The 144,179-nt window shown below is 37.7% G+C and overlaps 2 protein-coding genes and 1 long non-coding RNA gene across 7 annotated transcripts; 1 reads left to right on the forward strand and 2 right to left on the reverse strand.

Annotated features, from left to right (window-relative positions):
* Positions 1-1,004: 1,004 nt before the first annotated feature.
* On the reverse strand, positions 1,005-121,103 carry cntn5 (contactin 5). 4 transcript variants are annotated; one of them, XM_004560506.2, is made up of 25 exons: positions 120,603-121,103; positions 85,936-86,053; positions 71,576-71,782; positions 62,422-62,545; positions 62,135-62,310; positions 48,482-48,577; positions 46,980-47,003; positions 45,113-45,316; positions 35,856-35,958; positions 29,443-29,624; positions 25,861-25,997; positions 25,568-25,697; positions 22,957-23,101; positions 19,124-19,251; positions 18,568-18,743; positions 17,033-17,153; positions 14,285-14,443; positions 11,399-11,548; positions 10,647-10,717; positions 3,942-4,176; positions 3,748-3,857; positions 3,453-3,639; positions 3,177-3,289; positions 2,358-2,526; positions 1,005-1,892 (listed from the first exon to the last, which is right to left on the reverse strand). In XM_004560506.2, exons 2-25 carry the CDS (start codon positions 85,988-85,990, stop codon positions 1,789-1,791), a joined length of 3,306 nt encoding a protein of 1,101 aa, XP_004560563.2. In that variant the 5' UTR covers positions 85,991-86,053; positions 120,603-121,103; the 3' UTR covers positions 1,005-1,788. The 4 variants fall into 4 exon arrangements, with proteins under 4 accessions (XP_004560563.2, XP_004560562.2, XP_004560565.2 ...); XM_004560505.2 differs by having other exon boundaries at positions 18,556-18,743; XM_004560508.2 differs by lacking the exon at positions 46,980-47,003 and having other exon boundaries at positions 120,603-121,102.
* On the reverse strand, positions 39,693-41,756 carry LOC143412496 (uncharacterized). Of its 2 annotated transcripts, none has more exons than XM_076873389.1 (3): positions 40,997-41,756; positions 40,535-40,851; positions 39,693-40,290 (listed from the first exon to the last, which is right to left on the reverse strand). In XM_076873389.1, the coding sequence occupies exons 1-3, from the start codon at positions 41,734-41,736 to the stop codon at positions 39,971-39,973; spliced, it is 1,377 nt and encodes a 458-aa protein (XP_076729504.1). In that variant the 5' UTR covers positions 41,737-41,756; the 3' UTR covers positions 39,693-39,970. The 2 variants fall into 2 exon arrangements, with proteins under 2 accessions (XP_076729504.1, XP_076729503.1); XM_076873388.1 differs by having other exon boundaries at positions 39,693-40,326.
* LOC143412475 (uncharacterized) lies at positions 94,374-100,574 on the forward strand. Its single transcript, XR_013092969.1, has 3 exons — positions 94,374-94,569; positions 97,216-97,316; positions 100,478-100,574. It is a non-coding gene; the product is annotated as an uncharacterized LOC143412475 (long non-coding RNA).
* Positions 121,104-144,179: the final 23,076 nt, after the last annotated feature.

A 144,179-nucleotide genomic window follows, 5' to 3' on the forward strand; every position in this document is an offset into this window, starting at 1 on the left:
AATCAGATGCGCCAACACAGTCAGGTGCTGCATGAATAATTAAAGGTTGGTACATTAGCACTTGTGTGGAGGCATGTGTTTGAGCCGACATCATTGAACAGGCTAAAAGCACCACAAAACCCCTCCATTGACATTAAACAGCTTAATGCTTAGCACTACAGACAGAAATGATGTACAAGTTAGAAAGAGGAGACCACTCTCACCATCCTCCCCTTTTGAACGTAACCAAAACAGAGAAGTCCGAAAGAAGAGTATCTATGGGATAGACACTGCTCGGAGCAGTGTTCGTCCTCTGTTCTGCTGTGTGGTCGTATCTCTTGTGGTTGAGCCAGCACCCTTGTCTGAACCTGCGCGGGTGAGCCAGGTTACTCTGACTCTGTAATAGAGTCCACAGAGCTAGAGGCAGAGGAAGCAAAAGGTCGGTTCAGGCAAGAAGGCTTTAGGACTATAGATCTCCATACTAACATTAATTACACTTGAGGCAAATTCATTTGGATTTCTGCCCTGTAAGATAAGCTTTTACTGCAGACAAGGCAAGAGAGAAGCCCAGGAGGAAGGAGAGATACTCTTGATGCTGTCCTATTTGGCTCTGCAGAGTGTCTTTTATCACACAAAGTTTTGCGGCCTCTAATGCCACGCATGTGAAATTTAATCTACCCATATCTTACATGACACATGGCCAAGACTCCTTAAAATGTAAACCTGTGTGATAGCTCAGCAAGGTTCTATATGATTTGAGTTTTAGTTTAAATATGTGAATGAATGGCCTGTTGTCCTGATGGAAGCAGTCATCAGAAGATGAGCACCTGATGTTGTAGTCCGTCTGCTTCAATGTTTGACCTTTTGTGTCATTTTTGTGTTCAGAGATGGTTTTCTGGATACCTTGGGTGTAGCTACTGGATATTAGAGTTATTTCACGGACACACACGCACACACACCTATACGAACAGACATTCTGAAAGTCAGAAATTCCAAAAACAATCATTTAAAAAATATACATCACATTTATTTGTACTGACACCAGGAGTCCGTACAGAGCTATCTTTGTCTATTAATGTGTTTGGGCACAGCATGTACCCAAACCACTGTTTCCTACTTCCATACATCCAACAGTTAACAAACTGTATCACCAAGCATTGCTTAATTGCTACCAAAAAACAGAGTTTGACATAGCTGACACACACCACTGTTTTTCTCTAAAGGTAACACAATGTACAAAAAGCAAGTCTGGAAATAGTAAGATTCTTGGTTCCATAAAAAAAACTTTTTTCTCCTCAATGTGTGAATAAGAAAACAATGCACTTATCTCTACTGAGCCTCTGCTGCATTGCTTGTTAGGCAGCCAAGGGGTAAATTGATGCAGATAAGTAATGAAAAGAAACAGGTCGGCTGATCCCTGTATTACTACCACAGCAGCTTTCAAGGAATTGTTCATGCTCTGTAGAGCCCCGGAGCTGTAGGAGCCGTCTGGAAGTAGTTAGATGCCAGTCATTGAGAGGAACACATAATGTTAAATTAAGTGATTAAACAAATCCTTCCACATAATGTATACTACAGTACAACACTATTGTGATGTTGGAAAGAATGGCGCAACTCAAATGTCCGGGGCCTCAAAGAAAACTGAATTGAAAAGGAGGGACTCTGAAGAGCTGCATGTGAACTGGCAGAATCAAACCCCTTCAGCACACCTTTGAGATGGGTAAGGCCGAAGCAAGCAGGCAGTCAGAGAGAAAAAGGGAGCAGAAGACTGGTGGCTCCCTTCATGAAAGTGAGGACACCACCGTGGCCTCACCAGGAAGCTGAAGGCACCAGAAGAACCAGGAGGATTGCAGTCCATGTTAGGCTCCGTGGCAGGCAGTGCACTGAGCACTGGTTGCTTTTTGCTCGGACACCTAAGGAAAGCAAGTGGATGAGAGGAGAGTCAATACAAAGATGAATTCTTTTTTTAATGCTAAATTATGTATTCAATATAGTGGTCTATATATCGGGAGCGTGTAGCTGCATGGAAATAATCTTTTTCCTGAAGGGTGGAAAATGAGTGGTGGAATATAGAGACAAAGAGGAAAACTGCAACTGCCTTTAAAATCTGGCTGGTCACACGTAACACTGCAAAGTTTCGGTTCATTCTGTTGCTTAGAAGTTAATTGGCTGTGCAGGAGTAGGAAGGTTTGTGTGGGCGAGGTAATTAAAACAGTATTAGCCAAAGAAAACTTGGCTCGCTGAACAGCTGTGGTGACTAAATTAAGGGCAGGACATAAGATTGCTACAAAGAGAAAACAGCTTGTGCATAGAAATTGGATTTCAGAGGTCATGTAATGTGAGTGAGAAGAGAGGCAACTAAGCAGCTTCCAGCTTACCAGAGGAAGTGACAAGTCGAACTTGGGAGCTGAAGGCTCCCTCTCCCCCTTCACTGAGCGCCCGCACCTCGATGACATAAGTGCCTCCCTCTGGCAGTGAGAGCATGGTTGAAGGGTTAATGGTTCTTGTCACCTGGTTGTGGCCTCTGCCCTCCTGTTTCAGTAACACCTGCATTACATATGCACATTGAAGGTTTACTTCACTTTTTTTTTCCCCGCATATCACACTAAAAGTGCATTCAGACCCCTATGAAAGAAAAAAATGGTCAAATAAGCTAAGTGTATTTGCAGATATATTCTTATTTGTTACAAAACTAGGTCAGTAGAAATGCAGCAAGCCAATCTTTATGAGAAAGTAGTAGTTTGAATGTAAACCCTGCTGAAGGTAATGGTAATACCTATTGCATTTATATAGTTGTGTATCATAGGTCATTTTTCAATCTTTTCGAGAGGTATCATTTCTCTAAGATACAGTCGGGGAAATAATTATTTGATCCTAATAATTATTCAACTTTTATGTAATGTGTTTTTGTTTTCGTTGATATCCCGTCTCTCTCCATTAAAATGAAACGACCATAAACATTAAAGACTGTTTATTTCTTTGCGAGTTAGCAAACATACGCATTCAGCAGGGGATCAAATAATTATTTGCCACAGTGTATAAACTATAAACATGGCTACTCATGTGGAGACGAGGAGAGTTTGAGATCAATCTTTAGCAAAATCGAGGATAGGATACTTTGTTTGGGAACTTTTCCTCCCTGCATTAACAATTTACCAGATTTTATGTAACTGAACAATATAAGGATGGATCATTACCATGTACCCGATGACATCAGACTCATTGTCTTTTGCCTTCACGGGGTCCCAGCTTAAGGACACATTGTTGCCCTCCTGAAGCCAGTGAAGGTTGGCTGGTGGCTGAGCAGGAGCTATGGATATAACACAACACCCAAAGTCCAAATTTAAAAAGACTTTAAAAGAGAGCTTCAGCCAACTAGGTCAATTACTACACTTTCTACAGGCAAGCAAACTTAACAAGTAGCCTGTATTCCATATATAGTATTATGAGATTAGTGTCAGTGCTGTACTCACGGGGTTTCCTGGTCTTGGCTGTGACAGCAGTACTGCCAGGACCTTGGCCAATGCTGTTGAAGCCTTTTACTGTAATGGCATACACACTGTTCCCCTCTAATCCTGTCAAGACCATCGATGTCTCATTTTTTACAGTTTGTTGTTTTTTTCCTGACTCCTCCAGCTCCATATCCTTCCAGTAGCTGACCTGTTAATAGAAATTAAGGACAGAAAAATGCAAGAAGGAGAACGTTTTACAAAATGTCACACACCAAAAGTGTGCAAAGAAACAATCACAGACATAATTTATACAAACCTCATATCCTCTTGGTTTTCCAGGACCAGGCGTGGGCGATTTCCAAGTCACTCTAATTTCTGAGGAAGAAATGCCGTAAGCTTTCACATCAGACGGCGCTTCCCTTGGCTCTGTAAAACAACAGTGAAGATCTAATGGAGAAAACAACTCCTCCTCTGTCTTTAAAATTCATACAACCATGAATATTAACTTACCCCCCTCAGCAGAGTGGATGATGACAACTTTGCTAAATGGCCCATCTCCCTTATTGTTGTAGACACCAACCTTCACTTCAAAGGGGGTAAGAGGAGGGAAGGTCTCGTCCCTGTATTTGTACATCGTAGAGTCTGCGGAAGTCACCATCTTCTCCTTCCACCCTCGTGTCCCGTTGGCACGAAATGCAACAATATACCCAAAACCCTCACCATTTTGGAACTCCTCAGATACAGGCTGAAAACACAGAAAGAGGAGACTCAATCACCATGGAGTGTATTTCACTGGTATAAGAATACAAAAGCAGCTCAGCAGCACTTAAACTCTTTGACTGAAAGTGCATCATTTTCACAATTTCCAATCTGGACAGCTTCATCATTGAAAGCAAGGATCTCATTGAATGAAAAAAGAAGTTTCTCCTCTGCGGTAATCCCGTTTAACCAGCTTTCAATTTCCTACCCATTTACTGCAACTGTCTGCCAGTATTAATAAAGATGCAGTCAGTCTTGAGCAATGGAAACAAATCATATCTGGCTCAGTTGTGCCCATTATGTAGCTATTTATCTTTCCATGTCTGACAGGAGGATTTTGGGGACACGGGTTTCCAGTGATTATCTGTGGTTTTCCTATAGTGGTGAAACTGGGAAGTGTCTTCCACAGCTGCTCTGTACTTAATCAAATCAAGTGCCAATTTATTAAGTGAGCTAGAATCTAATTAAAATATGAGCAGCAGGGATTAAATCTTTGGCTAAATTTAATAAATGACAAACACCTGTACACCTGTTTTTGGCAAGTATGTTGCATTTGCTGTAATGTGTTGATTTGCATAAGCTTCAGAGTGATACAGTCCCCTGAAGGCATCACCCGCATTAGCTATCTAGTCTGTAGGGGGATTGCGTGGGAATAGAGATGTAGTTCACATTTCATTCGACAATGACCAATCACCGTGACTGCCTAATTACAGGGATGATCAGTGGAAATGAATTAGCTTCCATCAAAATTATTCTCACGGCTGGCAGAGATTTGAAAGAGATGCCAAGGAACACAGGTCTTTACAAAACAGCGTGAACAAATTAGCTAGTTAAGTTCAGAAAGACTTTGGGATGTGAGATAGTCACAGATAAGCGTGGACACAGTTTGAACTGAGGTAAGTCTTAAGGCTCAGTGATGGGGACTATGGAGGCATCACTAATGGTCCTCCCTTTGGCTACAAGTGTAAAAGCAGTCTCTCGCAGTCGCCTCTAAAGAGATGGCTGAATGAAGCTGCAGAGACTGTTTAGTCATTCATCCTGCTTAATAACCCTGCCCACCATGGCTGTCCAGGCTCTGACAACTTTCCACAGATGATTGGAAAGGCGGAACTGCTATGCGCTCACATGCCCTGACTGCCAAAAAGGGCTAACATTCCTGCTCCGTCTCCTCTAATATCCATCTCCATTGATCACTGACAGAGTCTTGATTTATTTCCAAAAGCATTTAGCAGAAGCAAGAACAAATAGGGTAGAGCTAAAACTACTTAAAATGCCAAGAACCAGAAGGAGGCTACTGTATCAAAGTGAAGTGTCTCAGCATTGTGCTGTGATTCTCTCGAAAACTGACACACTTCCTGATGGGTGACCAATTCTTGTACCTCAAAATTGGCAGAGAGACAATATAATTCTTGAAGAAGCACTTAAATTTTTCACTGTTGTAGGCTCGCTACTTCACAAGTAACTTGATCTGACTGGAGAAAATGTCTGAATGAAAACAAATGAGGAGACTGAATAATGTTCGCTCTCACTTTTATGCTGAGCCACTCGTGGAAGAACCTAATTCTTCAGATCATGGATGTGCGTGAACGAAAGTCACAGCTATAAACCTTATGAGGAGAATCGTGAGCAAGAAATTGCTGTTTGTAATTATTTAAATTCACGCATGACTCATAAGGGCTCTTTATTAGGCGTTTGTGTCATACCAAGCATCAATCGTTATTTTATGAGCTTTATGTGTCCCTCAACATGGGGCGCTATGGTATTTATAAGATGGATGTCATTGTGCTATACTAGCCAAGCTAATGACACTCTTGAGTTATAAATAGGAAATGGTCTACCACCAAACAGCATCCCATCTGGAATGGACATTATCCCCCATAATGTGCCATGGAGGTGCACATCTCCTGATGTGAAGGTTATCTTCCCAGTGGCAGTTGGGCTCCCATACTTAATAACTACAAGAATAACTGTCAGTTGCCTCTACATCTGTTCACTGGTCCCCTGTTAATGTATCCTTCAGCTGATCTCAATTGCAAATTCTCAGCTCTGCTCATAGCAATTCAGTAGCTGCATTGGCCTGAATCTGGCTGAGAGCCAGGCTGTCCACTTGGAAATGGTTCATACTAATATCCCGCTTACTTGTTGTGAAACTTATTATATTTTCTACAACTATTGTAGCTTGAGATTACAAACAGATTTTCATAAACACCTCTGGATTTAGAGAGAATGACGCTAAGAGTCAAGGTTAATCTTTACTGCGCCTCTCTGGTGGGACCAAATTTTAAATTCAGTACATCTTAATCACTTGCCAGACTGATGTAGCTCTGTGTAGTAAATGGCCCAGCTGGCCGTCTTTGAACCGTGTCAGCAATTTTTGCAATTATTACCAAGTTGCGCCCTCTAACTTTAAGATCCGTGATGTTTAAGCAAATTTCTCAAGGCTAAATTAGAACCCTGTTTAAAATGCAATGAGCTATGATCTTGAGCCACTCCTTGGCCACTGTTAATAATAAGCTTGTAATAAACATGGTAATATTGCCACAGCTCCCAACACATCATCTATACATGTTGAAATGCAGAGCCATTTATAACCACAATCTGCACATGTGCTGGAAATGACTGTAGACAGATGTTTAGTCTGTTATCTCGTGTATGTTCTGCCTTTGTACAACAGCCAGTTCAACGGTTGGTCCTGAGGAAAACTGTTCTGTCCCAGTGGGCCAATGACTTTCCATATCTGAGTATAAATTCAATGAAAGTCAGAGAAAATCATCCAGTATATCACAGCAGATGGGTCTCCCACGTCTCTGTGTCTAAATGGAAAAAGGTCACTTTGCCCTAATGATGAATGTTCACCTGAGCCCCTCACAGCTCACATGGCATCCTATGTGATATACCCCTCTAGGAAAGGCAAGGGAGATAATGTGCATCTCCCTTGCCTTTCCTAATAAAAGGGTCAATGCTGCCTTGGAGTTCAGTGCATCACCACCTGGGTTATTTTATCTTTGTTTCTACAGCTGAGGAACTTTCCAGTATGTAGTGCAAACTGTCGTGTTTGTTGGAAATGACAGCTGCAGTAAGTTACAGCAACAAAGAAGTAGAGAAATTCTTTTCAATCAGCAACACACCGAGGGCCCAAGCTTCAAGAACTTTTGAGTTTAGGGTGTAAAAGCGCACTTTGGTCTGCTTTTGACCACCTACACCTGACACAGCTGATGAGAAAGAATTCTGTAGTGCTACAGCTTATGTCACGGTAGTATAGTTAAATGTGGTTTACCTCTTTGTTTCTGGTGTTCAATAAAAAAATAGATAATCTTACAGTTATGTCTTCTCTATGCAACAGTGCACAATTGTATTTGGTTTGCAAATCAGTCCCACTGTCGTGCCACATGTAGAATGGAAGTAGAAATAAAAGTGTATTCTTATATAAAAAATATATAACTTAGGGTTATCAAAATTCATTTTCTAGTTTTTAGGAACATTATTTACATTTTTTCCAAAACATCGCTGCAATCAAGCATACAGACTATGCACACCTGGACTGTAATTAGAACTGCACACCTCCAGGTGTTACTGTGGCCAGACATGTTCAGAAGAAGATGGAGTGTGCAGCTGTTTTCCCTGGTTGCCCGGTGTTGTGAATGGAGACACAAGGGGGAAACTGACATGAATGGTTTGTTTTGAGGAAATTATCAGTGGAGAAATAATTTCTAACGGATCTACATGTTTTTCAACAGATTTCAATGTGCGAACCGTAACAATCTGTCAAGAACACGGCCGTAGAATAATTTATCAAAATGAAAAGGTTGGTGAACATAAAAAAACAGGTTTGGGTATTTTGCAACAGTCAGGTGTTTGATTAATAACTTTTGGAGTGAATGCCTGTATTTGTGGCTTGACACTGGGAAACACTGCTTGTTAGAAACTTTATAACGTGTACACACAGAAGGTGTAGTGGGCCAATAAAAGCAACAATGCCATGATAAGAAACTGTATGTGTTATTTTTGTGATGTGCTGAAAGTGGACAGATGAACAATGAATAAATAATTCAGGTTTCAAGAGCTTTGTATTTCACAAAAGGAAACGATAAAAACTTATGTGAACTCGACACTTGCGCTCTCAGTAGGTAAGCCTTGATTGTGGGTAAAACACACTCATGTTTGACACCATTCTGTCACGGTCCTGGGCCTGTGGCCCAGTGTTTTGATTCTATATTATTGTTTATTGGGCTGTTTTCCTTTGGGTTCTTGGCTTATGACTACTGGTGTTTTGGTTTCTGTTCTATATTTCTTAGCTTGTGTATTCCTTTGCCTCCTGTCTCTCCTGATGTTCTCTTGTGTATTTTGGTTCTAGCTTTCCAGTTTAGGTTTTCTGTTTGGTTTTGCTTTGGTCAGCAATAAAGCTGCCTTCAAGTTCACGTTTTGCCTCCGTGAGTCCTGCATTTTGGGTCCAATTCCTGCCTGCCACACAGCACACCATGACACATTCTCGGTAGTTGGCCACTCTACCAACTCATTATTGAGTTGTCTCCTTTCACTTTGGGGCACATGAAGTCACAAACAGCTAGAACTGAAGAAGCAACCTCAGTGTTTTCAAGTTCATCCTTCAACTTATGCCTACATGTAAATAGAGCCCTGCTGTTTATGAACTATGGCCTTTGCACATTGTCTAAAGACATTTTAATTTTGGAAGTTTTAAGTGAGTAGAAAATGTCTAATGAGGTATATTTGTGCACTACATAATTTTCTCTGATACCTACAGTACTGTGATAAAGCTGAGTCACCCCTCATCTTGTTACCATTTTTCTTCCAAGAAGCCCGACTTTCTTGTAAAGTTAAGTTGTTTTTACTTTCAAAGTTTTCCTTTGGACATTGGCTGCTTTTTCCATCATTTTTTGGCCTAGTCCTTGTATCTGAACATTTTAAGAGGAATGTTTCCCTTTCTTGGTTAAGCACTTAACACTAACCTATGTTGTGTTTTATGACCTTATATATTCAAGCACAGAAAAGTCACCTGAATCGAAAGATGAACCAGTTCTGTGTCTAGACATTCCGTAGCAAAAACAACATATCCATGTACGTTAGCACATTTCCAATTTTTCCAAGGAAAATATAAAGAAATGAGAGTTGACTCTCCACTTTTGCACAGTGCTGTATCCCAAACTTGGTTCTTACAAAAGGAAATGTAAAACCTTGTATTAGCAGGATAGTGTAATCACAGGTACTATTAATTTGTTCTATACAAGAGTCACAACTTCTCTAAGATCTCGTTTTATTTTTTCGAGCTGCTGAAACTTTTGTCTATGTGTTAATTAGATCTCCCGCTGATGGTTCTGGGAATAGCATGACAATCAAATGCAAGTCCCTAAAAACACACCGAGCGTTACTGCAGCTAGTCATCGCATCTCACCTCAAGTGAATGCAACTGACTGGAAATGAATGCAATCATCTGTGTATCGTGAAACCATCAGACCATTTCCTTCAAGCTTAGAACCACAAGGACTACCGTCATCCATCAACCATGCTTTATCCTCCTTAATAATGTCTGACAAGTATTCCCAGGAAGTGAAGTTTTTTAGGATGAGCAGCACATGCAGCTCATGTGATGGCAACATCTACATGATTATTAGATGATATGCATTTTTTTTCTTTTTAGTAGTCACTGTTAAACAGTGAATAAAGTCAGAAATGTACTTAGTGATGTTTACAATAAACCTTCTTGCAGTGGGCTCGTTTTTACTCTCGGATTACATTACTGATTCTCATCATGCTGTTTCAGACGCGTCTAGGCGATGATAAATTTCCTTACACAGAGTCCCATTATCACATTTTTAATCCTAGTGAGTAATACTTCCTCAAGTTAAATGATGAATATTTACAGGCTATAGATGTCTTCTTATGTTTACTCATGTAAATGATCCTAAAAATAATCATCATGATGTGCCTTTATGCATGTGGGTTTCCACTACCAGAGGCACTGCTTTGTTCTACAGGGTCACAAGAGAAAACGAGAGGCACTATTTTATGAATCCAGAGAATAAAAGTAATCGGAGATAAGATAATAAAAATGGTATTAGTATTTCTAAATCCTTTTGGGGTAACATTTATTATCAGGGTAACTTTGACTTGCACTGATTATTGCAGTCATTATTCCTTGTTCTTCTATCTTCAATCTGGCCTCAAGACATTGACAAGCTTTTTATAAGATTCTGTAAAAACAGGAGTATGTTTATATATTTAGCATCTTGAATTTCAAAGAAAAACCCTTCTATATGTTATTTATGTGCTATTTCTGCTTATGATTATACGGTCTCAGAGGAATTCCAATGTTTGGATATTGTGCTCGTGAGAAGTATTATTTTTAAATTAAGGGATTTGCCTTTAACACATTTAATTCAACGGGTTTTTTTTTTTTGCACATTGTCAAACTTGAATGAAATTGGACAGAAAACCTACCTCCCACGAGATGACCAGTTCATGTCTGCGCCCATTTCCTCCACTAACGTTTGATGGTGCCACTGATGGGACTGTGGAAAACAGAGAGGTTAACACTGACTACAAAATCTCCTTTTTTAAAACTATAGTCAAAGCATCAGAAAACAGCTAAAAAAAAAAAACTACCTTATTTGGTGGCTGTGCCTTCACTGAAACATCTGTCAATCAAAGTGAGAGCTATTGTAGGTTTCCAGTGCTGTGTTTTGAACTGGAACCTATTTGTTGACATTTAGATCACGTATTGTAACTTTGGGATGGATTACCACAACTGTGCGTAGATACAGCTATTAGTCTGTTAATTACGCTGAAGAGATGGGACAGATTAAATAAGCCACTTTGAAATGACCACTGACCTTTATAATTATTGCATTTTGTAGACGGAAAATGAGCAGTTAGTGAAGCAGCACAGTGAATTTTTGCTCACCGTAAATGCTATATTTTGCTGTGTTGTTGCCTTGGGGCTTTAAAAGCCTGGCTGCTTTTACAGAAACACTAGACTTGTTGAAATTCACATTCATAAGCAGCTTACTTTCAACGTCCTCCCCAATTAAAATAGAGTACATAAACAGTGGGAATACAACATGGTTCTGAAGTGGCATATGGGGGCAACAGCTAAGCTCTCTAACAGCAATAAGTTATCAACTGGATTTTGAATTGACTATAATAAATATAATTGTGCTCTTACAGCTGATGTCTGTCAAAATCTGTATTACCTGCTTCTTTAGTTCTAACTCCTCTCGAAGGTGCACTAGGATCTCCGGTCCCAATTGCATTGGTGGCCACCACTCTAAATTCATATTCCACCCAGGGGTTGAGCTCCACAGCCATAGCTGACTCCATGTCTCCTGTCACTGGCTCTGGGTCTGCACACAAGAGTATTTCCTGTGCGTTTATTTATTCAGAACAACGTTGCAGTTATAGCACTTCAGTTTTCCTTATGTACAGTATATAATAGGCAAGTACCCTAAGTGCCAGCTTAGCGCTTTAAAGGTGTTTGCGGAAAGCACATTGAATAAATCAGTAAGGTATCATATGCCTTTTCTAAAATCCTCTCCAAAGAATAGTATAGCATGCAATAAACAGAAATAAAATGCAACCAGGAGAGGCCAGAGGTTTTTTTTATGGCCAAACAATCAAAGGTTTTGACTTCAATCATGCAACTAAGTAAGTGTTTCACTGTGAAAAGCCACTGAAACAGGCAAGAAGTGGAACAGATCTGGAAGAGCAACACAGCCTGGATTGTGGCCTACAAAATTTTTTTTTTTACAAAGTCTGTTGACATAGTCTACATATGAAAACATACTGTGCATAACATTTCTTAAATCTAATCCTGTCAAACTGTAGAATGACATAAAAAAGGGTCACAATTTATGCCTGTATGCAAAATGTCAGTGTTGGGAGATTTTAACCTGCCTTTCAGTTAAAAACTAGTGTGAACTGAGCCAACAAAAGATTCCTTTGTTCTTATGGACTGTACAACTTCTTTATCATCCTCACAGATTCACTGTGACTTGTTATATTTTCACAGCAGGTGGTGATGTTACACAATTTGCTTTAAAGGTGATATATGGCATTTTGACGCATGAACAACAGCTTAAAACGTTACAGAGTGAAGGTGATTTCAACCATTTTTTGCAGTTTCAGCAGAACAAACCAATGCAATTAAATTACAGCCTCAGACTAAAGGAAAAAAAATCTGATTTTATGAATGTATTTAGAATAGAATTACAAGGAGATAATGCAACTAATCTAGTTGCTTCAGCACTGCCATAATCAAGCGTTGTCAATATTGATCCTGCAATAACAAACAAACATTGACTGAAAGCATATCCATGTCACAAATGAACCAGAGGTCTCTAAAGCAGTGGAGCTTACACTCTTCTCATTCACAGCGGCTCACGATGAGATCACTCTGTCAAGCAGGCTGCTCTCCAAACATGAGCTGATAACTCTGTTTGTAAGGAGCAGGAGCTAAAAACCCAATCCCCTTCACGCTAATCTTAACAAGTTCAACACTGACAATATATCAGAGAGACCTAATTGTGCTTTATCAAATTAAATGTAGTTGAACAGACATGATGTGAGAGGAGGGTATACAAAGTATGATTTATATATCTGTGGGGATGAATCATTATCACACCTTAAACTCTGCTATAATTATCACACGCCATATTAAGATGGATTACACACGACGCTTAGCAAGCCTTCATTCTTTAATGCTAAGTGATAGTAATTGATGGCTATTCCATGTAGTTACAGAAGAAAAGGATTTCTTTCTAAGCACTGAAAGTGCGTTTTTTACTAAATGAACATAGATCGGTTTTATAATTCAAGCCCAAAAGGTTAATTTCCTACTTACTGCTGACATGACACTGACTAAAATTCACACCAGTGACATTTGATATGTGCTCAAATTACTTTCTGCTGAGCACCTCTGAACAATAGCCGAATTCAACTAGAAAATGACAGAAAACTGTGTTTCATGTTCTTTATTAAGCCCGACTAGCTGTCGCACTACAGCACCAGCCTCAAAGACTGAAACAAACGGGCGCATCAGCCACCTCTCCTCCTTCGCTTAGTGTCTGCAGGAAGATGAAGTGACTCTTGCTCAACACGCACAAGGCAAGGAGCAAAATGAAATTACCCTTTTGAGAACAGTGGTATGAGTGCAAGAGGGAAGGGTAATATGTTGTATTAGTTAATAAGTGTTCTTATTTAAACTTGTACTACTGTACTACTACTTGGTAAGACAGTATTTTTTTAAAGCCATAAGCATTGTCGGGATATGACAGTGCTATTTTGTTGGAAACTGCAGTTTCAAAAAATAGTCAATTCCAACAGAGTCTCATTTTAACTTTACTGGAAAAAATAAGCATGTTTAAAACTTGACATAAATGATCCCCATAGTTAATTTTAGCCTAAGACAACTTCATAGATATCGACTTTTAACATATCTTCTTGTGATTTGTTTAATTGTACTACTATACACGACAAGAGCATTTTTAAAGCCTTCTAAAATTAAAAAATTTAATATTTAATATTACAGTTAGTTAAAAATGCACTTGCTAACCAGGTTATCTAGAAACAAATTCACCAACTTCCAAGGTGCAAGGAGACGTAGAGGTAAGTTCAGCTGCATATTCATGACTCACATGGACAAGCAGATAAACTAGAACTAAAATAAACTCAGACTGCACTGGAGTGACTTCATACTCTGTTAGGCATAGCCTTCATTCAAACACTTGAATGAATGAAACAGTGAATACGATCAATTTGCTTCTTATTTATCCTATCGTATCCTATTCCTACTGTTAAAAATCTCACACGTAGAAGGCAATGTTTACATGGGCATCAGAGAGCACTGTTTTCATAGTTTTTTCTATAGCAACTGTTTAAAACGAGGAATTCAAACTTTTAATATAAGTAAGAGAAGATTGCCAAAGAAAATTGTATTTGTTTCTCTTGAAAACAGTAACCTTGATCAGGTTGGATTGATTCTCTATCTTGGTATAGAACTTTGGGCAGGATTACGACCTTTGTATATATCCTCACATTAACCTCCCAGATCTACAGGCTGCAATTTGCTCCTTATTGATTACCTGTTTTGACAGTTTGCCAACCTAATGAAAATGGGCTTCGGGCCTGTATATTATAAGTGCTGATAGGGCTGTGGTTGTCGACGCCACGTGTCCACGACAGAGTGGCTGTGGTATCTGTGATCTCCTCCACTATCACCACTCCAGGTGGTCCGGGGGGGCCTGGTGGAAGAAAAAGGAGACACAGATAAAACATGTTTGAAAGTTTAAAAGAAAAAAACGCTTCTGAAATGGCCACGCAAAAAAGGAAAAAACCAAACAATCATCAATCTTTGCTGCTGTTTGAATCAATTTTTAAGCTGGCCCATTGTGATGTTTTCATTATGGGCTGTTACAATTAGATACACTAATGGATGCAACTGCGGAAGCATTAGGAGGGAAATGCAGCTGTGCGTGTATGGTGACAAAACCAGCTCCCTGTTGTAATCTTTACACAAACAGACACCAGACAAGAACACAACATACTAAACTGACTAAAGTGAAGCAGGATGCAGGTTGACACAGATTCATTGCCAAGGATTTGACGATGATTAAGGGATAGCGACGCTTCCTTTTTTGGATTTTTGGAGGGAATTGCCAGTTCTGCTCAGCGTGACTGGACGGCAGGCCTTCCTCTGTTTTAATACAGCTGAACATATGTTTACCTAAGTCTTCAGAGGTAAACGTATACTGCAGCTAAAGCAAACATCTAAGGACTCTAGAGGGAACAGCTGTAAATGAAAAAGCAGACAGGTGGCGCGCTCAGTGAAAATCAATCTACTGTGTCCCCCCAAAAGTGCCCATGAGAAAGCTACACTGCAAGGGCCATTTCTTTGCACTGTGGGATCCAAATAATTACTGTCATAGGCGTCTATATGGAATGTTTTGCCAGTGTTTGGGCAGTGAATGAGTTGATTTCTATTAGCTACAGCTAGTTAGCAGCTTAAGCTTTGACAGGTAGGAGACAACTTACTGTTTATTTTATGTCCTTTCTTATTAATAGTATATGGTATTTAAATGTTGTATCTGCAGATGATGCAGATGCTTAAAATAACAATTTGAATTGTAGATGTTTTGTATCTTGGAAACAAAGATATTTTCATTATATATAAAAAAAACTGAAGTCTGCATGCAAATAACTGCATCAACTCAAAATTAATGTGAACGATACATGCTAGCCATTGCCAGTAATAAATACCATCCTTTCTGCAGATGTGCAGTTGACATGACAAATATCCACCTATAATGATGTCCGGGGGATGCATTCGTGCTTCTCTACCATGTTTTATATTTTTTGTTATTAACTAATGCATTTGTTTTGTTTTGTCAGCTGTAATGAAAACATATTAAACTGTGGCTCATAACTAGAGGTGCATATTAAATTGCATACTTTACATACTCTGCTAATAATAGCACAGATAATAATTCATTTCTAGGGAGCTGTGTTGCAAATCCCCCCACCGTTTTTCATCCCAAGTTACCTGTCTGATTGCTCACCATAGGTTTTCTAATAAAAGTGAAAAATCCACAATGTCAAATGAAAAAAAAAAGAAGTAAAATAACGACAAACAAAACTATTTTTGTTGTACTGGGTTTTAGTGGAGTTTCTGTTCATAGTTCCTCTCCCTTAAAGAGTAACTTTCTTTCAACCTATCTCCCCTCTGATTGGCTGGCTGTCAAAAATGTCACACAACTGGTATGGGTTACTGCTATAAGCCTGAGATGACCATATTAATGCCACAGCATCCCTACTCAGTGACATCTTTACATATAAGCGTAGTAATAATTTTTTTAGCTGAAGGTTAAAAAGATGACTTCATTACTTGAAATTATGAAATTATAATTGTTATATATGAGAGAAAATGAAACACATTCGAGGTTTACTTTAAACCCCAACACTAACAGTTTGAGTCTACCTGCACAACAGTATTCCAGTGTCACTCACCAACCACTGATATTAAAGTATTGCCCGATTATAACACAGACAATCAACAGGCAAAGCTTAACTTGACATAGATTTGCTTTCATTATAAATATTCCTGCCATCTCCCATGAAAACTCCCCAGGCAATGAGGCTTAAATAGTGTCACTCATAAAATGATGATTAGCCTGACAATGCGTTAATGTGTCATTACAACAGTCAAAAAAAACAAAAAGCCCAGAACTTGCATGGGCAATTTTCAGCAACAATCAAAAAATAACCAACGCATTTGATCACTAGACATTTCAGTCAATCTATTTAACAGCACATAGCAAACCTGTTCATGCAGATGCAACATCTGCTGAGGACATTCACCATGATAATGTAAAATTAGTAGAAATGATCAAAAAGGGGCAATAATGTGGAAGTAGTCTTGGCGCAATTGTCCCCAGCAGGAGCAAATCTCTAATGATCACTGTAATTAACCAACTTCCCAGATGAGCTGCACTTGTAACAAATTGGGCTAATTTAATAGATTCCAAGAAATTGTTAACATTATTTCAGAGAATTACTAATAGCTTTAAAGCACTGGCTCACTAAATTTGAAAGTCTGTCTTGGGCCCACATGTGCCCAATGCCCATATGTTCACCGAGATAGTTTTTCATTATGTCAATGTTCCTGTTCACCTAAAAGCTAGCCAAGTGGCACAGTGACTTGGACTAAATTCTCCAAGAGTGTGCAATACGGTAATTCTGTACTGCAGTTGTGGATTAGTTCAAGAGAAGCAGTAAGTCGCCAGCAATAAAGAGCGCGCAAGACGTCACAGTGTACTGCCAGATAACAAGCTTACCTCGCACAAGAAGTTCTGCCTCTGCAAATACAGTGTCAGCGCTGGTCTGGGCTCTGCACCCGTATTTCCCAGCATGCTTCAACAAAATGTTCCTAATCATCAGATCCACTGTTGAAGACTGCTGCAATTGGGAAAGGAAAGCATTAAAAAGTTAGGTATTAGGCAAGCCTAAATGTGCTCGACACAAAAAGTGTGATTCCTTTACATCTTGTAGAGGCTCATGTGGCTTGAAAAATTCCTGTTTAATTCAGGTGCTTGCTTGGTGCTACATTTTTCAGCTACCCGTATTTTCTCTCTGCTGAAATGAGAAATGCCTAAGGCAAGACTGGGAATAATTCAAAGTCTACAGGCAGCTGTTTAGCAGGAAACCTGATTAAAATTACAAACCATGCATCAGCCAGGCTTCTGTTGTGCCTGTAAAGAATTGTCACTGCAAATACTTCCTCCCTAGAGGACAGGTTGTAGCAGAGGACATATCAGGGCAGATGTGATTTTAACATCCTCTGTTGATAAAGGAATAGTGACATAAACAGGACTCCCTGCTAGTAGCTTGCTGATTTGTTTTCAACTTTAACATTTTATGGTTGGTCACAATTATGGTGACCAATTATTTTTTTGCAGAGAGGGAAAATAGCACCTCTGAAAAAACACAAAACTAAATTAACTTGTATAAAAATGTTGCACCTTGAGGCAGAAAATTATATATTGATCTATTGATCATCAATTGATCTGCTGGTCCTAAACAAACAAGTGAAACATAGAGGTCAGAAGCGGTCCAGCAAAAATAACAAAGATAAATATGAAGAAGGTGAAAAGACAAGGTTAGTGAAACAGTCCTGTAGCTGAGGGAAGCCAAAGGTTACATTTCTTTCTGTGTATATTCTGCTTTTGCTGGTACATCGCATATAAAGGATCATTGATCCTGTATACCCTGGTCAATTCTAGAGGATAAAAGTCAAAGAGGAGATACTGTGCTATATTAACTCTAGATGGGAATAACTACCGTGTACTTGTTGTGAGCAGAATCTTAGACTTTGCCATAACCAAGCCAAGCTTGTCAGCTTTGAAGAAAAGCTGACAATAGCCTTACCTCTCATACTAAATCACTGGTGACCCTGATAAACCTTCAAAGCTGAGCCAGTATGAGTCAGTGTCTCATTTTCACAGTTCACAGGTGAAATTCAAAACAAAAGGACTGTCTTTGATATGCATAAATGGGTTATTTATTGACTCGCTTTGATGATACCACAAGGGTGTCTGACCTTTGGCGGACCTGATTCTTTTTCAGGTGTAACAAGTGTTCGGTTCAATAAGAATACTAGTAGGAAAATTAACTTAAATAGGTTGGTTGACAGGCTCAATGAATGTGGAAAAATTAAAATTAAACAAAAGGGAAAAAAGCCTTCTGTTTACACAGAACATATGGATATTTATGCAGATAATTAGATAGACAGAGATAAATAGTTAGATAGGAACAAAAGCAAATGTGTTAAAATTGCTGTTAATAGTACTATTGCTCTTACTCGGGCTCTTACTGTTTGGATGTATTCAAAGTGGCCACCGTCATACTGAAAGTTGATTGGTTTCTGGTTGAAGAACCACTGGAAAGCCACATCCAGTGACGTGTCATGTGTCGCCTTGCAGCTCAGCACCACACTCTCCCCGACAGTCACCTCCACTCTGCTCGGGCTAAGCACCACACGCATGGCCTCTGAAAGCACAAAGCTGCTGCACTGTCACCTCAGGCTAACGGAAGGCAGTGCATTTAGCTGTGACATCAGAGGCAGAGCAATCACGGGAACCCAAGCCTAACCTGGGCAAAAACACTCACCTTTGTCAGATAAATATCCTGGTTAGCTCTGTTCTAAACTGTGCGCAGTGCAGCTATGAGACATACTATTACACTGCTAGAGTGTGTCCTTGTAATATGATTCTTGAATGTGAGAGGCCTTCTTCACGGCTGAGCAAGCACAATAAATTCCCTGGCACCCGAGCAAAGGTGGGGAGGAAAAAATGACATTGGGGACTGTTTACTGGTGGCCGACTTGTGCTAATTTGGCAGAAAATAAAGGCCTTCAGGGCATCACTTACCTTTTACCCACAGTATGGCAGTCATCTCTGCCGAGCCCAACTGATTCTCTGCCCGGCACACATAGTTCCCCTCATCCGCTCGGCTGGAGTTAACAATTTTCAGAGTGTTGTTCCGTAACAGCATAATCCTATAAGAAAGGACACAAAAATCAATACTGGTATGAGAAACAATTCAAATAACAAGTTCAAGCATGAGGTTATATGTTTTGGGGTTGTTCGGGTTACAAGAATAGTAACATTCACTATCGGTAAGAGCATATGCAATCTCATGAGATATGCTTGAAATACTAACAACTAGATCTACATCTTAAAGTTGTTTATATAACTCAATTTCAACAAACTATGAAAATAAACACATGAAATAAAGATTAATCATAGTAAAAATGTGAAAATGAATTTGATTTTTTGATACCACTAAATAGCTCCACCATGCACAGGATTAAAGGGAAATGCTTTTAAAGATAATGAGGACAAGGTTTTGATGTCAAGAACAGAGAAAGTTATTTCTCTGACTTTCAATTCCACTACAATGCTTTGCTATATTTAATCTTTAAAAGAACACAATCAGCTGCAATTTATTCTAATTGCAGAATAATTTAAAAGTCACTGATGAAACATTTCAGTACAAAATCTGCAGAGAACACTACACAAAGTAAAATAATAAGAATAGATGACAAGATTCTTTGTTAGGTATACATAAATAGTGCATTCATCTTACAGACTGCTCATGGTAGCGCCAGAGAAACCTTAAATGTTCATTTAATGTATCTAAAGCAAAAACTGTCAAATGCAGATGTACATGTCACCAAGCTGCCCTCCTTAAATACACACCGGAGACACAAAAAGAAACAGCCACAATCCCACAGCTTTCCCGTCTCCAGTTGAAAGACAATAGTAATTAGGTTTTAACATTTCTCTCTGAGTTGTAAATAACAGCTGGAAAATGCATTGGTTGACATAAGATAGCTGTGGCTGTAACTATATACAAAAAGCCTGAGAGCAGGTGTGTGAGCAGATGGCTATAGAGCAGGATTCATGTTAAAGTATGGCATTGTGTTATGTCTAATTTTAAACGGGGAGGTGGTTAATACTTTGAAATTATTGTTAGTTTTGTTTTTTCAAATTCTTGCCTTTGAGGCAAGATATATAAAAGTGTATGAACTCGCACCAATTGGCAACTGAGGTGCATCCACGTACTTTTTCTTTTTAATTAGAAAATTTATTTCACTCGTCAAAAATAACAAGGGGGTGTGAGGTTTTCCGGTCTTTTGCTGTAATTTAATTCACATTATTTGGCATTCACATTTACAACACTGAGCACTTTCATCATGGGCAAGGTGATTAAAATTGGCAAGGGGATCTTCACGAGGGCGTGACTAAAAAATCTTGCCACACATACACAATTCTGTGGCAATCTGCAGCCAGGAGACATTTTTCAAATTAGCGTAAAAAAATTTACATCTGACAAGGACACTGAGGCAGAAAGGACAAGATAGGGAACGCTGGGTAAACAGAATATGTGATGTAAACATAAGAAGATCACAGCTAAACTATAGGATTTGAAAACTTCATCTAAAGAAAGATCTCTGAAGTGAAATAAAACAGATTGCAACAATATACTAATTCACATATGAAATTAGTAACCTATTTAAATTATTTGTGGAAAACATTTTGCAATAATAAAAAAATGGTGAAATTATGCTCTTCCTGATTGGCTCTCAAACAAAGTGTTTGTAGATTTCAAATGAGTCTGCCATGTGCTTTCAAACTAATAGGATTAATACTTTCTATTTAAGAGACAAAAGCCCTGAACATTAGTGGAAATCCATGTTAATTACAAACCTTCATTAAGTCAGCACAGCTGTCAATGCCAGATAAACGTGACGCTCGATTCCTCCCGGTCTTTCATGAATAGGACGTCTCTACACCCATAAACTCTTTACTATTGGAAATGGCAGAAAATCCTTACAGGAGTCACTCTGACCAAGACCTGCAAACGCATATCTCCTCGTCTCTATTTTGGATTTTTCAGATAGAAATCGTCCTCTCACAAGATTGATCTCCATTTGAACAGCACCTCCCACAAACACACAATTACCTGCTTAACCTACTATAGCGACCTTAAGTTGCAATGCATAAGATGTCAAATTGTAATTAGATCTGAGTCTGCGATTATCAAAACGCTGAATATGTTAAGAGAAAATCTATACGTAAATGTGAAACACTGATTGTAGAGCTTATAAAGAAAAAAAACAACACCTCACAAATCTAAAGATCGCACTTTATAGTGAATTATATATTACTAGGAGGGGAGAGATTAGCAATTTCAGACAGTTTATTTGAAGTTAGATATTAAACAAGATTAAGGTTGTGTTGTGATATGAAAAACATCTGCAAAGGTTTGACAAAAACCTTAGCGCCATTAATCACGACCCATCCATCAGTTGCAAGAAAAATGTCAAAAAGAACCCTATGAAGACTATTTTAAATTTAATCGAAAATGAAATAAATAGCACAAACTTCCACTAACCTCTGAAACGGTCCTGATAAACTAATCCCTGAATATTCTTCCACCTGTTAGAGAAAGGAAGATTTGTCCCTGCCTGTTTGAAGGAGCCACATACTGAGGATCTGATTATCAACTGGCTGTCCTTGCTGTGAGGCTGTTCAACAGACTGCTGAATCTTGGCCGATAAACAAAGGTTCCATTCTCTCACTCAAAACTTGAGATGCTCAGCCATGACTGATAATTTCAGCGGCATCGCTCAGTTTGATTGATAGACCCGCGCCTTGCTCAGCCCCCTCTAGGTGCAATGGAGAGATGTTTCTCATAAAAGATGATGCATCAAACTGCATGTGAATTCCAAATGCAATTGTGTGGTCTAAATTGTCAGCATCCTTGAGAAGGAGGTGGGGTTGAGTATGAGTCTCCAGAGCTTTGCCAGTACCTAAGGTGTTTTATTTTAACAGTGACACTTTATTTCAGTTACAGTAATGAAACTGTGATGTGTTACAACAAGACATGTAGACAATTCCTCAAGGGCCTGAGCTCCAATGATAACAGTGGAATTTATGCCATAAAACTAGGATGAATAACAATATAAAGATATCGAGGGAGACAAACTTTTCATGACTTCATACATATTTTACAGAGCAATTAACTTTCTCTCATAATATTTTATTCTCTAAACTGTACAGATGAACTAAAAATCAGATTCTATTACAAAAAAGAGCTGCGGCACTGTAAATCTACGACTATTCAAAGAAAATGTATGCTGCCTCTCCCAGTGATAAAAGTGGAAATGAATCCTTTGTCAAGTCTAAAAGATTTCTTTCCAAACACTGAAACAATTCTAACAACATATTATTATACAGGATGCTCTACTTAAGATAGATTATGTGTTTTACATGTTTATCTTAGTTTTTACACAAATACTTGTACATAATCTTAGGCTTGTGGTGATATACTGTTTAAAAGCAAAAATCATAATTAAGAGTAGAAATCTACCCTACTAATAGACACGCCTGTAACATTGAGCCCCTGTACACAGTGCACACGACATGTATCTACAGTGGTTTTTGAAAACAACCATATCACACCATACACCGTGTTGAACATATGTCACATTTCTAAGTTTAACATGATGACACACACATTACACACTCAAATATCCTAAGCAGAGCTATTAGCGCTGAGGTTCTTGCAAGTTGCATGTAAAGGGACAAATGCACAAAAACAATTTAAAAACTCCATGCATTCTAATAAACAAGATCAAAATAAGATATCCAGTATGTTAAAAGTTACTTTCATTTGAGAGTGGTCATGTTTGTACCTTTTATTTGGTATTATCCTCCGGTCTCCTCTCTTCCATGTTATCCGTGGTTTGGGTGATGCCTTTGGTTTGCAATCTAATGACACATCTTTTCCAAGTGTGGCTATGACCCGTATGGGATTGGGGAGAAAAACGGGTGCTGATGCTGTGTAAGACAAACGACAAATATTTCTTTAATAAAGATTCACTACTTTAAGTGCTTATTTTAAGGGACATTTGATCGTGGATGTAGCTTTAAAACAATCTATGAATCAAATGACTTCTAACAAAATGCAGTATTACCATCTTCTACCAGAATGTAAGCCCCCACTTACAGCAAAATTCCACAAGCTAGCTGAATAATCTGTTCAGTGGAAATTTGGATTCTTGTTTTATTTTATTTCATCTGAAACTGTTTTCAAATTCACCTGCTTACTTAAGAAATAAAACTAAATAAACAAAACAAAACAAAAAAAACCCCCATATACCTGATGCTTATTGCTGTTTTAATTACTGTGCGATTGCTGAAACTTAAAAAAGTTAAAAGCATAATGCAGTTCTGACTTTTCAGCTGTGGTATTTCAAAGTAATTATTTTAAAAATGCTAGAGGGTTCAGGCTGGCACATCATGACTCAGAACACTGTGTTAATCGAAATTTACTGCAAATAACTACAATTTTCATAACAAGTATTACAAGGAGAGCTTTTATGCATACATGTATTCTTTTATTTACTGTGAAATGAGCCACTTTGGCTATGTATTATAATCACACACACATACATATATATATATGAAATTTCAATTAATATAAGTGCCTTGCAAAAACAAATGAAGCAATAATTTTGTAAGAAAAAGGCTTCAGGCATTAACGTTGTGGCGCTAGCATATAGCTTAGTTACAAATCAAGGCCATCTACAGGCTACAGGGCTTAGTCAACTGTGATTATTCAAATTCTGAATGATGCTTCATAGGTGACATTATACACAATGACAATTCAATCCCATCTGTAGCTACAGGCTGACCCCCTCTCTCCTTGTGACACTTGTGTCTTTGAGCCTCAGTAGCTGTCTGAGTGGCAGAGGTCCCTCTAGACACGAAAGTAGCAGAAAACAGAGCAGTTGCTGTGCGTATTTGTTTTAATCAAAATAAGAGCAGGCCTACAGCTGCTGGTGGCAGTACCCGTATTACTTCACCCGCCACGCTCCCATAAGAGCTGGATCGAGGACAAGATCACAGACGTGAGGGCAGCCGCTGCCCCCACATAGCCTCTAGTGATCGCTCATCTGCAGGCTGTTATTAGTCATGTAATCTGTCCTGATAGTGTTTGCTTGTGGACATCTCCACAGAGCACAGGTCACCAGGAAGATGTGCCTGGGGGTTATACTTATGAAAACATTCGTCAACAGTCTCTAAATATCACAAGTGTGACTCTGTCTCCAAGGAGGGCAAAAAGCACCTCCTCGTCAGCACAGATAAAACTTTTTAGAAAAACAGCACTTTTGGTTCTTGCAGGCAAGCCTTTGAATTTAAATCAACTGAGCAGTGATTGTTTTACACTGGTTTTATACTAATCTTTTAAATATTGGGCAAAAAAAAAAAAAAAAACATATCCACTTGCAGTAAGATTTTCAAAAGGCCACAGACTTGCCTTCAAAAAAGGGCAAGCCATACAGACAGTAAATCAAACTGTCCCTCAGGGAAACATGAAAGGGGAATGGGTGTCACAGATGTGTCCCAGTATAGAAAATGACAGGGAGAAAATACTGCATCAAGACAGAACAGTGGACAGCTATTCAGTATGACTGTTATGTTTTTTACCCAGGAGCCTCAAGAAAGAACACAGCTTCTTTGGCCTTTAATATCATTAAAGTGCTTCTGATGGAGGTTTTGTTATGTACAAAAAACCAAACCAGCAACAAGAAAAAGATACATATACTCTGATACTCTGTTAGAAATGATGAGAAAACTTCACCATCAATATATAGACCATGTAGGCCGATATATTAATGGTTATAAGTGATTATTAAGTGATAATAGTAATGACTGACTAATAAATGGCCGATGAAAGTCATGTCCGGATCGAAGATTTGTTTTCCTAAGTAATGGGAGAAGTAATGTAGTCTGGGCTTTGATGACAAACGATAGAGCGAAGATAAGATTCTAATGGAGTCATTAAACTCCATCAAAGAAACCATTGATGTCTTCCTCTTAGTGTTTGCTCCCATTAGTATAAATCTATACCTACAAGTCATTGGTTTTTGTTTTCAGAATAAGGTAGAATTATTCAGGACTCTCCTAAGCTTAATGCTTGCAGACACCTCACTGAATATAACTATAAGAGGCGTTCTTTTATTCATGCCGCCCACCGCCTGGGTTAAATCAGGGACCATTGATTGGCAATCAGCACATCTCACAGTTCAGAGTTCTCCGCTTGCATTTCAGCAACCCGCCCTTACCTATCATGTAGTACCTTATTCAACTGTCAATACTGAATGTCTGCAATTTATTCTTTGCAGACATTCAATAAAACAATATGCAGAAAGGGAAAGTAACATAATTAAAGTAATTCACACCAACCCTTTCTGTTTTTGATACATTCTTTTGCTCAACTTAAATCCATTTAGCTGATACCTAAAATCTGGAGTTCAGCATTAGAGTAGATGGCCGCATATTTGTTTTCTGCAACACACTGGTACATTCCCGAGTCCGCCTGCTGCACTTTGTGAATGGTCAGTTCCCCATTCACTATTTCAAGTCGACCCTGGAACAAAAAAAAAAAAAAGAAAAAGAATAAAGGAATATCCCTCCTGGATGCGGAGATAATTTGCAGGATTGTACTGCATATAGTCGATGTGAAGATTCACAAGGATGATTCAGATGTTCCATAGAGCAAAAGAAAGGGTACTGTGAAGTAAAATGGGTACCTGCGATGTCAAGGGCAAACCATTACGAAGCCAGCGATAGGTGGGCCGGGGCCTCCCAATGGCCTTGCACTCCCATTGGAGCTTCTCTCCACTATCCATCTGAGTATCATTAATCATTCTGACCCACTGCGGGAGGGCTTGAAGATAGAAAAAAAGATTACGAATAAGTAATGTATCCTTGAAGTGCACACCAGGTACAAGAACGTGCATGCATGAATACATCGTCAACGTACAACGTAAAAGGCTGAATTTTGTATTAGAGTTGAATAAAATCAGTCACTGATTAAAAATAAACTATTACGATTACTAATTTATAAATTAAGTTTCAAATCAGATGTGCCATGTATTTGATGTTTGTGTACATGTTGCTTTTATTAATCTCAGTAATATTTTATGTTTTAATTAGTTAATTTGAGCATTTTAATCTTTAAAACCATCAAGTCTTTTGTTTTTGCATTCTCTTTCATGTACACTAATGTTTTTTATTTGTTGTTTATCACTTAACACAAAAGTCCTCAAATCTGGGCACTCCTTAATGTTTTTTGGTAACATGAAACAGAATAGCATGAAAAAGCAAAAGAGAAGTTTTGATTCATGTACTGCACAACAGATCTATAGCTTATTTTGGGGACAAGAAGTAAGTGTATTAAACCTTTATATTAATTAGTACTACAGACCATGCAAATTGTTTTTGCATGTATTTTGCAAGAAAAAAAATTTCAAGCCCAGCTTTTTATTGGGGCTCCGATGTGTAGAAAGCCACTCTCGTAGGGATCACTTTCATGTTTTTGTGTTATTGTCAAGCTAACATACTCAAAACTGTAGGGAGGTGATAGTAACTGAAGGAAATCAAGAACTAAAACTTATGTCAAGAGACAGGAGCACTTTTGCACTGAATCAAATCAAATCCCAAGTGAGTAAGCACTGAAGCAATTTTGCTTGTTTGTTCGCTACACTTATTTGTATCATGTATGTCAAAATCTTCTATCTTTCCTTCCACTTCACTGCTGGTCCAAGGCCAAGGCAAACTATGCAATAAGCAACTGCCCTTCCTGGGGACTCACCATCAGACTTTTCTCTTTTTCTCCACAGCCTACTTTCTTATGTTCCCAAGGCTCCATCCACATTTCCTGTTCAACTCCACATACTGCAGAAAATCTCTCTCACAACTCAAGATCTTAACACTGTATAGGCTGTAGGTTTTTCTTTTTATCTTCTAGTCTCTTTCAATCTTGCACCTCTGATCTGTGGTTGTGACTTTTTTAAATTCTTGTACATTTACAAGATTATAAAATATACAAGAACCTTTTACTGGGGCAGGAACATTCTGTCAGTCTTGTGCGGGAAAGAAAATGCTAATCAGCGAGTCACAAATCCAGAGTATTTCTAGTTTATTTTAATCCCTTTTAGCTTGAATGTCTTTCACTCTCAAACAAGACCTTATAGGCAAACATCAATATATATATATATTAGGGGTGCAACGCTGGGGTCTATCACACCAGGCAAGACCCCAGGTGCAGGCTGTGTAAAGATGCCCCAGAGACAATCCAGCACATAACAGCAGGGTGCAAGATGCTAGCAGGCAAGGCATACATGGAACGCCATAACCAAGTGGCCGGCATAGTGTACAGGAACATCTGTGCCGAGTATAACCTGGAAGTCCCGAGGTCAAAATGGGAGATGCCCCCAAGGGTGGTGGAGAATGACCGAGCTAAGATCCTGTGGGACTTCCAGATACAGACGGACAAAATGGTGGTGGCTAACCAACCGGACATAGTGGTGGTAGACAAACAGAAGAAGACGGCCGTAGTGATCGATGTAGCGGTTCTGAATGACAGCAATATCAGGAAGAAGGAACACGAGAAGCTGGAGAAATACCAAGGGCTCAGAGAAGAGCTCGAGAGGATGTGGAGGGTGAAGGTAACGGTGGTCCCCGTGGTAATCGGAGCACTAGGTGCGGTGACTCCCAAGCTAGGCGAGTGGCTCCAGCAGATCCCGGGAATAACATCGGAGATCTCTGTCCAGAAGAGCGCAGTCCTGGGAACAGCTAAGATACTGCGCAGGACCCTCAAGCTCCCAGGCCTCTGGTAGAGGACCCGAGCTTGAAGGATAAACCGCCCGCAGGGGCGTGCTGGGTGTTTTATATATATATATATATATATATATATATATATATATATATATATATATATATATATATATGTGTGTGTGTGTGTGTGTGTGTGTGTGTGTGTGTGTGTGTGTGTGTGTGTGTGTAAGTCTAACCAAAAAGTTGTAATGCTTCTTGTGACAACTTTTTGATGATGTTTTTGGCTTTAGAACTCACTTTAAATATATTTTACTTAGCTTAGCCAAAGCTTATACATATATTTCTGGCATGTTTTTGTTTAAGAAATTAAATCCTCCAAATAATGTCCATATTAGCGTATACTATGACACACCTTCCCAACTTAAATGGTGCACATTTCACTGTGGTTTATTTCTTGTGCAGTGTGCAGACAGTGTGACACCCGCATTATTGAGCTGTTTCTCTCACAATAACATGCCAAGCACGTTCTATTCTTTCCATATGGCACCTTCAGTAGAATACTTTTTTTGTGTGGTTTGATTGAATGATTATGGTCAGAAAGGTCTCCCTCACAATAAAAGTGCAAACTACCAGCTAACCTGTGTAAATTACATTTAGTGTGAGGCTGCTACAAATTAGGCTCACTATTCTCCTTGTGATGTCAAGAGAATGGAGGTTGCCAAGAAGAACAGGGCCTTGAAAACGTGTCCTACCAAGGTTGAAGCAGTCCATTATCTTGGGCCTAGCACATGGCACAAATACTGAGGAACTGGGAGTCATGCAGCCTCAAAGATAAGTTTATGATCACAGAAGGCGACAAACCAGGCAGAAATTCATTATTAGAAAACTAAAAACTGTTCTTAGGTGAAATTCACCCCAAAATGAATAATCATACACAAATACAAAACAGATAATGAAAATTCTTGATTAAATTTTGCAGTTCTTCAGTATTTTTTAGATGAGATGTATCATCAATAAATAAATAATAATTGTTAATAATATAAACAATACAGACAAAAAATCAAATTATGCACCTGGGAGCAAACACAGAAGTCTATTAAGCATCAAATGAACAGGGATGTAGTTTAGAAGAAGACACACTTATTAAGTTCTCTCTCAGCTCAAACAAAACAACACATTCCTTGCTGTGATGAATCCTTGCTCTTGGATTATCTTGGGTAGATCAATACATAATTATAGCACGGGCTGTTCAGCAAATTCCTAAGGAACAGTCTTCAATTTGAAAACACTAAGTGGCAAAGATTACTTTATGAAAAATGAGTAAGAAATTCAGAAGGACCAAAATAGCAGAGCTGCTGGTTAGACTGTCATTCCTGGAATGAATGAACACTTGTTCTAATACAAGCACATTCTTAGATAATGCATAATAATGGAGTGTGTGTGTGTGTGTGTGTGGTAGTGGTGGGGTGTTTGCCAACACCACATAATCAAAATGTGCCATTTTTTTCCCTAAACCAGTGAAGACAAAAACATGTAAAAATACTTAGACTCACTGTAGACCTGCAGATGTCCCTTGAAAGCAGTGCTTCCTCTTGGATTCTCAGCTTTGCATTCATAAGTTCCCGAGTCCTCTAGTTGAATATTGGGAATCTCTAGCACAGCCTGAGATTTACGGAGTCTTGCTTTCTTGGGGATGTTGCCATTTATCTTCCTCCACGTGATGGTTGGCACTGGGCTGCAAGAAGAAGAAAGTAGCATGGCACACCACAGCATGTAATACAGTAGCATAAATAATACTGAACTACAGTATAAAGTGTACAAGCAGAATTACATACAGTACGATCATGATTCAATTCAGAAATAATCATTTAAAGAAATTCAAACTCAGGGCTTCCTTAAGAAAAGGGACTAGAATAACATGTACCATATAGTCACAGATAAATGATCTTGTAATGACACTTTCAAATGCTCCAAGAAATTTAGGACTTGTCTTTAATAAATTTTAAATATATGCAGCCTGTGAAAGCTTTAAAAGATATTTAAACCTTTTGCATCTTCAACTCTCCATCACTGATATCCCTCTTTAATGATCATTGACTTTTGAATGATGAAAACAAGTGGTTTAAAAGTTTGAAGTAAGAATCTTTATGGTGCTTTTGCATTGAACTTTTTTTGACTCATAAAAATGTATACAAATACAAACTTTATGTAAAGAGCTTTAGCAGGGGGACCTTGCAGACACTGCAAGACTAAAATCCATCACAACGCAGTTTGTGTTACCTCTGCTGTTCTTGGTGGGTATCGTCCCAACTGTCTTCTGAAACTCCTGCCATATTTTTTGGGCTGATTCACCACGTGATCATCAACACTCCATGAGGCAAGATTTTGTATGAAGCTCTGGATCAAGGGTGATTTATGACCATGTTATATTTCTTCCACTTCTAAATAATTGCAGCAACATTAATCACCTTCTTGCAGGCCATTCCGGCTAGGGCTGTGCGATATGACCAAAATCTCATATCCCGATATAAGAATTCTATCGTCCCGATAACGATATAAATCACAAAAATGTAAAATTTTCTGTAAATTCTGTGAATCTCGGGCAGCTCGTCTTGCGGGAAGTGTTTTCAGCTGCGCGTCATGTACCTGGAGTCGAGTGTTTTAACCGATGCATGAAACGATACATTTTTAGACATAAGTTGTAAAGGCCGCCGTTTCCTTTGTGAGTATTTATTACACGGCGTGCTGCGGGGAAAAGCCTGTCCTAACGTCTGCGTGTAAGGTTTATTTTTTAGCACCTGGCGGCTCTTTTTTAATTCTCATCCGTAAATAATCTGCTCTTTCACGTGATTCCGTTTATTTTGAAAAGTCTCAACAGGATCTTGAGCTTTATTGCGAAAGGTTTATGTGGAACATAAACAAGCGGACACGCGATGTATGGCGTTATTTTGGTGCCACTATTCTGAGCACACGTAAAAAAAATTTGCAGGTGCAAGTGTTGCATTTTGAGGAGAAATTTATTTTGAGCAAAGAAAAGCTAAATTTGAGTGAACAAACTTCATTGCTGCGTGCAAAAAATGTATTTCAGTGTTTGAAATAGCTTTTCTTCACTCAAAATAAATTTCTCCTCAAAATGCAACACTTGCACCTGCAAATTTCTTTTGCGTGTGCTCAGAATAGTGGCATAAAAATAACGCCATAGTAATGCTGTTACCGTTGTTGTTGCTAACCACAACGCATAAAAACAGGCGCTTGTCCGTCTGTAGTGTGGTTATATTAAATATAAGAGAAAGAGAGAACTTTAAGAAATTAATATAGCCACTACAGTGACCATCAAAACGATGAAAAAATATTGCCGTAAACAGTTTATTTTGCGACACCACGAAACGATAGATGTTTTTATATCGTCATCTGATATATATCGTTATATCAAACAGCCCTAATTCCAGCCTTCTGCAGGTCTACAGTTTCTGTCCTTTGACAGCTCCTTTGGCGGTGAAGAGGTTGGTGAGGTGAGGTTGAGAGGTTGGAAAGGCAAAAATTGATTCTGTGGACAGATGTGCTTCATACACACTGAGATTAGGAGTATTTATAATTGACTGAATGATTCCAATCTGTGGAAGCCAGAATTCTGGCTGGTTTGTGGCAGATCAAATACTTTTTCATGTTACATGTTTTTTCCTGTATTTTTGGTTCATATCATGTCTCTCTGTAACTACCATAAAAATTAGAGACTGCTCATTTTATTTATTTTATTGATGAACAAACTCACTCATTTAATTGAGCGTGTTTCTAAATACAGCAGGGGATTGAATAATTAGTTCCATCACTATGCTGTATAATTTCTATCAAGATCTTGAGGTAAAAGACAACTTTGGCTGTCATCTTTCATTTGCACATAAGTCATGAAAACCCATGATAGTAATTTAATGTTCTGCTCTGCATATCAAACAATGACCCTTTGACCACCCACGATAGATGTGTCTCACTTGTTACAGTAAATATATATATAATAGATATAACAGATACCAGACATTCGAGGAAAAGGGACATTATTCAATATACAAGATCAGGGTTTTTTCTTTTTAAATAATTGATATTCCAGCAACCATTATCAATGCCTGTTTATTCATGTATTCCCCTAAAGATCCCTTTGATAGATTACTTGCACATGCAGAGAGTGAATGTCATCCTATGTATAAGCACAGTATCAGTAGTGACTATATGACTAGATTTGACAGTTTTGTGAAAGATAGAAAAGTGACACCATACAAAGCTCCACTGAACCCATCAATCATTTAGTCAAGACAGAAATGTTACTCCCTTGAGCTGCAATGGACTCAAATTAGGATTCATATCACGTTTTATTAAACAAATGTTTCTTTTTCATTTTGGACAGAACCTCCGTGTGATGTTCGTGACTTGTGAATAGGAATAGTTTATAGTTTCCAGAAAGAACATGTTAGAATTACCAAAACCCCAGATTTCTGAACATGAGTATACTCTTATCTTTACTAGAAAGAGTCACAAAGACTTAATCAGTATTCATGAATATGCCATTGAGTTGCTGTGATGCACTTCATTGTATGTTATTGATGGACAATTTTCTGGAGACCTTTGCTCCAACTAAACTGTTGACAAGTCAGATAACAAAGGAAATCTGTAGGGACTATGAGAGGTTGGACGATGGGGGTAAAACTTCCTGAGTCCATGGAAGGATTTTGCTTTGGAGACTGAATAATAAGCACTGGGCCTGCACATGTTTGCTGGACTGGAAGGGAACAGGTTCATTCATTGTATGAAGTCTTCCTGTCAGCATCTTCCTGAAGCTGCAGACAGGTAGACAGTAGACTCTGAAACCCTGGTGATTGTGGTCTGTTTCATCAAACTCTAAAAGTAAGCATTTCATACCCTAACATTTTGAATGAGTCACACACTGGAGTTTATGTGAGGTGTTATGGTTTTCAATTGAAAAATGTACCTAAAGGCAAGCTCTGCAGATTACATATTAATTAGCAATCCACACAATTGATGCGCCCTCATCTGGACTTGTTCCATAATAAAGGTGCAAAATTAAATCTAATACCAAAATATAATAAAGAACTTGATTCCTAGATAATGCCTCACTATTTAGCTAATTTGCTAACTCTCAATTTCTTCTTTAAAAAAAAAAATATTTCCAAACCATTTTAAAAGAAGTATCCAAACGAAAGACAAAGGTGTTTTTATTAACGTTTGTATCAGAGCACAAACATTAACAACAGCACAGAGAGTATAAAATGTGCTGTGTTAAGAGGTACAGTTTCATGCTGACTAAGTGGTCAGCTTTAACTGCAGGGCTTCAAGAGCTTGATTCCCTCTGGGATCACTGAAACTAAAAAGTATATCTACTACTCTAAAGCAATTTGGATGAAACCTTCTAACACATGCTACATATTATATTTTAAGTGGAAATGAGTGGGTTGAATGTGTAACCCATCGAATGTACAAGGCTTTTTGAACTACAATGAACTTCATAGTCTAGTAACCCTTGAAATAAAAGCAGCTAACAGAATTGCACTTTCCAGAGTTACTTATAGATGATCCTGTGAAGGCAGGATTTCAACTTGAGGGTGCGTGGTTCTGGCATTTATAATTATCAATCCATCTAATGTACAATTATCCAAAGTTAGGTCACAGTAATAACAGGCTGAGCATTGTTTTTACATGTTCTTCTCTCTAGCAACATTTTCTAGTACCTCCCGGGGGATCCTTGGGTGTTCTAGAGCTAGATGAGATGTATAATCTGTCAGTGGGTTCTGGGTTTATCCTGGGATCTCTTCCCAGCTGGGTGTGCCTGGAACACCTCCAGAGGAAAGCACCCAGGAGGCAACCTAACTACCTAACCTACTGAACTACCTAACTCTCCTTTTGACACGGAGGCTTTAATCCAAGCTCCTTCTGGATGTCTGAGCTTTTCACCATATCTCTAAAGTTCAGCACAGCCATCCTACGGAGGAATCTTATCTGGCTGTTTGTTTTTCTGAACTTATTTTTACGGCCATTACACAGATTTTGTGATCAAAGGTAAGGGTTGAAACAAAGATGGACTGGTAAACTGAAAGCCTTGCCTTTCGTCTCAACTCTCTCCTCAGCACAACAGTCCTATTGCTATTGCTGCACTAATCTGCCAGCCCACCTTCCCATCACTCATGACTATGATCCAAAGGCCTCCCTCAGTCCACAGCGTTCTCTAAGAGAACCTCAAAAAGGCCTCAGACTTTTCAGGGAGGCAACATTAAAATCAGCACATCATTGATAAAAACTTCCAAAAGGCCAAATATTTATGAGTGGAGCTTGAAACCAAAAATGTCTTTTTAATTAGTTAGATTTTTACTTTATCTAAATTTCTGCTTTTAAAAATACCTTTGAAATTATTTTTCAAAGGTTCTTTCAAAGTCACTGGACTCTGGAATTACTGTATAACTGTAATATGTATTTTGCTTATTATTTCTAGTCAAAGCTGTAATTTACCTTTTTTATGGATGAAGGAACTCAGGAACCACAGTGATTACTAATTCTACATGGTGCAGTTAAACAAAAATCTTGATTAATTCCTACAGACATCACTAAAATAGCTCATGATGTGAACATAGTTCAAAATTCCTTCAAGTTAAGAGCAGTATTCATATTGTTTTTGTTTTCATTGTCTCATTGTTCTCTTCGCCCTTCAGACAATCACATCAAGGAGCTTTGGCATTCACACAAAGAGCTTTTCTGCCCTGTACTAGATAGCAGTGCCATCATACATATTGATCAACAGGAGTACAAAACCCATTTTAACTTCATTTTCAGTGCTATATAAAGACTGGCATTTCTTAATGGGGTGCATTGATAAATCATTCATCTCTGCGTAAAAGGGTAAGTCACTGGGATCACTGTCTGACTGAAAGCTATCATGCACAAATTACTTCATTGAGGGAGGCACAGGGCAAGAATTCAAGCTGTTTGGCTGTTCAGTGGGTTTCCCATCAAGCAGACTGTTCAGAAACTCCTGCTTTGCTTGATAGAAAAAGCCAAGGGGAGTGAGATTATAATACAGTGTCTATATATTTAGGGAATGACCACCATAATGTGGATAATTAAATTAAATCAAAGTAAACAATTATGAGGCCCTTAGTCATCCGCAGATTAGAGACTGTTTGCACTTAAGATAGGAATGAATAATTTATACTGCATAAATACTAAATAAAGAGCAAAGATGATAAATTATTACCAGAATTATTTTGTGTCATAAAAAAAACACCACTGCAATGGTTTTGCAATCTTGCTGATTAGACTGATTTTACCAATAAAGTTCCGCTTTTCGTCATCTAGCCTACCTGTGTTTAGAGATAAAGTCTTTCCCAATTTCAGAACTTTGACAAAGAAAATAAATATTCCAAAAGGCAATATTGAAGCCAGTAGCACTAACTTTAGTAACTGTGGAGAGTGGTTTGGATTTAGTCTCTGTGGAATAAAGAGTGTTCCCTCCTGGCAGACAACTATTACCAATTTCCCTTTTTTTCCCTTCCAAACACATAACCTTGGCTTTCTACATTCATAACGGACCCTGAAAGCACCCAGGAAACACAGCTACATTAGGGCTCTCAATTATAAGAACACATGGGTCCCTAGGGTTGAATTCCCCATTCAGTCCCCCCCCCACCATGCACTAACATGCCATCTAACAGCCAAGCTACGATGCAGCACTTCTCTACACTCACTTAACATACTGCCTGAAGACAAGATATGCCTGCTTCCCATTCAGGTAATGGAATAATGTAATTTAAGGAAGAAAGAAAAAAAAAACACAGGCAGGATTATCTAAAGGATCTCTCAGCAACAGAGCAGCGATAGGCTGTACTTTACTGTTCCTGGTGATTAATATGATAGTGCTGTAATAAACAACTACCAATATTTGCGCAATATGTCCTTGTTTACTTACTTTCCTAGAGCGAAGCACTCCAGTCTGACAGTGACTCCTTTGGCAACCAGAACAGATGTAGGGAAATGCACTTCAATTTTGGGCTCATATTCACCCATGACACCTGAAAAGGGTTAAGAAAGAGAAATTGTACTCATTAGAAGCAGGTATTGCAATAGCTGGTTGGTCTCCAGTTTGCTATTATTCCTTTGCGTCTTGCAGTGTGGACACAAAAACAGACAGCAGTGATTTAACAATTTGATGTTATGGCGATTTGTTCAACTTTGTTGCCCATATACAGACAAACAAAGAAATAAAAATAATTTAGGCACCCATTTCCTCTTTCACCTGCAATTTTTTCAAAATAAGAGTAACAACTGAAGGATAAAATTATATGCTATAAATGTATTCTTCCTAGAGATTTGTGTTGGTTAAACCTCTTAAAATGAACAGTATGTTAAATCAAAGCAGTGTTTAGGTGTGGAATGCACATTGTGCACACCATCTGGAAAATCATTTTAACCATGAACCTTAAGTTTATACAGTGTTATTTTAATAAGACTATTTAATTGACAGAGCTGTAAAGCACACAACTTGATAATTATATTTTGAATCCCTACAAAAACAGTGGGTTAAAGCATGAGCAAGATTAGCTAGGGTTAGCACTTTGGTAGATTGCAATTTAATTTGTCTTAATATGTCGCAGATACTTGGAAGATGTGGGAATGTAAGGAAAAGTCTGTAGGTGACATATTAGCTTTATACGAAAACACAAACAGCACATTAAGATGACGTACAAACAAAAAACAAACATTCTCCAGCAGAAGAGACAAAATGACTCCTACTATTGTCCTCAAGAATTAGTAATCCGCTCAACAATTCACAAACACATTGTGAAGGACACAAGTGATAACATGTTATCAGTCTTGCTAAGTGCCACTATGACTAACACCTCTGTTCTAAGCCATCGCCAGAGGACGTTTCCTTTGTTTATTCATCTGTATGTTAAGCCGGCTATTTATTTTCATTTACTAGGATGATGTGTCAGAGATGGTAATAAACAAAAAAGAAAAAAAGTGTAACAAAGAAAAACATCATCATTTAAAGGGATTTACTGTTATCTGTCTTATTAAATGGGTGTTTGCAATACGAATATTATCTGAATGTTTTACTTTTCTCAAAGGAAAATATGTGTTATATTTAAATCCTTTATTTATCCAGGTAAAAGTCTCACTGAGATTAAAATCTCTTTTTCAAGAGCCAAGGCCAGGATAGAAGCAGCATTTGTAACAAATACAAATATAAATGAGCAAATATAACTGACACACAACAAGCAACGAGCAAGCAAATACAGCATCCAGTTCACATGCAATAATATGAGAACAAACGCATCCTCAGGAGCATTCACACTGACCAAGAGAACCATTTTTTGATCCTTAAAAAATGATATAAAACCCCTCAAAGAAAATCTATTCTGCCAATTTCAGGTTCTTCTGTAAATGATTCCAGGAAAAAAAGGGGGGTGACATACTTTAAAGCTCTTTCTCCAAACTGGGTTCTGACTCTGGCAACGATTTGCAAAATATTGTGCCAGTGAAGGCAATACTGACTACTTTTTACACAGAGATTAACAGTGTATACATATATAAACAACCAACAGGAAAGTCTGCAGGCATACAAAGAGAGCCGCTTAGCAGCAGCGTGAAGAGAACGGTGACATACGGTAATGTTAAATACACAATCATTGCATTTGAACATCACACATCCACAGCTGAACTTGAATACACATCAAAACATATCAGAGCATGTGTAGCACGACTCCACATGCATTATAAAGTACATGAGCACCAGGACAAATGACCCGCTTGACATTTGAGAAACCATAATTACACCTTCTACTACATGCACCTGACACTTTTTATGTGATAAAATGAATGAAGAAAGGGAGTGGGGTTATTGAATTGTGGCCCACTATGCATGGAAAAGGAGTTTTATGATATTTGTTCCAAAGAACTTTTCAATTTCAATCTCATTCTCAACATTTATGGCTCCAAAGCAGCCCTTCACATATAATGAATTTGCAATATTTCACTGGCTCTTGCCATAGTATATTCAATATCATATTCAGTCTCAGTGGCTGGACTTGATAGAATTGGAAGAACTAATGTGTAGACTCGGTGTGCTAAAACATTACCAACCCTACAGCGTAGCATTATATTTTATGTTCCAATTTCATTTATTAATCACATGAAAATTTGATTATTTTCTCGTTGTATTTCATTCTTCTGCCAACCAATTTCAAACTATAATGCCTGTTAACTTTTACCGAAAATCCAAGTTAATACAAATTTAAAAGAATGTATTATTAGGCCTCTGACCCAGCAACAGATAGGTTTTATGATGCCGATCAAAATCAAAACTTCTGAAACTTTAATTGAAAATAAAATAAAAGGAAATAATAAATTGACAACTCCGGGTCATATATGCACTTGATTAATTAATCTGTGCATGTACAGATTATATGCATTATATGCACATTATATATTTGTTTTCATTAAAAATAGCACATTTAACGCTCTTTAAATTAAATGTTTTTAAACTTCAAAAAGAACATAGACGTATACAATGTGCTATTAAGAACAATGACAATTATTTTCTTTCCTTTTCAAATGTGTATTCATTCAAGGACAGGGAGTTGTTTTGACTATGCCTCTACAGTATGTTGGCCAAAAAAATCATTCTGACATCCGATATATCTATGAACCAGAGGTCTTCAATAATAATTTAGTAAAGTGAAGCAGAGAAAAACATGCCCATGCGTAGATGTGCCTGCAAACATTGTCTTTCACTGATATTATTGACACAGTAGTGAGACAGAAAATATGTTATGACATTAATGACAGCTGTGCTGCCGAAGCCCAAATAAAAATTGCAGCACTTATCTGTATAAACGATAAAAATACACCATAGATTTTGGTTGCATTTCTGTATTTATAAGGTACTCTCCTAGCTACATGAGATTTATTGATGGATAAATTCCTTATTTTTCACTAACCATAAGACATGAATATATCTGCAATTTTTAGTCCAGTTTCTTGAATTTTGTTTTATTACCTCAGATTTAGCTACTGTTTATCCCTATAATGCCATTTGTATCATATTTAATACATGAGTTTCTGAGACCTCTATCTCATCAACATGATCAATACTAAACTCTTTTTTTTTGTCTAAAATTGTTGTTAACAAAAAGTTGCCAAAAACAACCAATGTATCAAATGCGATATCATAAACACCATGATATAGCAAAAAAAACCCCAAAACTTTTGTGGATTTTGTAATAAGGGTTAATAAATATCTCAGTTCCAAAAAAATCGGAATTTTCTGGCTATTTTTTGATGGGTTGGGTCTTACGGAGTTAATATAAAAGCATGCATCCATAACTTCTGAAGCTGTAATCAGTTTACTATCAGTGACAATTTACTTTGTAATGTTTTTATGCATAACAAGTATCAACAAAGGCAATTATGTGACAGCTTAAAGCATGCACACCTAAAGTAAACACGATAGGCCGCTAACGCAAAGCTGATTAATGTAAAACTGCTTTGAGGTTTGTGTTGTATTTAATGGAAATAATATATCTATATGTTAAACAAAAGAAGGATGTTAGAGGGAAAGCAAAAGCAACAAAACAGCTACGTACGTACAGAGGTGGAAAGAGTACTCAAAATTTGTACTCAAGTACAAGTACTGTTACACTGGTTAAATTGTACTCAATTACAAGTAAAAGTACTGGTGTTAAAAAAATACTTGAGTAAAAGTACAAAGTACTGTTCTCAAAAACTACTCAGAGTATTAATTACTTTTTAACAGACTGATGTTTTATTCTGTTGTCAATAGCAGGCATTCAACTCGATTCACCAGTATAAATATTTATGTTCAAAGCACATTTTTCAGATGAACAAGGTATAGAAAGGTAACTTGTTTTGTAAATAAATGTAGATATAAAAGGAGGAATTTTGTTTGTTAAAACAATGACAAAAATGTTTCTGAACATGCGTAGAACCATTTAAACTTTTCCCCATACACTGAACAACAGGCAGGTAAGTGTCTTAAAGTCTTAGCATTTCTTTCACACTTTACTTTCTGAACCTTTTGTTCAGTTTCAGCAAGAGCTGGTTTTCTAAATTAACAGAGGCAATCCGACTTCGTTTGGCAGTGAAGAGTAGACCAGCACAGCTAAAAAGTCGTTCACACGCAGCAGAAGCAGGCAGAGCTGTGTTCAGTTTAAGAGAGAGGTTTTTGATGGCTGAGAAGGAGTGCAGCAGCTCCATGGTGTCTGTGGCACAAGCAAGATAACCATCAAGCTCAACTGCACTTTGCAGCCTTCTGGAGATTGGTCTGGAGAAGAATTCATCTTCATCAGATGACTCTCTTTGCTGATCCTCACTCTCATGCTCTGTCGTTTCAAGATGTTGTCTGATGTATGTCAAGGCTGTAATTGCAAGTAGATAACACAATTTTGTTATTTAAATTTCAGTGATTATTCCTGAACACAAATTTAAAATCGGCAAATTCTCAAAAAGGATTGTTTAGTATTCAGGACAGACCATCAATAACTTACAATGTATTAGGTGAAATACTCACTTAAGCATGTGTTCAAATGTAAAAATACACAAAAATGGGATCACATGAATCCTTACCAGCCTCTGTTACATCTGCTCTGTCAGTCCAGGAAGTCTTGAACTTGGGTAAGAGGACTGCAGCTGCAGCCAACTCTGGATCCTCCATCATCGCTCCAAAACGCTTTTGAAGGCCATTTTGCAGGGCTCTGATGAGTGGCACGCATGTCTTGCTTGATGTCTCCAGCCTGCTAAGTTTGGACAGTAGTTGTTGGATTACTGGCAGGAGCCATCCCATAAAGGAAGTGGACTCAGACTGAAGGATGTTTGAAGCTTTCACCAGTGGCTTCATGGTGGTACAGTACTCCCTTAGGAATGCAACTTCTGCAGGACTCAACCTGTAAGACACAACAACAAAACCCACCATGACTATAATAGGGATCTTCTGATTTAATATTAAGAGTCTGCTCACGTTTTTAACCATCCATTAAGGAAAATTCACAAAATTTGAAACCATATTGGTAGGTGTCCAATTTTACTCACATTTTCACCTTGAACTCCTCACAAATGCTCCTGATGGCATCTTCCCCCTTCTCATCAATGATGCGTATTATCCTTTCAATGGCAAGGTAGGTTGAATTCCATCGTGTTGCATTGGGACGAATGATCTGTAGCTCACACTTGTCCTCTACCACTTCATTAGCCAAATGAGATCGGCCAGTTTTGTTCCAAATGGCCTGGCATTTTGCAAAGGTTGCACGGGAGAGCCTCTTGTAGGTTTCATTCATGCTCTCTGCTAGGGCAGCATCAGTTGTTGCCACAAGGTTTAGCAGGTGACATGCACATCGCTGATGAGGCGGAAGTTGATACTCCAAACCAGAGTCTTCATCAAGAATTGCACTTGCCTCATGGTAGTCCCTATGGTCAGTCAGGTCAATAATTTCTGGGTCTGCTTCATCTTCAGCTTCATCTGCATCATTTTGTGCCCCAAACATGTGGAAGGCCTTGACAAAGTTGGATCCACTATCAGTTGTGGTTCTTACAACTTTGCCTCTAATCTTGTATTGGCAATGGATATCATCAAGCGCACCAGCAAGCATGTCAAATGTGTGAGACCCTCTCAATCTTTTGCATGCTAGTGCTGCAGATCTTCTTTCCAGGGACGCTTCCTCTATCCAATGGCATGTGACTCCAAGGTAACTTTTCTGATGAGCTGACCAACAATCAGTAGTGGTAGCAACAAATTTGACTTTATCCAATGCTGCAACCAAAGTCATCTTCATGTGATCAGCAGCTTCACAGATTCTGGCACAGACAGTGGGTCTGGAGATGACTTTGGCTTGAGGTTGTAATGTGGTAACCAATTCTTTGAAAGATAGCTGTTCTACCACTGCAAATGGCTGTAGACCCTCACATATGAAATTGATGACAAGCTTGTCAACAGTTGCTTGTGGAACATGTTTGTTTGCAGCTCTCAACATCAGGTCTGGTAACTTGGCTTGTGTATTTGCTGAGAGCTTGTTTGGTGTGGCTGTGGTCTTTCGCTGTCGAGATGTTGATGCCACAGTGATATTGTACTGCTCAGTCTTCGATGGATGTTTCCTCTGTAGAGATAAATATTATCATACGTCAGGTTCATACATTACTTCATAACATCACTGTGATTAACACTAAAAGAAAACACATTTTTAAAACATTATTCAACTAGACTTGAGCTAATCTTTGATTGTTGAGCATAGTATAAAAGAGTGGTGAATTGGTCAAATTTTGCAGATATATTGCTGTATTTATTCACAAGTGTAAACCAATTTTGAACGATCATTGCAAAAGACATGAATTTCTGTATACATTCTAAGTTCTGTAATATGTATACTATCTGTAAAAAGAGTATCGACCAATGTATCAGTATCTAAATTTTTAACTCCTTTTTATCAGTATCACCCTAAAGTTTTCAGTATTAGTCAGGTCCTAAAAATACTAAGAGAGCAAAATATGTGTATCTAGCAAATCTAATTTAAGAAAAGGGATCACATACACAAAAATGCTGCCCATACAGCTAACAAATAAAACCAATCCACATTATGTTCTTTAAAAAAAGATATCATATTGGGAAACATATAACCCTACTGATTAAGAGCCATGTCACTATGATAGACCTATATCAGGCCAATGATACTGATCAACTGATCCATCAATCGGGCTCTGGTACATGTCAGCTGAGAGCTGGAAGATTAATTTGAGATGCAGCTCAGCACTGTGTTCAAGTTTGTTTGTTTTTTTAAATAGGCCAGCTGATTGTAGGCCTGTGAGTTTTAAATGACTACAAGTTTAATTTATTGTAATGACGGTGGTTATCCAAATAATAAGCTAAAACATTCCTACGAATTGTAGCTCAATTATGCATGCACACACGCACATTAGCTAGCTCCGTCTTATTTTAATATCAGGCTAACCAATGGCGGTGACAATATCTTAGCCAAACTAGTAACCTTAACACACATGAAAAATAAGAAAGCAATATCATACACGTATAGTTGTAAAACCTCTTACCTCAATGTGTTTTTTTAGATTAGATGCTGAAGTCTTGTAAGCTGAAATGACTGTAGAGGTCAAACAAAGTTTGCACTGCATCTGGACGCTGTCTCCTTTTCTTCCTCTGTACACGAAAAATTCCTCCAGGTATAGCCACGGGCACGCGTCCTCCGTCTTTTCTACGTCGTTTTCATGGTTGACAGTGTTGTCCTCTGTCTCCATTTTGGCTTCTTTGTCTCCAAATCTTTCGTCTATAAAGTAGTTTATACTCCACCATTTAGCACCTCCAGACACCTGTGCCTGCTGCTGCAGCGGAGTTTATTCTTTGCTTACGTCTTAAATTGGCGCGGTTGCGATTGCACGGCCTTATTGGCTGCAAAAATGCAGACGAAAGGTTTGAATATTAATTCAAATTGTGGGCGTACTCAGTAGTGACTTTTGATTTTATAAGTAGCGAAGTAGATTACATGGTGTAAGTTGTACTCAAGTATGAGTAAAATTACACACTTGAAAAATTACTCGTAAAAGTACAAGTACCCAAAAAATGTACTTAATTACAGTAACGTGAGTATTTGTAATTCGTTACTTCCACCCCTGCGTACGTATATGCTGTACGTGCTTTACACTGGTTCACATCCAGAACCACAGCAAAATAATGCTATGTAGGGCAACACTGTGCAATTGCTTCGAAATTCACTAAAGCAGAAAATCAAAGAGGTGTTTCTGAGATGAACTGTTTTTAAAAGGTGTATTAGTCTGGAGTTTAGCGTTTAGCCCCGTTCTGCTGAAGGTGGATTGTGATCTGACGATCAATGGCCTCCAGCTGGGTATAATGGAACCCAGATGCTTGTTTTGATTAAGAGAGTGAGGGCTGGAGCTGACAGTGGTGAGCCACGCACAGATCCAGCTTGAACTGTCTGCTGTGTAATAATCACTCATTTTTACTGAGGCACAGATTGCAGTGTCTAATTGGTCAGACTCCAATGACTGAAGGGTGGGAACAGCACGGCAACATTTGGGCGACTGTTGTGATGTGCGCCAATGTAATTTTCAGAATTTTACACCCAAATTCACAACATAAGAGGCTGCTAAGCATCATGAGATTTGAGCAAGAGATGCCAAGACGTTCTTTGGCGTAATGGACCTACAGGTGTAGTGATTAGATTTGGCCGTGTTGTGTTGCAGGTGAGGGTGCTGTTCTTCAACCCATGTGTCATTACCAAATAGGACACGGTTGGTGCAGAACTCATTTTCCTTCGTTCATTCACTATTTGAAAAAAAAAACACAGCAACAACTAATCTTCTGTTTCTTTATCCAACCATGAAAAATATTAAAATGCTAATAGCCGACTGACCATATGCCCTTATGACTACATTTTGCAGCTCAGTTACAGAGACACAAACCAATTTAGCACTGTTATGTGCAAAGTGTTTTGTATGTCTCAGAGGGCCACTTCACACAAGGTTATGCAAATACAGAGCAAGAATCTTGCCGGAAGGCATGTAATTGTAAAGAGGTAAATTTGCGTTGTAACATTTGGAACAAACGTGTTTCTGAGGCACAGAGGCCATTTCACAGATTCACTAGGGATGTAATCTCAGTGGCTCTTTGAAACCTTGACAAAGACAGGCACCTGCGTGAAGTGATGGACGTTTCTCTGTGTAGTCGGATGTAAAAAAGCCTGTAGGTGAAATCCACACCTGTATCCAACAAACAGCTCCACACCATGGCTCCTGAGAGGCTAGTATAAAAGAGCAAATTCCCATCCACAGCAAGGGCCATTGATTCAGTTAATTTTATGCAGGAAAATGATTTCCCCGATGGCCAGTTTCACCAAAGCACATTGTGAGCTAAGAAGGCTCCCCGCACTAATGTTAAAGCATTGCTCACTATCTATTTATGGTGTGTATGGAATTCAAAACGCCCTCTACAAACATGAGGCTCAGTGGAAAGCAGAAGAACACCCGACTTTATTAACCTATCTGATCTGAAATTTTCCTCCAAATGCATTTCTACACAATATTGTACACACACAGAATATAAAATGTAGTTTTAGCTTTCTGTTACTGTCAAACAAACATTGAACTTTAAAATTTTCTGTGTTATGTACCCAAAAAAACACTCACCGTCGGTTTTCAGTGTCAGAGGTGTTGGGGGACTAAGAACTCTTGCATTTGTCACTGTGTTTTTCACCAGACAGATGTAACTTCCTACATCAGAGGGCTGCACCTTCGAAATATAGAGGTTTCCCGTGTCCTGGGAAATGAAGCGTCGACTGTCCTCGGCGACAAACGAGGGGAATTCATTAAACACCCAGCTGTAGATAATCTCTGAAAAGCAAGTTAAGACAGATACTGTACACATTAGGAAAAAAACTTTTACATGTATGAATTTTGATCAGCTCTTTATCTGTGTAAGAGTACCCAAAAAGGTCTTCTTAACCTCTTTAACAAATAAACTATTGCAATGTACTGAAATATAACATTTATATACTAAAAATACACTGGTTATGAATTGGTCTAAAGTACTGTATAGACGCATTTTGCATTACTGCTTATTGCCTAACACTGCTTAATGCTCAATATAATACTGAAACAGTGATGATTTAAAGGAGTCATGAGTATGGATTTTATGTAGCAACAAAGCCAATTGATCATCAGAGACTAAATTAATCTAAAAAATAATATTAAGGTGCTTAAAGTTCAGAGAAGAAGACTTTAAAGACCCTGTTATTTGCAGGGAGGTTAATCTAATTAACCGGTGATTATCAGAAAGGTAAAACTAGCATATGATAGGGTATCATTCCAGGACAGAGTGATTCCAATAAGCTTGGTCATGTGTATGAACGTGCTTATGAATGTATTCAGAGTCATTAAAAACAGATTTAGCTGGCTTTTATAGCAAATAATTCTGAATGATTATCGATGTAGATGGATCACAATCTTTTTTAGATTTCAAACAAAATGCAGTAAGAGTAGAAGATATAAATACCTGATACCTGTAATAAAGTACTTGGTAAGATGTATTGTATTTTAGCCATTTGTACCTTATGAATGTGGCAGAAGTGACAGTTTAATGTATGGATAAATGGATAGATGAATATGGTAAATACAGAGCTAAACTGTGACATATTTCCATGTGTTACACATTTATACATAGCCAAGATCAATATTAAAGTGTGAAACACAATTAAATTCAATCTGTGGAACGCTGCATCCCATTGAACATTGAACTTTTGTGCTACAACTCTTCGATCTGGATCCATAATCCATGAAAGAAACAGACAAAGAAAGGATAAGCTTCTTGTCTTCTTGGTAAATAATGAATAACTGATGTTTTAAAGATGCAACATTATTAGTGCACAGATCTTATGACTAAATTCAACACTCAATTTAAGCTCAGTGTTAGTGGACTCCTAAATACTGTATTTTAACAGATTACTGTCCAAAGTTAGCATCATATGTTGCTATTCTTCCCCGAAGAGGGAAGAACAGGTAAAATAGTGATATTCCAGATTCTGGTCCACAAGTCAAACAGGACCCTGTAAAACTAAAAAGAATAACTTAACACAGAATATCATTGCTGATATAAAAGATAACAGACCTTGTTCTAGACAATAAGCATTGTCAAAGACGCCAGAGTTTCATTACACTCTTTCTATTCTTTATACGCAGCATTTACCCAAAACACACAGAAACTTCTCAAAACCATCAAACGGAAGATGATCAACTTTTCATATCTCAGTGACTCACAGCTATTTTTACTCACAAGGCCTTTGCAAAATAAGTGACATTTTAATGTCTTTGAATCCTCCCACAGCCATTTTAGCCCAAACATTTTTTAGCACTCCCTCTTCAATATGAATTTGAACTGTGACACACCAAAGCATTCATCACAGTAGGATATTCTATGGATGAGGCATCTAATCAAAGTTTTTTGAGATCATTTTTCATTTCGTGTAAGCAATGCCGAAGAAATAAATCATAATCTTACCTGTATTGTGTTTTTGAGTATAATCTGTAAATATGAAAAAATAAGCATCAAAATAAAGGCTCAACAACATGTTGAGACTGGCCTCTCATATCCCTTTTAAACCTAAAAGTTAATATCACAACATAAAAAGGGGAGATCAAGTACTATTCATTTTTGGCCTAAAGTATGATTAGTGTAGCAACGCTTTTTGTGGATAAATGCAATGCTGTAAAAGCTTAGAAGCTTAGGTTTATAGTTGAGGGAAGGTAAGCTTATAAAATAGAAATCAAGACAACAATATCCAAGCTTGTTCCCTGACAAGCAGTTTGTATCTTACTGTATCATTTAACCACATATATACAAGGAACAGGTACAGGAAACCAGAAATTTCTTAATCAACAAGCTAAGGTCCTTCAATTATTCTGTGTAGCACAAATGTATTTTGTAGATTAAATTTTCAATGGATTTTCTTATTTACTCTTTAAATGCTGATTTTCTGTTAGACTAATAAATTTTAAATCTAATGCAGTTGCCCTGAATTACGCATTTAACGGCTGAGTGATTGTATAATATATTCTGTATTGATCCACTTGGCCCGCATAATGAATATAATGCAAGCAATTCAACACAGGGGACTTAAAGTATGTCATTATGAAACCTGGGTCAATTTTACAGTTTATAGTAGTAAGACTGCAACAAATTTCAAAAGACAGAAAATCACTATTTCCATTATGCTGTCATCATGCTAACATCATTGCCAGTGTTTGATTTCAATCACATGCCAATCAGAGTTCCAAGCATTCAAGAAGAGACCTTGGTCAAAAAATTAAATGCATGTATGTATGAGGGGTTGATTTTCAAACTCCCTGTGAAAAATTCATATTCACACATACTCCTTGAGCAAGGGCAACATCTGCACTATGACTGATGAAAAACTTTAAGGTTGAGAAAACTCTGTACTACACTTACATCTGTCAGTCATTACGCAACATTAATTATTGACTGCGTCTCTTTTAAACAAGCTATTTTGTCACCGACTCTCTGGTTGCTACCATGAGATGCAAAATGGCATCTAGAAATGTGTATGGGTGCTGAAGAGCACTTGGCAAACGTTCCCATGGGTGCAGTGCAGGAGAATGACAGAGCTGATGCAAACAGAAAACCTCATAAGAGCTTATATTTAAGGACGACTATAGAGAGGGATATTAAATATATGGCATTAAAGATGGTGGCTGTGTGAAATAATTGGCCGTGTAACATTTCTTTCTAGTTGTAATGATCCAGTAAATTTAATCTTTCATAAGTGGAGTTCTGGCTCTTTGGTCACTGTAACTTGGCACACTAATATGAACAGCATGGATAGATGGATAGACAGGACAGTGAACAGCTATGAAATATAAATAATCAAAATACAATGCATAACATAAAAATAAACAGTGGGAGCAATAACTCACACTGGAGTGGTAATAAAAGCAAAAAATGAATTTCTTCTTCTGCCTGTGATTGAAAAACTAAACTCTTACCTGGTGAATGGGGAGGAGGGGTACACATGAGTACCACACCTTGGCCTTCACGCACAGAAACCCCACCCCGGGCCTTTGTACTGAAAGCACCAAGATCTAGAACAGCATGGAAACGAAAGCTTTCAGTGCAAATAAAAAGAAATACAGTAAGATATAATGAATTTATACAGAACCATCATTATTTCTGCTGATAGCCTTTGACTTCATCATTTGATGAGGGAAGTAATTTTGATTTGGTGAGGTAACAATAAAGCTTTTGTTCTCCCCGAGTGATAGTACCTCCACAAAAACATGCTGTACTCAGCGAGAGACAAAGAACAAACAGACAGCTTATGTATTTCTTTTGAAACTACGTACTTTGAACCACTACAGTGGTAAAAAACAACAACAGGAAAATGTTAAAAGCCAGTAAAAACCAGAAAGTTGCATTTTCTTTTCTATTTTACTTTTTTAATAAGTTCTAATTTAAATTACATGGAACTTTACAATTATAGAGTTATGTGTCCAAGTATGTTTTTTTGACCCTGTTGTTACTGTTCATGACTAGAACAATGGATGTTTCATTCCAGAATTGTAGCTTTTTGGAGCATAATGATGGCTGCTAACATTTAGCTGAAGCAATGGCAAAGTGTGGAGATCAAGTGACAGACCTCTAACCTGGGGCAGGTGATTAGGTCTTCATGGCCTTCATTCCATAGTCTTTACAATTATGCCTCAGAGTGACTTGTGAAACCGACTTTGTGGCACATTTAATGAGAATTGTGGTACATGCCCTTTAAATATCATGTTTATATATACACAGCATAGTCAGTGTCTTTAAAAACTGAAATAAAAAACCCCTCACTGGATTACTGAACTTTGTTTTGGTGAAATAACTAAAGGATAGTTCAGGTAGTGACCACACTGAAAGATTAAGAAAAAAAAACAAAACAGAAGAAAAAACATTGGGTATACGGCACTTTTTCATTTAAACACCCAATAGAATGACCTGCCACACAACTCGGATTTGCAAGCACTCAGTCCACACCACCAATCAATTTGCTATGCCCACCATTTCCTGTGCCTAGAAAGAGACAGATCCAGCACTAAATGGACAGTTTATCAGCTCCTGACAGTGAGCAATCTTGGAACAACAACACACAAAATTAAAAATCCTGGAATCCCAATGACTGAAGATAGCTTCTTTTAATGTCTAATGTCTTTTACAAACAACTGTGATTGATCTTTTATCTAAAATTGATTCCAGTCACATTTTACATTCAATTCAGTGTTAGATGGGGACAATTGGCTTGTCCACATTTCAATGTTTTTCACTGTTGTTGACTTTAGAGATAGGTATTTCTATGAGTTTTACAGCTAATACTGCCAGTGGGGCAGCATGGTGGCACGGTGGTTAGCACTGTTGCCTCACAGCAAGAAGGTCCTGAGTTCAATTCTACCATCTGGCCGGGGTCTTTCTGTGTGGAGTTTGCATGTTCTCCCCGTGTTTGCGTGGGTTCGCCCCGGGTACTCCGGCTTCCTCCCACCGTCCAAAGACATGCACTTTGTGGGGATAGGTTAATTGGATAATCTAAATTGCCCATAGGTGTGAATGTGAGTGCGAATGGTTGTCTGTCCCTGTGTGTTAGCCCTGCGACAGACTGGCGACCTGTCCAGGGTGTACCCTGCCTCACACCCTATGACAGCTGGGATAGGCTCCAGTGCCCCCCGCGACCCTGAAAAGGATAAGTGGAAGCAAATGGATGGAATTTTGATGTTTCTCAAGTACTTAAACTCATACTGTTCGCAGATGACACCAACATATTTTTCAGTAGCGATGATTATACTGATCTTGTAATGACTGTAAACAGGGAGCTAAAATTAATAAAAAAATGGATGGACATAAATAAATTATCATTAAATATAAATAAAACTAAAGCAATGTTTTTTGGTAATTTAAAATATAATATAGAATTACCAATTATCATTGAAGGTGTACCAATTGATAATGTGAGTGAAAACAAATTTTTGGGAGTTATAATTGATAACAAAATTTCATGGAAACCCCACGTCAGACACATAAAAACCAAAATTTCCAGAAGCCTCGCAGTTTTGAACAAAGTGAAACAATTCCTTGATAAAGATGCACTTCGTACTCTGTACTGTACCCTGGTTCTTCCATATCTTACATATTGTGTGGAAGTGTGGGGAAATACATATAAAAATACAACTAATCCATTAGTCACAGTACAGAAACGAGCACTGCGTATTATTCACAAGGCTGGTTATCTAGATCATACTCACAAATTCTTTCTTCAGGCAAAGTTACTTAAATTCCAGGATCTGGTTAATTACAATACATCCATAATTTTGTATAAAGCTTTTACTAAACTTTTACCGGCAAATTTACAAACTAGATTTGAAATTCGAGAAAAGGTTTATAATGTGAGAGGCTTTGGAGAATTCAAATTACCCAGAACTCGAACAACCCGTAAAGGCTTTTGTGTGTCTGTATGTGGTGTGAAAATCTGGAACAGTCTGAGTTTACAATTGAAACAATGCAAAAATATTCATAGATTTAAATTTCTCTACAAACAGTTGGTCTGGTCACAGTATACTCAATGATGGGTTTTAGTGTGCTCTGTAATGTCTGTCCTCTTACCATTGCTGGTATGGATTCCAAAATAAAAAATAAAAAATAAAGTGTGCGTATGTATGTACATATATGTACTTGTGTGTGTAGATATATATGTATGTATATGTATGTGTGTCTGTTACTTGTAGTTATTACTGCCTGTTACCTGTGGTAATGCAATTTATAATTTATATATTCTGTATTCAGTTATGAAGGCTCTAATTGTTGGTTGCGAGCTGCCGCTTAGATGCTTGTATCTGCCCGGGGCTGTTGATGGGTCTGTATGCAATGATGGGCGTAGCTGCGGGAAGTTTATTGTTTTTTTTTGTTGATGAGTGAGTATAGGGGTGGGATTTAATAAGTTTTCTTCGTCCCACTCCTTTTTCAGGCAAGTTTTGTTTTTTGTTTTGTGTATTTTATGTTCAATATAGGTATTTGTTGTGCCTGAAAATGAATAAATAAATGAATGAATGAATGAATGAATGAATGAATACTGCTAGTACCTTTACAATTTGGATGATTTACCAACTGCTTATTGATTCCTGTATTTTTTTTTCTTGGGGTTTTAGAATTAATGCAACTGTTTTATTTTAAATAAAATTTCCTAAAAGAAGAAAAAGAAATTGTTCTGATGCAGGAAACACATCTAGGTGACAAAGATCATGCAAAGCTTAACAAATTAGGTTTCAAACATGTCTTCTATTCCTCCCATAGTTCTGGGAGGCGAAGGGGGGTGGCAATTTTGATATCCTCAACTTTGAACTATGAACATATTTCGGAATTTAAAGATAAAGAAGGCAGATATATATTGATAATGGGTAAAATTCAGGGTATAATGACTACTCTCTTAAATGTGTATATTCCCCCAGGCAGTGACTGGTCCTTATATGGGCAGATTTTGAATTTGGCAACAACAAGGAGTCAGGCAATTTTCATTTGCGGTGGTGACTTTAACGTCACATTAAATGCCAAGTTAGACTCTTCAAATGGAAAAGGCGATCAGAGGAGTATTGGAAGAAGAATGGTGCATTTTATGGACGATTTTGGACTACTAGATGTGTGGAGAGATCTACACCCAAATGACAGAAAGTATACCCACTTCTCAATTCCACACAATGTATATTCTAGGCTAGATTATATTCTCATGTTTAAGAATGACCTATTTAGAATTAAAAGCTGTGAAATAGGCGCTTGTACCATCTCAGATCATAACCCGGTTAATCTTGAGATCTGCCTGAATAGCAAAAATAGATCAACCTTATGGAGGCTGAATACAAACATTTTAAATTATCCAAATATTAAAGAGAGTTTGAAAGAGGAAATAGAAACTTATTTAGAGTATAATGAAAATGAGGAGGTATCTCCAGGAATATTATGGGATGCATTGAAGGCAGTAATTAGAGGAAAAATAATTAGTATATCCTCTTACCTGAGCTACAACATCTACATTCTGTGACGCTGGATGATGATATCAAATCTGACATAATAAAACTTAGGAAAAAAATAGATGATTTAAATATGATAGATATACAAAAGAAAATCGTTTTTATTAAACAACAGCAATGCGAGGTAGGGAGGAAATCACTAAGACTTCTGTCTCTTAAACTTAGGAAGCAACAAGCAGAGAGGACTATACATAGAATAAAGAATCCTCTTAATGGACAAATAGAAACTGAACTGGGGAAAATTAAACTATGCTTCCAGAATTACTACAGAAAACTTTACTCCCAATCTCCTGTAGATAACAACTCTATTGTCAATACTTTCTTTTCAGGTCTAAAGTTGCAAGGTGTGACAGAGGAACAAAATAAAATGCTGTTGTCCACAATAACTAAAGAAGAAATTTACTTGGCAATTAAAAGATTAAAGGGAGGGAAAATGGCGGGGCCAGATGGGTTCGGCCCTGAATGGTATAAAATAATGCAGGATCATTTGATCCCCACCACGATAAAGACATTTAATTGGGTAATGGAAAAGAAAATTATCCCTCCTTCATGGAGGGAAGCAATAATTTCCATTATACCAAAAGAAGGAAAAGATCAATTAGAATGTAGCAACTATCGCCCAATCAGTGTGTTGAATATTGACTACAAGTTGTTCACATCTATTATCTCTAAGAGATTAGAAATGATATTACCTAGGTTAATACATAATGACCAAACGGGTTTTATTAAACATAGGCAGGCCCAGGACAACATCAGAAAGGTTTTGCATATATTGCGGCAAGTTGACAAACAAAAATTAGAGACCTTAGTGTTAAGCTTAGATGCTGAGAAGGCGTTTGACTCAGTGAGATGGTCCTTTTTATACAAAGTGCTTGAGAAGTTTAATTTTGATAAATCTATAATTGATATTATCTCAGAGTTATACAACAAACCAACAGCTAAAATCCAAATCAATGGGGACCTCACCGAATCATTTATACTGGAACGAGGGACACGACAGGGTTGCTGCATTTCACCGCTGCTTTTTGCTTTGTTTATAGAACCATTAAGTCAGTGGATTAGGCAGAGTCAGCATATAACATGAGTACGAACGCCAGGAGGGGAACAGAAATTAGCATTATTTGCTGACGACTTACTTTTAACATTAACTTGTCCCTCACAGGCACTCCCCCATCTCATGGAAGCACTATCACAGTATGGTTCTTTATCGGGATATAAGGTCAATATAAATAAAACGCAGGTATTAACTTTAAATTACGAACCACCAGTTGAAATCAAGAATCGTTATAAATGGAAATGGGATGCAGATAGCGTTAGGTATTTAGGGGTGGTAATACATCGTGACTTCACCAAAAAGTTCAATGCCAACTATGCCCCTCTAAATGAACCCATAAAATCAGATATACAAAGATGGAACACTATTCCATTTCTGGACCTACACTCCAGGATTGAATCAATCAGATTAAATATTCTTCCCCGACTGCTGTATTTGTTTCAGTCTCTACCGATTACCATACCACAAAAACAGTTTGCGGTATGGGATAGAACATTGTCAAAATATATCTGGAATGGGAAAAAAGCTAGAGTTAAATATAAAACGCTTCAATTAAAGAAAGAAAAGGGAGGTCGTGGGCTTCCCTGTCTACGAGAATATTATTGTGCAGCTCAGTTAAGACCGCTGATTTGTCTCTGTTGTCCAAACTACACCGCCGGATGGAAAGATGTTGAAGGAACAATAGTAAAAGAAATACCAGTTTCAGCTTTAATATCGGACATAAAATTACAGAATAAAATACATATGGCAGATAAACCTATACTGCAAATAATGATATCAGCTTGGAAAGAAGTAATAAAAATTGGTGGTTTGGAAAATGCCTCTAAGGTTTTAAGATGGTGTGCATATGATTCGGATTTTACTCCAAATCAATATGATAATAGATTCAAAAGCTGGATTTCAAAAGGTATAACCAATTATTATTCATTTGTCCATAAGGGTGCATTTCAAAGCTTTGAATCTTTAAGGAGTAAACATGACTTGGGATCTGATGATTTTTTTAGATATCTACAGATCAGAAATTATTTTAATCAAAACTTAAAAGTGAACCTAAACGAATTACAATTTGTAGAAACATTCTTATTACTAACCAAATCTGAAGTGCAAAGTAAAATTATTTCTAAATTATATAACAGCATCCGGCAGTGTAAAAACGACATATTAAAGCGAAGTGGGAAAAGGAGGGTAATTTGACAATTACAGAGAAGTGTTGGGCTCACGCATGCAAGATACAGTGGGCTACCACTGGGTCTAATGTTTGGCGTGAATTTTGCTGGAAAAGCATTATGAGATTTTTCATTACCCCTGCTCAACAAAGATATCGAGGAATTGGTGATAAATGTTGGAGATGTGGGGGAGATGGAGCTAACCATTTCCACATCTTTTGGGACTGTAAAGATATTCGCCAGTATTGGTCTCTAATCCATGATCATTTACAAAATGTTTTTTCATTTCTTTTTCCTTCAACTTTTGAGACCATGTTTTTGTGCAATGCACCAGTGGATAAACTGAATTCCAACGACAGAAGACTCCTGTATATCCTTCTGGCCGCAAGTAAAAAGCCTCTTACGAGAAGATGGCTTAAGCCTGAACCACCAACGATAGAAGACTGGATACATTCTGTACAAGAGATCTATACGATGGAAAAAGTGTCATTTTCTCTTAAACTTCAGAGGGATACCTTCTACGGAATATGGTCTAAATGGACAGACTATGTTAAGCATATGAGGTGTGATTTTGTGTATGATGTTACAACCCTGAGTTCTACGTAAACCTACCTGCCCTGTTGCCTCCTAACCCTAGTTTTTTTTGTTTGTTTGTTTGTTTGTTTGTTGTTGTTGTTTTGTTGGGGGGGGGTTGTTTTTGTTTGTTTTTGTTTTTTCTTCTTTTCTTTTCTCTTCTTTTTCCATCTCTTTTATAAAAGTTTTATTGAATCTGTTTTAACTTTCTGTATCATTGCTTGGTACGGTAGTATGTCCATGGATAATAAGACCAGACTTAACAATCTGGTTAAAGTGGCGGGCAAGATTTCAGGGAGGTCTCAGGTCCAGCTTGTGGACTTTTATAACAGGCAGGTGCTGAGGAAGGCAACTTCTGTCCTGTTGTGTTCAGATCATCCTCTCTTTGACGGTTTTCAACTGCTTCCATCAGGTCGTCGTTATAAAATGACTGCAGTGAAGACAAAGCGACACAAATTGTCGTTTGTACCTAGTGCTATTATCTTAATTAACAACACTAAATTGTAAGTGTTGTTGCCATTGCACATTGCACTTTTTTCGATGGAAAATCTAGGTTGTTTTATCAGGCTTATATTATATTATAGTATTTTTTTTAATGAGTGTACGTGATGTGTTGGTTGTATGTTTGTTGTTCGTTTTTGACATACTGCGAATCAATTTCCCGTCAGGGACAATAAAGTTGTGTCGTGGTCTGGGTGGTTTTCCACAGCATCAGCTCCTCCCCACTGGGTGGAGTCTTTGTTGTTCCTCACCTGATGGCAATCATACCAGCAGTATTTATGACCGGCGCACTCAACTGGTCGTCGCCAGATTATCTGCCAACTTTAGTCAGTTCTCGGCCTCACGTCAATTCATTGGTGACTCATCATACGTATTAATCGTATCTCTGTTTTTCTCGTCAGCCTCGGAACCCCACCTACCAAGCTCTCCTGGATACCAGTTTGCTGCCGCCGGAAATCACTCTCCGTGTCGGAGCTGCCACTCTTTCCTGCCTGCCTCCCTGCATTGCATGCAGCACCTACCTGGACCTCTCCTGCCTCCCCTCTCCACGCAACCCTCACCTGCAAGTTTGTAAGAAAGATCAGTGCACTATCCTAAGACTCACTCGCAACCTTCTGTGGGATTCCCCTGACTGCTCTCTCCTCTGTTTCAGTGCCCTGGCCCGCCACAGTTTCCCCTGCCCAGTACCTGCACTCCATATCCCTGCCATCTAGTTATTATCACAGTATTTTCTCTCGCCTCAGACATCTAGTTTATGTTCATTGATTCTAGTCTGCACTTTCTGTTAGCTTTTGAACATTGTAAAATAAAATCTCATTTCGTTACACTTCACCCCTGGCCTCCGGGTTTGAATCTGCACTTGAGTTCATTCCATTTCCACGGGCCACTGCGCCTGACAAGTTGACCATTGACCATTGACCATTGTCTTCTTTATTTTTCAATTATAAGTTAAAATGTGACAGCAAAGAAAATGTAAAAAAGCAAACTACTGTTATGTTCAACAGCTGTCCCAATAAAAGAGATAATAATAAAAAAAAGAAAAGAAGAAAAAGAAAAAAGTTTGCACATTTGCACATGCTTCACAGTTATGACTTTGATGTCACTGTTGTGCAATGTGCTCATGTCAGAAAACATGCCAGCACTGATAAAAGAAAAAAGCAGGAGTAATACAGTTCCGATAGATTGGAACAGTTCTTGAACCGGAACCAATTTCTGATTCCCATCCGTAGCTGTCTTGCCATTTTTTCCTGTTTTAATTGTCTTGGACAGCTATCCTAGAGATACTCTGTCATAACACCTTGGCCCATTTGGAAACAGCATGCCACCAGAGCACGGATGGAAATGATTGTCTCTGCGCTCCCTATTGATTCACCCGCAGCTGTCACCACCCTGTCTTCTATTGTCAGTGTAGCTTTGTTCTACATCTTTTCCCTTTTTTATTCCAACATAACTCATGCATTATCTTTGATCAATATATTTAATTAGTAAGCAGACAATGAGGAAGCTACATTGATTTTTTATCTAATGATAAAATAGGATAAAATATGAAATGACTGAGTGAGTAATTGGTGAGTAAATAACACAGACACGAGTACAGCCACAGTAATTACAGACCTACAACGTGGCTGCGGGAGTTGGCAGCAACCAGGCAGCTTGCCTAAATTTGTCAATAATGAATGATATTCCAGACCTTAGTATATTTACTTTAAGGGCCTACACTTGCCCTGTGTGTCTGAAACACACGGTAAAGGTAGACAATTCCTGGGAAACAACTCCAGGCACACAGGAAATTCAACATTTTACAGGAAGAAGCAACACAAGGGGGATATCAGGTAAGCACTAAGAAATCTGAAGTACTATTTGATTAACAAGTGCAAAAAGCTATATAGACAGAATGATCATTTAACATACAGGACAAATTAAGACCAAGTGGGTGCTTCAGTCATTAAATATGGTATGAAACCAGAAGAAAATATAACGTCCTTTTACAAGCTAAAGCTATGTACCCGAGTTAATATTATTGACTTTTTCAATAACGTAAAAAAAAACAAAAAACATGGCCATTAAAGCTTCCAGAAAAATTACAAGTCAACATATGTCCATATAAATGTTTAAAATCCCAGTCAGTGATGAAATCTTCAGCAAGCAAAGGAACAGGTGCTTAATGTAAATCCGTTGTTTCAAGGTCAGTATGAATCAATTCAATCAATGAGCTTTACATCTGATAATGTAGAACATATCAGAGTGGTGTGTGTGGCTCTTCCAGTGCTTGATTTAAAGCATCCTGATAATTTCATTACTACTGTACAGCTTGGAGTGACTTGAGCCTTGGCCAGCCTCACGTCCGCAAAAAGAGAGAGGGGGAGAAGGACTCTTCGGAGAGAAAGATCAGACGCCTCCTTTCTGCCTGCTGCCTTAAAGTCACGGCTGAAAAGCAGCCCAAGTGTGAGTTCAGTAGCTCAGAATTTCAAAACAAAGAGAAAAAAAGCATCCTACTGAAACATCTTTCGAACAGAGTACACGACCAGTGGATAGAATATATAGAGCCTTGACTCAACCTTTCCCCATGCACTCTGCCTTGTCCACTCTTTACTCTCTCATGACTCAGTGAAGCAGGGCTGTGATCAGTATGGCCGCTATCTATAGCGAGATAAATGAATACAGTGCATTAACATAGAGCCACCACCATAAATGAGGGACACTGACAGCCTACTCAAATTGATTCAGTCCAATAAGTTAAAAAAATGTATTTATTTAAAATAAATTTAAACGAATAATAAGATTAATTATTATTACTATTATTATTATTATTATTATTACTATTATATAACATAACCAGAGATGCAATAGCTCATCTGACTCACTATCCATTACAATTCACACATTACTGTAATGTGTGAAATAGAGAACAAAAGTTTCCTGAGTCATATAAAGTAGCAAAAACATTTAGGTGAACTGACACACACACAAGGGCTGTGAATGTTTATTATGATGATATTATGATGAGGCTTTCAAGATGTTCTCTGATAGTACTTATTAAGTTTTTGTGCAAAACAATATCAAGCCCATTAACCTTTAGTATTTTAAGTAGGCGTGAATCAAACTCAACCTGCTGCAGGTACTATATAGAAGTTGGAGGCTTCTTTCAGACCAGGTAAAGGACTTTAGTATTTACAGCGCTGTGCTTTAAATTCTACAATCTAACTGGGGTAATCATGTTCCAATCTAAAGTCAAAGTTACAAGAAGCCAGGTTTCTATATGCTGTTTAATATGCGTGTAATGCATTCCACAAGTCACATAGCTTGAACACTGATTTCTAGTTCAATAAAGCATCAATTACTCCATTAAAACGTTCAGTTTACATTGAAAAGAAGTACCCATATGAATCTGAACCAGGTAAAGCAATCAACCACTGTGCTACTGCATAAAAATGTGCAGTGCTAACATGAAAAGGGAAGGAAAAGTTGAGCTTCATGCTGAGTGATAAATACCCACCATTTGATATGCTGAAAGAGCGAAGGAAGGTTCTGCATTTAAATGTGTGCTGCAGGGCACCTTTCTTTGTTTCTGTGGCTAGCCTTTTGAAGGGCTGCACTCTAAAGAAATGTAGCCTACTGCACATTCACGCTGCTGAATATTTGTAGTGCATGAAGCAAAAGAAACAGTCACACAGATGTGTTATTTTACATGGTAGAAAAAACCCTGGAATGAATCTAGTGAAGAGAAGAAATGATTGGACTACTATTTCTGCTCATGGTTTAGCAAAGGCAGCTTCAGTCACACAAATCCCATGTTAAATATCATTATTAAATAAACAGCAAAGCAGCTGTTAAACATAGTACACAATCTTTGAAATTTTTTAGAAAGTTTCTCTTATTAGAGCTTATTTTTTTAATTACATCATAACAAAACATATGAATTTTGTTTTCTGTGCATACATATTTTTTATTGCTCTCAGGTATAACAGTTTAGCATAATGAACTATGTGTAAGGATTGTATCAAACAGCAGTACTTGCAGTGTTTGAAACTCATTGAATTTTATATCTATATATATCTATATAGATATATCTATATATCTATATATATATCTATAGTAACAACATGATGACCTGCCTGTTATTGAAACTAGAAAATCCAATTTTGTGGAAAGGTTGTTTGGATGAAGTTGATGTGTGACAGTTGGCCATCATCTCACCTGACACACCTGCCAATCAACACAACATATCCCTAACCTCACTATCTGCTCAAACCACATTTTTTTCAATATGATTACCAAAGCAAAATGCACACACTTGAAGAACTGCAACAGTAAACAAAGAGTGACCAAAATATGATCCACAACCCCAGTTCCAAAAAAAGTTGGAATGCTGTGTGAATAAAAATTGAATGATTTGCAAATCTCACAAACCCTTATTTGCTTCAAATCAAATCATATGCTCTGGAGGTTGCCCAAAAAATGCATCTTTACTGATTTTAGATCAATAGAAATGAAACTTAAAAAGTATTTACACAAAACTAAAAAAGCTATACATAAAGAGTCCATTGCAAAACAGAAAACTGATTCTTTAAAACACAATGCTGAAAAACAACAAATGTGCCTCTTTAAATATGATGGTTGATACAGAGTCAGGCCAAGACAGTTTAAATTTATCGAAACAATGGTGGACTCTACAGTTTTATTTGGTACTCTACTTAATTTTACTGGGGATTACAGACATTTGCTGTCATTCAGTGCTGTCTGAAGTTGTTGTGTAAGGCCTAAAACTTCAGAAGCACACTACTAACCATCTTCTAAGAAAAAACAAATACCCTAAAAGGGGGAAAAAAACCTAAATGAATTAACAGAGTGTGTTAGTATGGGAAGTATGGTAAATAGTTGAACAAAGTTTCAGTTCCAACTGAAACTTTGTTCAACTTTGTATTAATTTAAAATCATCAGTTCCTCCAAGAGGAACCGAGTGGATCATGAGAACGCCAGCAAAATACCCACAGTAGTATAACATAGCCACTTGATTCCCTGAATATAGAGGATGAAGGTTCATGTTTACCTTTTAAATTTTCACTCACATGTATCTATTCTTATACCCATTGCCTCGGATATGAGAACTACTTTGAGATAGTCAACAGCATTAGCTGTCAGGGTCCTCCACTGTGAAACCTAAGGAAACACCTTCTATACTTTCCCATGTTTGCCATGTTCAACATCTTTATGCTTTGGGCTTAGACTTATAAATACACTAGGTGCTTAAATGGGATAATAAGAGCATAGCAGTAAAATAATGCTAATATTAGGTATAGATAATGCAACCTGATAAATTGGTTGTAGATTAGTTTGTTTTTTTTAGAAGTAAAAAACTCAAGCATAAATTTGTACATGACCCTTAAGTTTAAAAAGGAGGAGAAAAAGATCTGGATATGTTTGAGAACACAGATGAGGGTACATGTTGAAGTACATCTTGCGTTCCACACAAACAGGCACAACTTTTTTGAAGCCTGTGCTTTACCATCTGGGCATTCCAGCCTGCCAAGCAATCTGCCTTACACTTAAATTAGGACTGGTCCTCTTTTGATTTTTATTCACTTGGATCATATTGATATATATGAAACTTTGTGAATGAATGCAACCAAAAGTAAAGAAAGCACTTGGTTCTCTGGGCGTCAAGAAATGCTGTGTTTTTATAGAGAAGTTCATCCATTTTGCCTGCTACACAGCTGCAGGCCAATCTAGTGATGCCTCTTAAGTAATTCTGTAGGAACTCTAAAGCTCCATAACACTGGATGAGACTGTGTACCTTTCTTTCTAGCAACAACTCAGTGACTGGGAAGGGTAAACTACTGGTAAGAGTAGTATGGTCATTGCCCCCTGAGGAAACTGAAGAGCACCCCAACAATGCATTTTGACTAAAGGATAGTGTCCCTGGTGATTCCATGTGTGCTGTTGCCTTACCCTCTGATATTTATTATACTGTGGGAAGAAACGTGCAGTTTGGTCTCATTTAACACTTGCACTCGAGTGCATATACCCCTTTAGCAGTATCAGATGGAGCTTGTGGGAACTATATTCAGCAACAAAACAAAACAAAGCATAGTGTTTATTTATCCCTAGAACCAAACAGGGCTATTTTGACTCAGAGAGACAAAAGGGCTTAAAGCTAAGTATTTGCTTCATAGAAGTTCTTAGTCTGACAAAAATGAAATGCACTTTCCATTTGTTTTAATAAATACTGACTTACAGTGCGGTTATCTGAACTTTACTAGGTAGAAAGTTGGTGTAATAAAGCAGAGAAATCATACTCACATGCAAACTGTAATAAAGCATCTCGACTGAGGACAATCCCAATGCTGTTCTCTGCTTTGCACTGGTACTTTCCATAGTCAGTGATCTCACTTGCATTGGAAATAATTAAGTTTCCGTCGATGAATGTGTAGCGGTAATCTGCCTCTGAATCTACCTGCGTCCCATTGATGTACCAACTGAAAAACATAAGAGGAATAAGGTTTTTGTTATATTTGTGATGAATGACCAACTTATTTTCGAGTTAAAGCTGAAATTTCAATTAGCACACAGACAAACGAATGCCACACCTGTATGTGGGTGGTGGATTCCCCCGTGCCTCACAGTGCATCACCACTTTCTTTTCATCAGAATCCAAAGGAAAAATAACATCATCTGGCTCCTGGATAAAAACAGGCCCAAACTCTTCACTTTCTACAACAAAAGAAGAGATGGAGAGAAGATGATTATAATTATCATAACAGAGTGCCAGGGGGCTTTCTATGAACTCTGGAATTTGATTTGTGCATGAAACAGTAGGAAATTTGCAATTTTTCACAACATTAAAACCACCTGCTTAATATTGTGTGTATCACTTTTATTCTGTAAAAGCAGCTCTGACAAGTCAGGGCAAGGACATGACAAGTCTGGGGTGCACTGTGGGATTTGGGGACTTTAGGTTACAAGATGGGGCGCTGTGGACTGGACTTGCTTTGGTGCATTTTTGATGGTCACCAAGATTGGGATCTAGAGAGCTTGGAGGCTAGGTTGATGGACTCCTTGTTGTGATTCTTAAGCCATCAGGTTACATTTTCCTGCTGAGGGAGGTTGCTGCCAGTGGTTAGTCCATGTCAAAGTAACAGTTAGATATATGTGAGGACCTGAGGGAAGATCACTGCACTATGGACAAAATATTCCCTTCACCTGTCTGTTTTTTAATATTGTGGCTAATTAGTGCATTCCAGATTGAGCGATATATTTTATAACTAATCTGTTAGTTCTAACATTACAAAGAACTGAGTAATCCTCAAAATGGCACTTTAAACTGAATTTTGAGCAAGAACACCTGAAAAGCATTGTCCTTCCAAGAGCTATAACAGCTTTTGAAGTTAGAAGTGATCCTTTCCTCAGGGTAATCTTTTAGGTTTCTTATGTTAAAAATGAATGATGATATAAGTTAAACCTTTAAGATTATCCATTAAGCTTTTATCCCATTTCTTTTAGACGTTTTTGGACACACTGCTGTTTGACTAAATGGGCGAGTGATTAACGAAAGACAAGTGATGGTCCTGACTTTGCTATTTACTAAAGTATTTTTGTTGCCCTGGCTTGGGAGTGCAAAGCAGGGAGTGTACATCTTCTATCTCTTTGGGCTTTGCACTTGATATCCAAGCACATACAGTTTGCTAAACAAAGGTATCAAATGGTAAACAACCATGTTAGGGGACTGATAACATTAGTACGATATTGTTATCCATCTTCTCTTCTTACAGATTTGTTTCTGTCCTTTTACAGAATAATTTAAAGATGCTGCCACTGAGCAGAAAACAGGCATTTTTTTTATTTGTTGGAGGGAATATTATAACACAAGCATTATTTTTTCTGTCAATCTTTCTGCAGTGTTCACCTTCTTTGCTATGGTGGATACCAGGCCTCTATTTCTTTCTTTCTTTTTTAAAATAACACTCTTGGCAAGCAGAAGAATACATTAAAAAAAAATAAAACAACAACAACAACAACAACAACACACACACACACACACACACACACACACACACACACACACACACTAAAAGGACCTTATCTGATATTCAGCAAAATTATTTACTGTATGTAACTCTAATATAAGTGCTTTAATATGGTATTAATCAATTGCTATATACAAACAAATGTAATAAGACAGACCATTGCGTTTAAATGGGAACACAAGCTCATTTCAAATACGCTGTATTGAAAATAGTATTTGCTTGTCTGCCTTAATATGCATATGAACTTGAGTGACATCCCGTTATTAATCCATAGGGTTTAATATCAGCCCGCCCTTTGCAGCTATACAAGCTTCAAGTCTTCCAGGAAGAAGACTTGAAGCTGGAACTATGGGAATTCTGACCATTGTTCCACAGTTCATTTTATATTCTGTTTATTTTTTATTGACATCAGTTATCTTGTATCTTTATTTCTTACACCAAATTAATAACTGCACATTGTTTAGAGGCATTTACTACTCTGTTACTTTTGTGACCTCAAGTTAAAAATCTATCTTAGATCATTATTTTAGCCTCTGTTATTAGTAAGCAGTAGGTAAATGAACTATTAAACTTATAAATGCATAATGCGCACTAGAAAATTACCAGCCATGCGTTACCACATCACTGACTTCCTAACTCATAGGATATCCCAAAAGCAAAGAAATATGACATTTTGAACACTTTTGATCTTTCATTTTAAGGCACAGAGCACAACTGTCATCAAATGCATGTGCGCGGTTCAAAGGGAAAACTGTCATACTTTTGTTCTTTTAGTTGAAAGCGTGCAGCATACATGGGGGACACATGGGTTGTTAGGAGTCCAGAGGTACCTACAGTGTGACCTCATTAAATAGATTTTTATGAAAGAGCTAAGATGAAACTGTCAACCAATTTGCTATACCAATATATACAAGACACGATTGTTTTACAACAGTACAGAGAAAACTTTAGTTGTAAACGCCACTGAACTACAGGTTACAAAAAACTTACCCAGACATCAATGTTTTTTGGAGGTAAAATGTTTTCAATGTCCTTCTAGCTCTGACACAGTAATGTGTCAATAATCACATCAGAGGATATGTGTCAGACAAGGAAAACTAAATTGTTATGACACATATAAGTTGATTTACTTCAACTGAAGGGTTCTTTGGTGCATAGATTTTAAAATCCATTTACAAAACACCCAGTTTGTTACCTATTGAGCGGCAGACTGCAAAATGAGCATCTAACAAAAAGGCAACATTTGAGTTTGGGGTGCAGGCCAAACAAAACTGTGCAGGCGTCCTTGCAGCCTTCTTGCCAGCAAGCAGGACAGGGCACATGGGTACATCCTCTCTCAATGTGCCAGTCTTCTGCTTTTCTCTGAACAGATTGCAACTCCTCCCTCCCACAAAATGGGACCTGTTAAGGAGGGGTTACACATTCTGCCATGAGCATCCACCTTTCGGCGACAAGCATGGTGCTGGAGAAAATAGTCTCACTCCTGAGGAAGGGAGCAATAATGATGGGCCTTCAGAGGGGCGTCTCCTCTAGTGTTCGGTGTATTGTAGCGGTAAGTAAGTAAGTAAGTATACGAATTGATCGTTTTTACACTCAAAAAATATTTTTCAGTTTTTCTATACTGGTGCACATTCCTAAAAAAAATCATCCCAAAGATTGTAGAATAATTAATTATTATCAAACAGAGCTTCTCAAGTCAGCCGGGGAAAAAGCCTGCCTTTTAAAAAAAAAGAAATATATAATAGACAGAAGCGAAATGTCAGTAATTTTTTTATTTATTTCAGTATCATTCAGCCCTGGAGTTTTCTGCTTGACAGTCCCTGTTGCAGTTGTGTTGTTTCTTCCGAGTGCTCTTTGTTTCATTCGGCTGGTAACAGAAAAGTGATGCACCTTGTACGGCAGGCTTCCTAGTTGCATTACACATCAGATTTACAGACATTGCAAAAGACAGCTGAATCTTGTGTTCTTCAAAAGAATTGCACATTTAGGGATATTCTAAGCTCTGTAAACAGAGCTTCTTTGAAGTTTGCATGTGACACAGGAGAATATAGTAGCTGAATATATATATATATATATATATATATATATATATATATATATATATATATATATGCAAGTCATGCATGCTGCTGTTTAAATCAGTAGTTTAAGCAGCAGCATGCCCTCGTCAGAGACTAACACGTACCTTCCCTACCTTTCATTGACATTAAAAAACTCAAAGCTAAGCATGATAATATCAGCTATTTTTGTTAACTTCATAATCATTGAACTTCCAACCTGCAGTGGCTCCATGCAATGCCAATGGGACAGCCAGCTTAACAACCAACTGGTTAACAGACATAATTACACTGAGCATTTTGCTTTAGTTGGCCTTAGGGAAGGTTTTTATCCTATATTTTGCAATACTGTTTATTTATGTGATACTTTTGAATTGGTTTAGGAGCGAAAAGAGAAACAAATAACAGAAGTAACTCTGCTTTATTTTGTCACAAAAAATGATTTTTTTCCCCCTGATAACACTAACAGTTTCAGAATCTATCAGTACATTCAGTTAATGGCAACTTTGCTAGTGTAAAATGTAATTTTTATAATTTAGTTAACTTACATAACAATCCTCAATTGAATTCTCTACTACTGAACTGAAATTCTTGCAGCACCCAGTTTGGATGTGAGCCACTTTCTCAAGATTGTTTTTTACAGTCTCCATGTTTTGGCTCTGACATCCAAAATATTTGTCACATTTGTGGCCACAACTGTAACCATAGATTTAGTTCAGTTAACCGTTGTCATTAAGAGCAGAGCATCATCGTGTGTGAGAGTTGGAGAGATAACATTTGGAAGATAAACATGGCAATAACAATCAGAGAATTATCCCCAGAACCCATTTTAATACACTTAGGGCATTCATCACTAGCTGACACTGCATTTGATCTGGTACATAATGTCAGCAATGCAACAATACGAGTGACTCAACCTTGAGTATTTGCCGCTATTTAGAAATAATCCAATGACAAAATGGGAATCATGTTGTTTTTTCTTCCCGTGCTGTATATAATCTCTTTCATACTGTCAGCAATTCATTGTTCTACAGGGAAATAAATAGCTTTTGAAGTAATATCCTCATCACTGGAGGAAAATGAATCAATATTAAGTTGCAAACCTTACAGTGCATATAAAGCAACTGATGTCAGTCCTTGCAGTGTTACTAGTTCTAAAAATAAAAGAAGCCCATCAGGTCTTTACATTTTCTGCATCTTATTTACACGGCTCTCTGTCTGCACATTCAGACATAAACTCAGCAATATCAGTGTGCTGCACCTGTCCTGCTTAGTTTAGCGAATGGGCCACTGAAAATTATTAAAATATTTGTATTTCAAACACAATCAAGTTTCAGGTGAGTCCATGTCATAACATATAATATATGTTGCTAAAAGGTGCAGGAAATGCCAGAATTGACTTATCATAATATACATTCACATGGAATTTATATGATATTTATATTTATATTTATATATTGCAGGAACAGAAAAACATAGGGACAGACAACCTAAAAAACGTAATTAAACTCAGGAAGTGATATTAGATAATATCGAGCTGAGCAGCACCCATTTTTATTGTGATGTCAATCAGCATACAAATATGTGGACCTAATTCATCAGTCTAAATCATATTATTATAAGAATGATATATTATTACATCTGATAATAATATATAATATATAATAACATCCAGCAGTATTGAATATTTAAATTAAGTTTCATCCCCTTAAGTGAGGGAAATATGTTTAACAAGGAAGAGAATTCCTACAGTGTTCAATCAGTGAGGATGTAAACACCTTCAGATTAAAGCAGAAAATTAACACTTAAGCTTCACACTTAGTGTTTAATTTTAAATCCAGTATGCTGGAGCCTAAACAATAAATGACTATCACTGTCTTTCTTGGCAACACTGTAATTCTGGTACACAGTATATTATTTACAATGCATTATTGTGCAGACAGCCACAGGAAAAATTCATATGCATTCTGTTAGCGCTCAAAGGCAAACATAATATGGATTTAACTGACTTTACTATGGGTACGGTGGGGCAGTGCTATATACAGTCGCCTCGGGGTTTGAACCACTGAATGACTGGCACTTTTCTATATGGTGTTTGAATGTTCTTTTGGTGATTGTTTGGGTTTTTTCCAAGCTTTCCAGTTTCCTCCCACAGTCTAAGGCATGACTGTTAACAGTCTGAGACTGAACTCTATCCTCCTACAGCATTCTAAATTGGTTTTAGGTCTACATGTGAGCATCAGTGGCTGTCTGTCTCTTGGCTATCTCTTTGTTAACCCTGTGATGCACTAGCAACTTATCTCAAGAGTTTGTCTTTGGAGTGTGACAAGAAGCCAGAGTACTCTGATGGAGTACACACGCACATGGAGAACATCCACACAGAAATCCACCAGGACACATTGCAAAAAGAATGATTGAATTATTGATTGATAGACTGATAGAAAGAGCTAGAGTGGTCAGTTGGTGTCTGCTCCAAAGATCTGGACAGGGCAACTTCAAGCTAATGTTCTGCAAAACCCAGGTTGCAGCATTATTTTAGTGTGTCCTAGTACTCTCTCCAATTTGAAGGCCAAGTTCCATATAATATGGGATGTCAAAGACAGGGTACACTGGCAGCTGGTGGATTTTGGTGGATGCAGTGTGATGGTGTTGGGCAGCATATCCCTCACTGGCAACGTTTGTCATCACTGGAGCCAATCCCGACACTGAGAGATCAACTTGAGAATCTGCAACAAGTGGCAATCCCATATCTCCACAGTCTGAGACTGAACTCTATCCTCCAACATGACAACACTCGTCCTCACAGAGCAGGGTTTATCAGGGACTCCCTCCAGACTCCCTTGTGAGTGTAGAGGTTGGAATGGCCTGCCTACAGTGCTGATCTTAACCCTACTGAACACTTGTGGGATCAGCTTTCGCATGCTGTTTATGTCAGAAACACACAATCACACTGGCTGACTTGCTGCAAATGCTGGATGAAGAATGAGATGCCATCCCACGGCAGTGTGGTACTATGCTGGTCACTAGCATGAGGATGAAAGGCCAGGCTTTTGCAGCTGTGCATGGTTGTTCCAGATGCTACCAAGGTACCTGCTTGTTAAATTAATACATTTGTTGAATGTCAATTTGTCTAAAGTTTTTCATGGGTGCAACCCACATACTCAATTAAGGAGAAATAAACAGGCTCCAGACTTCCCTCAATTTTCAAGGCTTCTGGGAAAGAATCTGCGCTTCAAGGACAATTTTTTCCTCAATTATTTGACACAATTTAATGACATTTATATGAAAAGAAACCTGACAACCTGAGTAAATACAAAATTCTGTTCTGACAACATTGTATTTTATTCTATTGTATATAGTATCTTATTCTATTGTGTACAGTATCTTATTCTTATTCTCTTATCTTATTCAAACGTTTTTGCTACTGTAACTTTGTACTCTCCACTTTCTGCTGTAAGATAACAAATTTTCCACATGTGGGACTAATAAAAGTTATCTTATCTTTTAATTGCTGATTTAACTTACTAAGGGAAAAAGTAACTACCCTGCTTGTTAAATAATTAATTAACTGTGATTAAACACTTTTTAAATGCATTTATTTTTATTTAGGGGCAGCATGGTGATGCTGTAGCTAACACTGTTGTCTCACAGGAAGAATGTCCTGTGTTCGAATCCACCATCTGGCTGGAGCCTTTCAGTGTGTTTGTATGTTCTCCCTGTGTCTGTGTGGGTTCCCTCTGAGGCTTCTAGTCACACTCCAAAGACAGCCTCCTGGATAGGTTGCTAGTGCATCACAGGTTTAACAAAGAAACAGACATGAGACAGATGGCTACTCGTGCTCATATTTACACCTACAGCCAATCTAGGAATCCCAATTAACTTAACAGCCAAATGCTTGATTGCAGGTTTGCTGCCAATGGTGGCACAACCAGTTATTAGGTTTAGGGGGCAATGACTTTTGCCAGGTAGATTTGGATAGCTTTTTTCTATTTTCAATTAAAATCTATATATTTTTTTTTACACTCGGTATCTTAGTCTAATAGGAGAATCTGTTTGATGTGTCTAAAACATTTAAGTATGACAAATATGCAAACAAATTACTAATCAGGAATGGGACAATTACTTCTTCACAGCAATACTGAAGAGCTGTTCAACCAACATGTTTGTGATAATTTGAAAACACTTGAGAGTTGGATAAAAAAAAAAAAACCCATATCATTCTTTAAGTGCATTTGTATTTGTTTATGTGTTTGTCTGTAGAAAATACAAACACATACACAAGCATATGTGTCATTCAACTTCGAGTGTCATGGCCATCTGTCAGTCATAGAGTCAAAAAACGCAATACCCCCTTCAATCCACCAACGGTACATTACTTGTTGGCATCCATTTCATCCACTGAACATCAATCCGGTGCAATGGTATAATGGTCCTGTCAACACTGACAGTGGAGAGGCATTACCTTCACCTTGGTTATATAGATGTAAGTCATTTTATGGCTACCTAGTGATAATGCTGTCAGAAAGTAAAAAAGGCAGAAAGATAGGCAGAAAGGAATAGACAAGCGCCTGGAACAGAAAAGAAGGTAACAAAGGAAACAAAAAATGAAAAAAAAAGGATAGATATTATAATTTTATGCCTGCTTCTAATATGACTCACTTTATTAGGAACTACTGATCCGGTTTGACAATAGAGAAACTGCTTCAGATTTCCATTAATGAGCCTTCCAGATGCAATAAGCATGATGTAATTAATCACATCAAAGCATCAATGTGTCATTAGATCCTCAAGACTTATTAATTCTTGAAATCAGGACACTAAGTGACCCATGTAAATTTATGATGTTGTGTTTCCATTGTGCATTTTGGGTATTACATCTTGTCTTTGACATAGCTATCCATTATTTCTTTCTATGCTGGCAGAAGCACAGTGAGCACAATATTGCAATGATCCCACTTCAATTTTACAAAGGGCATGACCCTGGTCTCCCCGGAGAATGCGGTGATAACGGATAGGTACAATTCATTTCCAGACCAAACCTAAACAGAGAGAAACCTAATATGGCAAACTCTTGCCAGAGTGCAGACATAGCAGAGTGCATTCACACCAATTACTTTTGGAGGAGCTCAGTCAAACTCTGGAGTGCCTTCCCTTTCGGTTAGGCTCATTTTGGCGGGTGAGAACACTGTCATCTGAACTTCACAATTCAGGTCTCACTCCTGTATAGGGTGACTTGAAAGTAGTTGACCCCGACTGAGAATGTAATCCAGAACTAACAACAGAAAATAGCGTGAAAAAGTGGTGCTCTCTACTTATAAGGAGTTAGAAGCTGACATTGATAGCTAGTAAGACATACTATGCCATAAAAGAAAAAACATACTCAGCTTTCTCTTCCTACTTTGCTAAACAATGTATACTATAAAGTGTAAATTAAGTCAAAAGGGATCCAAATATTAAGTATCCATGGATAAAATGGGAGATGACTTCTATGCAGCAAAACAATTATCCAAATTCTCCCATTAATAAGCTTTTGTGTTTATATATATGTATCCCTGTTGAAACATTTGCTTGTATATATGCAAGTATGAACGCAAACTCTAACAAATCAAAAACTTTTGAGAGAAAACAAACTGAGATTTTGACTGCTCCATTAGTTTTACCTTCGCTTCTATAGTCCTCCTGAGAGCTATGCAGACTCAGGGCTGACAGGGGGTGACTGGAGAAAGCAGGCCAGTCAGGAGTCACCAGCCCACTGCTGTAGTGTTGAGGTCTGCCGCGTGAGTTGACCACTGAAGAAGAGCTGTCTGGCTTCATTCGTAATACTGCTGCATATGATATAGGCCGTGCTGCAACAGCTCTTGCAAAATCTGGGGGGGAAAAAATGTGGAACACAGTTTAAGGATAAATCATTTATGTTCAGGATGTTAACTGAAACTGAAGTTAAATTTGTCAACAATAACAACAAATTCAGTTTTAGTGGATATTTGTTGCAGCAAGTCGATGTCCAAATTGAAAGAACAAATTATGAAAGCACTAACCTTTTTAATAAATAACAAAGAGAAAAGTACTCCAGTGTAGTGTATAGTATAAAACTCAGCAGCAAAACAACTCTAGTCAGTTTTCATTCTGCAAGGAATAGAATAATTTGGAGCAAACTAGTGCTTACAAACGAGGCATAGCACACAGGCAAAAATAAAGGAGAAAGCAGGTGTGTCGTAAAACTCAGAGAGTGAAATAAACAGAAAAAAACACCTTACAATGTCTAAAAAATGCATAGAAATGATATAGTTGATCTAATTTCTGAGTAAAATTGTAACCACAAGGTCTAAGAGATTTGTGTAAGATTAAATATCTGTCTGTTAAAGTCCCAATATCCACCTAATATAAAAGTCATTTTCAAAATCACTACCACAGTACCTGTTAAAAAGGTGTGAAATTACCCATAAAGATTCTAATTTCTTTTTTAAACATTTTTTTTATTCTACAATTTTAATCTAGGAGTCTGTTTACCCATTTGCCTCTCATACAGTCTGTTTTTTGTTTTTTTGTTGGAGCATCTGCTGCGTAGCACCATTTGATGTACTGACTAAAAAGGCACTTATGATGCCTTAGGTGAAAACATGCAGTTCTTAAAAGGAACCACAGACACACTGCATATTCTGGAGATTACTGTCATCAAAGTCTCAAATTGAATAAAATGGTAAGTGTAACAGAACAGGAGAGAAACAGATTCCTTTAAAGTCAAAGAGACCGTGGAGGTTCAGAATAATATCCTCTCTGAAAAAAGATGTCGAGGCTGTCACTAGTCATCGCTGTCACCATAAATGTCTGCAGCATATTTCTGAAGAATTCAGTCCACTTTTTTAATGGTATTGTTCCAATTCGTTTTACTTTTGTGATACTATTAATATAACTCAAGAAAACATAAACAATTAGTGTATTTTTCTGCTTGAAATTTAATCCTCGTTTCACACGTTTCAAAGCAACTGCACGATACAGCTAAGGAATAGCTAAAATTACTGGTACTATGGAACCAATCCTGTGCAAATATATGGCTCAAACTAAAATGCATAAGACTATAATCTTAAAGCTCAAGAAGAACTTAATCAGATATCTTCAAAGAAGGGTGGGAGTTTCTTACCCTACATGATAAAGTGCTGTGAAAGAACTGAACAAAACTGAGAAATAATTATGTGTCCTTGGGGACTTGTCAGCTGCAAAAAAAGAAAAAGAAAAAAAAAGCAATCTACAAATGGAGAGCAGGCAATTACAGTATTACATATTCTGCTGAGAAACAGGATATGGAACTCCATTTGAAATTAAAGATACTGTGAGTTTGAACATTGAAAAGCAAAGCAATTAGTAGATGGTTGGTAGTCAGTTAAACCATTTATCCTGCCAAAAATCAGCTTAGTTTGTGGTATAAATCATATTCTCACTGCTGATGCCTGCAACAGTACCTTTCAGTACTTCATTAAATGTGCCTTTAACACCTGGAAAGGTACAAATCGTATTAACTTGAGAGAGAATTCCAAAATAAAATTTTAGCTACTTTTTAGAGCCTCAGTAATACGGCTTAATGGCATTGTAATAATGCAATGCATTTATATTAGCACTGTTTGTAATGTTCAACATAAATATTTTAAATGCAGTATTTGTTAAAAAGCGCTCCTGTTATGACGTTATTTTTGTGCTGCTATTCTGAGTGCACATAAAAAGACTTTGCAAATGCAAGTGTTGCATTTTGAGGAGAAAATTATTTTGAGCGAAGAAAAGTTTAATTTGAGCGAACAAAATTCTGCTGCGTACAAGAAATGTATTAGTGTAGCTAAACCTATTTTTGGTTAGTATGTTATTTGTTTTAAAAATTTATAATTTTTAAGCCCATTGTTGGTTTTAATCTAGCTTAAAGCAAACCACTCCACTGGATTTGGCTACATTTTGGACAGTGCTTCCGGAATAGAGTAGCTAGTGAGCTGATTGGAGAACAAAACAGCTAATCACAATCTTCGCATCCAAGTCTGTGAATGGTTGGTTTTGTGGAACATTTATAATGTGTACAGAAAGAGTTGAGCGTGTAGGGTGCAGAGACGTTGAGCAACACACTGAGAGCAGGTCCGCAGATATCTGTCAGCACACAGAGCAGAAATCTGAGCAAGAGCAAATGCAACAACTGAGCGAGAGGGGCTGTTATTGTGTGTGTATATGGATAATAGCAAACACTGAAATACATTTCTTGCACGCAGCAATGAATTTTGTTTGCTCAAATTAAGCTTTTCTTTGCTCAAAATAATTTTCTCCTCAAAATGCAACATTTGCACTTGCAATTTTTTTTAAATGTGCGCCCAGAATAGAGGCACAAAAATAATGCCATATCCTGTCATCCCATGCATTACCTGCATGGGAGGAGCATGGTCCCCCATCAGAGTCCAGTGGGGGTCAGGAGCGCTACTACAGGGTCCCATACCTACCATCCTAGATTTTGTATACCCAAATCCAGTGGAATTTGCATGGTTGAGGATGGCCCAGGAAAATATTCTCCCAGCAGATGCAACAAAACGCTTCAGTTTCCAGATATTATTGGATCACCTTAAGCTGCTTATTGCCGACTCCTGTAGCAACTTTAGGTTCCCTTATACCAACACAATGGATGCCCTCAACCAGCAGTATGGATAGCTGACCCGTCAGCGTATTGCAGAGTTAATGGACAGGCAACTTCTCATATCAGGAGATACCAAGACCTTCAGGATATTTGGTCTAAAGGTACGATTACTGGTCAGCATGCTTTCACAGTTACGGAGGGAAGGAATTGTAGAGATGGAATGTGGGTCTCATGTGTCAAGGCTGCTTGAGAAACTGACCCATGGTATTAGGTGTAGTTTCCAGCAGTGACACATTCACCCTCAGAAAAACGAGCTTTGAAAACCCAGTTGTTACCACACAGACGAGGGCCCTCAGTCACGAGAGATGCTCTCTTTGTGACAGGCTACTAGTAACAAAGTGCCTAAAGATATGATTTAAATGTCATTTTTTGCTAAGTTATCTATAATGTGTAGACACAAAAGTGTCTCATCCTTAGAGTTAGGGGCCTTCAAGGATTCACAGGTCAGTGCCAATAAATCTATGAAAATGGTCAGGTCAGTGTATTTTAAATCCAATCATTGGAAACGGGTGAAAAACTTTGAAAGCGCTTGAAGACAATTGCTCGAGACCACTTTAAAAATATAGCAAAGAAGTTTGACTCTTTAGTAGACAAAATATATAGACATGAGGTGTACTTTTGCACAGTATTGTAGTTACTTATGTATGAGATGATGGGTATGCAGCCTGGCAACATGACCCTGTAGGCCTGGTGTAGGGTAAAGAAACCCTGGAGAAAAACTAGAAAGATCTGTCATGCCCTGCAATGAACATTTAGAGTCACACAGGAATACAGAGTGAGTCACACAAAGTTCTGCTTATGATCGTGTTTGTCACACTGATTTTTTTTTTTCGCAATTCAAGCAGAGCTCAGAACATAATATATAACTGAATTTTTTATAACTGAGCTGAGGCCAAGCTATCAGAAGCAGACTGGTGTTAAGCATATTTGATGCAAAAATGTATAAAGCAACTTAGTATCTTTGACTGACAGCTAAGATGTAATGGTTGAAAGAAGCTGAATGATTACAAGGAAACAGCTTGTAATAAAACAGGTTGATCTGTTAAAAGATGACAGCTGCAATGACTTCATTTAGTCAAGATTTAAAATACTGTCAGGACATACAGCTAATTTCTCTCGCTAAACAGGACATCTCCACGTAAACATGCCGTATCTCATCAATGCCATTTGGCATACTTCCTGCAGTGGAAATAAATAATAATGTTACTAGATTCATCAGACTTTAAAGGTGATAAATAATAATGACTACAACACTATGAATGTGCATATATAGAAACGGATGTATCATTTTGTAACCAAACCACAGCACCTAAAATCAGAATCAAATCATTAGGATACCTGAGAGAGTACAAAACTATGAGGGGTAATTTTTACCAAAGGACTAGTGAATCAAATAAAAGCTTACCCCAAGAGTATTAACACAAGCCTTTGATGCAAATTCAGACTGGGCCGGAACCATAAAAAAATAGCCCAGAAGTGTTTTTCACAGTACAAAATGAGTCATACTTATTGGGAGCATGGGATTTTAAAATACTCATGAGCTTGAGCAACATTATGGTTTCATTTAATATATAACATACTGTAGCTATTGTAGGACTATCACAATTCTGACACACTCAGATATGATAATCTAGTGTTTTTTAAATATTAAGGTCTAAGTAGCTTTCATTTTTTTGACATTGTATTATACTTGATGTACCTAAGTGTCCCTAAAGTAATAAACCAGTAAGACAGTCATAACTCCTGACAGTCAGGTTGATACAAGCTAAAGAAACTGGTTACTAGGTATTTTTTGAAGGATTTTCTGAAAAACTTTTGGATTGGTGGCTTTGTGAATTTGTGCTATCCCGTGTGCGACTTTTGTTAAATCAACGGCATAAGCTACTGTGTAGCTAAATAACTGTAACACAGTAATTTCCTAACCGTTGGAATAAATAAAGCATTTTTTATATCCTATCTTGTCTTGCCCTTTGTGAAACAATATAATACTTGTCATTGCTTTTATAGGTCTAATTGTATTATTAATTGTTTTAATAGCTTTTACAATACATATATAGACTTAGCACGTGAATTATACTTCTGCGTCAGATCTACATCGTAACTTTCGCCATAACGGGAACCCCATTTTAACCCAATGCCACAACCTTCTGTGTAACTTGGAGTGCATCTCCCGAGAAATGTCTGTATGTACTACTAGTTTGGCTGAGGCATACCACAATGACTTTGAATGTCATGGAAGGTTGCAGTGTAGGGATAAAAGGAGTTTCTGGTTACATGATTTAGGTAACCTGAGTTGGGATGTACATATTTCCTGCAGAAGACTAAATCAAGCATTAGACTGTTACACACTGAATGCACTGTGAAAAAAAAAACCAAACGAATTTCCAAATCGAAAGTTGCCGTGTAACGTATGTAGACACTGAACGTGTTGCATTTTTGTGATGAATTAGTCATCAAAAAAATGCATTATGAAAAAAATTACGTCAACATAGAGGCATGATGAGCTGGTTCTGATTTCTCTTAACAATAAAACTAAGAAACTGAGATTCTGGTTCATCCAATTCTCACGAGAAGGCAGCAGTAGGGAGAATTTCGTAGTTTGATCCAGGAGTTGAAACTGTATCATGCTTTTGTACATACTGCAGGATGTAAGTAGGGCAGTTTGAGGTCTTGTTGGCAGGGCTGAGATCACATCTGAAAAGGCAGAGAAATCATTTCAGAGAGCCGATTGACCCGGATCAGCATCTCGCTGTGTCTGACGTGAAAGACTAATATTTTACTATTTCCACCTCATTGTGTATTCACTGCACATCTACAGAAATTCAGTGATCTGATTTGTCCGATCTGTTTAGTCAGATCCCCCCAAAAATCTAAAAAAAAATCAGAAAAATTGAGCTTGATTTAAAAAAAAAAAAAGTTGCAAATTTGTCCAGTTAAATTACATGGTTGGTGTGAATGGTTGCATTAAGAGTAGATGAGTAAGAAAAATATTTTCAACTCATGAAATATTGGCATGGATTTTATGCATCTGGTGTTTAGAGAAGAAGCAGCGATGAAGCCTTTTTCTCCTTCATATCAGTAAACTAGTTCTAAGTCACACATGAACAGCTTAGTTTCACCCATTATGGATGAGTAATGCAGACACACCTGAGTTTAGTACATAGTCGTTGCTCATTATGCCAGGGGTTCAAGATGGTACAATAAAATACTGTGAATTACTAACACAGCTTTACCACTTAATGCAATAGTAAAAGTGCAGTGCCTGTAAAGTACATAACAACAGTGGTGATTAAGCTACTGTCATTTCAATGAATTTATATTGTAACAGCCATCCAAATATTATTTATTGTTTCCACTGACTTCATAAAAAAGATATACACTCACAAGCCACTCTTTAGGTATTATATTATATATAAAAGGTGCTGAAACATTCCTATGAGATTTTAGTCCATATCAACATGATAGCATAATGCAGTTAATGCAGATTTGTTTGCTGTACTCCTATGGTGTGAAACTCCTATTCAACCACATCTAACAAGGTGCTATTACATATATTGTCATTCTCAGATTACTTGAGCTTTGGGGCATGCTGCTTTATCCTTCAGGAAACAGCCATCAGAGCATGAGTACATTGTAGTTATAAAGGGATGCACATGGTCAGCAACAACACTCAGGTAGGCTGTGGGATATAAATGATGCTCAGTTTGTACAAAGGGGCCTAAAGTATACCAAAAAAATATACTCACTACAGCACCATCACCAGCCTGAAGTGTTGACACACGGCGGAATGGATCTGTGTTTTTATGTTTTTTATGCCACATTGTGACCCTACCATCCAAATACCGCAGCAGAAATTGAGACTCATCAGACCGGGAAACATTTTATCAATCTTGAATTGTCACATTTTGGTGGTTCCTTATGAACTGTGGCCTCAGTTTTCTGTTCTTGGCTGAGTGGCACCCAGTGCAGTCTTCTCCTCCTATAGCTGATCTGCTCTACAGTCATTGCTTCAAGGTAGGATGTGTTGTGCATTCAAAAATGATCTTCTGCATATCTTGGACAACAAGTTGTTATTTGAGTTACTGTTGCCTCCTGTCAGCTTGAAGCAGTGTAGCCCTTTTTGTCTGACCTCTGGCACCACCAAGGAAATTTTAACAAGAAAAAAGCAGAGCCTATAAACAGATATCTTGATGCTGCTACTAAAATAAAACTATACATATTTGATTTTAACAGAGACATGCATGCTCCCTGGCTTGTTTGGAAAAACTATGCAAAATTATACACTGGCATCCTAGGTACCAGACAAGCAGACAAACAAAAAGTTACTATTATAAGAAACATAACATAACGTTAAAGGGATGTTGTACAAACTGCATGTATGCTTTAATTGACATAATATGTGGTGGAGGTTATAAAACGTATCACTGTCTTTTCTCAGGAAAAATAGCATTCCTAAATCCTGACAAACACAGCAGTCAGACAAATAACTTTTTTTATTTGTTTGACTGCTGAAGCCAACGGGCACTTGCACTTGTCAGCTGTCACCTTCATCTGATAAAAGCAATGACCCTTGCAGATCCTGCTGATCCCTATCTTTCAGTGGGTGCAAAATCAGTCACACTCATTGTTGCTGAAAGGCCTGCACTTGCTGTATTTCAGGGAGCTCCAGAGCAATGCCATCGGTGATCGTTTCAGGTCTTAACACCACCTTCATGATAACATCAACAAAGGAGGCAACAGCCATTCTATACTTGAACAAAGAACAAAAAGTCAAACATTCCTGTTACCTTGTCTTTATTATGACGTGTGTTTTAAACTACTAGACTGTACGTTTACTTTAATGGAGATCACCTTTCTGTAATAAGCTACTCTAAATTATTATGCAGTGTGCCTACAAAGGACACGTACATGGATTTGAGACAAGGGACTTAACATGCAAACAAAACAACAACAGAGGTGAAGGTGAGGCTAAAGGAGGATGACACGTTTCGAGTTAACAGAGGTGAGATCTGGAGAAACAAACACTGGGGAAACACTGAAAACCTATCCACTTGTATTAGGCCGTTGGGCTGACACTGTGCAGGGCACAATATGCGAGTCTTGTGGGGCTTTGTCGGCAGCCTCTGGACAATGGTGTGAAAAATTAATTAGAATAACATACAGTAAGTAGGTGAGACATTCGTGGGTGCTCAAGTAGATGGACATGATTAGGCATAGCCTGTAAGATTAATGAAGACCTTCACAGGAAGATTATATTGACTGAAGCTGATTATGCTTGAGACCATTTATTCAGTGGAATATCATTACAGATAGAACAATCCATACATCATATGCAACCTCACTTCACCTCATATCACAGTGGACTACTTACTAAAACCCAGTCTTTTTTCATGATCCTTGGCGTACGGTGGGGATTGTATGAGTTGCTTCAACCTTGCCACAGTAACAATGAAACCGCAATGGTACTGTATGATTTATGGTATTAATGTGTCATACCTCCTGATGGCAAGTGTGGGAGTAAATTCAGTATGCTGCTTGTACTTGTTCCTTTTTTTTCTTAACATAAAATTCATATTGAAGATGCATAATAATCGGACAAAAAAAAAAAGTCAGAGGTTATACGTTTTCTTTATCCTGATGGTTGGACCAAAAATAGACTCCACTGTCATGCATTTGCAGAACTTAAAATGCAGACTCTGTAGACAATCGAACAAACTGGAAACACTTTTATTCAAACTGATGGAAAATCCCAAAATCCAAATAGCAAGGTTCATATAGGACTCGACAATTTGGGCAGGGATGACACAAGGAGCAAAAACAGACACTGTGAAAGGGAAAGACACCATTATTTAAATATATATATATATATATATATATATATATATATATATATATATATATATATATATATATATACACACACACACACACACACACACACACACACACACACACACACACATACACATACAAGAGGGCAATTAGGGGAAGTGAACACAGCTGGTGTAATGAGACAGCGGTGGAAATGAAATGAAATGAAATACAGAGCACAAGAGACAGTGAAAATAGAAGAGGAATTAACAAATAGGAAACACAAGTAAGTTAAAAACAACTTGTTCAAGGTGTGATGGTGAAGTCCAACATGTTGAAATTAATTAATCTTGAAACATTTTAAACTGATCAAATAATGTACAGGAAACACAGGAACATGACATCCACATTCCTTGTATTCAACACGGTTTAAATGTACCAGGTTAGCACAGGTTTGTGATTACTGATGACTGCTTTTCCTGTACACTGACTAACAGACCATGACTTTTGGATTATTGGAATGCTAGGCTAGTGGGAGATGCAGTTATGGAATGGGGGTGTCACTTTTTATAACAACTCCATATTTTAAAGTTTATTTTTCAAGGTATACAATTACAGCAATATATATTCATTGCATGGTCCGGCTCTGTGTACTGCATGCAAATACTCATTCGTTTCCCCACACACAGCCATATTTCTGTCATTTGACTCTTTTGCCCTTGGTGAAAATTACTTCATGCATCACTTATACGGCACTACACATCTATATTCCCTGCAACCCACTTTTAATATTGAGATACCTCTGAGTTAACCAAGGAAAAGCTGAATTACCATTCCACACTTAACACTCCAAGAAATATTATATTTCAATCACTGGTGGACTGAGGTGGGAAAAAAAAGAAAAAAAAATGGCCCCAGACATTATGCCTGCCCAACCCACTTTGTTAGTGCCCTCTCCCTTCTATGTCATAGAAGGGTCCACACCCTTCTATGACAACGAAGAGAGGCACAGGGGAAAGTAAAATAGAATGGAGCAACTACTGTCTTCAAACTGAGTATTTTCTGTTCTCATGGAGAACAGTGGGTCAAAAATCCATTATACAAACCATTGTGTCAAAAGTATTATACTAGACAAAGACAGCATCACACCCGTGGGAACAGCTGCTCACGGCTCCTACTGCTGATAATATTGAAAACCAGTTTGAAGTGTGGCACTCTTACTAAAATGTGACACGTCTCTGATAGTTGTGAGTACTAAAAGCACACTTAGTTCACAGTGCTGTTCTGACTAAAATGGAGAACTACAACTCTCTCTCTCTCTCTCTCATATATATATATATATATATATATATATATATATAAATTATTACAACATTAGTCAAATACGTGTTGTATAAATTGAACAGCTCTTCCTCAGAGTCCACATATGGAAGATTCAACTTCAACGTCATTATGACCCAAACTATTTGTGGTATCACAGTTTTCAGGCAACAACAATTTGCAACAAATTTGCAACAATTGGACTCTATTCATTTCAGTTACCTTCAAGACAAAAATTAGTGTTAATGTATGGATGAATGATGCATTCAAGTCCCTTGAAAAGTTTGGCTGAAGAAGAATGAAGGCAAACAAATTTAAAAACTTGTCATTGTCAAGCAACAATATCTGCCCCAAATATTTGGAAAAGGGTATTCTGAGTTAAAGCTCTGTCCTCCTGGAGTCCTCAACTAAATGGAGCTGGTCTCACAAACTGAATTTGTGATTTTTAGGATGTTATTCAGGTTGCAAAACAATGTCTTGACTCAATATTACTACCCCCATATTTTGGCTCAAGACAATGTGTTTACTGGTTTATGCTTTACAGATGCTATAATTCATACATTTTGGCTGTTTTTGTATTTTTCTCTATTGGCATATGTGTTTTGTGTAATTTAGATGTTTTGTTGTGTGTGTGTGCGTGCGTGCACTACTACTCTGTTGATGGTATTGCTGTCTATTGTAGCCTGTACACACATGCAAAAGACAATTTAATCTAAAGTCATATCATGCTGTTAAATAAAGGTTAAAGAAAATGAAAAATATGCACATGCATAACAGTAGGTGTCTTATTTTTAGATTTTTATGCAATCATGAAATACTTTTGTTTACACTGTGATAAATCTCCTGGCATTGTCATTCAACTAAATCACACAAGAATGAAACAAAGACTGCATTTCCTGTATCCAATTTTCAGCTGAATTGCATAGATATGTTCAGTGAATACTGCAGCCATCAGTGTAGGGGAATTGATGACATTCTTTGTATTTCCTTCTTTCTATGTCACTATATGTGTAGTGCAAAAAATACCAAGTTAAAAATAATATAGCAAAAATATACAGCATTTAAATACTTGAGTTTGTTGTACATAACAGTATATGTGAACATATGTTCACCTATATTCCAGAAGGAGAAACAACCTTGCATTCTTTTTTTTCTGAAAGGAAGCTAGTTTACAAAGCAGGAAGACAACAGAAGTCATTGTAGTAGTACTGAGATGAGACACCCATAATGAGCAAGCAGAGCAAATTCTGTCAACTGTACACATCTAAGGAACCAGGAAACCAAATCCTGAGATCAAAAATCAATGGACAGAATTGGCTCAACTGAACCAAATTAACTACACAAGCCGCTAAGTCCCTGTCCATAAACTTGATAAACTGTTGAAGTCTTGACAAACAGAAAAAGAATTACTGAAAACTCTTCTCTTTTCCACAGTAACTTCCTGTCAGCTAATTTTAAAAAGTCCAAGTCACAGTTACTTAATAGTGGAATTTCTGTTAGTATTGATATCTTCTTACCACCTTCATACATACACCAATACCTTGTAGTATTGCTTTCATTGGGAATTGGTGCCAAATGTACTACTACTACTGTAAGATTCGGTTCATTGTTAAGTCCCATAGTAGACCTTAGTGAACCAGAGTCTGTTGACTCTCCAACCAGTTTTCCTATTTCTCTATTCATGTTTGAAAAATCAGAATCTTCTATAGCAACCGTGGCCTGTTCTGTTATCGCACATAAAGCAAAGAGACACCCACATAGAGACACACAAGCCATTTATGAGAAATTTCTTAAGTGCTCATGTTGGGCTGAAAAGCTTTCAATAGTCACTGCACTTTGCAGTGATTCTTCTTGTGAATTTAAAATACTTTTTTTTTTTAAAAAGGGAGAATAAACTCTTACATTTCTTCATGCCTTTAGGGCACATTAAAAAGCTATACAGAAATTAGAAAACAGGAACTCACTATAATTATCCTCCTTCACACTTTGTGATGGACAGTGGTCAGCACTGTCAGTGATGGTCAGCTGTCAAATGCTACCAAACATGAGTGTTCCACAGTATGTTAAACAACTCCTTTTATATTTATGCTTCTATTTGTGTATCATAAAGCTCTACTGAGACCATTGCTTTCAAAGGTTTTAAATGGGACTCAAAAGTATTGTAAAAGCATTGCATTTAAAAGTTGAAAATTGGACACTTTGTGACGAAAAACAGCTTGATTAAAAACTAACTCAAAATTGTCAGTCATCAGCTTTACCATCTCCTTCACACATTCCCACGCGCTCCATGCATTGCTTTTACAAAATCCCTGGGGAAGCAATGATTACAGTTTACAGACAGAAGTTCAAAATGCTTATGATTAGACTACATCAAACCTTATGGTGCTTTTGAAATACAAGCTCAGGCCTGTCAGCTGATGGAGTTCAAGCTCAAATTACCACTGGAGGCTTGTTAGGCAGCTTCCCTGCTAATACCAGTAGCAGAGGTTTGGGAGCCCACACTTTGGCTTTCTTGAACAGTATACAGTAGTTGCTGGGATGTTAACATTTTCAAATTGTGGTAAATGTCTGGTTTGCTGTAATGTTAACGCAGCACTGTGAATAATTGGCATTCTGTGGTACAAACTGTACTGTCTACAAAAAACCATGTGTAATAGATTTATGTCAATATATAAAATATATTCACAATCTAATGAATGCAAAACAGTGGGTCACAATCAAAGGTATAAAAGATATTTCCTATGTGACAGTCCCAAGAAACAAATTTTAATGTTAAATTTTTTTATTGAATAATAATTCAAGTGTTTTTTTTCCCCCCACAGAATTATGTTTAGTGCTCCTATGCAAATACTTAAATTGCCAAGTACCCTGTGAAAAATCATTAACTAAGAAATATAATCAGTCCAAGACAGTGGAGTGGGAGTCTGTCTGACCACAAGATTAAAGGCTCTCTGGAGAGGGAGCTGAGTGATATCAAGGACCATCACAGAGGCAACTTGTCCAGCCAGCCCGTTGGTGGGAAAATGAGAGGAAGTGGGTTGGAGCTAGACATTTTTGAATTTGTCACCAAATTGACCATTAATATATCTGAGTGGCCCACCCTAAATTCTGTCTGTGGCAAATGTGGGCTAACAACACACAATACTGAATCAGGAATAGTTGCCTGAACAACAATGGTTGTTTTATACAGGATGAGCTATTTTCATTCGAACCATAAAATGAGAAAAGTGAAAAGAAAGATTTGTGGGTTTTTTTCTTTGTTGCTTCATGTCACTTCTATACAAGTTAAATAATTTTTTTAGCAGCTAAAAATAAATTATATCTCACTTTGTTACTTTGTAAGGTTGTAATGTACAATACTGCTCTACAGCAGCATACCTAACTTTAAAAAATATGCCCACAATTTATTCAGAAGCAAACAGCCTCAAGAGACAATGTTTAAAACTCAAGAAACAGTTGTTTCCATTTATTATTATGGTTTAACAGGCAGACCAGTGAGGTCAGTGCAGCTTCTGTGACTTCCATAAATGAAGCTCAGAGAAAGGCCCAGAGTGCACAAACCCTTCTCTGGTGGGTTGAAAGAACTGTTAAAAGGGCAGAATCCATTAGACCGGCAAATCCATGTTCTAGACTGACTGAGGGAGTCGCTTGATCCGTAACTTGAAATTTTGCGCTCACTGCTAAACACATTAGTGAAGATGTAGCATGGGAAGATAATGGATAGCAGACAGATAAAGCGGAGCACTGGTATGTTGAAACTAATTACTACTAAGCCAGTTAAGCCTGCCTGATACTTTAAAGGTAATTGGATATACATTCATGTTACGTAAATTTACTTTTATTCTTTCTTTATTAATTAGGTAGAAAGGTATGTATAAAATAAAACTTGGTAATGAGTAATTACTTTGTACAGCAGCCACAGAAGGTGTGCAAAGGTGTTCCCAATTTTATCTCCTTTAGAAACCAAGAAGAACCTGGCACATAAATTCTTGGATTTAAATACAAAACGTGTCTTTTTAAAGATGTGAAAGTGAAAAAAATATCCCCGATATTTGACACCGATAAATGAATGAATAAATAAATTCTCCTACATGTGGCACATTTATCCCCGGCAAGTTATCATTTTAGATATTACTGTATCGTTTTCTTTTTGTAATATTAATACTTTAAATTATTCTGTACATATTTTCTAAATAGTCTCCGAACACTAGCTCTTGAATTTCTTACCTGAAAGGCCACTGATGACAGACAGGAGGAGGAATGGTTTCCATGGTGACCCCATACTTGTTGAAGAGGTCCCTTCTGCAAGAATGTTAGCAGGTCTGCTTCTTCATTAAAGCTGCGCCTACAAACATTAGGAAACAAATCAGTTGGTGGGAGGATGTACCTCTGTTTATCACATACAACCAGAAGAACCCTGTAGAACACAACAGCTGTCAATCAAAAATCCCTGTGAAAATCTCACTGAATAGAGCGTGCATTTATTTTCTTATCACATGATCACAGGGATGTTTCACACCACACAATCTGGACTTCAGGGGGGTTACACATGACAAGATTGCTCCCACTCCATAATTTCATGCAAAATTTATACAGTGGGCAAGACTACTATCCCATCCTGGGCTCTTCACACCCTCTCTAATTGCATGCAGTCTATCACGGCTATTAAATTCCCATTATACCACAGAACTGCTGTACATCTTGTACTGAGAAAAATCCAACATGCATCATGTAATCAGATAGTGACTGACACCAACTTGGCTACTGAAGTGACAAATGCATGCTGCAGTTACACAGTGTGAATAGTTTGTGAATAGCAACAAAATCCTTGAAATTTCACGATAAAGAATGTTTTGCAGCTACAATATATAAAGGACTCTTTGAAAGCACTACGTTCGCCTTTTGCTTAACTTTTTTGCTTAACGCTTAAAAGGAGCGTGTTTTATAAGTCTGTAATTATTTTCAGCTGTATTTAGAGAAAAGAGGCTTTTTTGTTAACTAAACAAACCTTATAAACCAATTCTTATACACAAAATTCAACGACCAGCTAAACCTATTTTAAGCTTCAAACTAAAATACACAATAATATGTGAATAGTAATAACTGTGTCATCTGCAGGTGATTTAACACTAGATTCTCCACAAACAGGTGACGCAACACAGCAGAGAGCTGACCATCATCCAGCGCTTTGCCCCAGCTGCGTTGTGAACAGCTCCCTGCACCAACTTTTCATGGCACTATGATATCATCACATCTAGCCAGGATTATGACTTACAGGCATTGAGTCATAATTCCACAGATGGTAGCTTCGCACCATTGGCTTCTCATCCAAGCACATCCACTTAAAGTCTGAACCAGCGGTTCCTCTCGTACTGAGCGTTTTACTACTCCAAAACACATCATCAGTAGAGTAAATCTGACCTACCTTAAGACGGTAAAAGCCCAAGCTCACCTTTCTCTTTTCAGTGGGTGAATATTCAAAAAATGGATTGATAATGCAGAGCAAACTGGGGCTTTACTGCATTATCTGATGTGACACAATAATCGTTTAATCTCAGTTATCTTGTTTTTATAATTGTTGGAAGCCAAAGTGGTAACGTAGACTTGTTCAAACTTAATGATTGCTTTGCTTGATCTATTAAAAGATCATTCCCAGTGCATTTTTTAACAAATATAAACATAAAAAATAAAATAATAAAAATAAAATAAAAATAAAAATACTGGAGTATGTTTCATTCCTGCACAAATGTCCTTTTTTCCATTCAGTACCATCAGTTATAAGTTAAGCATAAAACATGATCACAATAGCAAACACTAATAAAATATCCACTGCACCTCAACTTACGGATGAGTCTACAGTGCTAACAGGATATATATTGCATAATATACAGTTTTTGTGGGCCTGTGCTTTGAAAAGAATAAGGTTTGCTGACCTTGTTATTCATGCTCATTGTCAATAATCTCTATATTAAAAAGTGGTATTTCTCCAGTTATCTGACAGGAGTGCATTCATTTAAAATCTCTTTTTTTTATTTTGCTCTCTTCCACTTAAGATAAGATAAGATAAGATAAGATAGAACTTTATTAATCCCTCGGGTGGGTTCCTCTGGGAAATTCGATTTCCAAAAAAGCACAGCACCGACAGAAGTTACAGAGTTATACACACACACACATATATATAAATACAGAGACAATATAAATAAAATATACGAAGGGGATAAATAGAATAAATAGGAATAAAAATAAAAATACAAGTGAATTGCACATTTCAAGTATTGAGTCTATTGCACCGTTGACTATTTACAAAAGTATTGCACAAAAGGTATTGCACAGTGAGGTGAAGAGGCACTACAGCTTAGTTGTTCCCTCCTTTGTCCTCCTGTTTCCCCTCCCTCTCCCCTCCACTTTTATCTCAGTGACAGTGTCTCTTATCTTTATTTAAGTCTGTGTCATTTAGATCATTAACACAGCTGCACAGACAGCTCTGAGGGTTGAGGGAAGCATGTCCAGATCCAGTAGGAGTTATGTCACATTCATTATTTATCCGTCCTTGTCTTTGCTTCACCTCATTCACTCCCCTGCAATGCACAATGCAGCAGCAGTACTGCTGGGTTAAATAATTAGTAACACAGAAATTAGGCTGTTATTTAGAGAGAGAAAGAGAGAAAAACATAAGGAAATGAAAGAGAAAGAAGAAAGCAAGGTAAACAGATTATTCTTACTTGTAATATATGCAGTTTTTTTTTTGTCCTCAGCTTGTTCACTGCAAGCAATCAGCTATTTTCCCTATAAATAAGGCACCTGTAAAGTTTTTTTCTTTACAGGTGAAAAACAATGTCAAACTCAGACTCAAAATGAGGAATATGTTTTTATGTTCCTATTTCTTAGCCATTTCTTATTCCTTTCCATGCTTGGTAATATAAAAAAATAATAAATTAAAAAACTGATTGTATGCTGTCTAGACAGTTGTCTGCACAGGCTGTTGAAAATTTCTCTTCTTTTTGGAAAAAAAGTGTTCACCCTCCTTCACCTCTCTCTGACCTTTTGTGCGTCTCACATGAATACAAGGGAGTAAAAATAGATCATACAAAAGCAGCGTAAGAGAACATGAGCAGAAGGATTCTGCATACATTAAAACACAGAAAATCACCTAAGACAGCCAAGCAGTTTCTCTTCTTTCTTGAACACATGGGTCAGCTCATTGACACACAAACTCCTGGACACGCGTTGGACTGAACTACTCCCACATTACTCCCCAGGTGATAAGTGAAACCAGAAGTGTCTTTCTTTTTTGTGGATATTAGAGGAAAAAAAGATGATACTCTGTATCAGGTTGCCTTAGTAGCAGTCTTAAGTAAACTTCATATCCCACACCATTTCATACTGTTTACACTTACATTTGCAGGTAGTGTAATAAGACTATTTAAAATATAGCGCAGTAATTCTACTAGAAAAAGGTGCAGTGCCTTTGAATACTATTCATGCTATAGCTTGTCTGGTATGTGAGCCCAGAAACTGCTTCAGTTGTAGTGAGAGTCACTGAGGAGTAAAATTCACATCAGTCCACTGCACACTTAAGCTGATGAGAGACACTGGGTTGCTTTTCCTCAAACCTGTGTACTTTCAATAGGACAGCTTCTGCTGTCTGGGAATGGCTGGGACGTGTCTCTGGTCATTTTATCTTATGTTTTCAGTTGCAGTAGAAAACTGTTTACATTTTTTTTTAATTGCTTGTGTGAGTTGTTGTTCATTTGTCCTTAATAGAATTTAGTAGAGAAGAGCTAGCACGTCATCATGGCCTATTTTAAAAGATTTCTTAAAGCGCTGATGTCTTATGATGCAAACATAATATTGCTGTAGCGGGGTATTTGGTATGTTGTACCAGAGAAACTAAAGCGTATGAGTATATGAGAAGGACATTTTTATAAATGTCACAGTTTTAAATTCCAGCAGAGCGCATTTATCTAGGCTTAGACTCTGATTAGGCAGCTGTCTGATAGCACAATGAGTTTGAAGTGTAATCCTTCAATAAGTGGAATATAAGCTAAAATGTTTCTTGGTTCTGCTGTAAGTCAGATATAAATGGCTTATTCATATTTGCAGGACGAAATAAAGATCATCACTTTAGTTTAGGCATCAAAATATACTAATGAATGAATAGGGTTCTTTAAAGAAATCTAAAGTATTTAGCATCACCTGTGACCTGTGATTAACAGGAAGTGGAATGTCAATACATACATATATATATATTTTTTTGTCAGGTATTTGTCATTTTAAGAGATCACGGGTCCTTTTTGTATGTATCAAGTAAAGTGTGTTGGTAATTAGACAACCTAAGGTTTAACCAACTCAACTGCTCTGTGTTTCACGGAATTCTGCCAGACATGCCATTTGTTGAATCAGCTTTCATTTTCCAGTCAACCGTAAATTTCACATGGGAGAAAAACAATTTTAGATAGCCTTTGATTCACAAGCCAATACAATGGATATTGTACAAACAGAAACTGGGCCCAAAAAAAGTAAATAATTCACAAGCATAAAATTAATGTACGCTTAATTTGACATTTTACTCAAAGATTTTATTTAGTCACTCTTATCATATGCTGAAGAATTCTAAGAGTTTGTATTTTACTAAAAGACAAATATTTTGTTTTCTACATAACAAAGTGATCTACAAAAAGAGTGAATATTCAGTACTCCACAGTAGCCTGCAACTTTTCATTTATATACATTAGGGGGCTGTGGAGCTGAATCCTGCAACACTTCTGTCCAGCCGATCACAGCTTAGCTAGAGGAGCATTAATGAGGTGGTGCAGAGGTTACAACAATGTCCACTGACAGTCCTCATTGTGATGCTTCTACTTTGTGTTTTCACAAGACGAATTCCATTAAATATGCGCAGACATTGTTTGTCAGGCTGAGTCTGAACAACACCAGTTGCAAACATTGCCTGAAAACATTCCCCAGGTAGCTATATTCTCATTAACTGCTTATTGCAGGATATTGTGGAATTTTACACAATGAAGGACAAGCACATAATTTAGATGCTTCCGACAGCCTTCTAAAAATGGAATGAATTATGATGATTCAATTACAATGTAGCGTGACACTTATGTATTTTGACGGGACCTGTTGTTGTTGTATGCTTGTAGTTTTTTTGTCACCAGAAATATTAAGCCCCCCCTGAAATTCATCAATTTGTTATGGATTATTCAACAACTTGGACATGTTTATATTTTTGCTTGAAAACAATGATGTCTTGGATGTAACCTTTGTATTTTTTAACAAAGGTATCAGCACAACAAATATTGAGTCATTCAGGAAAATGAAAGCCATGATGGCAAATGTGCTACCACAGATATCCAGATTGTGGTTGTAATGATCATTTTCACGCTCCCTTGCCTCACCTTGTCACCTGTTTCAATTAGCATACATTTTGTGGATCAGGAAAGGTACGTCTACCAAATGCTGAGACCAGAAATGTAATCAGTGCCACAATAGTATATTACAGCATTTGTCACTGATAGGAACACATTCAAATACACACACACACACACACACACACACGCACGCACGCACGCACGCACGCACGCACGCACGCACGCACGCACGCACGCACGCACGCACGCACACACAAAATGTTTATTTGCTGAAATTTAACAGATGTATGCAATCAGATACATTCTCCAGCCCTGCAAAAAGCAGTGTGTAACTTGTCATCTTACTCTCAGAGTCTGTCAACACGCTGAGTAAATAAAGTAATAAAACAACTGGGCAACATGGTGTTGGATCTTTTGTACATGTACAAAACTAATTGTAGCTGTAGTATACACAAAGTAGTTCCAGTAGCATCTGCATCAGTAGAATATACCAACAGCAGAAGCACAAATACTCAGGACACTGGCAGCCACAAACATCTGCCTGCTCCTCTGCAAACATCTGACTATAATCATGCTAAAAATATGTTTAAGAGGTGATGAGTGAAGCCACTTCACAAGTCTATGATGCTCATCTCTGCTGCACTTGCTCACTCATTTGTGGATACTGTCATATAAACACTTGGTGTCTATATATTATATACAGCACTATGCAAAAGTCTTGAGCCACCCTTTATTATTTTATAGTTTTCAAGGAAAATGGGAAATAAGTGCAAAGATTTAATGAATAAAATCATAAATGGAAATGTATATAAAGGCTTTTTTGCACAATTCTAACAGGCTTCAAAGTCAGTATTTGGCATGACCCCCTTTATTCTTCAATAAAACTCAAGAACAAGAACACAATCGTTCTTGCTTTCTTAAAAGATATCCCAAAGCTCCTTTTGCCTTTTGTTCAGCTCTTTATCAAGATGATCCCGCAATGTTTCAATAATGTTGAGGTCTGGGCTCTGGGGAGGCCAATCCATGACTGAGAGTGTTCATTGTGTGTGTGTGTGTGTGTGTGTGTGTGTGTGTGTGACATGACAGAACCTCCACTCTTTTACCTTTTACTCCTTTTCTTCTTCACTCAACTGCTTTTCTGACCTCATTTCTATGTGTTGAAGATATTATTAATTAAATTTTTGATTCAAATTTAGTTCATAATTCAGTTTTTCATAAGACAGGGAACCCTTCCAGTGAGACCATGTCTGATGAGGCTTCAGTGAACGGAAGGAAGATCAACTTTAGGGTCACATGTATCTCTCAGGCAGGTCCTTTGTCAGGTCTCAGTTAAGCTATTTTCCTCAGTTTAAAGGACAAGACCTCCAGATCCTATTCATCTGCTATTGATCTTTCTTTAAAGACACTTTTTCTGTTGTCCTTTACTTGTCCAGTTTCCTCAGACTTTTTAAGGACATACTGCACAACATGCCAAGATGCGCCAAGTTTTCAGCTAATAGCTAATTGGGAATCAAAGAGCTGCTAGGTACAAAAATACTTGTGTATGTTTTCTGTAATCTGTAGCAAAAATACTATTTTACACCCATCCCATTTTTTCTTAGATTCAACTAAAGAAATGGGAACCAATAATGTGTTTTTGAATAATGTTGCTAGTAGCAAGGTAAAAGTAAACTATATGATTTACAATTGGTTGCTTGCAATATTGGCTGTTTTGTGTAGAGACAACAGTGGTTCATGCCTTGAGTTAGGTGCCTTTCACTGTAATTCTTGAATGATTCATAGGTCAGTGCTAAGTAGCTTAACATTATTTTGAATGTAGTCAAGTGTAAGGAAGACTTTTGCTCATATTTAGTGGACTGAACTGATCATACTCATATTCATTTGCTCCTGTAATTATCAAAGAATGATAATGCTGAACCTTATTGTAACATTACATGTACACATTGTACCAGAACCACAAATGTTTTTATACAACAATATATATATATATATATTTATATATATATATATATATATATATATATATATATATATATATATATATATATATATATATATATATATATATGCTAAACTATTTTCTTTTTTTTACTAATTGGATTAGACTGAAATGAATGTGGGAATGAGGAGTGGGAAATGTATGAAAGGTAAGATTAGGTCATTATTTATTTAATTTACCATAACCATGGTTCTGATATAGTTTATTAACCACGATTGATAATTTTTTCCAGCATAAAAACCTTCCTCTTCTGTTTACGATTACTATTTTTATTGCTAAAATTGAGTTTTTGATGCTTTTTTGTTATTCCTTTACTCTATTCTCCATATTTGTATTATTTTTATTGTTATTATTGTCAAATTATTATTATTATTATTATTATTATTATTATTATTATTATTATTATTATTATTATTATTATTATTATTGTTGTTGTTGTTGTTGTTGTTGTTGTTGTTGTTGTGATTAAATATTATTATCATACTGGACTAAGTGAATTTCCAAAGCTACTCCAAATCCCAACCTTACATCATCATCTTTTTCATGCTTCCTTTTTTGACCGACCCCATCACCTTTTTATATCTGTGGGATGTAGACTGGGATTGCAGCAATGACACTGTGGGATGCTCGGAGCAGCTAGGGGGCCAATGGAGGCTCCAGCTGAACATTTCTGGTTTTAGTTTTAAAAATCCTTAAAACACGACCAAGATCACATGTCTGTCAGCATCCAAAAACGGGCTCCCTCCACAGGTTCTACCAGCAGATTCATAGAGATTAAACCCTCTGGATCAGCTTTGTCAGAGTTCTGGGTTTGCGACTGAGTAGTTCTGTTTCAAACTTTGTAATTATATTATTTGATTCTTTGATTTATTGTTGTTCAGTTTTGGTTTTCTTTAGTTCTTAGTGATTGTAGTTCTTCCTCCCTTAGTATTTATCTTAGCCTGTGTTTATTCTCGGTTCCCATGTCTACGCTGTACTTTCCCGTGTCCCACGCTCCACATCTAGTCACTCTTGTCTCCACGTTCCCTCTGTCTCTCCAGTCTGTCTCAGTGTCAAGTCCACGTCCTTGTGAATGCCTCATGCTTCCTGTTTTATTTTGACAGTCTGTGTCCTATGTCAGCGTATTCTGCTTTGTTTCCTTATCTCATTATGTCAGATTAGCCCCAGCTGTGCTTCCCTCCTGTTTCCCATCCCCTCGTTACTCCCTGGTGTATTAAGCCCTGTGTTTTCCTCTATCTGTTGTCATGTCGTACCACTCCCATGTGCTGTCTGTGTGTCCTGCCTAACCCCAGTATTTCCTAGTTCTGGGTTCACTAATTCTGTGGTTTGAGTTTAATGTATCTAGTTTTCTGTACAAGTACTGGGGTTCTCCAGCAATAAAGCTGCCATCTTTAGTTTACCCTTCTGTGTTCCGAGCCCTGCTTTTGGGTCCTCCTCCTGCCTGCCACACAGCAGATAGTGACAAGCTTCTTCCTATAAGAGGTCTGGAAGCAACTCCGAAAACAGACTAAAACAAACTTAATTATATACAGCTGAATGACTCAGTTGTATTTTATTCACCCATTTATTAATCTGTTGTCCATATGCATCCTGGTTCCTCTTCTGATACTACACTACAGGACTTAAAGTATATAATATGTACAGAAAAATTTGGAGTTAGATATGCTTCAGCTAAATCATCTCTTTTACATGTTCATATTCATGCATTTGCTGTGGTAAAATAAATCTAGATAAGTATAACAGAAAACACAGCTTAGTGATATATTTGTATTTCCGCCAAGACAAACTACTAAGCTCTTTAAAATGTCTCGTTACACACTCTAGAGGTTTTAATCCGAAAGCAGAGGGTGAGGTTAAAACATGATGATGATAATAATACTGGGATTAATCTTGCCACCGTTTCACTCCTTTGACCAAGACAAGCCATTTGTAAACGTTAAAGCCGAGGCAAACTCTTAAAAACAACTAATAAGCTGGACCATTTACAAGAGAGGATAATGATGAATGTTAGAGAAGCAAACTTTTGATTAGACTTAAATTTTTGGTCCCTGAATTGGAATGTTTGGAATATATACTAAATACATTGCAGATGAATCCCCTCAACTAATATCACTGAATGTGCCCTTGAGCAACCCACTTTGCCTGCATTTGTGTCTATGGACCTACACGAATTTCCCAGAGGAACCCACCCGAGGGATTAATAAAGTTCTATCTTATCTTATCTTACACATAATGTGCAGTCGAACAAAACTGCATTACATTAGAAAGTAAGCAGCATTAAGAAAATGTGTCCTGAAAACAAACCCCTCTACTAGATTGAAGTGTAAAAAAAACCCCATTAAAAAAAACAAACAAATGGTTCTTTTTTGCTTTGAGGCAGACAGTGTTTTATTTGTCCTGTTGTCGAGCCCCTTAGTTGGTAAGTTCCTGGTCCTGCCACTCGTTTCAATGAGATGTGTGCTTAGAAATAACATGGAACCTCAGGGTGAGGTAAGCAGTATGCATAACACTATTAAGGGTGAAGCAGGTGGCAAATGCAACAAAAGGAATCAATCTGCGAGCCATGTCAGTGTTCAGGTTGTTTTAGAACACCTCCTGCCAACTGCGCGTTTACATATTCTGCTCTGTTGCGTTTTTTAGTGTTTTACCACTGTTGTCTACATTGTGGCTATTACATGCCCTTTTGTATCTCTTCTCTTCGCCCACCCCACTTGCTTCTCATCTCTTCCCTCTTAGGTGCAAGTAGGCAGACTCTATATTTCAGTGCATATTGAGACAAAGCTGGTAGCACTCCCTCCCTGTTTTTGTTACTTTTGACCAGCTTTCTCTCTTGGTGTGGTTGATCTTTGTTATGGTCTACATTTAAACGTCTTTTCCTGATAAATTTAATCTTGGCTCTGTATTTTTTCTGTATTCTATCAGTATACTGCAGTCACAGAGTCTTGCTGAGTTTCTCCTTTCCTGAGGCTGTTGCTCTAACAGGGGCAAGCAGACTCCTTGACTGCACCCACAATAGAAATAAAGCCATCCCGTTCTACTTGCGCCTGACTGTGAACCAATGTATCAATTAAACATCTCACAGTCTCCATGTCAACTACATTCATTATTATTTCATTATAACCGGAGCACCCCGACATCGACAGCTATTAAAGCATATATTACTCACAACTCCACCGGGACCATAAACTCATACAGAAGTCTTAATCTAATGCAAAACACTACTATAGAACATGCACCAAATTATAACAGCAACATTTTTCAAGATTTTTTTTTTCAGCTGCCTCACGTAGTACACGAAGCAGTGTAATAAGTGACTCATTTAACATTTAACAGTGCATCTACATGTGCCAATTCTAACCTTTTTGTGAGTGTGAAAAAAAAAAAAAAAAAGAATAGCTTGGTGAAACAAAACAAAACCTGTTCCACTAATGAAGAGAGAAAAAAACATGTAAAACTCATTAAACTTGATAATTATATACAGCAAATTAAAGCAAAAACTATTAAGTTAAAGAATTGTGCAAATTTACAATGGGGATCTAGTGTTTGCTAGATAAAGTAAGCTTAAGGCTTTCTATGTTTGATCCCATATTGTTGACAGTATGTGAATGTTTACCAGTGAATCCTAAATGTGTCAGTATGAACCAGTTAGGGTACAAAATCTATTGATCATTAACAGTATTTATGGCATACAAAATACTAGGCAGGTGCCTAATATTTTGCAAGTGCCTCATATCCTGCAATAACCCATCTGATCACTCAGAGCATGGACACAGGACCCAAGCAGACATCCTGTGGTGTCTTCAGAGGGCATGCTGCTTAACTTTGGGTGCTTGTGGTTTGCTTGATGGAGACTCAGTTAGAAGGATTGGGTTCTTTTTGATGCTGCTTAAGTGCTCATGTTAAGTTTTTTTGTGGTTTTGGTTTTAGTTCTTTTTTTACTGGGTAAGTATTTTGTTTTCAATTCTGGGGCTTATTCTGGGAATCAGATTTTTTTTCCTGCATTTTTGAAATGGATACTAGGTCACCTTGTCCACTTGACATCCTTCTCTTTTACAGCAGAGACTGTCATGCTTGAGCTCATCTCACTGTTGCTAACTTTAGCAGATTTTTTTTTTTTTAATTTTACAGTATCCTACTGCTTAGCAAAGATATCAGCCAATGACATTCCACTGATGGTACAGGAACCATGCCGCCTCCGCGCCAACAAACATGCAATCCCCACGCCTTGGGTAAGTGAGCAGTGAAGCCTCAGTGATAATTTTGAAAGTAAATAGAGCCAAACACAGCAAAGACATTTTTAACTCATATTTTTGGTGATTTTGTTGTACAAGAGTCACAGTCACCCGTGTAAAGTTTTGATTTATCTCCTGTTTTCACTATTAAAGCTCTGAAGCCCAACAAATTGTATTAAGAAGAAGATCTATGGTTTGTCAAAAGAATAGTACACTTCACCAGTCTGTGATTTTAATGTTGTGAGTGACTGTGGAATACATTGCTAAAAATGTATCTGCACGAACTACAATAGTAAGCAACTTAAGATGAAGACTATCAAGACCACAGTCACATGATAGACACTCCACTATCATTCTTTTCCTGCATTATGATACAAATACAAATTATAATGCTGATACCATAACATCTATTATCAGCCAATCCTGACCAATATCATCAACAAGTAAATCTGATCACCGTCTTGTTCACAAATGAACAGACAGTTAGACATCTACAGACAAATCCTGGAGCTGCTATAGTCATAACATTACTCCTGACACATGAACAGCATCCACAATGCCTTCACTGGGACATGGGGACAATCCCTGAATCATAGAACTACATTAAAATAAGACTCATTTTGATACACTATGCAAAAATACCATCATCCGAGCCCGCATTGTCATTGTCATTCATTATTTCAGTCTCACTGGTTTGGCTCCAGAAAGGCTGAAATAATGAATGAATGAATGAATGATAATGAATCCAGAAAGGTCACTTCATGACATCAGGTTTCAAGTCTTGATGTGCACCATGACAGCATCAGAAAAAACAAAAACTGAATTAGACACTGAATTTGTTAATATACAGTTAGGTGTGTAAGTATTTGAAGAATAAGACTACTTTCTACTTTTGCCTCTGTACACCACTACAGTAGATTTTAAATCAAACAATCCAGATATAACTACATTTTAGATTTTCAGCTTTAAAGGTTCCAATGGAATAAAATTCCATTGCATTGTGAGGTTTTTATGACATTCAAGCCTTAAACTAAAGTAGGTAACTAATGTTAGCTGACATTAAAAGGTGTTCAGTCTCCTCATTGCTTAGGTCTTCCTATATTAGTGCTAAGCAGAGTATAATAGCGTGTGGTAAAAACACATGTTAGATGTGATGCTGATAGTAGCAAAAAGCACTATGATTTTTAAATTGAGGCTGTAATTGAAGTAACTGAAGGCCCTGCCCCAAATAAATAAACAAACAAAAGGAAACCTGGATGAAAAAGGAAACCTGTGCAACCTCTGTAGGGTCCAGGTGCTGTATCACATCATACCACTGGTAGTGACGCTGACCCGAGCCAATTGCTCAAATCCTTTAATTTTTAAAAAAAATCAGTGTATCAAAGAAGGGTTAAGTGACAGCAAATAAATAAGTAAAATTTTATTTATATATCACCTTTCAAGATAAAAATCACAAAGTGCTTCACAGAAGCTAAAACATAAAAATAAATCAACCAAAAGCAAGTTTAAAAAGATGAGTTTTTAGCTATACTGAAAATACTCAAAATTTCGACTTCAAATTAGAATTCAATTTAAATTAACACTTTCATGTTTTTCCATCAGTCTAAGAACTGAAAGTGTAGTGAATACTTCAAACAACCATGTCCACACAGGAATAGGAATTAGCTACCAATCATTGCTGATAGCGTCAGTGTTCTTAGGTCTGATGGAAATCAAATGCTGAGGGAGAACAATGAATTTTGAAAATGTTAATGTCCAGTTTATAACCAATAGTAGTATGGGGTATGTGTTTCTCTCATTTCATGTCATTCTAAGTGCTTGAGTGCTGCTAAACTCAGCTGGGTTTCTGTTTCATTCATTTGCATCTGTTTGTGTCTCTCCTCCGCTCTTTCCTTCTCTCTTTAATACAGCCAAATTCACAATAAACCTGTTATCATATAAATATTCCTTTTCTGATCCTGTGAACACAATGAAATATGGACTTTACCACAGTCCATTAACCATAGGAAACACTGCTAACACACAAGCCACTTGCCAAGCTGCTACTCTGTACAGCTGAAATCTGGATTTTGACACACTGACAAAATCTTTATCCACATGTTTAAAACAACGACCGTGTTGAGAAATTTGCTACATTTAAAAGCAAAACAATCAGTCACATTTAGAATAAACACTTATTTTTTTTATTCAGGCCTGTGTAATCTACTCGTGCGCTGCACTGTTCCTTTTGGCTGGTCCTTGCTGTTCTTCCTTAAATGAACTGTTAGAAATGCAAACCAGTACCAGTCATGTTTCAGAAAAATTAACATTATCATTATTTTTTTGCAATATTAAAAATATATGTGAAACTTCAATTGTGCATTCTGGGGACGGACGAGACTAACATGAATATGTTTTAAAGTGGTAGAATATGTGGCTTTTAACCAAAGGGTTGCATTATCTGTTTATGAGTTACACCTATTTATTTTCCACTGACCGACATTTTTAGAGGTTTAAAAGTGATTAGACAAAGATAGTTTGAAATATAACACACTAAACGCATAAAATAATTCCATATTTTATTTTATATAATATTAAATAAATATCATTATATTAAAAAAAGCATTTTAATCCTTGCAGTCAATGACTGCTTGAAGTTTAGATCCCATGGAGATCACCAAATGCTGCTTTTTCCCCAAAGACGCTCTGCTAGGCCACGTCACTGCAGCCAGCAGCAGTTGCAGCTTGTTTGTGGGTCTTTCTGCCTTCAGTTTTGTCTTCAGTAACTGAAATTATAATTACTCTTTGCAAAACCCTTGGGCTGCTTTTGCAGTAAGTTTATTTATTTATGGTAACCTGATCAGATTTGCAGGATTGCAGTACTTTTAAATGTTTTTTTGACAGTTTTCACCTTGCTATAAAAAGGACTCTTTAGATTGTAGAACTTGTCAGTGAGTGTTCTTGACTTGTGAAATTGTCGTGCAGGGGTTTTTCTTAACTAACTTTAGTTGTCTTTTGTGGTCTTTCAGTCTTTTTGATATTCCTGAATTCTCCAGTATATGGTTGTGGCGTGGGTGTGGTCTCTGGCCAGCTGCAGAGGAGGGGTGACGCAGTGAGCTCCTGGGGTGAACAGGTGTCCTGGGATCTGACAGTGATTGTGTCTCTTTATATGTTGGCAGTGACAGCTGGAGGGGGGAAGCGGACGTGACAGCAGAGAGAGAGAGCGGGAGTGTCTGTGTCCCAGTAAAAACCACAGTATTAAATAAAAGTTCTGCTGTCATCATATTCGCTCCAGCGTATGTTTCTTGGGTCCAACGTTACAATGGTAAATCGGGTTCTAATATAGCGCTTTTCAGCTCTACCTGAGTACACACAATGCTTATACAACGTGCCTCATTCACCCAGTTATATAAACACTTTTTATTCTATGCTTTGTAGGAGTTACCTAACTTTGGGTTAGTATCTTGTATAAACATGGGATGCAGACTGGAACAGCCAGGGATCGAACCAACAACCTTCCAATTAAGAGATGACCTGCTTTGCCTCCATCACTGCATCAACATTTCTATGTACGTTATACTGCGAGTTCCAGGGAGCAGCTACCAATAAGTATAAATGTGGCACTAACATCCAGAGGTTTCATTAGTTTACCTTCTTCATTGAATTCAAACAACTGTCCATTTACGTTTGAGCCTCTGCCAATGGGGGACTAGAAAAACAGCTGTAATTTCTGGACAGTAAACCTTGTTTATTAATCTTAAATCTTCAACTTTAAAAAAATCACTACTGTTTGCTGTAGATTCCACTATATACAGGGCAAAATTAGAAGGAAAAAATCTGTCACTACAAATTCTAATCGAGTGACACATTGTAGGGTTTATCTTACAATATAAAGCGCCTTGAGGCAACTGTTGTTGTGATCTGGCACTGTATAAATAAAACTGAATTGAAATTGAATTAATGGAAGTAGGTTTTTTTTGCTTTTTTTGTTTTAAAGAAAGGCATATTTTTTCCACTCTAATCAGTCTCAGCTTCAACTCAATCTCACGTTGATGGAGAAAGGTGTAAATTTAACAAAAACAACATGAATGTTCCTAATCAGTGTGCTGTTGTTTTTGATTAGAACTACAGACAATGTGTATGGAACAATAGTGCTCATGAACATTCCCAAAGATCAGAGATGACATCCTCGCATTACCAAGCTTTCTCCACTGAGTAATAATGTATATTTCTAGCCATAATTTACTTTTTTTAAAAATTCTATTTTCATTTCGTGGTCTTGAGGAAATCCAAGCAGAAATCTATGCAAATGAAATGATTTCAATGATAGTTCACAATCTTCTTGCAAAAGCACTTGTTATTTCACTTAATTCAGAAGTATGACCAGGTGTCCCCCCCCCCCTTTTTTTTTTTTTTTCCAACATCATAATGTAACTGCAGTTAAGATGTGGTAATTTGCCCTGTTAACATACTGGCACAATTACATAAATCAAAAGTTGGTATTTACGAATATTTTTGCTAATCAGTCTTATATTTATGGTATGCCCTAAAGTCGCAATAAGCTGCTACCTCTTCTGGTACCACGGGTTTATGTGAAATCATGATTAATGCAGCTAAAGTTATTTTGGTAGTCTTGAAATCATGACTACCAAAATACGAAAATATTATTTCTACCCACTTTCTTCTCATGCACAATTACAAAGAATAGCTAGATTTAACTAAAATGAATTTATGTCTAAGAATCATGGCAGTTGAGCCACCTCTCCAGCTCTAGGTCTACCTTTTAGGTTACATGTAAATGTTATTTTAAAACAAAAAACACATTTCTAAAAGTAAAATTGAAGCATTTAAATGTCACTCTGCATTTGTTCTGTACACATTTTTTAATCAATTCAATTTTATTTATATAGCACCAAATCACAACGCCTCATCACGCCTCAAAGCACTTACTTTATTTTATTTAAATGTCAGCTTTCAAAGCCACCAATAATGATAATAACAATAACAACAACTAATAATAATTATCATCCAGCCTAATTCAACATAAAAATGCAAAGTATGCTTGAAGGCTCACCACTTAAAATGTTTTATTTTAAATGAGCAAAGAGGGGAAAAATAAAATTTTAATCAAAACAGTTTTTATAATTTTGTATAATTAAAGAAAAATATCTTAATTTGTTCTTAAAACAAATTTAATTTTTCAGACCTACACTTACACATATGCATGTGTGTACACACACACACACACACACACACACACACACACACACACACACACACACACACACATTACATATAAAACTCTTCACTGTTATTTCTTTATATTTTGCTTCTAAAAAAAACACATGTGCATAATGCATTATTATGCATAGTGAAATGGAAGTATTCAACTATAGGTAAATCTTCAAGCTTTGCTAATTTGTAAAGTTTTATGTTCTAATATACTCAACTGACGTTTTAAAATCCTACTGTAAAAACAAAGTAGATGTTTCCATTACTGCCGAGTGACATCAAGGTAAGAGGTACTTCACGTTAAATTGACTTCAACAGATTCGAGTTCATTTTATCTTGGCCTTTGGCACTGAAGTGTCTGTTGTTAATAAAAAAAAGCAACAGCTTTCTGTCACTTGATCTGAAATCTGAGTGACTACTTTACATAACAGACGTATAACTTCTTAAAAATGGAAAACTGCACTCCTATGAACACTCTCCTATTACCCTAACAGATTTTTGAAAAAGGCATAGAATTAATAGATTGTGATAAAGCACGCCAAGTCATTCTGTTTCATCCTGACTTCACTAGGTCTTCCCACACACACAATTATCTCTTCTGTACATTTTGTTCATCCGTTCTACCACCTAGCATTGCTTTCTAAAGTCTCTGGCTGCCACTATTCACCCCTCAATGGTTTTAATTGTCCTGATGACCTCAATCAAAAGACAATTACCAAAGGGAAGAGGAGCACAGGCAATTATTGTCTTCACCATGAGATAGTGCACACCTGAATGGAGCTACCTCCTTTCACAGTGTTAAAATTACATGTGCTGCCTGGCTGTTGTGATGAAAAAGGGAGAATTAAGTGTGTGCCTGAAATACTTATATGTCCTTAGAGAAGACTGAATCTGAGAACATACTGACACTTTTAAGCCAAATGAGCAACGTGGCACACATATATGAAGATATGTAAAAGAATTCAGGCCAAGCTAAGATGAGTTGGAACATGGGATAAGAGAGGCATCAACCATACAGACATTTTTCATTGTGACATTGCCTTCCTATTAGGTAAGTAGCATTTTTTTTTTTTTTTTTTTTAGAATTTGGCAGTCTGGTGATAACTATGCAAATAATCCTTACAGTAAAAATGTGATACATTCCACAAACTTACATCATCATGAAATGAATGCACTGAATGTTAAAATCCACCATTGTTTTAAAATCAGAGCAAAGATGCATACTGAGGCTGTTCAAATGTCTGTTTTTGGACTGAGTAAGCTGCAAGTGGTTATCGTCTCTGCAGCTGCTGGGATACACAGAAAGCAAAGAATACCATTTTGGGTTTTTTTAGGAGAAGACTGACAATGTATTCTACATATTTTTTTTTTAAAAAAGTTTAAGTTTAAGGAAAATATATTTGACAAAGTATAAAGTATAAACTTAATGCAATACAACCAGTACAATCACATATTATTCCTATATTGTATTGTGGCAGATAATCATTGTTTTCAATGTTATTTTAATGTTGGAGTTACTACAGAGCCCATCTAGAGATTAAACTGACCTTCAGCAGATATTTGCAAGGAAGCACATAGCATCAAGAAGCCTGCCAAGTAAGGCAAAAATACTAATCAGGATTTCTGATCTGGATTATTTAACATGGGTATTCATAATAAGCAAAGTAGTGTAGTGGTAAGTACTGTCACCCCACAGCAACAAGGTTATGCTTCAAAGCAACCTGCTGGCTGGGGCCTTTCTGTGTTGCGTTTGCATGTTCTTCCTGTGACTGTGGGATTTTCCCGGGTAGTCTTGCTCTCTCCCACAGTGCAAAGACATGCTTGTTAAGATCCCTGGTGATTTTAAATTGGCCACAGCTGTGAATCTGAGCATGACTGGTTGTCTGTCTGGGTTCTGTGATGGACTTGCAACATGGCCAGGATGTACCTTGCACCTCACCCTATGACTTATCCCACTCACCTGCCTCCCCATTATGGATAGATGGATGAATGATTCATGAAGTTAACAAACATCATTAAAAGGGAATGACATCAAACTTTAAATATAATTCAAATGAAAAAACAATACATGGAAAACAAGAAATAATGGAAGGTAGTGGGGGAAAATAGTGATAGTTAGACACTATCTATGCGTTTTGTTTTGGGGTTTTTTTTTTACTGTAAAGCTTGTCCTGCAAGGCCAGCCATCAGTCCCTGTTGAACTGCCTTAACTTCAAATCTGCAAGTACAGATGGGGCCAAAGAGAGCCTCAGGTGACAGTAGACCCAGGTAGATCAACATGGCAGCTACTGGCTGAACATCACTGAGTCAAAGCAAAAGGCCAGCTGTTGCGCTCCACGTAAAGCAGTCTGGATAAAAGACCCCGAGAGATCCAGAGGCAAGAACAATACATGTAAACATTAAAATTCTGTACAAGGTTCACACAGAAACTCTGAGTTTTACTTCATGAACATATATAAGGACACATGCATGTTAACAACCATTTAAATATTGTCATATTCATGACATCTCCTCTTTAAAGCAGGCACCATTTCTAAATACATTTGTGTTCAGACTTTAAAACAAGCAGATTGTTTCCAATTCAACAGCTAAAAGTGGAAAGTTTTTATCATTTTGTGCTTGGCAGACTTTTTTATGAATTTTCCATCTGTAATACTGCAAAACAAGAGTAGAGTGATAATGGTAAGGACACCAGAATACCTTTAATGTTGTGAATGATGTGTTAACCTCCAGCAATAGCCTGAATGCCAACACCTGAGTCTAATCAAGCCAACTCTAATCTGGCTGACTGGATCAAAATAGCACCTGGTGATTTCTTTTTGCTGTTCTGCATAGGCCTGAACTACCTCATTTAGTTCATTACAAAGAATAGTTATGTGGGTTTTCTGCCAGTGTATTACAAGCCCAGTGGGAGACCAGTCTTAAGTGAACATCCCTCAAAGCGCCAGGGTTTTAGGCAAAACCTGACCATTAAAGTTGCTAATGTACCATATTAGCCTTCTGGTCCTGTTAGCCATTTTGACTCATAAATAAACAAATTGAGAAAAAAAAAATACAAAGTAAAAGACAAAGTAAACAAAGAGCTGTCTTCAAGATATGTTTTTACTTATGTAGCAACAACTAAAACATATTAAGTTATGTCCACCAACTAATGTAGGCTAGATTATTCCTTGCTATATAAAAAAGGTCATCTTCATCCTGGTGAAAACCTTTATTCCCCCCATCAAAATGAAAGCTGAGTCATAAATATGTTAATTTCCTTCAAATAAGACTGTTGCTTCAGAAAGAACTGTTATAGTGGCAGGGTAAACCCTTCATCGTTAAACTGTAAGACTTGACAAATTTGTCATGTTAATGATTTTCAACTCAATTTTCCAAAAAGATATACTCTCTGCGCATACTAGGCCATTTGAAATGTATTCCCCTGTCTCCCACTTCTCTGAGTGGTGCACATTTCTCAAGGGATCTTTGAACATGTCATATTTATAAGGTTCAGTAAGATAAAGAGAGCCTGTTTTCCTGTTTATCTTTTTGCTTTCATGCTAGTAACTTATACTGATAAAAGTCTTGCTTTAGTTCACACTGTGTTTTTAGCAGCGAGGTGAACAACAAAATACAAAAACATTCAAGTTTTCTTTGTGAATTCAGTCAGTGTGGTGCCTTCTCAGGCCTTCTATTAAGAAAGTAAAGCAATTGAAAAATAAATGTAAAGATTTTTTTTTTGGCTGAGGTTAGTGTGAATGATTATATTTAAAAAAAAAAAATCAATAGTGTCTAACCTTGTAAAGGATGTATTTCATGAGTAAATGGCTCTAACAGCATTTTGATCTCCAGTTTTTTAAAAAGCATTCCCAAAAGGAGTTTTAAATCCAAATCAAACTGCAAAGTCAACACATTTTAGAATAAACAGCATAGACACCCATTAACGGATCTTCACAAAATTTCCTGATGAATGTAAAATGAGTGGTCAACTATATATTAGTTGAAAAAGTTACTATTTTAATGTAAAATGCACCAACTCTAATGAATGTTGGAAATCTAGTGTCTTATCTATGTATTCCAGCTCTACCATCCATCTAGATGACAGTATAACAAAGGTCATATTGAAATAGTGTCAAGGACTCATTTTAGCCCTGAATATTTTAATTAGCGCTGTGCCATATCATATCATCTGCAATCCTACTGGTATAGTTCTTTAAATTTAAGTGTAATATTACAATATCAATAATATAGTGCTACCATGTGTTTATGTTCCCTAGCACACATGATAATCAGTCAGGTCTAGGCACATCTGACAGTGAGAGCCACATGGTAGCCTCTCATTATGATTTAGTAAAAATGGAGCTACTTCAACAACCTCCTGCAAAGCACATTACTAAAAAAAATGCAAGAATATTGTCCTTCATTTTATTTGCACTAATAAATGCTGCTGCCTGGAAGCTGCAATTACTGATAACATGTTGGCAAATTTCCTTGAAATAGCATGATATCATTTTGAGGTTATGTCACTCACCCCAAACTATAATTACTGCTTTCATTTGTTTAGAGTTGCTGATTCGAGACAATCAAGGAGACAGCTGAACTCTAAAAACTTTTAAAACGTCTTGAACAAAAAATATGTCCAATTAATTTTCAAGTTCATGTGTATTTGTATCAAATGAATAACTAGAAATATTTGATCAAAGTGTGGAAAGTAGTAAAGAAAAAGCTCACTGGTTCTGTTTCATTACAAGTGTCCACCAGCAGATTTGGGGGGGAGCATAGAGGTCACACCTCTCCTGGATGTGAAATGGGTTGTGGGGCATATCATTCCATGCTCAATAAAATGCTAAGCACTGCAGATCTGCAGATTATACACTGCTTGGTATAAATTATATGTTACAGTTGTTTAACTGCTCTAATTAAAATACTTTCTCTCACCATAAATTAAACACATTTCTAGCGCAATACCAACGTATACCAAAGGGCATAATCTCTTAAAGCAGCTGGTTATATTTACTTTTTCATCAGAAAATATATGTAAATTAATCCGTTCTTCTAACCTTAAAACACCGATAAAAATACAGCTTTGCATGCACTGGCTGGCTGGCACTAAACAATCCAGCACCCAGAAATATTCCTCTCGAATATCCCTCTTTTGTTCTGCTTTTTGGACAGAAACAACTTGTTTTAACAGCTTTGTTAAAAATAGGTTGTGTGTGGATATATATGTGTGTGTAAATAGTGAGGGAAACATTACCACATTTACATTTGTTTACCCTCTGCACACGGTTTTGCAGTATCATACAGTTGGGCAAGACTGCTTCATAAACACACAAATACACAAACAAATGCACACATACACACCAGTTTTGAGGACCTGAAACTTTGTACTTTAAATTTTCCCTGGCAGAACCACAGTTTCCATGTGTCACACAATTATGCTTTAAATGAGCTCTACTGAAAATTGAGAGTTAATGAGTATGTGATCTGGCACAGAAGGAGACTGTCTCAAAACTAATTGTTGGATCTCTAGAGCTCAGGTCTGCACAATTAACGCATCCACTTGTATTGCTAAGAACAAAGTAACAGGGTACATTTGAATAAAACCAACTAAACGAATGTGTTAATGATGTTTTATTCTATAAATTAGTAGCTCTTAATAGATGTATGAGAAGAAATATACAAAGCAAAGGCATTTTGTTGTAAATTCTTTGTTGGTACACAGATGATTAAATGAGGTGCTCTGAAACAGAAGTGGTGTAAATGGATTTATCTGCTAAAAGACAAAAAGAAAAATAAAGGAGATGCTAAGATGAGCTTTTATTTTAAAAAATCTTGCTTTGATGGTACAATCTCTGCAATTTAGCCAAAATGCATTTAATCAAGATTAAAATTCATGTTTGGGATTATGTTGATTTCTGACTGAATGCAGACAATTAAGCAGAGATGCAAAGTGAATGGTGGGCAGGAAAGAGGAATCCAAATATTAGATCTGTAATGTGAAGTAAAGGTCGCTTCCAACATAGCAATAATGTGACCTGATTTTCCTCGCTCAAATCAAGGGGCACAAGTTGCTATGGTAACTATAGTGTGGTCCACAGAATGGAAGCTGGTAGTAAAGATGCTTTTAAAAGAAATCTGCATTAACAGTCTGATTAGGAATAACTATTTTTTAATGTGTGGTCAATTTCGAAGATTCGTGACTTAAAAATTAAAAACAACAGCTACTGAAACATAGCCACGTATTTCTTCATCATTCATTCCCAGTGCAGTTCTCAGTGCAGTCCCGTGGTAATATTTATGGCAATGATATATATACACCTAATTAAGCCTCAATTTATTTGAATCTGATCTCAACAGTCCAGATCCTAAAGTGATAAAGTGCTTTCATTTTTACTATGGAGAACACAGTGATGATATACTAGTTCATATAAGCAACTAAATTTCTATTTCTAATTTTTTTAAAGCGGGATCACTAATCGCAATGAACAAATTACAGATAATAGTTCATGCAAATTTGATTATGTTGCACCAGTGAAACTGTGGTTCAAAAATAGATTTGTATTGTAGGAAAACCCGAGGCTGATGTTGTAAGATGACCATGAACAATAATCAACATGATTAAAGCATTTCAGCCTTTGTCTTGGCTACTTTGAAAACACAAGGCTTTTCACAAGTATATGGAACAGTCAGTAAATCTAAATAAGAAATGGCCACACACGCGCGCACACACACACCCTACTTCCAGATAATAAATTATCAAATCAAAATTTATTTATTTATATAGCACATATTAAAACAACAATGTTAACCATAGTGCTTCACAGTCAGTAAAAGCACGAGACCATTAAAACAAACAATAAAACAGGACAACAAACAATAGGTAACAACACAACAAGCTAGAACAGCCAACTAGTTAGAATCAAAAGCCAAAGTACAAAGATACGTTTTAAGACGTAATTTAAAAGACTGGATAGACTCGGCAGTACGAATATGAACAGGGAGTTTATTCCAGAGCCTAGGTGCCACGGTTGCAAAGGCCCGGTCACCTCTCGACTTCAATCGAGACCTAGGTTGTGCTAGGAGCATGTGATTGGACAATTTAAGAGTTCTGTAGGGATGGGTACCAGTATCCAGTGCCATTATGGCACCGGTTCTGACATAAACGATAGTAACCAGACCAAAAAGCAGCGCACATTTCGGTGCTTTATTTCGGTGCTCTTTTTTTCCCTGAGATGCCATACACTTTGGATTCCAGCCAATCATTTTACCTTTGCGAGCGTAGTAGGCGGGACCAGGTACGTACGTTCTTTTAGAGCAGAGCTACAGATTAAAAATGCCCAGGGTGAAGCGGTCAAAAGTCTGGCTGTACTTCACAGCAAAAGATGCAAACTCAGCAGCCTGCAACAAGTGCTTTAAGGTGATACTGTGATACTGTCAAAGGAGGTAACACCTCGAATCTGATGAAACACCTGGCGACGTATAGCATTTTGTTAAAAGCCGAGAAATGCGCCGTATTTGATCTACTGCGGGTGGGTTGCCTGTTATCGGACCCGGAGTTAGCAACATCCCCCAAAAACCCGAAGAGGAGAGTCCTGGCCCCTAGCACTGCCAGTGTAGCAGAAATGATGACGGATGATGATGCAGCAGCAGCCGTTCTTCTCTGCGTGAGTAGCTTAATGTTGTTCGTGTGTAATTTACGTTGAGTAGGCTAACCACGTTATTAAATTAATGCATGTAAGGTGAACTACCAAACACCGTCATAGTTACATGCGGCCGTCTTCATGTTTGATGGCAGATACTCCCTTCACCCTGGCCAAAAAGGCTAAAATGACCAAAGAAAAAGTGGAAAACGGCTAAACATGAGAGGTTTTTGGACAAAGTTGGTGTTTTTTTTCCCCCCCATTGTTTAAGCACTGCTTCCAGCCAAGAGTGATGCCATAAATCCCCTATAGTTGCAGAAAAGGCTAACATTGTTATCTTTTTACAAAAAAACAGCTAAACATGACAAAGTTTTTGTTCTCCATTCTTTAAGCACCAGTTCGAGCACCATTTAAGCACCGACACAGTTTCAAAAGTACCGGTTTGGTACTGGTATCGGATAAAACCTAAACGATCCCCATCCCTAGTGCTCTGTTGGGATTGTATAAGTGGAGTAGTTCAGAAAGATAGCTGGGTGCTAAATTATTCAGAATTTTAAAAGTGAACAAAAGAATTTTCAAATCTATGCGATATTTAACAGGGAGCCAATGTAATTTGGCTAAAATTGGAGTTATGTGTTCATATATAAACAATGAATTTAACCACTTGGAATTTTTTTTCTTTTATTCTCTATATGGACAACAGTATCGGACCACACGTCTTAACATCAGAATTCTTGTTTTTTTCAAACACATTGCTAAAGATGTATAAAATCAAGCATCTAACCACACAGTCTCGTTTTCCAAAGACTTGTGAAAGTCTGAGTTATTCTAAAGAGCTTACCGAGGTTCCTACTGTACAAAAGTCATCAGCACTCTGCTGACTCAATAACTGCCTCCTCTGGCATTAACACCAGCAGAAATAATGCACTGGGAGCTTCATATCTTCATAGCATACCTCTGGCACCGCCGCTAACTTTTCTGAGACATGTTATTGAATTCAATTCAATTCAATATGAGCTCATATTTTTTGTGAAATAGTACAATGTCTGAGTTTAAACATTCAATATGTTTTTAGTTGGGACAAGGCCACATTTACCATAGCATTACCTCTTCTTTTACCAACGGTTGGTAAACATCTGAGAACTGAGGAAACCGGCTGTTGGACTAGCGGAAGAGAAATGTTATCTCATTTTTGTCTGATATAGGATCGATTCTAGCTGATCAACAGTCCTGAATTAAATGTGTTCAGTTGATGAAAGATCTGGACTACAGACAGGCCAGTTCAGCACCCAGACTTTTCTATTACAAAGCCATGCTGTTTAAAAAGCAATGTCTTATTGGAATATGCCACACAGCAAAATCTCCAGTGTTAAATTAACACTGGAGATTTTGCTGTGCAGGGTTTCCCTGAAACAGATCAAGATGGGAGTATATGTTGCTCTAAATCACATATATATCTTTCACCACTGTGCAAGCTGCTAATTCCATAGGCACTGATGCACCCCCATATCATCAGAGATGCAGTTTTTACAAAACCATGCTGATGGTTAGTGGGATGGTTCCTCTCCTCCTTAGTCCAGAGAATGTAGTGTTAATGTTTTCCAAACCAAAAATTCAATTTGTCTGTCCAAAAAACAGTTTTTCACTTTGTCTCAATCCAGTTAATGAGCTTTGACCTTGGGAAGACAGCTTTAAGATTCTCTTTTTATGTCCAGTCGTGTTACTCACCGGTTGTCAATTAACTTAGTAAATAGCAAAAATGCAGTAAAAGCTTCTTATATTAACCATTTACTTCTCCAGCCTTCTGCTGTCCTGGTCCCAACTTATTAAAGACATGTTAAATTCAAAATGAGGCAATGCTTTTAATAAACTGGTATTTTGGTGGGCTTCATTTTTCAGTCCTAATTATTCCGTCCTATTTTGTATTTGAATACCATTACAAACCAAGTTCATTATGAAAAAAACTGCACAAATTTCCCAAATTTTTGAATCTAAACTCATCGTGTAACGCATATAAAACATCAAATGATTGCATGTTTGCAGAAAATTCATATTAAAAAATGCACAGTGGAAAAAAATCAAGTCAACAAGATTCAGTTCTCAGGGGAAGGCAGCAACAGGCAGAATTGTATGGTTTGATCATGTAGTTGAAGCTGTATCGTGGACGCTTTCATACATTTTTCAGAATGTCAGTGGGGAAGTTTGAGCTCTTCTTGGCACAGCTGGGACCACATGTGATTTGCAGAGAAATAATTTTAGAGAGTCGATTGACACAGAGCTGCATCCAGCTGTGTTTCTGAGGTAAAACAGCAGAAAGATGATTGCCAAATGCAGTTGTCAGATCTCTTTATTCGGATCTGAAAAATTGAATATGGTTTGAAAAAACAAATGCTTCATATTTGTCCAGCCAAATTATGCCGCCGCTATGAACAGCTGCATTAGGCATAGGTGAGTCTGATTTCCACTGATTTTACACGTCTGTTGTGTAAAGGGCTTTACCTGACTGTAAACCAGTCGTGAACTATTGTATAGGAGAATTCAGCTTAGTATGGTTTATCTACTATGTGATTGATTGAGCCAGTATATATATAAAGAAAACCTGTTCATTTAGATGTAACCTCCTGGGCACTTTACATTCATTGCATTACATTACAACTTTTACAATTAAAAGTTCACTATACCTTTTAGCTATTGCAGAACTTGGTTTAAATATACATTTTACTTGTCATTTACAGGATCTTATTTCAGAGCTATCATTGTGTAACATTTAAGTTGCTTTAAGTCCTCTTGGTTACTTACCAAGTGGAAAAGTGAAACAAACGTAAGTCTCGCAATCCCTGAGAAATATATCCAGCTCCAAGTGTAGTTAAAAAACTGTTCTGTTGCACTTGCAATAGAAAGAAAAACTTTAGTCAGCTCATTCACAACCAAGAGAGTCTGCAGAAGGTAACTTGCACAAATTTTCCATGTATGGACTTTTGCAGACCTGTCCAGGGTGCACGGTGCCTGTCGCCCTAATGCACTTACTTTTACTTTTTGCAGTCTGTTTTTAACTTTTGTCAAACACAGAGAACACCTGTCTGCTGACAAAGGTATCTTGGGCTCACAATGTTTTAAGGCTAAGGCTAGTGGTCTTAAAATATACATGAATGGTGAATAATCTGACTGCTGCATTACTCTGCTCACATATACTATATTTTAATATAGTACATATTCCCTTTAAATGGTCATTGTTAACATATATTTATGTTTCCTTTTATCAGATAATAGAAAAAAAATGAAATAGTACAAGAAACATGATCCACTGAGACAATAGTAATAACCAGCAGACACATCCAAATCAAATTCAAGCTGCTGTTTTGAAGTGCTAAATCCAGATTTTATTACTACAACATTTTCTGATCACTCAGACAGACAGTAGATTCACATACATACAAAAAAGAAATTAAATGAGGAAAAAGAAAAAAATAACAATTTTATATGCACTTCTTTTTTTTTTTTTTAGCACAATGCAAAAAAAAAAAAAAAATCTGTGATTTTAGTTGCTTTTCTCTCCTCTGCTCTGATTTCACCACTCCAGCTGTTTTCAGTGTGTGCTCCACTCCATGTTGAAAGTTCATCCTTTCCTCACCCACACAGAGTGAGAAAATAACAAAGGAGATACTACTAGAACTTAATGTTGCTCGAATTGAAGACTGTGTGCTCTCTAATTGTAAGAGCAATAAAAGATTTCCAACAAACGACAGTAAGCAATGACTCTTTCTCGGGCTTGTCTTTGAGATAAAGAAACAGGCTGAAAATTCCTTCACTATAATGGCTCTCTGCATGTTTTTAAATATGCTTAGGTAACGCAGAAAATTAGATTAGACACTCTGAGGCTTGATTACAAATTAATCTGTTTACCACAGAACAGTTTGTGGTAAGTAGAATAAGACTTGGAAAAAAAGAGAATGGCCCTTTAAACCATTTGAAACCATCCCATAAATGTTTTCCCTTTGAAGCTAAACTAATTCAATTACCTAGAAACTGTAGATCTAAGTGTGTGCGTTTCAGACCAGAGATTCTCTCCTGCACAGCAGATGTTCTACGTACTGTAGCTGATTAATTACAAGCCTTCAGTTGCCGAACAATCGGAGTTGCTTATGATGTGCTAGAATGAGAATTACAGTCAATAATTGTAGAGTTGTACAGCTTAGTGAATGTTCGGAACTTTTTCAAAAAAGGTTTGGCCAGTTTTATTTTCACAGGCTGCACTTTTGGCATTTTCATTTTTGTGTAGCCCCCCCCTTTCTGTCACATCTCTCATCAATCTCCCATTATGTTAACTGCAGCATTCATTGTTCCAACAAACTGCTGGAAAATGAAACAATCCAGCAGCCTCTCACCCAGTGCTCAGAGGTTGCCTATCTTATTGTTTTATTAAGAGCATAACAGCATTACAATTTAAAGAGATATTAAGAATGGATAACGTTGACTTGAAAATTAAAATATAAACCATATAAATTAATTGCACATATTGAAGTAATGGTATAGCTACTGTGAAATGCGGGAAAGAAATGAAAATGAAACCAAATGCAAAAAAGGAAAAAAATAAAATATTTAATCTCGCTTGTATTTTTTTCAGTATCATTACAATGCTTCTCACAGCAAGCTGACAGCTGATATCAAGAAATGGTGTAAACCCAAACATCAGCATTCACAACACAATAGCAGCTTTGTATAGATGCTTCACAGAACAGCATCCTTTCTTTTATTTCCTGTAAAATGCATCAGTGGGTCTGTCTTATCCCAACACCTAATGAATCCTCACATCATCCTAATATCTGGAAGACATTTTACTCTTATTAAGTCTGACAAAAAAGCCTTTTTTTAACACCATGGATACTATATACTGAAGTGTGTTAAATTGAATTCCTTTATCACACAATCCCAAGATCATTGACTTTAACTAACGTGTTTATATAAGTTCAAAGTTAGGTACAGAAAATGAAAATCACCCAAGATCAGGTCTTGCCCATTCATATGAGTACCATTATATCATAGCCTAACAAAACAATACTTCAGAATTTATGCATTCATAAGAATAGAATAAATTCACTGTTGCTGTCACAGGAGACCGAATGGTGAGGTACTGCACAAGACAGCTAAGCACAACAGCCTTCTCAGTTGTTTTCCAACAGATTCCTCCATACACATTTCATCTCTTGGGAGAAAGAGGCATGAGAGTGGAATATAACAACTCAACATGCAAGAAAGGTGACCCTAAAACACTCTCTTCTTTTAATGGACAGCATTCCCTTGGAAAAATCCCTACTATTAGGTTCATCATGAAGGAGCAGACGCTACGAAGGACTTGACTTGAAATGTGTCCAAGAACTACTGAGGTTACTGTTCTGGAAAGAATATGTCTGCACTCTGAAAGAGCTGACAGTAACCTGCAATTAGAATCAATGGTGTAAACATGCATATAAAAATACAGCACAAGTCAAACAAAACTGTTCTCAAGATGATTCCTCATTTCCAATCAAACTTTTACAAGAGAAAACACAGCACATAAAAATCGTTAATGCAATAACGAGCTAGAAAACAGCCGTTAAGCAACAGGGCCTAAAGACATTTTCACTAGGGTTAAAGATTAAAATGTGAAAGGTAATTCGACCTAATTATGTTCAAGACATGATTAAAAAGTTCCGAGACTGTTGCAGTTTTCCAATAACTGAGAGCATCACGCACATTTAATAGGTGCAAGTGGTGTAGAAGGGAACTACTTTGATGGGGGTGGCGCTGGATTACTTTTATGGGCGCGGCCTCAGGACTTGTGAAATGTTACATTAAAATCACTGGTTTCTCAGTGTTCCTTTGATTTCTATAAACACTGCTCATGCTCTCCGTGTCTTTGGAGGTAAGACTTATTAAGATACCACAGGAGTAGATATGGAGCTGTAAAGTCTGGTGTGAGCTCCAATGAATTTTAAGTGAGGCATAAAAAAATTGCCTCCTAGGAATCATTTGGCGTATCAATGCCCTGCTTGAGGTAATGAGAAACAAAAATTAAATATATAACAGTATAAAAAAGAATGCAAATAAAATTATGAATCTTAGGTAACAATGACTTATTATGCCTCAAATTCTATTGAAGATTATACACATAGCTTGCAAGCAACCCCTTTTTGTCTGTCGTTATAACACTTTTGAATGCATTCCCAATCTGACAAACACAAACTCGTTTACCAGTTACATATATTTTTTTAAATGTTTTATTTATTTATATAATCAAATTTTACTTTCTTTCATATGAAAGTCAAAAGTGTCACTAAATTCAGCTAATCTTTCATTTTGTACTATCAGCATGATGCAGATATAGCCTTAGACCCTGTATTTGACTCCCATGAAACTGCATAGCCAGTTTTTACACCTTCATCTCACTAATCTGTCTAGAGCATGAGATTGTTAGACGTTTGGAAGATAAAAAATCAAAGAGTGTTGTGCTTCATCATGGCCCTGGTAGATAAGGCCCTTTACTGTCACATAAAATCAGGAGCTGCCTACTGAAAAACACTCCATCCTCGGGCTATTCCCCACCATCATCACTACTCTCTCCATACCATCTCTGCAAATACTTGGTGTTCGCTTCACTGACAAAGTCCTTCCTTACACCACGCAAGTAACATGTTGAGTACAGGGTGCTACTGCGCAGATTTCATCAATGAAGTCAAAAGGTTTGCCTTGTTGCCCCGATAATCAACTAGATTTACCATTTCAACTAATGAGAGACCCATATTTTGATTACAAGTGTGTTCCTGTTTTCATTTCAACTACTACTTCATAAATGCATTGCTTTGTTTCAGTTAATAACCTTTAACACTTTAAAAGCACATATTTAAGCTGTGGCGCAGAGGAAGCCTGCAGGTATCTTCAGATCACTTGCTCAAATTAAACACACTGAGGACAGCCCAAAGACAAATGATACCAGGGCAGCATAATTAACCAACCTGAGGCTGTGGGACATATTAGCAAACCAAAATAAGTTATTTTAGCCATTCTGAAAGCAGTAGAAATCAAGAAAGGAAAGCCCCAGGTTGATGCAGTCACGTCACTTGTTTTAATTACACACTGCTAACTCACACAATTGTTATGGTGCGTGGTGTTTTTGTACAACCTCCTGGCTGCAGCGCACGAGTCAGATCAAAGCAGCGACGTACATACGAGATGAAGATACGAGGCTGAAGGATGCAAAACTGCGCTCAAATTAACAGTACTTATTTTGTTCACACACACGCTTTAGCATTGCAATGTCAGTGCGACTTAAGATTGTCTGTTTGACTCATTGGACATCAAATCCAAGTCATTCATAACCGTGACAAGTGGATGAGGGTGCTGAAAGTCAGTCTTTGTTACACAGATGCTTCTAAGCAATTATATAAATTAAGTTGTCAGATGGGTCATGAGGGATGTTTGTCTTCCAGGCTGTGCTAGACCAGCCTGCCTTACAAACAAAGTGCTAGATAGGAAGACAGCCACAGAGGAGTTTGCCACTGTCAAGATTACCAACACTTCTTAAAAGGAATTTCTTTAATCCAACAAATGCATGTCATCTCAAATCACTGCATGGAATATTCCCAGGGCCTACATTGTTAGTCACGATTATGTTTTGAGCACAAAATTAAGCCCTTGCATCCTCTGGACAGTGAAAAACATGTTGTTTATATATTTGAGGATGCTCAGCAATTTCCTATCACTGCCTCACTGCGCTTTTGTCACCATAGAAGTAGCTTCAGAGTGCTCTATACAATAAAGCAGGATATAGTGTGATATCCTTTGAATAGCTTTGCTCACAACACTCTACAGGGACATGTTGAGCGCCACTTGTGCTCCGCACAACATTTTTGTCCGTTTTCACTTTATTAGTTGCAGATTTGTCAGTGAAAATATGATTCCCTTGGGTGGTGAGACAGTTTCTATCCCTAGCCTCTCTCTTGTCACTGCTGATATGCATTTTTTTTCCCCCAAGTGTCTCAAAGGCCTTCACCAGAGTTGTCGTTTTTAATTAGCCATACCCTAAATGCGTGTCTGTTGGCCCATGTCAATAGTCATTTAATTTAGGAGGATGGGGCAGCTGTAACATCAAGACATCTTTCATTTCAATCAAGGTTAGCCGATTTACTAATTTGCATTTCATCTCGCACCTGCCCCCATGTGGATTTACAAACATTTTAAAGCATGCGCTGCAAGCAAATAACTGATTTACATATGATAAAGATAGGGGTAACCTCTAATTCATGCCAAGTGAAACAAGCACAGCTGTGCGTTCCCTCCACCTTTCCCCCTGATATGCAGGTGAATCTCCTTTTGATTACTGCATCTGGTGACTTGAACTATACATCTCTTGGTGAGATGAGCCATTTTCAGATAATCTTAGGAAATTAAACCCAGCTGTACAATGAACTGATATGGCAATCATTTAAGCACATAGGGCTTATGAAATATAGATATACATCTATAATAATATTAAGGCAAATTATAGGACATTTGAAATCCCAAGCATGCCTCCAAGTTATACTTCCATCATTAAGTCTTAATGGATGCTCTATTACACTAACAGAAAACCATAGAGCCACACTGTGATGTGGGTTATATGATTGTAACACTGCTATACAGTTTTAGAGATATAATTCAAAGCTATTTAGCTATTGGTGTTAAATTTGACCTATATTTAGGTGAGGTTTCTGTTTTTTACCCTTTTTTTTCATGGTGAAATATGGAAAGCTTCCTTGAGTCATAAATGCTCCATGTTTGTTAAAGTGGAGCCTTGTCCTCATGCTGAGAGTGAAATATACCAGTTGGAATCAGGGGAAAATAAAACAGAAAGCCACTGTTGTAAGAAAACAAAGATACAAATGGTTTTGCTGAATTTGCCTGAATTTTTTGACATTGTAGTAAAACTCCATATTGACTGCATCCATGTTGCAAGCAGTGTAGCTCTGCCACGGTGTATTGTATGTGACGTAGGCCACAGAGTTTAGAATAATTCATGAGGCAAATCAGAGAGAGAAGGCTACTTTTCTTTCAGCATATCCCACTCTCACATACACAAACTATACTTACACCATTGCGTATGTAACACGCTGGGTGTCAATAAAGCGAATGCCATATATTTCACAATTTTACAATTTATGGAGTAAGAACTATTGTTTTTGTTTTTTTACTGTTGGAAAATGTCTGTCTTTTTCTTGAGCTTCACAGATACATGCTGCATATGAACATCTACCACCTTCAAAGCAGATCTGAACATCTGCTACTACATGTCAGCTTCTGGGAACCACTGAAGGATGCAGAAAAAACTAGTTTCTATATTGACATACTTAGTGACCTTAAATTATTACAATGCTGTTTCTTAGTGCCTCAGAGTGGCAAAAATGAAGAAAACCCCAAGCAGCAGGGGAGTTACTGACAGCAGAAAGACCTTGAAAGGGTGCATTTTTCTTTGACAGACTTAATTCCTTCTGCCACCGCTTGGCTAATTACTGTCATTGAGAAGAAAGTCACGCAAACTTCTAAGGGGGAAAAAAAAGAAAAGAAAACATATCCTAATTGAGTAATTGCTTAATAATAGCCATTTCATTTCTGTGCACCATCCAAACACATCAATAAGACCAAACACAAGTCTGTGAGCCTAAAAGCCACAGTGGACAACCAACTGTCACCAGTGCACTTAGACCATACTATTACACTTTGCATTCAACACAGCCAAGCTGCAAAATTAGAGTTTGGCAAATCTGCATATCTCTGATTGGATAATTCCTATGGGTCTACTTGTGTGGTAAGTGGTGTGTTAGAAGCCTCCTGTTCTATTCTAACCTAAAAATGCAATCCTCCCTCCAAAAATACAGATCTTCTCCTGCCCTCACAGTGTAGCTCTTTTTCTTACAAAGAACATTTAATGGACCCATTTGAGATGCTAGAGCTCAAATCTACACATTGTTTTTTCTTTTTAAGACTGCTGAAGCTTTACTGTAGGACACCGCTAATTTGACTTCAAAACTGAAGTCATTATTTCAGCTAGCCCCAGGCGCGATGAGCAGCTGAAATGGTTCAATTTGACACTTTGTTGTGTGTTTTGTGCATCTTGAAACAGCTCCATCGCCCACATGCTTAATTTTGACTCTGTCACTCTTTTGGAAAAGGTAGAAGTTATTGAAGCAGCGTGGTTGGAAGTAAGCAAAGCGGACAGTCTGAAATCTAAAATGCACCCCCCAAAACTATTCAGCTCCTTACAGGTTTTCATTTATTTATTTATTTATTTATTTTTATGTTTTTCATGGATATCTCCAGGTTGTAAACTTGTCTCTCTTTAGACAACCCGCGTTCGCTCTTACAGATCCAGCTCTACAATCGATGGGAAAAATAAAAGAAATGCGAGTAAAGTGAAATACTTTAAAATACTCACGGAAATACAAAAAAGTCGTCCTCGGTCTCCGGGTGATAGCTGCTGTGGTAGCTGACCCAAACGACGGAATGGCAGCGGTTATATCCAGTGAAGTCCGGGTCCTCCTCTCTGCCGCTCTATGTGGTTAGTCAGCGCAAACAGCACATCCTTAAGCACAAACAGCAGGAAACAGGTACACTTCTTTCGGTCTCGAGCTCTTTACCCCCTAGAAGCGTGAAAGCTCGTCCTCGACTTCGGGGAGCTTACTGGATGTGCCGTGCGTCGTGCTGGACGTAGCTTTGGTTTAGTCTCTTCTCTGTCAGCCTCCACCGCTGCAGCCGGCTGAGGCTCTGTCTGCAGCGCAGCATCCCATCTCCCTGGTGCTGAGGAAAAAAAGGTGGCCCTTAGATAGTTATAAGGAGTGGCATTGCATCAGTGCATCGGTTTCTGCCACTGTACAAAGATCTTGGTCGGAATATGCTTTTCTATCTGCTGGTCCCTTTGATGCTGAAGTTGATTAAGTGGGGGTGGAAAAAACCTGCTTTGTAAATGGCTGAATATACCCCCTCTTTTCAAGAGTGCGCATATAATGCTGACTTGGGTTTCTCCCCTTTTTGTTCATTACCGTAATACATACACGTCTACAGCCCCATTAACACATGTGTAAGGCACTGATAATTTATTAAAACTAATTTTTATATACATTTCCAGTCGAGTCTTGCTGCTGAATTTTCTCCCCATTTTTAGCCTATTGTGAAATATGACAAAAATGTTTTTTTTCATCGTTATTTTTAACATTCACCTTGTTAAGGTATTAAGCAATAAACAGCTACTGTATGTAGCAAATGGCTAACTTTGGCTTAGCATGTTTCACCAATTTCGCAGATTAAAGTTTTAAATACAAAATTAACTTGAAGCTTATTTTTTCCTTCTTCATCAAACACCTGGTGTTCCGCTGTGTTCATTTAAACAGGAAAATTTGTTACCTGTTAACTTTAGGGTCTGAAAAGTAAAACTAATGTAGAGCCTCTTAAAGCTGCATTTTTTTTGTAATGACCAGTAGGTGGAGATTCTTCTATAAAGAAGTCTTAGTAGATGTCGATAGAAAATGCTCTCTTGATCTGTGAGGTTAGTAAATTCATGATAAGTTTATGAAGTCAGTCACATTTTTTAAAGTCTTATTTTATACTCCAGGATTTACATTTGTGAATTCAGGTCATATTTAGAGACCAAACTGACAATAAAGCAGGTTCAAGGATATGTAGTGTTGCCTGGTTTTTCCCTCAGATCCACACCCTTTGATGCCAGATTTTAAAACCATATCAATAGTAAAACTAATACTGAATCTGAAAACAAAAATGAAAAACCAATTATTTAACAAACCAAGAAAAGAGCTGAAGGTGATGTTTGACTCCTTGTCAAGGGACTGTTTGACAGGACAAGTGTTTATTGATGATCATGATTGACTTCAGATCCATGCAGACTTCCCGGATCAATAGGCTTTACTACCTCACTGAACTTCAAAGTAAGATCAGGCGAATCCTTTGGTGGAAAAGAGCGTTTGTTTGAGTTATGTCTGGTGGGACGTGTCTTCTATTTAAAATTAAACATGGGTCCTCAGTTCATTTCTGTGCAACTGCTTCTTTTATGCTCTTTTCACAACCTAAAATTATACTTTTTGAAGACTTTATTATATCGTTAATAAATGAATGTTATTTCTATATATTTATTATTTATTATAATGTTTGTTTTTCTGCATTTAAAACAAAAAAAAATTGTGTGTCATGTGGCAGCATCCCCATCCTCTCAACAGAACATTAATGGTTCTAGACTAGAGAGTATAGATTAGTGCCTTCTGTTTCACATATCAGTTACTTAGCTCATATTGCCACCCTCTGCTGTGCGTGTTTGACTGACAATATGGAGCTAACAGCCTATCTCTATCCCCCATCATTAATTAAACAGTACCCATGAGTGAATGCTCTTCCTATTGCACAATTGATCCATTCTGCTGCTTGTAGCTCTTATCAGCTTTTAGATCACATCTTTTGAGAAGAAGTAGTTTAAGGGTCCTTTTTACAGCTTTACTTGTTGGCACTTACATCGTTTAGAGAGCTTTCCTGATAGTGTACATTATGAATTGTCAGAAGATAAGCCCATTATATTTTGTGTGTACTACCTTACACATCATCATTTTAGAGCGTTACCTCCGGTCAGCGGATTATTTTCGATGAGAGGATATGAAATATCAATCAGTTAGTATTTTTCAGTGTTGTATGAACAATATGCTATTATGGTTGTAGAGGAGGCGCTTTGATCCAAAGTTTGATAGTAACACAAATGGAATGAACTTTTTAAAGAGCAATGCCTCACTTTTGAATCTTACCGGTTACACTATTTTGTTGTAGTGTAACCTATTACCCTATTACCCTGCTTTCTACCACCACAAGTTAAATTTATGCCTTGTTTGTCAGTAAAGAGGCATATGTTGCATCTTTACAGCTATGGAACAAACACGCAACATTAGAATGTTTGATTATATAGGAGGAAGGAGACATTCAGCCAGTCTTTACAAACCTCAAGAGTACTGATAATCTGTGTTTGGTCCCCATTAGCACCAGTCTAATAGAGCTGTTCTTTTCTTGAGTAGACATTTAGGTGGTAACCAACTAATTTTCATATGAACTGTAATTACAGCTTTGGGGGACAACATGACAACATGCTGTTGGCACTAAGAAGACAGCCATGCCATGTAATTAGAGAGGTGGTGTTTTGCAGCAAGAAAAGGATTAAAAATTAGAACCTGACACACATGTCCCATGATTTGCATGGCAGGTTCGAAAACTTTCTTAACTGTTAAGCCAAACTAATACTGGTGGGTTAAATCTGTGAGTATAGCGCCACATTGCCTTCTTCTTCCAAATACAATAATTAACTTTGATGTGGACTTGCTGGAAGCATGTTAAGCTGTGAATGATGGATTTAAATTGTTTTGGGCAGATTCCTGAGGGGTTTCACTCACTCTCATTTATGATTAAGACACATGCCGGAGTACTATAGCTGTAAAATCAACAGCATGGCTGGAACACGTCTCTGATCAGTCATTTTACTTGGCAGGACCTGTTCTTTACATAATCTTCCTTCCTTCAAGTCTGTCTCTTTCTGTCAGTGCTGGAGTGAACACTTTCGCACTTCTAACATTGTCAGAATGTGACATCTGTAGTTTGTATCGTGGTATGTTCTGTTGCAGCCGACTGAATCCCAATTTCCCAAGAAAAGGCTAAGGAGATGGCTATCCTCAGCATTTGGACTAGCACAGCAGTATCCACGAACAAAACGTCTTAATTTATCTTCATTACACACTCTGAGAGCTGTGTTGTGCTACACTGCTCTCTGCTTCACCGTTGCTTTAGTCTGCAGCAGGAACTTTTGCTTTTAATATAGAAGAGAGCACATATTTTTGGTGCAGAAAAGAGGAAATGTCTGACATGATATTTCTGTTGGGTCAATATTTGACAGTACTTTCAATTTAGCAAAAATGCTGGAGTGAGCATTTCTTTTAAATAGTTTATACTGTATTTGTGTACGTATGTTCATCTCTCTAAGTCGTGCATCTGTCTGTTCACACGTGCCAGCCATAGAAACTGCAGAAAAAAACTAAAGGTATACTAGTACAGATGGTGAGTTACATTAACATGCCTAGCAAATTTAAGCAATTTATATTTATTGCTCAGCAGATGCTGACTGGATAGAGGTGGTAAATTATTATTTGGTTGGTAGACTGATTCTTTTCATTACTGGTAGCACCAACATCTGCTGAGTAGAGTCTTTATGCATGCAAGTGGCTGGAAAAAGTCACAGCGAGAGGCTGAAGATTTAAAGTCTGTTTAATGTAAACGAGATGAAATGAAACTACAAATATAAGCACAGCATGATTTAAGATACAACGAAAAGACACTACGTATTCAAAAGAAAACCAATAGCACCTTATGGTTGAGAACAGACCAAAGAGTTTGAAAAAACAAGAATATTTTTTTCATCCGTATTTTAAAATGCTACCCATTTTACCCTGGCACATAATGACAAATGGAATGTACCTGTGATTTTACAACTTAAGGGACAAATAGTGCATTCTTAGCTTCACAATAATCTCAACTCAAGGTCTGGTTGAGTTTTCAGAATGCTTCCCTGCTTATAAGAGTAACGAATAGAAATAGCATGAACAGTAAAAACGGACAGCGCCAGAGCAAATCTGCGCACATCACCAAAAGTGGGAAGGGTTGAAGTTCATCGACCAGAGACCAGAAGATCCCTGAAAGAAGGTCAAGGAGGCAGTTCACATGTCTGATGCCAGCTGTTCATGGAAGCTGTAAGCCTGAAAAAACCTGCAAGCTCACCTTGGCTTATGATTACTTTTCTTTTTTCATGTAACACAGTATTTAGAATAGAATAGAATAATCCTTTAATTGTCCCACAAGGGGAAATTTGGTTGTAACAAGCAGCCAGAAAGACACATATACAAACAAACAGTACACAGGAAACAGAACAGAAACATACACAATTTTTCTTACATATTTACATTAAATGGTAAATGGCCTGTATTTATATAGCGCTTTACTAGTCCCTAAGGACCCCAAAGCGCTTTACACCCATTCACACACACATTCACACACTGGTGATGGCAAGCTACATTGTAGCCACAGCCACCCTGGGGCGCACTGACAGAGGCGAGGCTGCCGGACACTGGCGCCACCGGGCCCTCTGACCACCACCAGTAGGCAACGGGTGAAGTGTCTTGCCCAAGGACACAACGACCGAGACTGTCCAAGCCGGGGCTCGAACCGGCAACCTTCCGATTACAAGGCGAACTCCTAACTCTTGAGCCACGATCGCCCCACATTAAGGACGATGGTTACTATAAACAGAGTACTGTAATAAACAGAGTACTGTTTCATGAAAGGGTTACATGAACTGAATTGTATTTCTCTTATATTATGATTACTATATGTATGCTAGTGATATTAAGCGCAGTGCTCATTGGCATACTTTGTTCAATCGTGCAAGAAAAAGCAGGATGGAAACTGATTAAAACAGCTTTCACTTTTTGCCACACTTCGTTTGCTTCAAAACAACACTTTCTCATTCCTATTTCACATGCGACTGGACTGACTTGTCATAAACTATACAAGCAAGAATGCAGGCATAGTCAGGTCCACTGATCAGACGGATGACAGAATGCATAGGATGTTTCAGAGTGTGTATCCTGGTAGTGTTACAAACATGGTTAAGCTTGTAACAAGAGAAGCAGTCCACGCACACACATTCACTTAAAAGCTAATTTGTTTATTTAAACAAATAAACATGAGATTAGGTGTGGAGATCTGGCTAGTGGTCAGTTCTGTCAAACTGGAAGTATGTCCAAAAACTAAGCATAAGGAAAGAAAGAGTGACCTGGGACATCAGGCATTTCATAGGTTTGGCCATTCCGACCTTTTACATGCAGCCAACTGCCCACTCCAGCTCCTGTAAAGGGAAACAGGTCTTCAAGTATTTTGTTTTTGTAAAACAGTAAAGTAAAATAAAAATGAATAAATTATAAATGATTTTTGTTGTATGAAATCACCTGTTATAATTTATCTTTCACACCTCGCACTAACAAAATTTTTGGATATATGCTAGTTAGGTTCTTATGTAATCTGTCATACCCTTCGTAATGAATGGCTACCTGACACTGATGACTTCCATTGAAACCATTTTTGAAGTTTTGGTGAACAGTAGATGAGTCAGGGCCAGAGGCATCGCTCAGGTTTTCTCTGCTTTTTAAGGACTTAAAATTCAGATACTGTTCATCATTTTTTGGTCTGATTCTTCTTCTTTTGTCCTCCACTTGACAAGTTTCCTCAAATTTAAGGACACACTGCACACCATGCAGAGATATGCAACATGTTTGGCAAATGGCTCAATTCCTTGTCAGGTTGGCGGGATGAGGGCTGGAGCTTACCTCAGCTACCATAGGGCGACAGGCAGGGGACACCCTCAACAGGTCACCTGTCAACAACAACATCATTCTGCTCCTGCTACTGTACAAGGACCAGGCTGAAAATGAGTGAAAAAGTAACCAATGTTCACAGAAAAATTTCCAGACAACTGCTAGTCCGGAGAACATTGACAACTAAGTCTGGCCCCATGGAAGCAAAATGTAAAGAAATGATGAGTGGCTCAAAACCTTTGCACAGTATTATGCATAAATTCATGTTTTAAGAATGTGTTTTCAGAAAAAACATCCTTTAATATATTTTCAATCAGTTTCTTTATAAAATGAATCAATGTTGTGTGTCACTTTGTTTAACATGAAAACACTTGCTCATTGTGATTATGCGACAGTTATTACCCAAAAGTTTCCCAAAGAGCTACAAAACTCTTTTGGTTGTAGTTGTGGTTCTTCTATGTTTAGTTATCAACTTCAACATCTTTGTGTTGGTTAACTTTTGCAGCCCTTATTTTATTTTTCTGGTGCTTCTGCCAGCAGTGCTAAGGACTACATGGCAGATAAGCAAAGTTAGCTGGTGATCATTAAACGTGTCCAGCAGGAAAAATCTTTAGCAGTGAAGTTTCATTATTGACTGAATCACCATTGTCACTGAACGGATCACTAGTTTGGCATTTAGCACTTGTTAAGCACTAGTTAGCAGTTCCACTCGCTCGTGAGGTGGGGACAACAGAGCTGTCACATCAGCTGTGATTCAGTCTTAATGTGTTCGCTCTATTTCAAAAAGGCTGCTGGGCTATTAACCTCAGATAACCATTTATTTTTTTGTTTAATGGGAACAACTATGTTTCACATAGCACAACATTAAAAGCCTAATTTGCAATTAGTGTAATGCTGATATGAGCTGTTTTTTTCCAGCTTGAGCTAGAAACACACTGAACATAAAACTAAACTAATGGTACTTAATCAACACTGGTAAGAACTTATAGAGCTGCGTAGGAACAGTGACATGGTCACCTACCGTAGAAATGTGGTGTGTTTCATCAGCAATAAGCACTTAAAGTTTTGGTAAAAAGAAGGTTCACCTTTCTTCAGTTCTATCGTTTTATGTTTTAGGTAATGAAAATAATCTGGTTCTTAGCAGGTCTTAAATGAGGTAAAGAGAACCTAGGGTGAACAACAACACATGGCATATTACATAGTGTCATTATACACAAGGTAGCCCTTACTTCAAGTACATTGAAGTAATGGTCTCAAGTCAGTGAAGTAATGCTTTCCTGTATCAGTCTCTCCTATTGCTGTGGACGAATTTTGGCTTTTCTTTAAAATTGCTTTTTTAGCTGATCGAGATTTGCCAGCATTTTGGAGCATCTTAGCACAGGCAGAGAAGAGGCTTTGTCACGGCCATTCTTCCAAGCAAGCCAGACTTGTTCAGTTTCTTCTATTTGTACTGTCATGAACTTTAACATTTTACATTCTAACTGAGCCTTTCAGAGTCTGATATGCAGCTCCTTGGATTTTTGCAGTTTCTCTGAGCATTGTACAGTTTAACCTTGGGATCAGTTTTCTGGGATGTCCACTCCTGGAAAGATTGGCAACCTTTTGAATGTTTTCCACTTGTGACTAATCTTTCCTGCTCTGGAATGATGGACTTTAAATTGTTTGAAAATGGCCTCATAGCCCCTCCAAGACAGATAAGCAGCAGCAAATGCTTCTTTAAGGTTGCCAGTGTCTTTCTGTCTTGTCATCGTGTTCTCACACACCTGAATTAGAAAGACCAGCAAACTGCCAAAACGTTTTTACTTGCTGATTAATCAAGTTGATTTTATTAGGAGCACCTGGCTGTTACTTTCCCTTTTTATCCCTATGAAAACAGTGAGAAGCAATGTGTGAAAATCTACATACACCCTGTTTTTTGGCAATGTTTATGAAACAGTGTAACATGTCAAGTGTTATGTTTTATCTCTGGTCGTTGTTGTCAACCTAAGTGAAAGACTTCTTAAGCATCTGATTAATTTGTATGTCGTTATGCAAAAAACTTTAAAACTTAAAGAGGGTGTACTTTCTTTTTTCCATGACTGTAGCTTATTGAAAGTAAACAAACTACAGTACATAATAAGTGGCCGCTGGAGCAAAGTTTGAACAGAACCATCAGGAATGTGATTTGCGACTCTGAACATTTAACAGCTAAACACCAAAATTTTACAAACTCCCCTCCCAAAAGAGTAAATGGAATCAGTGATAGTTTTGCATTAATCAGGCAGACATAACAATTCAAATGAGTGCCAGTGCTGCTTCAACATAATAAATGTTTCTTCAGGTGTAAAATTGTTTCCAAATGATTTGAGTAAAAACTAATTTGCAACATTTTCTTAGATTATTCACAGTGTGCTTTTTTTAGTTTAACAGAGAGAGGCGGAAAAAAAAAGAAATCACACTCCGAGTTTGCTGTTTATTTTCATACTACTCTGTGCTCTAGCCACTGAAGTGTTGTCAAAGTCATATAGCTGTCTCAGCGACCAGTAGATCCACCTGCAGAGAATGTGAGATTGTCTGCTGTCTCCCTGCAGAAATACAGAATGCATTTGTCAGTGCTTGTGCCAGCAGAACGCTTGTATCTCGAATCGCCCCCATCAGAATCATCTAGTGCAGATAGTCACTCTGGTGCTTTCTGCGCTGCTGAAATAACACACTCAGACTCCATTCAGCTGTGATTGGAAATAACAATCATAATTACCACAGCGTAATCATATCCCTTAGCAATGACTGTCACCAGAGAAATACCATTACTCTAATGTCATAACAAATCAGCTGGTTTCAAGAACAGGAGCCAGAAAAAGAAGAGGGTGGGAAGGGTTGGACTCTATAATTGGAAAGGTTGACTATCGTGTATCATGTAATTTTATTCTGGAAAAAAAATGCTGTGTCACAATTTCTTTGCTTGGATCTGAATATATTTAGTTTGATCCTTTGGTTTTTGTCTCTAAGGGTTCCCCATAATTGAATCATCCATTCACTCTTTTACCCACAAACCATTCACTACTTCTTTGTTAGACTGAAAAAAATTTACAGGGATAAAATTGGGGAAAAGTGTGTTGGTGGATGCTGCCACTCACTCTCTCTCCCTTTGTGGTAGGATTCTTCATCTCCCTTGTGGCGGCCCATTTGTCCTGGAGTAATTCATTACCTGTTCAGTCAGTAGTGACAACACTTCAATTCCATCTGGCTCTACAGTCTCCTGGGGCCCCACTAGCCCCAGAATAATAAGGACAGCCACCAGGAAACATATTTGCTCACCTATTACCTCAATAACTATGTAATGATTGATTCCTTGTTGGATTATCCATGTGTCATAGCACAACCAAGAGCCCCTCAAATGAGAGAATCACTACTCACTCCACCTGTCTTCATTCCAAATCACAGATGATAAACCAAGCATACGCAAAGGAATATGTGGCAGCCAGTGTGAGTTTTTCACAAAGCAAAGTATCATATGTCAGTCAAGATGTCCCAGCTGTGTTTTGGAGTCTTGAACGCAATGCAGAATTGATTCTGTGGCAAAATTCTGGACTATGAAAAATGTGTTTCTGTCGATGAAAAAAAATAAAATAAATTTCACTGCCAATGAGAAAACTGGTCAGTGTTTTCAAGGGGGTTAAAAAAACGACCAACAATCCACAAACATACAACGCACAAAAAATTGCTGCTTTGAATCTGCTTCCCTCAACATAAAAAACTGTTTTCCCTCCTCCAAACGTGGTCAGTTCAATTCTGCTGGAGCCGCATGTGATTTCTACACCAAATTGCATGGATTACTTCAAAAGAAGAAAATATCGAAGTCATAATGTTTCTATTATGTAAGAGCAATAATAGTAGCACAGCAGCACGATCCAAGGACACAGTGATATTTAATAGGGGTAGAGCACTGTCATAACCCAATTGACGGGGCCACCTCAGGAGCTGTGTTGCAACCACCCACTGCAGACTGCACCCTCCCAGGGTATCACTTCAGAGGCCAGCAGCTGTGCCTGACAGCTGGACACACGTTGTCGTCCTTTCCCTGCAGGAAGCTCAGGAAAGGCTTTCTGTACCCTAGAGCTACACTTTGAATTCACCCTTGATCACAGTAATATTCCCTTACCCGACCGGAAAACATAAAGTGTAAGGCATGACGCTTCCTATGGTGCCAATCACACAATATTTTGGGCGTGTAACTGGCTCTTTCATCTCAAGTGATTTGCAGTGGACTCAACAGTGGAATAAGCTCCTAATCACCATTATAAAAATAATTATCTTGCAATATGAAGGTGCGCAACCATCAGAAAGTCACTCAACCAGAAAATGAGATACATTTTTGGAGTTAATTGTTCTCCAGTTTATAAAGCTCTTTGTGCTGACATCACGGTTTATCTGTGGTTTACAAGTCATCATTAGTATTTGAATTTGCACTCCTTCCACCCTGTCTCTTTCACACACCAACAACACACACACACAGAAACTCACAGAGCACATTTCTCAGTCTTTTGCTCTTAGGATCATGCGTCTGGGATCTGTTCCAGCTTGGCTAAAATTGATTAATAGTGGCTTTAATTCCACAGAATGCTGACTGCAGACTCTGCAACTGTGTGTCTTGAAACATGCTCCTTCCAGTCTCATCATCTAGATGTGTGTTTTGGAGAACTTAATGAATAAGTCATTAGGAGGTGACTATGATTGATGTTTTAGAAACAAACAAGCTACCATCGGCTGCTGCAGGAATCAGTGTGGAGGCTCGACTGCAAATTGCAGGTAAACCAACTGCGGAGGGCGTATCCATTTCACCATATGTTCACTGACTTCCTGATGACAAAGTGTTCATATGCGGTTTGTTATTTAAACATGGTTGTCTTTCGTGCAACTTTGGGATTATGCATTGGATGTGGCAGTTCAGTAAATTCTCCCTTCACAGAACGTTAATCTTTATCTGTGATTTTTAAAAAAATCAGTTTCTAATACTTAGACTTGGCAGAAGCTAATTAGAATAAAAAAAACCCCAAAATTAAACATCAATCTCTGTAACAAAAATGCTTTATAAAATATACTAATTCAGCAGAAAGAGGAAGAATTGTATAACTGGTTAGCCACAGGAAGAAGGACCCCCTGTGATGTTCAGTGGAGCATTAGTTTTAGAGCTCTAACAGCCGACTTTCACAGAAGTACCTCCAAGTATTTCAGTACTTTCACTGGTCAGGCATAACTGCTATCACCAATTAATATGAAAGGCAGCAGGTTGTCCTGCTCACTCAGCTGGCTACAGAGCATACAGCAGGGTTCCCCTCTGTGGAGTAATTGTGTAGGAATCTCCACTGATCAGCCAACAGAAGCTCAAACTGATGTCTCAACAGTCGAGACAACAGAAGCATGAACTGTAATAAGGTGAAACAATAATGAGATGTCTCCATCAGAGTTTTACTCTGATACTTTTTCTCAGTTACCAGTTTGAGCTTCTGCTGTGTTTTGACAGCCTATGAAATTCATGTAATGGGAGGCTTAAATCATCAGCTGAAACATTTACTAATGAAATTCTTTCAGTAGTTTGCAGCTCTTCGGGTCAGGCTGGTAAGGGGAACATGCATACTTTATCGTCTCAGCCTCCGTTTAAGATCTAGGTTCGGATCAGGTTTTGCCTGTAGCTCCTGAACGTTATACTATCAAACAAAGCAAAAATGCAGAAGAGGAAAGCTGAACAGTGGGAGGACACAAATCTTTTGACAGCATATTTGTGCACGTATGAAAACAAATTTTATATTCGGCATCACTCTGCATGATTTGCTATTGCATTTGTCTATTCAAAAGACACTTTGGTGATTTGAAATACCCACTAGACTGTAGGGGATGTAAAAACCTTCTAGAACCATGTCTTATAGTAACGCCAACTCAACATTTTGCCCTCCCCAGGCTATAATACAGCAGCGAAAAGGTAATAAGCTGCTCTAAAGACAAGAATTCATGCAGAGACAAGCTGTTGAAATGGCTCTAAGTTGCATTACCACCCGACCCTTCAGCAAAACAATTTCAAATGAATAACTGCTGTGTAAAACATAACCTCATATAATTTGGCCCAGCCTTTTTAAAGTGCCATAGAAATAGAATGCAGAAATCTTGTAGAGTGCACTGCAGCCATTACAGATGATTATGTTTAACCCGGGTGATGTAGGCGAAGCCTAATGATATTAAAAGTTGCAAGTTGAAATACCCAAACAAATTTGTGCAACACAAACCACTACTGTGTCCTTTACAATGACTCTCTTGAGGCCTGAATACTAATCTCAGCACAGACTGTGGCTGCACTGGGCAGCTTCCAGATGTAACTGTGTGTGAAACTGGCCGAGTGTGAAATAAGAATTGCAGGAAATGTGCTTGCATGTTCTGAATGAATAAATCTTTTTTTTAACAAAATAAAAATAACATTTATGATTGCCTGATTTTCGCTGTTCACATGTACGTGTCATATATTATTACTCTATGACACTGAAGTTTTGACAGCTAAAGAACCAGAACCATGGATATTATAATTCAGTTGAATTTTGTCTTGAAAATTTTGCTGTAAAGCAGTTCCTGTTACAACAACTGCACCCCTGTTTGAAACAATTTGGTATTACCCACAGTTTGTGCAGAAAAATGAATGAATAAGATTTCCAGCTGGCTTTTAGACAAATACGAATAGTAATAAATGTCCCAGTGGCCAGATTTGTCAACATCCTAGTGGCCCTAGGCTGGCACATGCAGCACTTTCTAATTGGCCTCAGCCGGGCCCAATTAAGCCATTTTATCAAGGCTAGTCTACCACATGCTACATGCTCTACCATGAACATGAACAATAAAATGCGTTTCTGATTTCATTGCTGATTTAAAATGATACCTGTGCTTTCTCTGACATTTATTATCCAAACATCCAAAAGTTATAAATTATTATAAAAATTCTGATGCTGTGGTAGTTCCAGTGTTGTCAAAAAACATGCATACACCCCTATTTCTTAAACTGATACAGAGATGGGATTTTCTGACAATGTACTGCAGTGAACTACACAATATTGGCAAGCAGGCAGCAGTCTCTATGGGTGGAACAGGTGCTGAGACAGAAAGATGGGTACCAGGAGTGCTGGAAAAGAAAAATGCTTCAGTGCCTGTTTGGGAGAACGTTAAGTTATAAAGGACAAAAGGTGAGACAAAAAACTGCCAATTACTTTTTCTTGACATAACTTCTTTTAGCTATGTCATCACATCATCTCCATTCAGCCCACTGATGTGCTTGCTGCAGTTACAAGTGTCATCTGACTGTCGAGCAACAGTCACAAGTCACTTTGTTTTACACCTGTCCAATGGATTGTTAACACATATATAATATGTTAATAATAATATGACAGTAATGTATTTTCGCATGCTAGACATGGTTAAGATGATTGGTTAATTGGGAAGAACTTTGAACATTGCCACACAAGATGCTTTATAGAATTATACACTGCGATTTTCCTGCACAACCATCTTTCGGGTTTACAGAGATGAAGAGGAAATGTCTGGATGTGCAGCTGACAAATCTGCAGCAACTGCATGATGGCATCATATCAATATGGGCCTAAATCTCTGAGGAATGTTTTCAACACCTTGCTGAATTAATGGAAAAAGAAATAAAAAAGTTCCGAAGGCAAAAGGGGATCCAGTATGAGCACGGTGTACCTGATAATGTGCCCAGTCAGTGTATATACAATAAAATATTTACATACATACTCAATGATCGTATAGATCAGATCCATTGGTTAATGTAGCACTATCCACATGTTGTAATGCAGCTTGTGTGGCATAGAAAGAAAAGCACAATAAACCACTACACTTTTAGCTAGAGCTGGGCGATATGAGATTTTTTCATATCACGATATGTTTTTTTCATTTCAGGCGATAACGATATCTATCACGATATAAGCCAAATAACTATATTTGTAAGATTTAAATGTGCCGTTGCTCACAAGTAAAATGTGAAATAATCAGCAGCTTGTTTTTATTTAAATATTTATTTCCCATAATAAGTTCAACAGGGTAGATGTACTTAAGGAACATGAGACTTTTTCAGATAAATAAAGGCAAATATTGCAAACTACACAAAAGGCAGCCGCTAAAGCGTTTAAGTTTCAAAATAGAACAAACGAAACAGACTAAATTGTCAATTCCACTTAGAAACAAAATATTAATTCTAAAAATAAATCTTAGTTTGTTTTACAGAAGAACAGACAAAACTGACTAACCTTTGTCAATATCAAATAAACTGAGAACTAAAAGGAAATTCTCAATCTCTCCTTGTTGTATAGCTTAGCTTTTCAAACAGTTTTAACAGTTACTTTAGTCTGACAAAAGCCGAATGACGAATTAGCGCTTCCAGTCAGAGACTGAGGCTACGTCCACACGTACACGGGTATTTTTGAAAACGGAGATTTTCCGTTTTCGTTTTAAAAAATAATCCCGTCCACACGTAAAGGCAGAAATGAAGGAAAACGCTGCTATGAACATGCCAAAGCAGCAGGTGGCGCTAGATTCCTAACCGTGCAGAAATGTTGGCCAATCAGAAGTCTAGAAGCCTCGGTGGGAAAAAGTAAACAAAGCTGGGGCATAGAAGCAGAACCGAGTCGTATGTGTGGAGGGACAGTAACTGTGTGTATATGTAAGCATTTAAACACTGCAGAGAGTAGAATTAACAGTATTGTAGAAATTCATTTCACCGAAACAATAACGTGGCGCACAGTGTGACGCATGCACCAGTTTATTGTATTTCCAGACTTGCTTTCGGCACATTTACAGTGCACGCTACTCTGTTTTTGTCAGACTTGAAATAGCCGAAATACCTTCACACTACGGAACTTCTATGGCTCTTCCGTTCGACAATCTCTCCGGCATTGGAACCATCATCTGTTTTCTCTTCGGTCGCGCTCGGTTGATTTTTCTAGTCGGCACACTCATTTCCTCCATTACGCGCTGGCTCCATTACCCGCTGGCTGTTTCCCAAACAAACACACGTGCGGCTTGGCACTTGTGCTGTACGTAACAAGTCACGCGACGTGACGCTGCGGCTGTGATTGGTTCGGCTCTGCGCTGCTTAATTTGGATTGGCTGACCTTTTTTTTTTTTTTTTTGAGGACAAGAGCGGCGAGGTCTATCGCGATAGCTTAATTTCTCTATCGAGTAAAAGTTATATCGCGATACATATCGTTATCGTTCTATCGCCCAGCTCTACTTTTAGCTAAACTTTTTCTGTGTTTTGCTAATGAAACACGAGATATACACACACAGAGATTTATTTCCCACTTGCAGTGTGAAGACAAACTATCATATTGTAGGCTGTACCAGTGGGAGGGCATGTAGTAGTGTAAATGACCCAGATTATTTGTTTATTTGATATTTTTCAAATAGTTAAATCCCTGAACGAATTATACCTTATAATATAGATTAAACTCTTATTTTGAAATTCGGAACGGGCAACTTCCGGGAAGGAAGATCGTACCGCAACTGCTTGCCACAGAAAGGATTAATGAGAAGGTTATCGTTTTCCATCCATCTTAAAATTAGCATCTAGCTGGAAGGCAAACAGGTATGTTTGTGTGTTGTATTTGTTGTTTACATTTCGGACAATTTGTAAATGTATTACTTGATTGTTAATAAGTTTATGAGCGATCTAGCAGGCTGATGCTAGCACCTCCTGTGCCTTTTCTGTGAATTGATTAGCATAACAGAAACGTGGTTATATCAAGTGAATGTTTATTTGTTTTATGTTATGATTACAGCTCTTACCATGTGTCTATGGCAATTTGTGAATAAATGGGTTGGAATACCCCACCATGGTCCATCCGTAATGATCATTGAGTGCATCGTCTGAATAAAGTCCGGCTGGAATGCTACAAGTAGTGATTAACCTTCTGTACATACAGTAAAGAAAGAGAGGCTGTAAACAGACTGATATCAGCTGGGCATCTGTTAAAAGTAAGGCAGTTTTAAAAACAGTATTGGATCAATTTCATGAGGGTATGACAGTATGAAAAAATAGATACCATCGAAATTGACTTACACTGACTATAAAAGCTTAAATTGACTTACACTAACAATAAAAGCTAACAGAAGCTACAGTTAAAGAAAAACTCTGTCATATTGCATCCTGGTAGCATAGGAGCTAAATAGGAAAAAAAGATAAGATTAATCCTCTAAGTTAGTGCTCTTAGAAATCAGTGAAGTTGGTATTCTTATAGAAGCCCCTCTTCTGAAGCCCCTCAGCCTATTAGCATTGCAAGGCTTTCTCCGCTGATCAGGAAAGCATCAATCATTATGGAAGCTTCCATATTACTACACACACTCTCTAATTACTGTACTTGTCTGAGGAGCAGCTCTGCAGCCCAGTGGACAGCCAGGGTGACTTTCAGGCCTCTGCAGAGAAATGAGAGGAGACCCCCAGCTGCTGAGCTTTAAGCCGCATCAACATCAAAACGTCACTGTATTGATAAATGAAAACAATTTTCTGTGTCTCTGTCTTTATGTGTTTATAAAAGCCTCAAATCAATTTTTGTGAAGCACAGCCACTAAAGCTAAGTAGCTGTTAGCAATATTTCTGTTGTACATGCCCAACATAATAATAAAAAAAAAAGTCAGTGAGTTGCGTCGCAGACATCTGGCACAGCTTAAGGCCTTTCATCGTCACAAGTAAGAACTCATATTCTGAATAGAAATGAGAAATTTTCTAATTTGGAGAGAGATACAAAAGAATCTTATGTCAAGTCACAACAATCAGAAAACGATAAGCACTAAACAGCAGTAACAATGAAACACAAAAACTGTACTGTCACATCAACACATTGCTATTATTATTATTTAATTTTTGTTTACAATTGCGCTTGTAAACAAAAATGAAATGTGAGGCATATCTAAAAAAAATTTTTAATCCTCTTTATGGAGATCAAAGAAGCTTGCTGTAAAGTGAAGGCACTATACTTGGGGTAATTTCAATGTTTCTCACTGTTTGACAGTCCATAACTCAGATAGTTGACTTGACTCAGGTTCTCAGATAATCTAGTGGCTCCCGATCTTTGCTTTCTACCTGTTACCATGTTATTTATTTTTAAGTTTCTTTCGTCTTTGCTTAACAAGCTACCTTTACTCTTCTCCCCCTGCCAGAAAAACCTTCTTTACGGGGCTCAAAGGGAATTATTCACAGTCTCCTCGGGGCTCTGACAAGGTCGTGGGCTTTCTGTCTCCCCTCTCCCTTGGCTCTGTTCTGAACCATAATTGATTAGGTTAAGCAGCAAGAGAGGGAAGGTCACGCCTGCAGCGGGTGATCTGGAGCACGCAACAGCACGCGTGGTCACAGACACATGCTCTCCATCACTCGGAGACAACTAAGACATGGTGAATACGAAGCACACCTTTGAAAATGATTTGTTAACAACAATATCTGTTTAGCTTTAAGATACAGCCCAAACTTTATAAGCTCCAAACCACTGCAAGATTTTCACTTTTAAAAGCGCATATATACATATTCAATATGGCATTAGTATGAATATGGCAAGCAGAATATCCAGTGCACAGGGAAAATCTCAAAGTACTTTCTAACAAGAACTTGTTCCTGGAATGAGCTGGGATGAAAAAGATCCTCTGCTCAATTTGTGCAGCCTGGGTGCCTCTGATTCAGTTTGGCTTCATTAGTTAGAACTGTTCTTGAAGGACATGAAACTTTCCAAACTGACATAGGCATACATGATGGAGGGTAGTAAAATCTCTTTCTTGCTTTGAAATCAGTCAGGCAGCACAGCAAATCCAAAACCAGCAGCTGCTGGCCCAGGTTGATACCATTCATAGTAAAAATATCAAAAACTGACAATGCTCACAGCATGAGTAAGCAGAGAATAGGATAATTCAGTTTTCACATTCAAAACATATTATTCCTTCTTGGAAAGATGAGTTTCGTGTGTGTATTTTGGCCTCTGATGAGTTCTTGGAAATGTTAGATATTTATGTAGATATTAGGATGCGGTTCAAAAATGAAAACGAAAGCAAAACAAGAAAGCCTCGTGTATTATTGATGGTCATAATGTTCAGGTTTCATCGCCATCCCCATATGGTTAGAAGTCTGAACTCTCTGGTTTCTTTGCATTACTAAAAGTCAAAGCACATGTTGTGTTACATTGGACATAAATGATCTGTCTTTATGCACATTTGTTTTGACCCATTATTTCTTCTGGCACATCTGCCACATCAGCAAATTGCAAATTGTAAGTAAACAGGAGATGGATATAACCAAACACAAACAGCACATTTTTCTCACTTAGTCCCAGCTGCATGTACCCATGAAAAATATTTCTGAGTTAGCGTTTTGAAAAATCTGGCTTTTGGATTTGTGCCTTCACCCCACAATGACAAGGGTCAGGGAAATTTCCCTTTGTTGTGCTCACAGGATTGAAAAAAACAACAACCCCAAAACATTCAAATTCAGTCTAGGAAAGTAAAATCCAACCATAAACTAGGCTGACTGGGCTATTTGGGTAATTTGATAAAAGCAGCACTTAAAATGTTTTCCGAAGAACAGGATTATTAGATCAGCCGGTAAAAAGAATAATACTGAAGTGATGTGATATTCCATTCAACTGTGAGCATTTAACACCCATTCATCTAAATGCAGTTGCTGTTTTTAATTTTCTCTGACTGAGTAGGGATCGGTTTGACTTAGTCAAGATATATGAAATACAGTGCGAACAGCAGCATGTGAATGAGCAGCAGGACTCTGTTATCCCTATGCAGAGAGCGGCTCGCGAGGCAGGTCAGAGTGATGATGAGTCCATCCCTTGCGAATAAATTGGGGTTGACTTTGTGAGGGCCTTGAAGGAAGGGAAAGGGAATAGAATGAGAATGTGCTGTTGCTATGCTGCAGGATAATATTCATGGAAGATGAGAGGCAATGGTAATGTTAGGTGAGGTAGGCTGCACAACTTCGTGAAGCCCTTGTATGGGTGAAGGAAGGATGACCCCAGCCAATGGCATTGCTGTGAAGGAAGATCTTACTCAAACTGAAAGATCAAATTGAGATGACACTCTTGTTTCTGTCAGTGACTGGAGAGAAAAAAATAATACCATACTGTAATGTAGTTTCTGGCTTCATATCATTATGTTGTCTTTTCTAGATTCAAAACAAGATCTTGACAAAGAAAAGAAGTCCAAAAAACCCCCACCACGTAGCCCAGTGTTATAAGATTCCTGGAGAAATCTCCCTCTTTTTTTCCTTGGCAGTACATCACTAAAGGCCATCTTTTTTTTTTCTCTCAAAAGGGCAAAGCCTCTATTGAATATTCATAAACGGCTCATTTTGTAGACCTCTGTTTTTGAATGCATTAATGACACACAAAATGTTTTTTTTAAAAAGAACGCAGCAGTAAAAAGCAATAAGAGTGTATGACTTTCTGAAGGAGGTCATTAAAATTCAAGACAATAATGCATCCTTTTAGAAAAATAGCATTCTGAATGTAGCAACAGAGTTGAGCAATTAAATTATTTAGACCTCCCACAGCGAGAAACGGTGCTAATTAGCATTAGACTACTTCAGCATGATGAGATGAGCCAGTATCACACAGGTGCAATTGTCACTTTGTTTTGTTGAATAATGAAGGAGCTGACACTTGTTTCTAGGGCTTGTTAAGACCTGTGCACAGAAGTCAAACTTGCTCTGTGAAAGGCCACATGTGCAAATATCAGCATAATACGCAATACAACAGAAAGAAGCAAAAAAAAGAAATCAAAAAGCTTTGAGTATTTAGTTTATTTTTATATTCAAGAGATAATATCTCAGGCTGTTAGTGGTGTTTTAATATTGTAACGACTTAAAAAGGTCAATACTTCAATCAAAAAGGAAGTCAAAAATAACCCAGCCGCTCAGTGTCGCTCCACTTTTCCAAGGCCAGTGGTCTGCTGTGCCGTATGATTGTTCCATGTCTGTAGACATGTTGTCTGATGTCTTTTCTGAAGTACAACCATGGACAGGCCATGCAAGTCCCTTTCTTCAGATCTCAGTGCAAACAGAAAACATACTTCAAATACATACATCTTTAATTTCAATGCACCGATGTTCAGTTTAATTTCACACCTGTAAACAGATATAGTAGTTTCTACTGCATATATCCACAGATGTAGGAGCATACTTGCACATAGTGAGTGCCTTGCAGTCATTGGTTCACACCAAATGGAAATTCTTTCCACATCATGCACTCACAGTGCAGGCAGACCAGGATTTCCCATTTATGAATAAGTGGAAGAGGCTGAGACACATTTTGTACTCGTGGCAAAGTGGCCCACCTTCTTCATAGTGGATCATAGTTTAATTTGACTAAGTAAAAACATGACTAATTATGAGGCTCTCCAATTTCCTGCCGGTTCGAGAATGTGCTGGCCTTACATTCAGGAGTGGCAAAATGACAAAAATGATACAAGCAACATAAGAGACACGCTGTTAGGCTGCTGAGTGTGAAGACTGTGTCAAAAGTTCATGGCAACAAAATGTTTGATTAAATGCTACAAATTTTACAACTTTGTTGACTTCTAGTCATGCTCGCTCCTCTATGCTGTGTTCATTTTGACTGAATAATCACTCATGCACAACCACCCACAATCAGTGTCAATTAGTGATGATAAAGCAGCATTACGTACGACCCCCCCGAGCTACTATTTCAGACGGAATAACAACATAAAAAAAATAATTCCATCATCTATTAATGTCTGTCAAAGAGAAACGTGACCTCAAACATGTTAGCTGACAAACAGAGAATTCTGTTCATGAATTTGGAATCAAAAGGCTGTTTGATGTGCTGTGACAGGAGGTATTCGTCCGCACATATCTAGCTCTGCCATGTTTCAGAACCCTGCGTGTTGTGAGTAATCCTGTCATGGTTCGTCTCTGTGTGTGTGACAGTGAATCGGTGGAGGAAAAGGGGTTGGAGGGGGTTGCTGGGGGTCTGAGTGGAGCACACTGCTTGTTACCCAGACATGTGGATGAGTGGCTGGCTGAGGAAGAGAAGCTCCCTACAGGGGAGTGATGGCGGCGTGCACACAGACAGCATGATGAATGAGGGAGGAAAGCTGCAGGAGGCCATAAATCAATATCTCTTCTTCTATTCTCTCTTTTAAGGTGGATACTCCCATACACGTCTTCTTGTCCTGTCTTATTTTAAAGATGATGGAGGAACACCCTGAACTAACAGAGTTATATCCCTTAACCCAACCTCTGGGCAACTGTTAGCCATTCTGCCTTTCGCTGCCTAAATAGCTCTTTGTGCAGAATATCACAGCTTTTTCCTAAAAGCAGCCACAACAAATGAAGTCATCATCTGGTCTGGGGTGTTATAGGACTGAGTGCTCTATCAATAAATGCACTGGTCCGACTCAATGAATGATTTATCAAATGCTTTGTAGATCATTTTAGCTGTTGTGTCTCCTGGGCCAAGACTTGAGATCATCCATCCCCATTCAGCATTCCTCTTTACAATAGCATATTGCTGAATAAATACACTGTCTGCAACACCTGGGACTGCCATTGTCGAGACAAAAAAAATACACATTTATGTGGAGGGAATCAGAATGAAATGACTGTCTCTGTATGCTAGTATAAAGATGTTTTGCTCCAAGAAAGGTATTTTTCTAGTAGATAAAGGATTGTCTCATCAAAACTGAAAAAACACATGCCACCTGTCTGGAGACTTTTTACTTTCTGCATCCAACATTGTCATGGACAGTTGTCAGAGCACCAACAGACATTGTGCATATATCTCAGTAAGGCCAACATCTTAGACCAAACCAATTATTTTAACAAACTGGGAATGAGAATAAGTTGGTTGTCAAGAGTGGCACAAACAGGTTTAAGGTGCAGTACGTGTGCAGGGATAAGAGCTCAGTCCGGGAGTGCATCCTTTTTGTCTGACCAGCAGTGTAACTCTGAGGCTCTGTGGCATAAGACTGTGTGAAAATTACATTCAAAACTCTCAAACAAATAGATGCAGAATTTGCATTTATTGAAAGCCTCACACTAATTGTGTTTTCAGGCATTCAGAGAGTCAGTGCAATTGATTAAGGAGCACTCAAACACTGGATAAAAGTTGAAATCCAAAAATACAAGTAAACTGATTCAAACTGAATTGAAGAAAAAAGCCCTTTAAGATATATGTCTAAATCCTGATCCCTAACAGACATTGGCCAGGCCAGCCTCATCCACCGAGGAGACATTTGCTTTGGCGCTTCCTCCATTATTGACTTGTCTGTATCAGGACTTCCCATGAGTATTGAGCAAACAGAAGGGGCTGGAGAGAGCTGTCTCCCGTCATCCCCTGGCTCTTTACTCTCCTTGACAGCATCTAAAGGCAAATATTTGACTTGAGATAAGTTTCACATTACCAGGAGATCTAAATTTGTTGGCAGAAATAGTATGACCACCATCTTCTTTGGGGAGCGGAAACTGAGCTGAAGCATCCAAGTGTCACTGGCAAAGTGACCATCACACTTTTATGTGCGATTATGAGATTTTACTGATCACTGTGGTGTATGTTCTCTACTGCTGTGAACACCGCATTAGACAAATTCTGATTAAAAAGATCATTAAAACCCATTTTAGCATGTGAATTACACATAATGTCTCACTCAGTCATTCAAGCAGAACTATTCTTACTAAACCTGCACAACTCTCAGTGGTTAGTCATCTTATTGAGCCTCAAAAGGGACAACGGAAAAAGTTTGAAATGCCACTGAAGCAGAATCACTGAAGCGAGAAGAAAACACACCCAAGGTTCAAAGTGTTAATGAAGCCCAAGGTTGTTTGGGGAAGAGAAGTTTAAGTTCTGACAAGGCTTAATAGCTTATTAATATGAATTTGACATGAAAAATAACTTCCCAAAAAGCCATCGTTGGCGGAATAAACAGGTCCCCAGAACATCAAAAACACGTTGACGGTAAATTGATGATATCAGTTCCAAATTTTAAATACAAAGAAAGCCACATTTAATCCTCCATCCATTCATGTTTGGGAAACAAAGCTTTCAAAATCTCCAAGAAAACACAATTCTCTAACAAATCTGGCTTTTTATTTAGCAGTCTTTGCTATTTGCAGCACAGACTGTTTTTATCTAACATAATAATACAGAGATTAAGCTCAGAAAAAAAAAAGAAAAGCAGAGCAGCGGGGGGTACACTTGTGGTTCACAGCAATCACTATACGTATATGCGCTACTTCCATCTGCCGACCGACATCAAAGAGACCCACTGTAGGGGGCTTCTAGGCTCACGCAATGCAAATCATGCAGTGAAGAATGGTGGAAAGAAGGAGAGATGGGCAGCAGAGAGCACTGAGATAAAAATGCTTTGCATTACAGTGTGCTCATGTGTATTTTAGTCTTTAAGAATATGTATAATTTTGCATGTATTTTTCACAAATGAAGTCACCATATTCTAATGTCTTTCTCTTTGGGTTTTCGGGTGAGATGATTGAGCAAAAGTTGAATATTTGGATTGGCTCAAACAGCCCTGTAAATCTAAAACCACTGGGGACTCGCAGATTATTTTTCAGCATA

Source organism: Maylandia zebra, linkage group LG14 (genome assembly GCF_041146795.1).
Source record: "Maylandia zebra isolate NMK-2024a linkage group LG14, Mzebra_GT3a, whole genome shotgun sequence".
Classification (NCBI taxonomy): domain Eukaryota; kingdom Metazoa; phylum Chordata; class Actinopteri; order Cichliformes; family Cichlidae; genus Maylandia; species Maylandia zebra.

Excerpts from the sequence above, each read along its gene's own strand:
- LOC143412496 (XM_076873388.1), bottom strand. The coding sequence starts at position 41,736 with ATGAAGATGACTTTGGTTGCAGCATTGGATAAAGTCAAATTTGTTGCT. Across the intron at positions 40,852-40,996 it reads GAGGAGTTCAAGGTGAAAAT|GTTGAGTCCTGCAGAAGTTG; the intron begins GTGAGTAAAATT and ends TGTGTCTTACAG. Across the intron at positions 40,327-40,534 it reads AGCAGATGTAACAGAGGCTG|CCTTGACATACATCAGACAA; the intron begins GTAAGGATTCAT and ends TTGCAATTACAG.
- cntn5 (XM_004560505.2), bottom strand. The coding sequence starts at position 85,990 with ATGGGGTCACCATGGAAACCATTCCTCCTCCTGTCTGTCATCAGTGGC. Across the intron at positions 18,744-19,123 it reads TGCCATACTGTGGGTAAAAG|AGGCCATGCGTGTGGTGCTT; the intron begins GTAAGTGATGCC and ends TTGTGCTTTCAG. Across the intron at positions 3,290-3,452 it reads AGCCAAGACCAGGAAACCCC|CTCCTGCTCAGCCACCAGCC; the intron begins GTGAGTACAGCA and ends TTATATCCATAG.